General features: G+C 48.7%; 11 protein-coding genes and 1 long non-coding RNA gene across 28 annotated transcripts in view; 4 read left to right on the top strand and 8 right to left on the bottom strand.

Annotated features, from left to right (window-relative positions):
- The window catches only part of spg11 (SPG11 vesicle trafficking associated, spatacsin), a 14,065-nt gene extending 3,402 nt beyond the window's left edge, over positions 1–10,663 (top strand). Inside the window, exons 10-40 of the mRNA XM_029153565.3 lie at positions 1–56; positions 135–311; positions 438–509; positions 627–754; positions 824–1,002; positions 1,097–1,289; positions 1,496–1,699; positions 1,772–1,878; positions 1,948–2,093; positions 2,263–2,427; positions 2,530–2,596; positions 2,942–3,104; positions 3,189–3,397; positions 3,460–3,568; positions 3,690–3,849; positions 3,950–4,228; positions 4,308–4,508; positions 4,618–4,725; positions 4,804–4,969; positions 5,241–5,455; positions 5,594–6,302; positions 6,381–6,526; positions 6,597–6,801; positions 6,949–7,083; positions 7,160–7,293; positions 7,380–7,499; positions 7,643–7,811; positions 7,893–7,969; positions 8,060–8,215; positions 10,130–10,281; positions 10,353–10,663. The exon at positions 1–56 is cut by the window's left edge and continues 102 nt beyond it. Of these exons, the coding sequence (XP_029009398.1) occupies positions 1–56; positions 135–311; positions 438–509; positions 627–754; positions 824–1,002; positions 1,097–1,289; positions 1,496–1,699; positions 1,772–1,878; positions 1,948–2,093; positions 2,263–2,427; positions 2,530–2,596; positions 2,942–3,104; positions 3,189–3,397; positions 3,460–3,568; positions 3,690–3,849; positions 3,950–4,228; positions 4,308–4,508; positions 4,618–4,725; positions 4,804–4,969; positions 5,241–5,455; positions 5,594–6,302; positions 6,381–6,526; positions 6,597–6,801; positions 6,949–7,083; positions 7,160–7,293; positions 7,380–7,499; positions 7,643–7,811; positions 7,893–7,969; positions 8,060–8,215; positions 10,130–10,281; positions 10,353–10,527 (5,282 nt within the window). The 3' untranslated portion in view covers positions 10,528–10,663. The remainder of the gene's footprint in view (positions 57–134; positions 312–437; positions 510–626; positions 755–823; positions 1,003–1,096; positions 1,290–1,495; positions 1,700–1,771; positions 1,879–1,947; positions 2,094–2,262; positions 2,428–2,529; positions 2,597–2,941; positions 3,105–3,188; positions 3,398–3,459; positions 3,569–3,689; positions 3,850–3,949; positions 4,229–4,307; positions 4,509–4,617; positions 4,726–4,803; positions 4,970–5,240; positions 5,456–5,593; positions 6,303–6,380; positions 6,527–6,596; positions 6,802–6,948; positions 7,084–7,159; positions 7,294–7,379; positions 7,500–7,642; positions 7,812–7,892; positions 7,970–8,059; positions 8,216–10,129; positions 10,282–10,352) is intronic.
- A 136-nt stretch (positions 10,664–10,799) lies between these two features.
- On the top strand, positions 10,800–12,025 carry LOC129604230 (neuronal acetylcholine receptor subunit alpha-7). The gene is made up of 4 exons (XM_055509690.1): positions 10,800–11,198; positions 11,295–11,350; positions 11,428–11,498; positions 11,606–12,025. The coding sequence occupies exons 1-4, from the start codon at positions 11,193–11,195 to the stop codon at positions 11,743–11,745; spliced, it is 273 nt and encodes a 90-aa protein (XP_055365665.1). The 5' UTR covers positions 10,800–11,192; the 3' UTR covers positions 11,746–12,025.
- Positions 12,026–21,559: 9,534 nt separating this feature from the next.
- On the bottom strand, positions 21,560–25,088 carry znf277 (zinc finger protein 277). 4 transcript variants are annotated; one of them, XM_029154781.3, is made up of 12 exons: positions 24,992–25,088; positions 24,555–24,768; positions 24,361–24,449; positions 24,032–24,114; positions 23,769–23,860; positions 23,507–23,617; positions 23,202–23,334; positions 23,016–23,083; positions 22,781–22,877; positions 22,608–22,650; positions 22,339–22,537; positions 21,560–22,259 (listed from the first exon to the last, which is right to left on the bottom strand). In XM_029154781.3, the coding sequence occupies exons 1-12, from the start codon at positions 25,017–25,019 to the stop codon at positions 22,070–22,072; spliced, it is 1,347 nt and encodes a 448-aa protein (XP_029010614.1). In that variant the 5' UTR covers positions 25,020–25,088; the 3' UTR covers positions 21,560–22,069. The 4 variants fall into 4 exon arrangements, with proteins under 4 accessions (XP_029010614.1, XP_029010615.1, XP_055365652.1 ...); XM_029154782.3 differs by having other exon boundaries at positions 22,339–22,513; XM_055509677.1 differs by lacking the exon at positions 24,992–25,088 and having other exon boundaries at positions 24,555–24,981.
- On the top strand, positions 24,668–87,516 carry immp2l (inner mitochondrial membrane peptidase subunit 2). 8 transcript variants are annotated; one of them, XM_055509680.1, is made up of 9 exons: positions 28,699–29,529; positions 33,700–33,716; positions 35,397–35,534; positions 36,956–37,059; positions 68,762–68,860; positions 82,993–83,058; positions 86,043–86,145; positions 86,370–86,447; positions 87,224–87,516. In XM_055509680.1, exons 1-9 carry the CDS (start codon positions 29,313–29,315, stop codon positions 87,347–87,349), a joined length of 948 nt encoding a protein of 315 aa, XP_055365655.1. In that variant the 5' UTR covers positions 28,699–29,312; the 3' UTR covers positions 87,350–87,516. The 8 variants fall into 8 exon arrangements, with proteins under 8 accessions (XP_055365661.1, XP_055365655.1, XP_055365658.1 ...); XM_055509686.1 differs by lacking the exons at positions 28,699–29,529; positions 33,700–33,716 and adding an exon at positions 24,668–24,798; XM_055509681.1 differs by lacking the exon at positions 86,370–86,447 and having other exon boundaries at positions 29,090–29,529.
- On the bottom strand, positions 50,674–62,583 carry LOC121202297 (uncharacterized). 3 transcript variants are annotated; one of them, XR_005897811.2, is made up of 3 exons: positions 62,363–62,577; positions 61,873–62,219; positions 50,674–50,959 (listed from the first exon to the last, which is right to left on the bottom strand). It is a non-coding gene; the product is annotated as an uncharacterized LOC121202297 (long non-coding RNA). The 3 variants fall into 3 exon arrangements; XR_008694941.1 differs by lacking the exon at positions 50,674–50,959 and adding an exon at positions 60,794–61,246 and having other exon boundaries at positions 62,363–62,583; XR_008694942.1 differs by lacking the exon at positions 50,674–50,959 and adding an exon at positions 60,794–61,216 and having other exon boundaries at positions 62,363–62,581.
- LOC114857282 (leucine-rich repeat neuronal protein 3-like) lies at positions 72,670–82,201 on the bottom strand. The gene is made up of 2 exons (XM_029153629.3): positions 81,884–82,201; positions 72,670–75,500 (listed from the first exon to the last, which is right to left on the bottom strand). Exon 2 carries the CDS (start codon positions 75,158–75,160, stop codon positions 73,070–73,072), a length of 2,091 nt encoding a protein of 696 aa, XP_029009462.1. The 5' UTR covers positions 75,161–75,500; positions 81,884–82,201; the 3' UTR covers positions 72,670–73,069.
- A 10,218-nt stretch (positions 87,517–97,734) lies between the features above and the next one.
- amfra (autocrine motility factor receptor a) lies at positions 97,735–104,105 on the bottom strand. The gene is made up of 13 exons (XM_029153630.3): positions 102,854–104,105; positions 102,471–102,563; positions 102,177–102,341; positions 101,462–101,614; positions 100,779–100,819; positions 100,494–100,626; positions 100,249–100,382; positions 100,043–100,153; positions 99,482–99,645; positions 99,039–99,142; positions 98,804–98,935; positions 98,354–98,562; positions 97,735–98,282 (listed from the first exon to the last, which is right to left on the bottom strand). Exons 1-13 carry the CDS (start codon positions 103,121–103,123, stop codon positions 98,216–98,218), a joined length of 1,776 nt encoding a protein of 591 aa, XP_029009463.1. The 5' UTR covers positions 103,124–104,105; the 3' UTR covers positions 97,735–98,215.
- pdcd2l (programmed cell death 2-like) lies at positions 102,933–106,761 on the top strand. Of its 3 annotated transcripts, none has more exons than XM_029153638.3 (3): positions 102,933–103,072; positions 104,486–104,985; positions 105,783–106,761. In XM_029153638.3, exons 2-3 carry the CDS (start codon positions 104,529–104,531, stop codon positions 106,394–106,396), a joined length of 1,071 nt encoding a protein of 356 aa, XP_029009471.1. In that variant the 5' UTR covers positions 102,933–103,072; positions 104,486–104,528; the 3' UTR covers positions 106,397–106,761. The 3 variants fall into 3 exon arrangements, with proteins under 3 accessions (XP_029009471.1, XP_029009473.1, XP_029009469.1); XM_029153640.3 differs by having other exon boundaries at positions 102,980–103,119; positions 105,786–106,761; XM_029153636.3 differs by having other exon boundaries at positions 102,980–103,119.
- Positions 105,408–116,759, bottom strand: nfatc3b (nuclear factor of activated T cells 3b). The gene is made up of 10 exons (XM_029153628.3): positions 116,183–116,759; positions 113,653–114,301; positions 112,912–113,286; positions 112,673–112,832; positions 111,645–111,844; positions 111,065–111,237; positions 110,581–110,721; positions 110,442–110,497; positions 108,768–109,443; positions 105,408–107,390 (listed from the first exon to the last, which is right to left on the bottom strand). The coding sequence occupies exons 1-10, from the start codon at positions 116,253–116,255 to the stop codon at positions 107,266–107,268; spliced, it is 2,628 nt and encodes an 875-aa protein (XP_029009461.1). The 5' UTR covers positions 116,256–116,759; the 3' UTR covers positions 105,408–107,265.
- An 847-nt stretch (positions 116,760–117,606) lies between these two features.
- On the bottom strand, positions 117,607–121,535 carry dus2 (dihydrouridine synthase 2). 2 transcript variants are annotated; one of them, XM_029153635.3, is made up of 16 exons: positions 121,404–121,535; positions 120,911–121,081; positions 120,783–120,828; positions 120,612–120,703; positions 120,486–120,529; positions 120,097–120,157; positions 119,981–120,028; positions 119,839–119,904; positions 119,693–119,763; positions 119,535–119,621; positions 119,210–119,378; positions 119,010–119,131; positions 118,794–118,940; positions 118,545–118,632; positions 118,379–118,452; positions 117,607–118,307 (listed from the first exon to the last, which is right to left on the bottom strand). In XM_029153635.3, the coding sequence occupies exons 2-16, from the start codon at positions 121,028–121,030 to the stop codon at positions 118,061–118,063; spliced, it is 1,482 nt and encodes a 493-aa protein (XP_029009468.1). In that variant the 5' UTR covers positions 121,031–121,081; positions 121,404–121,535; the 3' UTR covers positions 117,607–118,060. The 2 variants fall into 2 exon arrangements, with proteins under 2 accessions (XP_029009468.1, XP_029009466.1); XM_029153633.3 differs by having other exon boundaries at positions 120,911–121,107; positions 121,404–121,501.
- Positions 121,536–123,482: 1,947 nt separating this feature from the next.
- On the bottom strand, positions 123,483–130,590 carry slc7a10b (solute carrier family 7 member 10b). Of its 2 annotated transcripts, XM_029153632.3 has the most exons (11): positions 130,019–130,590; positions 128,565–128,769; positions 128,180–128,331; positions 125,560–125,685; positions 125,337–125,490; positions 125,121–125,244; positions 124,931–125,034; positions 124,771–124,867; positions 124,542–124,691; positions 124,299–124,476; positions 123,483–124,218 (listed from the first exon to the last, which is right to left on the bottom strand). In XM_029153632.3, exons 1-11 carry the CDS (start codon positions 130,158–130,160, stop codon positions 124,088–124,090), a joined length of 1,563 nt encoding a protein of 520 aa, XP_029009465.1. In that variant the 5' UTR covers positions 130,161–130,590; the 3' UTR covers positions 123,483–124,087. The 2 variants fall into 2 exon arrangements, with proteins under 2 accessions (XP_029009465.1, XP_029009464.1); XM_029153631.3 differs by having other exon boundaries at positions 125,337–125,685.
- Positions 130,591–130,744: 154 nt separating this feature from the next.
- Positions 130,745–132,385, bottom strand: faap24 (FA core complex associated protein 24). Its single transcript, XM_029153642.3, is given in 4 exon segments — positions 130,745–131,156; positions 131,485–131,640; positions 131,709–131,848; positions 132,078–132,385. Coding segments are annotated over 4 exon segments (756 nt in total). The 5' UTR covers positions 132,304–132,385; the 3' UTR covers positions 130,745–130,922.
- Between the last annotated feature and the right edge of the window lie 4,675 nt (positions 132,386–137,060).

Genomic DNA, 137,060 nt, shown 5'->3' with positions numbered 1-137,060 from the left:
CCTCCAACACAGCTGCTGCTCCTCAGGAGGATGAGTGGGAGCAGCTGGCGACAGAGGTAATGATTAGTAGCCCAAGGCTTGCGTTTGAGCATTTCTTCATATTTCACCACTGTGTGTGCTTGCGTGTGCTGCAGGAAGTGGTTCGTCATTCCATCCTGACCAATCAGATCCCCAGAGCTCAGGCTGTCCTGAGGCGGCGCAGACATCCAGAGCAGCAACTGTCACTTCTGAGGATGGAGGGTCTCCAGCAGGCCTTCATCTGCCTGCAGCGCAGAGACCTGCACACGGCCAGCAGGCTCCTCGTCAACATGGTCCGACCCACTATCATCCAAACATAGACTGAGTCTTCCACCTTAGGTTCTTACTCAGAATCAGAGGAGAAGCAGTTGTCTTTCTAGGAGTCAGTTGTGACGCTTTTTGTGCTTTTCTGTGTCCAGGGATTCAGTGTGTTGAAGCAGCTCCACAGTATCTGTCTGTACACTGACAACAAGGACCTCAGGGACTTTGTGGTGAGTCAGGTTTGAAAGAATGTTGAGATAATAAAACCATTTCCTTTGTGGACTTTGTGGACAGAGTTTGAGCTGGAGACATTTCTTCACCCTGTATTTGACTGGTTGCTCACTCAGGTGGAGGAACTCTCAAGGCACAGTTATTTTCCAGAGGAGCAGATGCAGAGTGTGTTGTTTTTAAAGCAGCTGGAGAGGCTGGAATTGCTGTCTGCGTCCCGCTGTTCAACAAGTCTAATATCACAAAGGTAACGATACTGAGACTCTGTAGGACAGAGATTCCACCAGACCTGGCAATCACTTACTGTCTCTTCCAGGGTGGTTCGGATGGTTTGCAGGGAGGAGGGAGCTGTTCAGGAGGTTCTGAGGGAGCTGGTAGAGCAGAGGAGGCCAGGTGGAGAAAGGGGGCTTTGGCAGAATCTGAGATTGGACTGGGTGAGGAACTGGGACCAGAGCTGCAGGACCACCATCCTCCTGTCCAGACTTTCCCACGCTGGTATAGAACCACCGCCACCGATCCTGAACAACAAATCTATGATTGACTCCTTCACTGACCTTAACAGATTCTGTTCTTGTGTTCGGTCCTGTAGAGTTGAGCCCCTGTGATCCGGCTGTGTTGTGGCGTTATCTGACCGCCCTCCACGACCAGAGCCGGGTGGCCAGCTGGTTCCAGAACAAGGAGACCACAGGCACTCAGTGGCCAGAGTTGACCCCAGAACTGGTCAACAGCAGCACAGTGTGCAGCACCTACCTGAGGCAGAACATCCTGGACCTGCTGGCTAGGTACAGCAGCACCAGGTCATGGGTCTGGTGATGTCCTAATTTCAGAGGCTTCAAAGCAGATTAGCAGATAGGAAGACAGAAATTAGTAGTAGTACATATTCTATCTTAGAAATGTCCACAAGAGTCACATGAAAGGTGTTTGACTTTATTGTGCTCATGGGCTCCTTGGATCCTCTGGGTTCAGCTCTGTTTGTACTTCCCTCCAGGAGCGGTGTGTTCATCCCAGAGGAGCTGGCAGACCTGCAGCTGCTGCTGTGGAGGTTGGCTCGAGGTGGAGGGGTGATGGCGCCGTCTCCGCCGGTCCCTCGGTACCGCTCGTCGCTCGGCATCGACCTCCACGGCCTCTTCATCGCCTTCTGTCTGGATCACAACCTGCAGTACCTGCTCTACACCTACCTGGAGCACTACCGGTGTGTGGTGATAGATGCCACGGTTTGTCCTCCTCTGCTGATTTTCTAACTGTCCACGTCTCCTCTCCACAGACTGACGCCCAGAAACTGCCCCCTGCTGAGCAGCCAGAGCCTGTCTGGACGCCAGCCCTGGTTTGAGATGCTGGTGAAGATCCAGGAGATCACCAGAGATCTGTCAGGTACAAACAGAGCCATTGATCCCACCTGAACCACAAAACAGTGTTTTCACATTTGTTTGACTGTTGCAGATCCAGTTCTGGTCTTCCAGGCCAGTCTCACCAGTGCCCAGGTTCTGTTACCAGGGAGCCAGGCATCTCTCAGCAGTGTGCTGCTGGAGGGACACAGTCTGTTGGCGCTGGCTGCCATCATGTTTGCACCTGGAGGAATCGACCAGGTAAGCAGAACCTCTGATCCCTGAAGGAACATCAGGGCTGTGAAGACAACTACTCGAGGACCTCAACACGGTTCCAGTGCAAGACCTGAGCTGCAGTATGACGCGCACAGAACGGATTCACGCATTAGTTCTACTGTGTTCTGATGGGACAAGTTTGCTTCCTGTGCAGGTCATGGTTCAGGGCCAGAGGTCCGGCTGCTCAGACAGAACAGTCGACCCTCAGCTCCTGAAAATGGCGCTGGCCTCCCACCTCAAGCTGAAGGCAGCACTGTTCCCCACTGGATCTCGAGGAACCGGCCCGTCTTCTGACATCTCCCTGTACCACCTGCTGCAGGTCCCTGTGCTCTCACACATGCTATCACTCAACAGACTGTGCCTGCGTTGCAGTAAAGTTACAGCACATGAAGTAATTGTAGTGAGTCTGTGTGTTTTCCAGTCTCTCCATCCTTTGGACCCATCCAGGCTGTTTGGATGGCAGACGGCGAATACCCTGAGCTCAGCTGGTGAGACCCATACATCAGCATTGGCAACATTAGGGTTGGATGAGCCACCTTAAAGTCTTATTTTATGTGAACTCTGGCTCCAGATGCACTGCTTGGGTTGTGGCTTTGTTAGAGTAGCAGCACACTGAGAACATGTAGCCACAATTGGTGGCACAGTGGTAGAGTGTTGGGCATGGGGATCCCCTCAGGGGATGGGTAAAAATGCAGAGAGTAAATTCCCCAATGTGGGATCAATAAAGTTCAATTATTATTATTATTATTATTATTATTATTATTATTATTATTATTAGCCAAATAAAGCTTGAGGCTAAGTAAAGCTTGTGGAACTCACCTCTTTCTCCACAGAAACCTCAGAGCTGCCTCACTTCTCCAGCCCTCACCTGGTCAACAGGTTCGCCCTCGTGGAGAACCTTGACTTCCTGTACTACCTGCGTCACGGCCGTCCATCCTTCGCCTTTGCCACCTTTGTGGTCCAGCAGCTAAACAGTTGCTGTGATGTCAAACTCCTGTAAGTTCAGCCTGACGCTACAGCAAAGCCAAGCGCTGTTCTGCTGCTCAGCTCTAATAACGGTGTGCGTGCGTGCGTGCTCAGACTGCAGGAGGCTGGGCAGCAGGTGTACCGCTTGGCCCTGCGGTCCTTCAACGCCCCATCTGTGACCTCCGCGGCGGTTTGCTTCTGCGAGCTGCTTGGAGTCTGCAGCCTCAAACTGAGAGTCGACATCAGCGCCTTGAACTGCATCCTGCAGCACTGGATCCACGATAACACACGCGCGTCTCTGGCATCGCACCTACACATTCTGGGTAAACACACACACGTCAGGCCTGTGATACGCTGGCGACCTCATGCTGACGTCTTGTTTCAGTGTCTAAAGGTGTTAAGCTGGTGGAGGCGGAGCCTGGAGCAGCAGAGGAGCTGATTGGCTACTTGGAGGCTGCAGTGACAGACAGTCTGGAGCAAAAGGGCATCGGCAGGTGAGCTGAACTCCATATATACCATACTGTATCTATGTCATTGCAGTCTTTACTGTGGGGAAGTCAGTGACCACCAGCGTCCTGGAAGTAGCCTCTTAACTCCATCTGTGTGTGCGTGTAGATCATCATATGAAGCAGCGCAGGAGTGGGCGTTGCCCGTGCAGTTCTGTCAGCTCCACAGTCTGAGGCTCAGCTCTGTTTACCCCTCCCACTGCGCCTCTGACGGACAGTTCATCCACTTCCTGTTGTTTGTCCAACTGCACAACTTCCCATCACAGCAGGTACACACTTACCTGAGTACCATCCTGTGACAGGCCTCTGGAGATGCTGGACTCTCTGGTCGTTACTTGTTCGTTTAACCATATTTGGTCTTTCCTCAAGGTGAAATCTCTGGCAGCTCAGTTTGGCCCCGCCCTGCAGGCCCACCTGAGCCTAGCGTTTCAGGACCTGCAGCTGTACAGTCAGAGCGGGAGCTGTGGCCCTGAAGCCCAGGGCCACACGCTGAGCAGAGAAGAGGCCTCTGAGAGTTTGGAGCAGCCCATGGAGCTGGTCCAGGTCCTGCTGCGGAGTCAGGAGGAGGCGTCACCCTGCAGATACTTGCTGCAGGAGGCTGTGGTGCTACGCTGCCCGATGCTGGCTATACTGGCTGCCTGTCAACAGGTAAATGCTGCCGCAGGCAGCGGCTCTGTACGATGCACTAATCGCATCCAGTTTTATCTCACTAGCATTTGATTGACAGCTCACAGACCCACTGTCCTGCCTGTGCGTGTGGGTGTTGACTTCTGCTGACATTGTCACTGCTGGAGAAGCCACCACTCACCTGGCTGAAGCCCTTCAACGTCACGAATGGACTTTACACGACCTGTCAATTATCTGGAGGACGCTGCTGGGGCGGGGCTGCGTCAGGCCCCTCCTCCGAGGCTTTGAGCTGTTCCACAAGGTAAAAACGTGCGTTGTGACTTGAAAGTGGTTCAGATTCTGTCGTTGTTCACTGAGCAGCATTTGGGAGGAGCTGGTCTCCCTGAGCTTCAGTCTGCGTGTCTCCTCAGGACTGTCCTCTGGTGCTGGTTTTGAAGATGTTCGAGTTGTGTTGCGACTACAGAAATTACTCTGAGGCCAAAGCGAAGCTGCTGGACTTCCAGAGGACACTCATCACTGTAGGTTTTAACCTGAGCACTGCATGTCAACTGTTGATCACTTCAGGCTGTGAGAGGTAGCTAATGCCTCCGTTACAGCTGAGGAACAGCAGCCCCTCGCCCCCTGGTGGACTCCCGCTGCCGTGGGTGGAGAGCCAGGCCTCCGTGCTGCTCCTCACTATGCTGCAGCGCCGCTCGTCCCAGTACGACCTGCACCAACTGCTGCATCTGCTGGCCGACGTCGACAAACTGCTCAAATCCAACGGTGAGTTCACAAAACATAAAGAAATGTCTGACAGGATGAAAAGAAATGTAAAATTTCCACAGGACAAAATAGATGTCCCAAAAAGGTTTAACTAAGTCAAAGTTATTCAATCACAAAGTGATTTTTTCTAATAATAATAATAATAATAATAATATGAAAAATACTGGCTTCCTCACAGGGTACATGATGAAATGAAATGGAAGAGAACTTTCTAAACGTGTGTGTGTGTGTGTGTGTGTGTGTGTGTGTGTGTGTGTGTGTGTGTGTGTAGGACCTGACTTCAGGAAGCTGAGTCAGCTCAGTGAGTTGCTGCAGGGGACAGGGGTCAGCGTGGCGCCCAGGCTGCTGCAGTCCTGCTCAGCCTCCGTCCAGCAGAGGGAGCTCCAGGCTGTGGTGGACGCTCTGCAGGCTAGAGGACGCTACAGCGAGGCTCGGCAGGTGTCTGTGCTGGCGGGTCTGCCCGTCCAGCGCCTGCTTCTCAGCCAGGTCAGCACCACAGACACATCACTGTAGTAGTGCTGCACACACTCATACTGCAGCTTTCCATGGCAGGCATATTAAACCCACGGATTCTGTTCATCTCAGTTCAGTTTTAATATTATCAACCTGATTGTTTGGTTTTAGCTACTTCAGGAAGTGAACTCCCAGAAGTCTAAGCTTCAGTGGCGACGGCTGGAGACACGAGTCAGTTTCTGGAAGAAATGTCATGATCAGCTGATGAGTGAAGGGACTGACCCAGAATCAGCCTCCCAGTTCTTCCTGTCTCAGACCGAGCCTGAGGCTGAAGAGGCCCAGATGGACCTGCAGGACGCCCAGGAGCGCTGTCTGCTGCTGGGGTTTACTGCTCACTGGCTATCCCTGCTCAACCCGGCTCCCCTGGACAAACTGGAGAGCTTGGAGAAGAAGCTGTGGATCAACCGGGTCCGACAACACGTTCTAATTGTCGCTGTGGAGAAGGAGAGCATTTTTAACTTGACACCAGTCGCTGTCACACCTGAAGCCAACACCTGTGAAGTGCTTATGAAGGAGTTCTCCTTCTCCAACATATCAAGCCTGAACACAGAGGCGTGCCTCAGTCTGGAGGGACTCCCAGGTCCCCCCCAGGACCAAACAGAGTTGAATCCAGAGGAACAGAGTGTCCTGACCTCATTAATCAATCAGTTATTAGATGAGGGCTTTGTCCACGAAGCCAGCCGGGTCTGCCGTTACTTCTCCCTGCATCACCCGGACATATGGGTGGTGCTGCGCTGCCACGGCCTGGCATCAGGGAAGCTGAACCCTGAGACACTTGAAGAGTCTCCAGAGGCTTCACAAAGGAGCAGCTTCACCAGCTGTAAGTAAATGACCAGAGCACCATTACAGGGCCTGGAACTAAACCTTCAGCAGCTAACGCTAGTCTTACCTCCTACAGCTCCTTCTTTCAGCAGCCTGTCCTCATTCGTGATGCTCCCCCTACTTGAAGATGAGGTCACTGTCCAGCTTCAGAGACTGGTGGACCAGTGTCGCCATGGCAGCAGCTACTGTAAACAAGTGCTCAGCCTGTACCAGCTGTCCAAGGTAGGACGTGAGTCCCGTGTAAGCGATCTTTCAGATACAGAGCAGCGACATTAAGCCTGTGTGTCCCCAGGAGCTGCAGTGTTCCTTCAGCGAGTTCTGCCGGGAGGAGCCTCGCTCTGTGCTGGAGAAGCTGCTGCTGTCAGAGCAGACAGAGCGTTTCAGGAAGGCTCAGGCCTTCATCAAAGCCCAGTGTCTGTCTGCAGACACCGTGGCTGAGCTGGTGTCATCTGCTGTGGTGCGCGCACACCTGGCCTCCACCCAGGAGATGCAGCCAGGTAAGAACGGAGCTGCTTTTTGTAGTAGTTATTAGCTTAACATTCAGATTTCTAGATGCTGAATCTTTAATGAAGCCTCCAGGATCCAAAGATGATGCTGGAGTCTCACCGAGCATCTGATTTAGATGTTTCCTGTGTGACCTGCAGAGAGGCAGATACTTAGGCCATCGGAGGGACGAGACTCACTGGTCCAGCTGATCAAACTGTGTGAAGACCCGAACCTGGTGGGAGTGAAACTGCTCGAGGACCTCAACACGGTTCCACTGCGAGACCTGAGCTGCAGTATGACGCGCACTGAAACGCCACTTTACCGTTTGATAAAGCAACAGCTGCTGAGGTCTCGTCTTTTCTCCTGTAGTTGTGGAGCTGTTAATCGTGGCTCATGACTGTTTCAGTATCACCTGTAACATGGAGGGGATCGTCAGGGTGCTCCAGGCCGCCCGTCACCTCAGCCACACCTACCTCGCCCCAGGAGAGCACTACAGTCTGCTGGTACCCGCCGCCGTAGGCATAGCGCCACGCTAAGCCTCTCCCCTTTATAACAACCTGTGTGTGTGTGTGTGCGCGTGTGTGTGCAGGTCCGTCTTCTGACGGGTATCGGCAGGTACGGAGAAATGACCTACGTCTTTGACCTGCTGCACCAGAGCCATCGCTTCGAGATGCTGCTGAGGAAGAAGGTGGACACGGACAGAAGACAGGTTGGACCCCAGCCATTAACCACTGAGAGCTTTCAGTTCTGTTAGTGTTTTGTAGAGAATAAAAGCTGTGTCCATGATGAACATTAGCACAGTGGATGTGATGATGTAGGTGAGCTGTGGTGATAATACTGTATCTCCTGCAGAGCTCCAGCCTGAAGACTGCTCTGCTGGATTACATAAAGCGCTGCCTCCCTGCAGACAGCGAGAAGCACAACATGGTGGCACTGTGTTTTACCATGAGGAGGGAGATCGGAGAGAACCACGAGATGGCAGCCATGACCCAGCTGAAGATCATCGAGTCTCAGGCCTGGGGTGAGACTGCTCACAAACTGTCAGCTTGGAACTCCCACAACTCCCAGAACCAGTTTGATGGCGTTGTTTGCTTGTTTGCAGTGATCACTCCTGATCTGAAGAAGTCTTTGGTCAAGGTTCTGGGCCTGCTGAAGGATGCGGCAGAGAGTTTCTCCAAGGTCCTTGAGCTGCTTCTGCCTTTGACCTGAATCCAGTCTGTGTTAATGATGTTGTCTGTCACTTGATGTTCTTGGTGCTTGTGCTTCTAGGACTCATGCATACGTCAGGCCACTCGCTGTGTCCACATGGCCAAGCTGGTCACTCTGCAGCTGCACTTCCTCAACCAGGGATCAGACCTGCGTGTCATCAATCTGCAGCCGGCAGACCTGCCGAAAACCATCACACAGCTGCCTCTTTGCTTCCAGGTGTGCATAGTAGCGCATGATTAAGTCTTTTAGCATGTCATTAACAGAAATGAATAATTTTAAGTAGCTCAGCTGCAGCTCAGTTAGCCTCCGGTAGCTTCCAGTTAAGCGCTGGGTTGGTCGTCTGTTAGCTTTCCAGTCAGTCTCCTGTTAGCCTCCAGCTAGTCTCCCGTTAGCCTTCAGTCAGTCTCCCGTTAGCCTTCAGTCAGTCTCCCGTTAGCCTTCAGTCAGTCTCCCGTTAGCCTCCAGCTAGTCTCCCGTTAGCCTCCAGTCAGTCTCCTTTCAGTCTCCTGTTAGCCTCCTTTCAGTCTCCCGTTAGCCTCCAGCTAGTCTCCCGTTAGCCTTCAGTCAGTCTCCTTTCAGTCTCCTGTTAGCCTCCTTTCAGTCTCCCGTTAGCCTCCAGGCAGTCTCCCGTTAGCCTTCAGGCAGTCTCCCGTTAGCTTTTCAGTCAGTTTCCTGTTAGCCTCCAGCTAGCCTCCAGTCAGTCTCCTGTTAGCCTCCAGCTAGCCTCCTTTCAGTCTCCTGTTAGCCGCCAGCTAGTCTCCTGTTAGCCGCCAGTCAGTCTCCTGTTAGCTTTTCAGTCAGTTTCCTTTCAGTCACCTGTTAGCCTCCAGTCAGTCTCCTGTTAGCCTCCAGCTAGCCTCCAGTCAGTCTCCTGTTAGCTTCCAGCTAGCCTCCTTTCAGTCTCCTGTTAGCCGCCAGCTAGTCTCCTGTTAGCCGCCAGTCAGTCTCCTGTTAGCTTTCCAGTCAGTCTCCTTTCAGTCTCCTGTTAGCCTCCAGCTAGTCTCCTGTTAGCCTCCAGTCAGTCTCCTGTTAGCCTCCAGCTAGTCTCCTTTCAGTCCCCTGTTATCCTCCAGCTAGCCTCCTTTCAGTCTCCTGTTAGCCGCCAGCTAGTCTCCTGTTAGCCGCCAGTCAGTCTCCTGTTAGCTTTTCAGTCAGTTTCCTTTCAGTCACCTGTTAGCCTCCAGTCAGTCTCCTGTTAGCCTCCAGCTAGCCTCCAGTCAGTCTCCTGTTAGCTTCCAGCTAGCCTCCTTTCAGTCTCCTGTTAGCCGCCAGCTAGTCTCCTGTTAGCCGCCAGTCAGTCTCCTGTTAGCTTTCCAGTCAGTCTCCTTTCAGTCTCCTGTTAGCCTCCAGCTAGTCTCCTGTTAGCCTCCAGCTAGTCTCCTTTCAGACTCCTGTTATCCTCCAGCTAGTCTCCTTTCAGTCTTCTGTTAGCCTCCAGCTAGTCTCCTGTTAGCCTCCAGTCAGTCTCCTGTTAGCCTCCAGCTAGCCTCCAGTCAGTCTCCTGTTATCCTCCAGCTAGTCTCCTTTCAGTCTTCTGTTAGCCTCCAGCTAGTCTCCTGTTAGCTTTCCAGTCAGTCTCCTTTCAGTCTCCTGTTAGCTTTCCAGTCAGTCTCCTTTCAGTCTCCTGTTAGCCTCCAGTCAGTCTCCTGTTAGCCTCCAGCTAGTCTCCTTTCAGTCTCCTGTTATCCTCCAGCTAGTCTCCTGTTAGCCTCCAGCTAGTCTCCTTTCAGTCTCCTGTTAGCCTCCAGCTAGTCTCCTGTTAGCCTCCAGTCAGTCTTTTGTTAGCCTCCAGCTAGTCTCCTTTCAGTCTCCTGTTAGCCTCCAGTCAGTCTTTTGTTAGCCTCCAGCTAGTCTCCTTTCAGTCTCCTGTTAGCCTCCAGCTAGTCTCCTGTTAGCCTCCAGTCAGTCTTTTGTTAGCCTCCAGCTAGTCTCCTTTCAGTCTCCTGTTAGCCTCCAGTCAGTCTTTTGTTAGCCTCCAGCTAGTCTCCTTTCAGTCTCCTGTTAGCCTCCAGCTAGTCTCCTGTTAGCCTCCAGTCAGTCTCCTGTTAGCTTCCCAGTCAGTCTCCTGTTAGCTTCCAGCTCACTCAGCTCAGTGACAGATCTTGAATTTCGACTGTTTCCTGTCTCTAGGTGTTTGTGGTGTCAGAGGCGTATGGCTATGCTCCGGACTGGGCTGAGATTCTGTACCAGAAAGTTATCTTCAAAGGAGACTTTGCTTATCTGGAGGAGCTCAAGCACCACCGTCCACTGACCTCCAGCCTGTTTGAGGACATTTTCAGGAGGTGAGATCGTTTTTTCAGCATGTGAGTTCTGACTGGACCTCATCTCAGTGCGTGTGTCGCTGTGGTTTCAGGCTGGACGGCGCCCCCAGCAGCGTCACGGTGAACGTGAAGCGTCTGCTGAGCCACTGCGAAGATGTGTACAGTCGCTACAGACTGGCCTACCAGCACAACCTGTACGACGTGACCAAGCTGATGCTGGAGGACACCAACACCTCCAGCTACCTGAAGGACAGACTCACCTGTTGATGTTCTCCAGGACGCCGACTAACAATCATCTAGAATCAACTTCTGTGTGTTCTGTCAAATCTTCTGTGGAGATTAGAATCTCATTTTCTCCCCCAACAGTTAATTCATATTAATAAACAAACCTTTCAAATTAAAACTGTGAATTACTTTGTGGCAGGTCACAGCATGAGGAGCCCACGTCTCGGGTCCTGTTGGTTCTGTTCAGTGGGCTGTGGGCAGAACCTTTAGGACATGGGTTCACATTTAACTCTTACAAAGCTTGTTTCTAGTGAAACGTTGATTGAATCTTTATTCATCTAAGATAAGAACAGAACAGAGATCAGTCCAGACCAGTGATCGACCTAATTCTTTAATGTGGCGACACAACTTTACAGCTGAAGTCAGACGCCTGGACTCTGAGCAGGAGTCCACCTCGTTGCCACCTTGTTGCCGTGTCTCTGCAGGATAGAACCTCTGGAAAAACATGATTTAGAAACAGTCTGATCTGCAGACAGACAGGTTCTGAACAAATTACCTGCTCAGAGGAACAGTTTGGGGAAACACCTGATGAAGTGTCTGCTCTGAAGGACTTGATTCCTGTACAGCGCGGACATGAGGGGAGGACCAGCCTCATCCAAACACATCGATGGTCCCCAGCATCTCTCTCCTCGGACTCCAGCTTCTCCATGAAGGTGTGTTGGGTGGAGCATCTACGCCCCTCCCTATCCTCTCTCCCCCTCCCTGCTGCTGGTTCAGTTTTAAACTGTGTGGTTTCACATCTCTCTCAGAATGGAAGCTTGGATGTTCACCCTGCGTTTCCTGATGCTCTGCTGCCTTGTGCACGGTAGGTTTTCTCTCACTCTCTCTTTCTCACACGCTCTCACACACACTCACAGAGTAGCTGTGTTGGACTCTTGGCAGGACACTGAATTCAAAAGTCAAAGTCAGGTGTTTCCAACTGCCTGTGCAACTGAAAACAGAACTTATGAAAGGTATAAAACATTCATACAAGATTAAATCACATCAGTATGTTCAAGTTCATCTCCTTTGCTGTTCCACACTTTCATCCTTCAGCGTGTGACGCTGTGTTTGCTTGTAGCTTCTCTGCAGGGCGAGTATCAGCTGCGCCTCTACGAGGAGCTGATGAGAAACTACAACCTGCTGGACCGGACGGTCCAGAACGACTCTCACAGCCTGAGCGTCAGCTTTAGCTTCAACCTGCAACATTCTGATGATTAAACTCAGGGTCCGATCAGTAGCAGCAGCGTAGCCTGAACCTGCTCCAGTCCACGGTTCATCGTTGGCATGATGGGATTTAATCACTGCTGTGCTTCTGGTCTCTCTGGTTGTTGGTTTGAGTTTTGCTATAAACCTCCAGTGAGATGTTGAGTTGGTGCATCATAAAAGTAGAAACCTCACAAAGCTGCTTTTCCCAAAGTGTCGGCTCTTCATTCCCTCTGTTCATCTCATTGAACAGCTTCGTCTGTACCGTCATGTATCATTGGTCTGGATCAGTTCATTTATTATTAGTGTGTTTCATTAAAGAATTCATACTTTTTACACATATCCAGACATTAATCAAACTGACATTATTCATTCATTCATTCATTCATTCAATTCAATTCAATTCAATTCAATTCAATTCAATTCAATTCAATTCAATTCAATTCAATTCAATTCAATTTTAAATTCAATTTTCTTTATATAGCGCCAAATCACAACAAAGTTATCTCAAGGCACTTTACAAAGTAAGGTTTAAAACCTTACACAACTAAACCCAATAAATCCCACATACAGCAAGCATTTAATTTGACAGCAACAGTGGAGAGGAAAAACTCCCTCTCTAACGAGGAAGAAACCTTCAGCAGAACCAGACTGGATGTGGGCGGCCATCTGCCTCCACCGGTTGGGGTGGGAGGATAGAGAGAGAGAAAAGCACAGCAACAACAACAAGCAACAACAAGCAACAACAGAGCACAGGCAGGATGGTTGGACCAGAGACCGGACACAGACACAGCTCTGAGTCCAATGATACCTTTAGCTGAAGAAAGAGTGGGAGGAAGACAGGGGGAAGCACAACTCCCGGAAAGAAAGAGACAAGGTTAGTTGAACATGGAGCAATGATAAAAGGAGCTCAGTGTATAAATTAAATCCCCAGCAGTCTATGTCTATTGCAGCTTAACTAAGAGATGGTTCCAGTGACTAACAATCAGTGCCAGTGACCTGAACCATCTCTAACTATAGGCTTCATCAAAAAGGAAGGTTTAAGCCTGATCTTAAAGAGAGAGTGTCAGCTTCTTGAACCTGAGAAACTAAGAATCTTAGAAATAAAGGGTAAATTTGAAATGGGCCTATAGTTGGCTAGTTCTCCAGGGTCCAGGGTTGTTTTTTTTAATAGAGGTTTGACCACAGCCACCTTAAAAGCCTGTGGTACATAGTCTAAATGTACAGTAAAGATTGGTTGATTTGATTTAATATGGACGAGCAGATTAAAGGTAGAACTTCTTTGAGTAATCTGGTTGGGATTGGGTCTAAAAGACAGGTGGACGACTTGGAAGAGTTAATTATTGAGGTTAACTCCATATGAGTTATGGGGGAGAAGCTGTCTAGGTAAGACAGAGGATTTGGAATATTTAAAGTTGATGAATCTAGACAGTGCTTTCTGTCATTTGGAGGAAGCTGAATGTATTCTTTAATGGTGATAATTTTATTAGTAAAGTAGTTAATAAAGTCATTACTGCTGAGATTTAATGGGATAGTAGACTAGTTTTTGTTTTCCTCAATTAAGGGGGAATAATAGGTTTTTCTAGCTGTCCTTCTGTCCTTACAAGCTATGCAATTTACATTTTTACAGGAGGACAGTAAACAATACAAAACACAACTGGCTTCTGAGTTTTAGAGTCTGGGTGAGGAAGGCTGAGAGTGAGGCTCTCAAATGAGTTATAACTATGTTTAGGTTTAGGAGTAATTAATAAATCTGATTTATAAATTGCTGCTACTCCTCCACCTCTACCTGTACTTCTTGGAACATGATAGTTGATGTGACTCATTGGAGTCGACTCATTTAAAGTAACATATTCATCCTGCTGCAGCCAGGTTTCAGTGAGACAGAACAGATCTATGTGATGGTCACTTATCAAGTCATTTATTAAAAAGGATTTAGATGAGAGAGATCTAATATTTAATAAACCACACTTTATTAGCTTACTGTTACTTTGTTCAGCTGGTCTCAGGTCCAGTCACTAAAACACTCGTTCGCACAGTGACTGATCCATCAGCATCATATTGATCCTGTGACGGGGCTGACGGCATCCTCCTCCTCCTCCTCCTCAGCACCTCCACTCTGATCTGGGCCGGTCTAACGTCTGCCTTCGCTGAGCGGCTGGGCTTTAGCTCTTGCTCCGATGTGGCTTTGACCCAGACACATTTTCAGTGATGGTGGAAACTGAGACGCAACGAACAGCATTACCTCTGACTCCTCTTGCACCTTGCTTATTTTGCTTTTCACAGTTCTAATTTCTGCTTGGCCTCATTTTGTGGAGATCAACAGTTTGGCTCGTGACATGTGGAGCACAGAATGCATCAACGCCGCTTTCTAAACCCATTTCATGCAGCTATTCACGTTTAATTAGGTGCTGGTGAAGTGGAGCAGAGGCTCTGCTCGTCCTAACGGGGCAGACGTACTGTGTATCATCCCAGCTTTCGTCCAGACCGCTGGACACTGCTCCTTTTAAACCTTTCAGCCTGATCTCCTTGCATCAGCTGCACTCTGATCCTTTGGTGTTTGGCTCTTTGAAGCTTCTCTCTCACCTGTTCATTGAAAACCATGTCGACACTGGTTGCATCTGCTCTCTGATGTGTTCGCTGACAGGCTGTGATGAACAGAAACACTATCAGAGCCACAAAATCAACTTTGTACTTAGATCTTTATTTAAGAAAATCAACCACCCGGCTATAAAATCTAAACTCAAGTAATAAACCCAATAATATGTGGAGTAGAAATATATAAGAGAGAAGACTCTATTCTCACCCTCCGCGGGTGGTCTCATCCACTTTCCAAGCTCGGGTCCTCTACCAGAGGCCAGGGAGCTTGAGGGTTCTGCGCAGTATCCTTGCTGTTCCTAGGACTGCACTTTTCTGGACTGAGATTTCGGATGTTTTTCCAGGGATCTGTTGTAGCCACTCCTCCAGTTTGGGGGTCACAGCCCCTAGTGCTCCGATCACCACAGGCACCACTGTGGCCTGTATATATATATACAGTATATATATATATATATATATATATATATATATATATATATATATATATATATATATATATATATATATATATATATATATATATATATATATATATATATATTATTACCATCAGAAAGTCTCATGGAAGATGTGAATGCAGCATTGAGAGCGATCCCTACCACAACAATCACAGAAACCAATGAGCTGATATACGCTTCAGCATCAGTGATCCTAGAGGTGCTTGGCTATAAGAGCAACCATGGGAGCCATGAGAAACAATACCCACCATGGAAACGAAGGTTGTAGGCAAAAATCAAGGCAGCTCGGAGGGAAGTGAGCCAAATGACAGAGGCCCAGAGAGGTGCAATGAAAAGACCGATGCCCAAGAGGTACAGCCAGATGCCCATACCTGAAGCACTCGAAACTGCCAAGCAAAGGCTACAAGCCTTGGCCAGCCGCCTAAAGAGATACACCAGAGATAATGAAGCCAGACGAATAAGCCGGCTGTTCGCAACACAACCTGCGAAAGTGTACTCTCAATGGCAGGATAATAACAGCAGAGCAGACCCACCAAGGCTGGAAACTGAACAGTACTGGAAGGGTATATGGGAAAGGGAGGCATCACACAACAGTGATGCACAGTGGCTGGTGGATCTGAGGGAAGACCACAGCAACCTCCCTGAACAGAATCCAGTGACTATCACAGTGGCAGACATCCAACATAGAGTCTCAGGTATGAAAAACTGGACAGCACCTGGCCCTGACATGATCCACACCTACTGGCTAAAGAAGCTCACTGCAATCCATGAGCGCCTGGCAGCACAAATGAACCAGCTGCTAAGGGATGGGACTCACCCTGAATGGCTAACCGAAGGGCGAACGATCCTGATAATGAAGGATCCCTCAAAGGGCACAGTCCCATCCAACTACCGGCCAATAACCTGTCTCTCCACAACATGGAAGCTCATGTCAGGCATCATCGCAGCTAAGATAAGTGGGCACATGAGTCAATACATGAGCGAAGCACAGAAGGGCATTGGTAAGGATACCAGAGGAGCCAAACACCAACTCCTGGTAGACAGAACAGTCGCCCAAGACTGCAGAGTGCGACACACCAACCTGTGCACAGCCTGGATCGACTACAAGAAAGCCTATGACTCAATGCCACACACATGGATCACTGAATGCTTGGAGCTGTACAACATCAACAGAACTCTAAGGGCCTTCATTGCAAACTCGATGAGGTTGTGGAGAACCACCCTTGAAGCCAATGGGAAGCCACTTGCCCAAGTATCCATCAAATGTGGCATATACCAAGGAGATGCACTGTCCCCACTGCTGTTCTGCATAGGTCTGAACCCCCTCAGCCAAATAATAAACAAGACTGGCTATGGATACCGACTCCGGAACGGGGCCACCATAAGTCACCTCCTCTACATGGATGACATCAAGCTCTACGCCAAGAGTGAGCGAGACATCGACTCGCTGATCCACACCACCAGGATCTACAGCTCGGACATCGGGATGTCATTCGGACTCGAGAAATGTGGGAGGATGGTGACAAAGAGAGGCAAGGTAATCCACACAGAAGGGGTCTCACTCCCAGAAGGAAGAATAGCAGACATTGAGGACAATTACAAGTACCTTGGAATACCACAGGCAAACGGCAACCTTGAACAGGCAACAAGGAATGCGGCAACAGCCAAATACCTCCAACGAGTAAGGCAAGTCCTAAGAAGCCAGCTCAATGGCGAGAACAAATCCCGGGCAATAAACAGCTACGCTCTGCCAGTGATCAGATACCCTGCAGGAATAATAAGGTGGCCAAAGGAAGAGATACAGACCACAGATGTTAAGACACGAAAGCTCCTCACCATGCATGGAGGGTTCCACCCCAAATCCAGCACCCTGAGACTGTACGCTAGCCGCAAGGAAGGAGGCCGAGGACTAGTGAGCGTGAGAGCCACTATCCAGGATGAAACATCCAAGATCCATAAGTACATCAAGGATAAGGCCCCGACAGATGACGTGCTGAGTGAATGTCTCAGGCAGTGGAGAACAGAGGATGAGATGCTGGAAGAGGGACCATCATGGGAGGACAAGCCCTTGCACGGGATGTACCACCGGAACATAACTGAAGTGGCTGATCTCAACAAATCCTACCAATGGCTTGAAAGGGCTGGGCTGAAGGACAGCACAGAGGCACTCATCCTGGCTGCACAGGAGCAGGCCCTGAGCACCAGAGCCATAGAGGCCCAGATCTACCACACCAGACAAGACCCAAGGTGTAGACTGTGCAAAGAGGCCCCTGAGACGGTCCAGCACATAACTGCAGGGTGTAAGATGCTGGCAGGGAAAGCATACATGGAACGCCATAACCAAGTGGCTGGCATAGTATACAGGAACATCTGCACAGAGTATGGACTGGAAACCCCAAGGTCAAAGTGGGAAACACCTCCCAAGGTGGTAGAGAACGAGCGAGCCAAGATCCTGTGGGACTTCCAGATCCAGACTGACAGAATGGTAATGGCGAACCAACCAGACATTGTGGTGGTGGATAAAGAGCAGAGGAAAGCCGTAGTGGTGGATGTGGCAATACCAAGCGATGGCAACATCAGGAAAAAGGAACATGAGAAACTAGAGAAATACCAAGGGCTCAGAGAAGAACTGGAGAAGGCTTGGAAGGTGAAGGCCACAGTGGTGCCTGTGGTGATCGGAGCACTAGGGGCTGTGACCCCCAAACTGGAGGAGTGGCTACGACAGATCCCTGGAAAAACATCCGAAATCTCAGTCCAGAAAAGTGCAGTCCTAGGAACAGCAGGGATACTGCGCAGAACCCTCAAGCTCCCTGGCCTCTGGTAGAGGACCCGAGCTTGGAAAGTGGATGAGACCACCCGCGGAGGGTGAGAATAGAGTGTGTATATTTCTACTATATATTCTATATATATCTATATATATTTCTACTACACATATTAGTCAATAGCTTAATGCCCGTGAAGCAATTACTCTGGTCTCTCAGTAGCACAGAGAGGCAGCGCGAGACAACTGCTCCTCCCTCTGTGACCTCTGACATGTGCTTTGCAAAAGCCTCAGTCTGAACATAAACACAGTTATGCTTCGGAGTTTGTCGGTCCTGACGCTGAGGTCATTGATTTGTAGGGACATCTAGCAGCAGCTCCGCCTTTAACAGATTCAGTGACAGGAAGTAAAAAGGAAGAGAGAGATGCTGTTTGACTGACAGATGATCAGGCAGCATGCAGTACTGGAGCAACTTCTACCTGCAGTGGAACACGTCCATATACCCTGATGTGGCCACCGTCCGGTTCCCCGACAACCAGACCTGGAGGCCCAACATCCTCATGTACAACAGGTATCAACACGGCCACGGGGTGAAGGTTTCCATCCCACTGGTTCCCTCCGTCCCACTGGTTCCCTCTGTCCCACTGGTTCCCTCCGTCCCACCGGTTCCCTCCATCCCATCGGTTCCCTCCGTCCCACTGGTTCCCTCTCTCCCACTGGTTCTGTCCGTCCGTCCCACTGGTTCCCTCTGTCCCACCGGTTCCCTCCGTCCCACTGGCCCCTGTCCGTACCACCGGTTTCCTCTGTCCCACTGGTTCTATCCGTACCACCGGTTCCGTCTGTCCCACTGGTTCCGTCCGTCCGTCCCACCGGTTCCCTCTGTCCCACCGGTTCCCTCCGTCCCACCGGTTTCCTCTGTCCCACTGGTTCCCTCCGTCCCACTGGTTCCCTCCGTCCCACTGATTCCCTCCGTCCCACCGGTTCCCTCCGTCCCACTGGTTCCCTCTGTCCCACTGGCTCTGTCCGTACCACCGGTTTCCTCTGTCCCACTGGTTCTATCCGTACCACCGGTTCCCTCTTTCCCACTCGTTCTGTCCATACCACCGGTTCCCTCCGTCCCACTGGTTCCCTCTGTCCCACTGGTTCTGTCCGTCCCACCGGTTTCCTCTGTCCCACTGGTTCTATCCATACCACCGGTTCCGTCCGTCCGTCCCACCAGTTCCCTCTGTCCCACCGGTTCCCTCCGTCCCACTGGTTCCCTCTGTCCCACCGGTTCCGTCCGTCCCATTGGTTCCCTCTGTCCCACTGGTTCTGTCAGTCTCACTGGTTCTATCCGTCCCACTGGTTTCCTCTGTCCCACTGGTTCCCTCTGTCCCACTGGTTCCCTCCATCCCCCTGGTTTCCTCTGTCCCACTGGTTCCCTCCGTCCCACTGGTTCCCTCTGTCCCACTGGTTCCCTCCGTCCCACTGGTTCTCTCCGTCCCACTGGGCCTGTAGTTGGGGGGTTTCGAGTGGTCAGCATGTGGAGCTCAGGGTTTACTGCTGATTTTGTTTCTAAATTTAAATATTCTAACAATACAGAGAACTTGAGAACCTGCTCTGCCCATATACACCCAGTATGTGACCTGCCCCACCAGAGACAATAAAACACTGGACTTATTCTATGCCAACACCAAAGAGGCCTACGCTGCATCCTCCCTCCCACCGCTGGGCAGAGCTGACCACAACATCCTGCATCTCCTGCCTGTGTATAAACCTGTTGTACACAGGCAGCACAGTGAAGAGGTGGACAGCTGAGAGCGAGGAGGCTCTCAGGGACTGTTTTAACACCACTGTGTGGACGGAGCTCTGCGACCCACATGGGGAGGACATTAACGCAATAACAGACTGTGTAACGGATTACATGAACTTCTGCTGTGAAAACACTGTTCCCTAACAACAAGCCGTGGGTCACCTCTGATATTAAAGCTCTGCTTAAGGAGAAGACTTGAAAATCAGGGGACAGGGAGAAGCTGAGGAGGAAAATCCGTGAGGGGGGGGGCAACTACAGGAGGAAGATGGAGGAGCAGCTGCAGCAGAGATGTCACTGAGGTGTGGAGAAGCCTGAAAACCATCTCACGCCGTCATCTCGCTCCTACACGGAGCTTTCTCACTTCGAGAAGCCCAGCAGCACTGTGAGGATCATGTTCTTTGACTTCTCCAGTGCTTTTAACACTATCCAGTCGGTGCTTCTGAAACACAAACTGGAGGAGGCTGGTGTGGACCTCCATCTGACGAAGTGAATTATAAACTACCTCACAAACAGGCCTCAGTTTGTGAGAGCCAGGGACTGTGTCTGACACTCTGACCTGCAGTGTGGGGGCTCCACAGGGGACTGTACTGGCCCCTTCCTCTTCACCATCTATACGTCATACTTCAGACACAACACGGACAGCTGTGTTCGCAGAAGACGCTGTGATTGTCGATGCAGAGTACAGAGGACTCACTCAGAACTTTGTGGACTGGTGCCAGCGGAACCACCTCCTGATCAATGCAGGGAAAACGAAGGAGATGGTGGTGGATTTCCGCAGACAGCGGCCTGCTGTCATCCCACCGATGCACATCCAGGGAAGGGACATTGAGAGAGTGGACTCTTACAAGTACCTGGGAGTGCATCTGAACACAAAACTGGACTGGACTCATAACACGGATGCACTGTACAGGAAGGGTCAGAGCAGACTCTACCTGCTGAGGAGACTGCGGTCTTTTGGAGTGAGGGGCCACTCCTGAAGACCTTCTATGAGGGACAGGAAGAGACTGGACAGGATCATCAAGAAGTTCAGCTCGGTCCTGGGCTGCACTCTGGACACGGTGCAGGGGGTGGGTGAGAGAAGGGTCCTGGCTAAACTGACATCCATCATGGACCAGGTCTCTCACCCACTGGAGGACTCACTGTCTGCTCTGGAGTCTATCTGGACGTATAGACTGATATAGAACCAGTGTTTTTATCATCCATCCTCACGCTCCTCTGTCTGCAGGCATCACTGTGCTGCTCTCTGACAATCTTCATACTGCTGGTGGCTGAGATCATGCAGACGATGTCCTACTCCGTTCCTCTCATCGGTAAGTCAGTAGCTGTGCCATCTCCTGGCAAAGAGGGAATAAAGGCCTCAGATCCAGCGTGTGACCTCTAAACCTCGTGTTTCAGCTCAGTACTTTGCCACCACCATGGTGACTGTGGGTGTGTCTGTCATCGCTACAGTTCTGGGACTTCAGTACCATCACCATGACATTGATGGAGCCAGGGCTCACTGCCCCCAGGCTCCCAACGACAACCTCCCTTTATGTTCTTATGTTGACTTCTTCAACTGAGTCCAGTTATTAAAGTCTAACAGTTTGTGAGCATGTGGGTCCATGAGGACAGGTCAGTCAACAGCTGATTGTTGGTTTGTTGTCATGGAAACCCTCTGGAGACTAAGGCTGAGATGCTCCTTCAAACCAATCACAAGAGTTTATGTGGATGCTGAATCCTCCACATGCTGGTTTGTGTTAAGGTCTTAGTGATTTGTCCCAACAGAGTCCGTTGCTTGAGTAATGAAAGGATCAAACAGACTGAGGCTTTAATCATGTGTCAACTATAATAAACAGTTGATCATGTGTAGTAGCTTGAGTGTAGCTTGTTTGGGCTGCGGGAGTTGTGGGTTCCTGACCTGGACCAACAGAATCAGATCAGCGGTTCTGATGAAAGGCCACTAAAGCTGATTGTTGAGGTTGTTCTCTGGGGAAACTTGTTTCCTTCCTGTCATTTCTGATTTGGCCAGTTGCGTGGCTGATCCGAGGCAGAACAGGTCCTGCTGATATTTATCCAACAGAATCTGTCCAGTCTGTTTAAATGGGGCAGTCAGGGAGGTTTTACTGCGGTGGCACCAACACATCCATTGAGTTTCACCAGCTGCTCACAAATCTCTGCCTTCTGGAACCAAATGTCATTACAAAGAAGGTGAAACTGTTCTTCATAGGAAAGAGCCATGAACCTACTTCACACCTTTATTTACTAAAGGAGGCAGAACAAAAAGAAACTTTGAGCTTCATGTCAGGTCCGTGACGGTGGAGCTTAGTCAGTCAGAGGTTCTAAGCAGGATGATGAAGTCCACTGGAAGCAACAGGGGGACAAAGCTCCTTCTGATGCCTTAACGTTTCTTGAAGTGAAACCAACCTATGATGTTCAACTGACATAAAAAAGCATTAGAGCTGATTCTGCATCATGTTTAATAGATGCCAACAGCTGAAACCATCATTATCACTGATAATACATGAACACAGTTTTTCTGTTGAATAGAGAATAATGAGTTCATAAAACATCAGCGTAGTTAAAAGTTAAATATGAGAAGTAGCAAGATTTAAAGAAGTTTAGGAGGAAGACGTTGGGCAGATGCTCTTTGATGTCTCGTTGTCACAGGGTGGTTGGTGTTTCTGTTTTATTTCCCCAAGGGGATCAATGAAGTCTGACTTATTACTGTAATAGTCAGTGCCCAATGGCATCTCAGCAGCAGGAGCCTCTGCTCTTCAGCAGATGGTTCAGGACACTCGTCTGCTTCAGAGCTCTGAGGTTGGAGATGTCCTCAGCAATTACCGGGATGTCTTCACCGTGAGGCGTCTCGTCGCGTTCGTCTTCGTCACTGTCGGACAGCGTACACAGGAGGCCGTCGTTCTCATATGTTGGGAAGAAATACCTGAGGAGACAGTGAGGTGAGAGGTCAACCCACAGACACAGAACCCTGTGTCTTAGCCAGCTTGGTCTGGGCCACTTACTGAGGCTGGTCCCACGTGGATGTGTCTGGCAGCTTCATTACGTGACCTGCAGCTGTGATGTGATGTAGCACATCAGCTCTGGATTTGAACTTCTCCTGGCAGCCGTAGCAGTGGCTCTGGTGGATCTGCCGCCGAATGAAGTTCACCAGTTTGACCTGCTGGTAGAACCCGAGGTCTGCAGAGAGACGCAACGTGACATCTGCCGTGAGTAGTAAACCAGCCCAATGCTGTGTGGACTGTGCCACGGGATGATGCACACTTTTACTTACTGAGTTCCATCTTGACTTTATGGAGGTCGAAGTCATGAGCATCCTGGAAAAAAACAATATTTAGAGATTAAATCAGGCCTGTAGTGACTGAAACAGCAGCAAACTAACATGTTCAGTTAACGCATGTGTGTGAACCACAGGGCTTTCAGCTAAGCGCCAAACCGTCACTGTACCTTCATGTGGGCATAGATTTGATCCATTGTCTCTGACTGATGGTCACAGAACAGACACACAGCAGACACAGGATGAGCCTGCCAGTCTGACCAGTCACTGTGGCAGAAACAGACTTCGATCAAGAGGTGGTTTGATGCAGGCGTGAGTCCAGATCAAGAAGCAACAAACGTCTCAGAGAGCGGAAGGTGTTGACCAGTGCTTCCGACCTGCACGGCTCCTGCTGAACAAACTTACTCATCCTCATCATCTATGAGCTCACGATCGTCCTCACTCTGTACTTCCTCCCAGGTTTTCCCCAGCTCCTGAGAAGAGAACGAACACAGGATGCCTGAAGACAACTCTACATGCTACAAGCATCAGCTGATTAGATACTCCACTAAATATCATCACCGTATCAGGAGATCAGAGCTTATTTCTCACCAAATAGTTGATTATGTAGAAGCGATCGTATTCATGGTTGTTGGCGTTGATGCGGCGGTGAGACTTTTTCCTCATGTGATCTTTCAGCGTGGTTTTATCTCGAAAGGTTTTCTCACAGTACAAACACTGTAGACTGACAGGAAGGAAAAACATCAGCTTATTTATGAACATGGTCAAAATAAAAAATGTAGGTTTATTTGCTGGGACAATAAGCCAAAGGGGGATAACAGAATGAACACACATTGAAGGGACCAACTCCAGCCGCCAGTTTGGAGGAAGAGAAAGGTGCTGCTGCAGGGTCTTACTTGTCCAGCTTGGCCTGAAGCGTGTCCAGGAAGTCGCTGCAGTAAACAATGTTGTCTGGCAGACCGATGCTGAAGGAATGTTCTCTGGCCATGTGGTTGAGAAGAGACGACCTGAGAAACGCAGTCGTGTAGTTACACACACAAAGCCAGAGTTGGTTTGGTTTCATGAACACATACAGAACACATGCAGGTCAAATTGGTTAACAGAAACTAAACTGAATCCAGGTGAAACTGGATCCATGTCCTGTCATGTGGGCTGTACCTGTTTCCAGTGAACTCCTCGCTGCAGAACATGCAGAGATGATGGAAGCTGCTGTCGTCTCTCTCCCTCTGCTGCTGCTCCAGCACCTCCTCCTGAGGAGGACAGGATCAGTAGCAGCACAGAACAGCACCTCCTCCCAGAATCTTATTGTTGCTACAGGTTTTATCTCCTCTGGCCACAATACACGCTTACATGATGACGCGTATTAGTGTTTGGTTCTTGACTGAAGGGAACTGAACTTAGTTTGGGGCTGTGTGTCTCACCAGGCGTTTCTGCTGCAGCTTTTCTCTGAGAGATCTGTCCTCTGGGAGGACGTCACACAAAAGCAAGTAATCCTCTTGTTTCTCTGAAGAAAAATAGTAGTTAGAAAACGGTGAGCTCTCAATATTCCTGCCTATTGTCTCAATAATGACAAGATGTACTGTAAAATATCCCCATAGAAAAAAAGACTAGCGGAATTATCCTCCAGAGTAAAGCAGCAACATTTCTTAAATGCTTACGCTTCATATTGATTATAATAATTTTTGCGGTTGTTTTATGGCAATTAAAAATAACCAATGCAGACTGAAGTGTGTACCGCATCTGGACTCACCAACCGGGCCCGTAGAGTTCGTCTTGATCACGCTACAGAAATCTGTGACGGGCTGCTCCCGGAACCTTCCCCTCCAGTGCAACATGTACCTGACAGACGAGAAGATCAGAAGCACATATGTCCGTGTCACTGAGCAGACTGCTCACGGGCCGTGACCTCGTTATTCAGATGCAAATGTTAGTTTGGCTTCATACTTGGGCAGATCCGCGATGAGTCTGACGTCTGCGATCACGAGCTTGTGCTCCAGCAGCAGATGTTTGAGGAGGGCGTCTTTCTGCGGCAGCGGGGCGGACTGGCAGCACAGCGGGCACGGCAGCAGCTCCGTGCTGGGGCGCTGGAGGCTGGAGGCGCCGCAGTCCTCCGCGGCCAGGTCCGGAAAGCACAGCGGCTCCAGGATGCTGTCCTGACCTAGCACCGGGACACCGACAGACCGGCAACGTGAGCGCGCATCACAAACGTGCATCATCCGGAGTCCTTCACACCTAGCTTAGCCTTAGCTGCCCAACAGGTAGCTTCACTACCGACTAAAGAGCTGAACCGGTTCTAGGCGGTTCTATTAGGACACAATGAACCAGCTTCGTGTCAAAACTACATCGTTAAGTGCACTAACACGTTTAAAGCTGTAACTTACCACCCTTGCTTACTTCGCTGGCAGCCATATTTAGTATCACGTGACCATAACAGCGGCGACGAACCAATCATATGTTCCAATTTGTGCTGCCTTCGCGGAGTACCAAAACGCCATATGATGCGTTTGTGTGTTTTCAGCGTCTGAACGATTTTATTCATATTTTAACGAAATGTGCTGACAGAGTAAATCTATCTAGTTTATCTCGACCGCGCTGATGCTGATCTCAGATGACATTTAAAATGCAGCTTACATTACAATTTGATGGAGCAAAATCAATGACATACTCATACTCAACTAATGCCTTCTTAAAATCATTGTTTCACTCTTTTGATGAAAATATATTCATTCCTATATGTTCTATATTGTCTCATCTGTCAGTGAGAACATAAAGGGCAGAGCTAAATAAAAGTGAGACTGTGGCCTCACTTTACAAACTAATCCTATCAGTGCACTTTAGTTCCACACACTCACGTCCAAGCTGGGTTGCAGGGTTCTGGGGGACCTTTTTCTGCTGCCCTCTGCCTCCCCCGGGTTGGGGGGGTTGGTCGGGGCTCGGGAGGAGCTGCGGTCCCTGCCTGGGGCCACATGGACGGCAGGCCGGAGACCTCCCCTCCCCACGAATGTGATCAAGCGAATGGTGTGGGTGCGAGAATGTATCTGAGAGCGCATTGGTTCACGTATGATTGACTAGTTTGTTGTGAGAGAGTCTATGGTGTGTGTGTGTGTTGATGTGATGATGTGTGTTGCACATGTGGGTGGGTGTATGCGTCTGTGTTTGTGTGAGTTGGTATGCGTGTGGTGCGGTTGAAGTGTGGGGGGTCCGGTTTTTCGCCCGGGGTACGATGATCGTCTGCCTGGGTGGTCTCTTTTCTGCTGACCCCACCAATTGCTGGCCTTGTGCTGCAGGCCGCTGTAGCGCCAGGGGATGAGGTCGGGCCGATGGGGTCGGCCCCGCTCCGCACATGTGGGGGTGGTGGACTGGGGGCGGGCCCCACTCTGGGCGCGGGGGCATCTTCTGGCGGACTCCCTACGGACCGTGGGTCTTGGGCTCCACTCTTTCAGGCCGACCCTCCCGCCGGGGGGAGTGTTTGCCCCTGGTTCTCATGGGGCGGACAGCGTTGACCCCCGGTGGCCCACTCTGGCCTCGGGTGCTGTCTCTGTGGCTGCTGCAGCTCTGCCTGGGGGGCTCTGTGTGGGCGGCTTGGGTTGCAACACCTGCCCTCCTGGAACTGAAGGTGTGTGGGCTCCCTGGCTGCTGGGATTCCTTCCTCTGCTTGCTGGATGGGCGTAGTGGCGGAGCCCCTCACATCACCCTGGCTTCCACAAGTGGCATTGTTCATGCACCAACGTCTGCCTCACCCTTTGGGTGAATAATTATAAGCTACAGCCTTACTAACCTTGTAGTGGGACACTTTCCAAATCCAACTGTAAGTATTATTGATACTTATCACTACCAATATGAATAATGTGTGAATATGGAATTTGTGGTGTTGTATGTCATGACTTTTATTAAGTAGTATGGGATATGTATAATAATGCACATATGTATGTATATTGTATGTATATGTTTGAATTAGTATGTGCACATACCTTAGCACTATTATTGCTATTAGTATTAATCTCCAAGGTAAACCACAGTACAAAAATTGTTTAGTTATGAATGTGTTAGCCTAAGGTACATCCATGCTTCTTATTTATTTCTTTTATTTATTTATTTATTTTTTTGCTCCGATTGTTTACTTAACAGATTTGCTTGGTTTCAGCAGCTGGTTGCACCCCTTATCCCCCCTCCCCCCACCCTCCCGCATACACACCCTAAAGCAGAAACCTAACCTGTCCACCAACACAGCAACATCACACACATTTTGGATTAGCTAAATAAACCATTAAATAAACCATAAATCAGGAAGAGTATATATATTCTATATATACTCTTCTTGTTAAAGCAAAGCTGTCCATCACAATGTGGCATTCAGCGTAATATATGCTGCTTGCTAAACTGCTGGACAGAACAAAAAAAAAAAAACTAATCCTAGGCTCATTTAAAATTTTATTTACCTTTTTTTGGCACAAATAGATTTTTTTTCCTGAGTCTATTGTTGCTGTTTCCTGGGTAAACACCACTGGGTGGCACAAACAGTCCAGTTTTCCTCCTGCCTTCCACTAATAGGCCTGATTTATGATTTCTGAAAAAACAGGAACCATCAATTATAGACTGCTTGAGATAACACATCAACAAACATTCCCCTGAGGGTTTTAAGACTTAGTGGCTGACAATGGAATGAAACTTGTCATTTAATTTAATTTAATTTATTAATGGACGGGTTCTCAGCTAACAGTGCGTCCTGTAGGTAAGTTGCCATTACATGTTTCACTTTACCTTCAATGATCAAATCACATTTGTTATGCTTTTACCTCTGGATCTTATAAATGAGTACTATTTCATGACAGTATTTTACAAAATAAAACTGGTTTGTTAAGTTGTCTTTCTTAAGATAGAAACATGAAATGCATGCAAAAGCTAAAAATAGTAGCTAAAACTATGAGCTAAGATTGATGTGTTTTTAAGGTGTGTTTCTTTGGGTTTATGGAAGTGATGTTGGTTCTGTTCAGGTGTGTTCAGGTGCTGCATTATTCACACAGAGCTCAGCTGCTCTAATTAAGCCCTGGAGAGGCAGCGAAGGCAGCGGATGTGCTCTCTGCTTCAGCTTCCAGCTCCGTGCAGCTGAACCTGTCGCCTGCGTTTCCACACAAAGAACAGAAACAATCCTTTGCTCATTCTCTCTCTTTGTCGGCACTTTGTGCGTCTTTGCAGTGATTCAGAACGTGTCCTACAGGAGAGAGAAGCGGAACCAGAGCAGGAGGAGGTAGTGAACACAGAAGCATGGACTGAAGCGTGGAGGAACAGTTCCAGGGAGGTTCTAGCACTCTGTTCTCCCTGGTCCCAGATTTGACATCAGCCTGACTATACTTCTAGTTAGTGTGATGCTCGTCTGTGTTTCAGGCAGTGGGCCCGTCTTCACTGCATCTGCATCCAGATCATGTTCAGCTTCGTCCAGTGCTGACAGCTCGCCTACATGCGACGAAATCTGCCTCCTCCACCGCTCGGCGCTCGGGTCCTGCCGCCGCTCGCCGCTCGGCGCTCGGGTCTTGCCGCCACTCGCCGCTCGGGTCTTGCCGCCACTCGCCGCTCGGCGCTCGGATCTTGCCGCCACTCGCCGCTCGGCGCTCGGGTCTTGCCGCCACTCGCCGCTCGGCGCTCGGGTCTTGCCGCCACTCGCCGCCCGGCGCTCGGGTCTTGCCGCCACTCGCCGCCCGGCGCTCGGGTCTTGCCGCCACTCGCCGCTCGGCGCTCGGGTCTTGCCGCCACTCGCCGCCCGGCGCTCGGGTCTTGCCGCCACTCGGCGCTCGGCGCTCGGGTCTTGCCGCCACTCGGCGCTCGCCGCTCGGGTCTTGCCGCCACTCGGCGCTCGCCGCTCGGGTCCGGCCGCCCCCTGTCGGTGGCAAACTGTCTGCGCGGCACCTGCGTTGCTCCGGTTTGAGGTGGGGAACCTCCAACCGGTCTGATGCTTCTGGTCCCTGTCTGGGCAGTGGCGGTGATGGAAATACCCACACGCTGCCAAAGTAAAGCCCTGGATCATACGGACACAAGAAAAACATAGGTCTATTTGAAGAAAAATCAAAAGAATCATCATGTTTTGGTTTTATTCTCAGCCTTTCTCCAAGGTTTCAGCTTGTGCGCTTTGCTCTCACTGTCCTGAACCTTCGTCTCTCCAGCCGGTGGAGGCAGGTGGCCGCTCACCCTCAGCCTGGTTCTGCTGCAGAGTCCTGGTGCTGCTCAGTGGCATGTGTTGGGTTTACGTAGGACTCTGACCTACCTTTGCGTTAGGTTATTATTTTCTTGTCTTAAATTCACAAAACTGGACATTCCCTATACATTTGTTTTATTCTGTATTTCTATATTGTCTTTGTTTACTCTTGGTATAAATCACTCTTGTTTCAGAATCACATCCTCCTGTAACTGCTCCATTTAATGTGCCAGTGAGAATGTGTGGCGGGGAGCGATGAAGGCGTCTATGTTCCACTTTTAATGAAGCCCTGAAGGAGAATCCAGGCTCTTTATCACAAAGACGAACAGCTCCTTAAACCCTGCTTCTTGTTCCCGGCAGGAACAGTTTGTTCTGGTTTGATTCCAACCGGCAGCAATCAGTGAGACACTTCCACTGTCTGTCTGTCTTTTCAGGCCTTATTTTAAAGAATTCTATCAGGTCTGAACTCCCACAGACACACAGAGCAACACCTATGTAAAACCCGGGACTAGATGAGAGGGTTAGGGTTATGGCGTGCGTGCGCGCGCGCGCGTGATCTCATAACTAAACACCACCACACCAGCGTCTGTCTTGTTTTTCTTCGTGAGGTTCGTAGTTCGTTGTTTCTGACTGTTCCCGCCTGTGAAAGGCACGCGGAGGGTTTAGGACCCGGGGCGGAGCGTGACGTAGGACAACAAGAGGAAGCCGGCTCTCACGCTGCTACAGCAGGTGTGTATCTTACTAGCTTAGCCCGTGGTTCACTTCTAAAATGGTGGCTTTAACGGTGTCGAGGGTTCCCAGCTTTGTCCCGGCGCGTGACACCGAGCCGCCCTCACCTCTTTTTGCTCACAGCCGCGATGTGACTGTTCCTCTGCGGGTTAGCCGCGGCGGCTAACTGTTAGCACGCAGGAGCAGAGTGATCCACTGAATGAGTGAATAGACGAGTGTGCGTGTCCGTGTGACACATACGCCAAACAGCGACTTTGTTTTGTGCAGGATGAAAGTTAAGTTACCAACTTTTCGGCTTTTGCCAGGACGTTTATGAAGCTGCTGCTTCTTTGACCTGTATTTAAGATTGTGGGGAATCACGTGGAGCCTTTTTTACACGAGCCTAATATTTTATAGATAAAGCTAACTTCATGAAGTTACGTCACTACTCTGCGCTTCAGTGCAGCCGTAGTCACTTCAGAGATCTATTGCAATATCGCTTTAATAGAACAAAAACAACGATAAAGTGATCATCCCATAATGTCACATGGACGTTTGCCTAGCAACAGCTCCAGCAGCACCCTTCTGCTTGCTGTACTCGGGGACTTGCCAATGAAAGGAGGAACACACCGCTAAATGAACAGATAATTCGTGCTCCTTGAAACCTAATTTAAAAAAACATTTAACCACCTGTCATCGTCTGGAATGTGCATCAGTGTGTGTGCAAATGCATCGTTTCCTGTGTTTCCTATGGTTGAGCTGATGGACTGCTTCTAATACTATGGGTAGTTTCTCTCTACTCCGGCACTTCGAAGACTAAATTATTGGTTTAATCATAAAGATTACTGGATTTTCAATAACTGTAGTTTCCGATCCTGAATGTGTTGCCAGAAGAGTAGAACAGACCTTTTGTTATATTGCAATAATAGAAATATGAGTTGTAGTTGAACATGTTTCATTGTAAAACGTATGCAGTCTTTCAAACTAATTCCCACTGGTGAAGAATATCATGCTGTCATGTTTCTGAAAGCCTGTTTGTGCAGCAGAACATGTCAGATATTACAGATGTAATCAGCAAAGCTGCTGTTCTCCCTCCTCTGAAGCTTCACATTGTTTCTTTGTTGTGGACTCACAATGCTGACATTATTATTAAATGACATAATCTTTTATTTATTTTTATTATGCGGATGTGGAAAAGTGAAGTTAGAAATAAGAAAATAATCAGAGATGGAATTAACCAAAACCCTTAGGGATGTAATGACACACACAAGAGTGATGACAGTCAGTGACAGTGATAAGGTGTCACAGAGGTGACAACGTCGCACAAGGCTCATTTCAACAGCTTTTTACCAGGTCGACTTAACAACTGTCACAGCCACCATGTTGTTCTAATGATCCTCTTCCACTTGTCCTCCTGCTGTATGCATCCTGACACACAGCGTATGGCTGTAAAGATTATGAAGAACAGACAGCATGATGCAAAAGCACACAGGCTTCTCTGTTTCCACACAAGGGGCAGTCCTCTTCCCAGTGCTTATTTAATTTACATTAGTAATATCGGTTAATTATCATAACGTTATTAAACCAGAACCTTCAATCTTTGAATCAGGTCAGCCCAGTAAAGTGCAGAAGCAAGATACCACTGTGATTTGAAGTACAGATCCAATCAGTGTTTGCTCTGTGTCAATATGAGTGTCTGATTGGATTATCTATTATTAATAGCTCTGAACTGAGGCAACCAAGCCTTAATTGAGGAATCTCTAGTTCAAATGCTGGCGCTTATGAAAAATGATTCTTGAGCCTTACATGCGTGTGAACAGTGTCCTCCTGCAGACGCCGTAGAGACGTTCTCCACATCTGAAGCCTAATGTGTGTATTAACACAGGGCTGTGTGTTGTAGTGGGGTTTGTTAACCTGTGTCTTACAGTACGGTGAAGTGAAAAGTCGGGCTGCTGTGATGTTTGGCTGCTAAATCTACTCAGCAAGGAGAAAACATTTGTGTCGGAGAAAACATTTCTCATCTGGACGCAAGAATATGTATTTTTATTTAAGATCAGAAACACATCTTGTTCTCATTAGTAAAATCCAAATGACTGCGTCGCTGGGGCTCAAACCACCAATTAGACCTCCAGAGTGAGGGGAAACATTTCTGTAATGATCAGCATGAGACACAAATCCAGTTTGTGGAGCAGGCAGCAGGCCTGGATCCTCAGCTCACATCCACGCTGTTCACCTGCTACATGAGCCGACATCACGTAGACAGACTCGTCACTTTAGAGAATATTAAATCAGTGTTAAGGTTGATGGGACCTATTCTGTTAAGGACCAACACTGAACGTGATGGCTGATCTTTTGTGCGTTAAGCTGCTTAGAGGAGACACAGGCAGACTCTCATCTGTCCCATGCTGTGGGCGACTCTTCCACTCGAGAATGACTTTCTCATCTGTTTCTGTTCTCTTTAGTGTCTTTTATTCTCTTGTCACCATGGAAACCAATTACTGCTAGAAACGAAGACATCATGAACCTTTTAAAAATGAGCAACTCATAGAAACTAACAATAAGCTGCTGATTAAATTTGACATTTCTAAGACTCTAACAAACCTTTGATGATCTGTTGTTTGTGAAACTTTTAATTAATTTCAGGCCAAATGATTTAAATGATTTAGATTTTCAGAATTCCTGAAAGTTACTGTTCAATCGTAGGAAGTTCCCTGCGCTGCTTTTTGCACTAGTCTAAGGATTCTGCATGTCGTGTTTACATTTATATATATTTCATATTTTTACTGTTCCTTGGTGTAATGGGATTTCGACCTGTGGTGTGACGGGGGCAAAGCTCAGGCAGTGGAGCAGTTGGAGCACTTTAAGTTTCTGATGAAACGTTTGGATGTTATGTTGTCGTTGGGTTGTTGCTTTTTTAACCCCCAGTACATTAGAGCACAGGGTCCAACCTTTTAACTGTGTCACATCACTACATCACTGTAGTCTTAATGCAGGTAACCTCAGCCAATGGAAGAGCCTCATTATCTGTCCTACATGTAGTCTGTTGTCGTTAGACAACATCTGTGTTGTTAAGCAAGTTGACTGACAGGGATTTAGATTCTATTATCATCATACAGTTGTGTTAACCTGACAGGAACTTCTGGAATAGTCCAACAGCACGTTACAGTGATGCCTACCATGACGGGGCATAGTTGATCACAGGATGCCATTATTCTCCTTGTCTGGATGAAGGTCAGGGTTAAAGGACTGGTGAGGTGTCCTCTCCTCATTTGAAAACAATGAGCCCTTGTCCCTTTGAGTGTGATATTATACCTCAGTGAAGTCTTTGATTAGCAGCAGTACCTGGAACACATCTGTGTGGATTCCTCTCTCTTCATCATCCTCCTTTTCCTCTGCTTCTCCATCACAGTTATTTGTGTTTCAGACTTTAGTGTGACCGTGGCCTGCTTGCTCTGCAGAGCCCAGAACTGCTGTGGAGGCAGAAGTGGGGCTGGTTTGGGGGAACTCTCGCTGCGGCCGGCTCTAATCAGCGTCCCTGCTGCCTTGCTGCATCCTTCCCTGTGGATTTATCGGTCTGGAAAAGCTTTGCAACGCCAACATTAGTCACCGGCTGAGATGGGGTCCAGCCCAGAGCCCCAGAAATTCAATTCTAGCAATTGGAGCAAAAGCTTCACAATGTCTCTGCTTGATAGTGTCGAATATGCTGACCTGAGGCCTGCTCCGGGGCTCTCCACTCAGTAAATCTGATATTTATGCCTTGTGCATCTGGCACATCTGAATAAATTGGAAATGGTTAGTGGAATTGCATTTGTTGAACTTGTGACAGATCTCTGGGAAGCAGCTTTCAGACATAAAGAGGCCTCCTCTTCCTGAGCCAACATCCAGCGCTGCTTTTTTATTGTCCTCACACAAAAGCTGGATTCTGACTTCTGCGTCTGCAGTAGTCTAATAGGTTCTTGTATTGGAGGGTGAGATGGGCTACGTTTAGTGTTAATGTTGCTTGTGCACACTTGATGAAGATCGTTACTGTAATGGAAAAATTGTTTCTTATTCTATGCAGTTATTCTATGATTTTATGACTTATGTTCTCCAATTAATATCTTTTGTTTTGTCTAACATCTGTTTTATGTATTTGACATTTCACCTACACTGTTCAATTGTTGTCTCTGCCTGATGGACTCTGGACTCCAGCTTCAAACCCAAGGCCGGTGAGTTGTGTCTCTCTGTCTGAGACTTAGTGCTCCTTCCTCTCTGATAGTCAGACGTCAGCAATGCAGGTGTGAGAATGTAAACATCTCCACACACACTGCGACAGGGATGGGATGGTGCATGCACTCTGATTGGGCCACACAGACAGTTCCACCGTGGTCGGACAGAGGGGATAAAAGGCAGAAGCAACTTGAGGATCGTGGGCTCTTTGCATCACACCTTCGTGGTGTGTGCACTGATCTCCACAGCTGGTTTTTGGTTTGTTGATGTGCACGATCAATATCCATGCTTTTTATTTGCTTTCCCCATTGTTGTTATTTTCTTTATTATTTCAATAAATCGCACAAAAGGACAACTCTCTCATCTGCTTCTTTATGGAAAATTTCCACCACATAAGTCACCAATGGTGACACCAGTGAGGAAAGTGTAGTTTTGTGGCTTCCTATAAAAAGCTCCACGTTATAATCGAGACATTCATCTAAGAAACTAAACACTGCCTCTTTCGTTCCTGAGACTTTGATGCCAGAGCTGCTGTCTTAGGAAACCAGAGGAACAAAGGTTGCAGCACGACTCCAGCCTTAAAGCTCCACACCAGGCTTCCTCTGATGATAGCATCTGGGAGGAGGATCTATAGTATGGTGGAGTATTGTTATGCTCCTCCCTCCAGGTAACGGTGGATAGCTGATGTCTTCTGTTGGAGGTACTGTAGGTTGTATACAGAGGCCAGTGTTTGACTGACTACTGTCACTGTGGGGGCAGAGAGCATTCCTTCAATAGCAAACAGCCTCAGGCAGAGAAGGAGGATCTGATGATCCCCACCAGGGAGTGAAGCTTGGCCTCAGGTGTTGAAGTTTTCTACTTGAGTCATCTGAAGGAACTCCACTCTGAAAGGACCTGCAGAAAATAACAATACAGCGGATGCAGCTCCGCAGCAGGTCCCAACACAGAGTGACAGACCCACACGCTGTAGACAGAACACAGGCCGTTGTAGAACCTAACATGAGCTGGTTCCCACGAGAGAAGCTCGGTAGCTGCAGGCAGACTACCAGGCATCCTTGTTTCTTTGTCCTGGTGTCACCAGGGCATAGTAAGCGTCACTCCAGACGGTGCCTCAGTTGGTCTTCCTGTGGTGGCGGCTGGTTTCTCCCTGCAGATGGAGCGCTGGGGGGGCACAGGGAGCTTACACAGTTAGTTTCATCAGAGGTCTTGTGATGTGGAGGTAATAGCTGTAGCAGATCTCCAGTGAGGACAGTGGACGTCACACAGGGCTGTTGGCTGTTAGCTGAAGGCAGCGGTGCATGGCTGCATTTCACGCCTGTCTGAGCTTCCTGGAGCGATCCATGAACAGCAACGGGCATGAAAAAGTCCTGCAGAAAAGACTGTGATGTGTTATCATTGTCCAATTGGCAAACCTGTGGTGAAATGTTCAGGCAGGAGGCTGGCAGGACTCCTTTACATGATACCAATCAGACCAAATGATGCTCTGGTTTTCACAGGTTGTAGATAAGTTACCAAAGTAAAGGGCTCAGACATTAGAATGTGAACATCTACAAATGACCCGTGCGCATAATTAACACGTCGCTGTGAAGCGCTTCCGGTCACTCTCCTGCTGCATTACCTCTGCCCTTCTCTGTGATGTCACTGTGCTGAGGAAGCTGCCTGACCTGTTCTCTGTCCAGGTGATGGCTCAGCAGACGGCGGCGGGCCGGCGCTGCCTGCGGGCGTTCGTCAGTGGCTTCTTCGTGGCCGTCCCCGTCACCGTCACCGTCCTGGATCGCGTCGCATACGTGGCGCGAGTGGAGGGAGCGTCGATGCAGGTGATGCAGCACGACACTGTCACTGCGGTCACAGCAGCAGAAATGAGATGTCCGTGTCCATACGCAATGCTGGATGCATCAGAATGTGTTCATGTGAGCAGTTTCATATCCACAGCCTGATCTCCTGCAGGATGGGAAGAGGAGGAAACAAAGCGAGTGCCTGTTGGGTCTTGACCGAGTTAGTTTCCTGTTGTGCTGCTCATTATTCCAAACATGTGTTACATAATGCATCAAACAATCTGCTCTCCATTTTTAATGAGCATGAATATTCAAGCTGCATGATGCTCTTTGCTCCATGTTGTATGTTCGTGTTTGCCGGGTCACAAGGCTCAGATCTGATCAAGTAAAGCCTGAGACTCTGATGGTTTGTATGCTGGGATCAGCTGCCTGTATTCTGGTAGATCAGTTCCCCAGTAAGGTCCTGTCTGATGCATACATGACTACAGGAGTTAACATTACCTTCACGTCCACAGACAAACCTGTAAACGCTGTGTGTTCTCTGCTGATATTAAACGCTAAAGGAACAGTGACCCTGGAGTGTCTGGCCCTATCTCACTTCCTCAACATCACAATGTTCCCATAATGCTGCTGGGTGACAGATCCACCGCTGATTACTGCTGCTCACAGGCAGGTCTGTCAGCGCTGTGGAGGCGTAGATGCAGTGGAAGTGATAGCAGGTTGTTTTGTGTGTTGTTGCTGGGTCTTCACAATATTGGGTGAATGATTGAGACACGTGAAACAAACATGATATCTGAGTGGAAAAGACACGCTCATCTAGCTCGTCTGTTGGGTCCGTCGCTCCATTTCCAGGACCACATTATACTGAGTATTTATCAACCATCCTACTAATAACTAAGTTTTAACGAACCCAGCTCTGTCATCAGCACTTCCACTGGGTCCATCAGAGCTGATCAGGTTCACACTTAAACCATCCGTATGATTTCTTTTCTGCGTCATCTGTTTGGAATAAATAAATCATTTTGTTTGATTTGTCAAACTGTCACTTTTCCATTTTCCTATAAAACAATCCTGTGTGTGTGTGTGTGTGTGTGTGTGTGTGTGTGTGTGTGTGTGTGTGTGTGTGTGTGTGTGTGTGTGTGTGTGTGTGTGTGTGTGTGTGTGTGTGTGTGTGTGTGTGTGTGTGTGTGTGTGTGTGTGTGTGTGTGTGTGTGTGTGTGTGTGTGTGTGTGTGTGTGTGTGTTTTGCCACAGCTGCTGCTCCATGTGTGAATCGTATGCGTAAAGGTCACTGTGACATTTTCGTTTCCTCCTGTTCGGTGACGTGTCATCAGCTTCTGACTTGTTGTTTTGACTGTTGTGCCCTGGTTCACATTAACAAAGACTTTGTTATGTAAATGACTTGTGTGAAGGTGTATTATTGTTATTTCACTGTTATTAATGCCTGTGGGCGTTTGGTTGCAGCCATCTCTGAACCCGGAGGGGACGTCTCAGTGCGACATCGTCCTCCTGAACCGCTGGAGTGTGAGGAACTTTCAGGTCCAACGAGGTGACATCGTCTCTGTCGTGTGAGTAACTTAGGAAAACACAGTTTAGTCCAAAATGAAATCAGGACCAATAGCTCAGGTTATGGTTTCATCACCTCATACTGAATCACATGGTCATAAACATTTAGTAGAAGTAATTTCCCCACTGCGGGACTATTAAAGGTTTTCTTATTCTTATTCTTAATTGCAATGAAGCAGGAACACATACTTCATCGCTGAAAAGCAAGTTGTTATAAATATTGGGCATTTTATTGGCCAAAATGGGCAAAAACGTTTACAATTGTTGGTCTGTGCCCAGACAAAACCGGAGAAGCAGCAGTATTGTGTTGCAGCTGAAAATGGTCAAATCACACAGAATGTGTTGTGCTAAGACAAACCTCTCAACCTTCAGTGATTGGATCTACCTTATCCTGCGGGGCGTGTTACTCCTCTGGTTCACAGGCAAACGCTGGGACATTGCTTTACGTTTTTAACAAAAGGTTATATTTTAAGTGTGTTTGAATAAAGACAGCGTTTGATGTGTGGCTGGCGGCTAAAACAAGCTAAAACAGGCTAGCGTAAGGTAGCGCTACTGCCATTAGCAAAGTGTGCTAGCAGCACCTTGACGCTGCTAGTGTCAAAACAAAACACAACAAGCAGCAGCTCATAACTTTACTCAAACTTCACACCAAAAGCTAAACCAACAGAATGTTGAATATATTACTCACTCAGTGCTCATTCGACCGTTTTGCCCTGGCTGTTTTTTTTCCAGTTTCTTCTTGCTATTCTTAGTTAGTGGCACTCCCCTTTAATATGTAGCCGAAACTGATGATCCGTGACACATATACTGTACAGCATGTTCCCCGTCAGTAGTAGAAGCCGCAACGTCATCCAAAAGAAACTGGTAGCAGTGAAATTCAGCACAGGGACTCGGGAACTCGCTGTCTTCTAAATAATCTACAGCAGGAGCTTCAGCCATTGAGTATAACTGCCCCGCCTCCATCTCAACCTGGCCCCGCCTCCATCTCAACCTGGCCCCGCCTCCCTCTTTTTTTTTAAACACCATGTTGCTGGAGCCCAGCTCATTCTCTGAATCGGGAAAAAAAATGTATTTCTTTGTGAACTTGCTATTTTGAAATCATTTGAGTTTACTTAATCAGAATTTTAGAATTAACTCAATTTCAAGCTGCACTGTTTCAAATCCCAAAACAAACCTAGCAGCAGCAGGAGAAAGGCTGCGCCCCAATTTCTTCATATGAGCATTAAATATCAAACAAAGACGTTAAAGACATTAACAGCAGCATTAAAATGTGACGACATGGTTTTTAGTGGTTGCCTAGAGCCAAAAGGAGCCCAGGAGTCTCTGTGGAGTTTACATGTTCTCCTGTGTCTTTGTGGGTTTTCTCCCACAGTCAGTTGACTGGAGCTGCTGCAGATCTTCACATTGGAACAAAACTCTATGCTTGCTTTGTTTATTTATATTTTGTATATTGAAGTTTTATTATTCAAATGCTGGATTTTGTTTTGTTTGAGATTGAAAGGATCAAAATAAAAATTTTGTTAAAAAAATCCTGAAAGAATTTCTAATAAGCAAAACCTCAAATAATTTTTAAAACATTTTTGATCTAATTAGTTAGTTGCAGCCCTACTTTAGTTCATTTGAATGCAGAGCTGGATGTCTGGGATGCACGGGTGTGGACATTTGCATGCAGCCATTTACGAGCTGCTCATTGTGTCATTGTGTCTTAAACGTTGTTTTATAAAGAGCAGTTGTTCTTCTTGTTGCCACTGTCTTTCATTCTCTACCTGTGTTACAGTATAAATGGTAACACTACTACTAATGAAACAGCGGATGTCTGGCACCGGGTGTTAAATCAGAGATGGCTCAAACATCATGGATGCTGCTGCTGCTCATTACACAAACCGGTTTCAGATGTACAGCAGGCCTGAAGCTTCTCAGACAGCGCTGATCTGAGACCAGCACAAGAGACTTCACACATGGAACTGACAGTCTTGGCTCCTGCTCTGAGCCCATGCTGTCAGTGTGGTTGTGTGCAGCCTGTGGAGAATCCAGACAGCCGATTACCCCCTGCTGTGCTATGGACGGGCCGCTGACTTTTAGTGGGAAACAAGATGTTTCTGAGTCTATTCCTGGAAGCAGCAAAGAGAAGGTGCCATAATTTTTCTTAATCTGTGCTGTGACTGAGTTCTAGGAGAGTCCTCATTGTCCTGCAGCAGGTAATCGTCCAGGCGAACAGCGCCACAGCTGGGCAGCAACTAAGCACATGGACACAACTGGAAACGGAGCCGCTGGTTCAGTAGTAGTCACTGTGACATTTAGATTCCACCCGGTGTCCTCGTGGCATTATCAGCCGTGTGAACCTCGTCCTCCTCCCCCCTGCTGCTTTTTTATCTGGGTGCCACCTGTTTACCTGCGAGCCGCTTTGACGGAGGGGCTTTTTTCCTCAAAGCAACTGGAGTCTCCAAACGTGAAACTGATTCTTACCAACATCGCAGGGGATTTTGCTAAGATCCCTCAAAAAGCATCATCTATCATCTGCCAAGAGGATCGCCTCAGATTTAAATTTCAAATGTGATGCAGCTGCTCTGCAGGGGAGGCTGGCTCCTGCTATAATTGGCTCTCATTTTAAAGGAAAATTGTTCAAGGGAATGTGCTCGTCCGTGGAGTAATATCTTATTTACACAACGTCTCTCATTTTCAGTGCATGCTGGCTCAGGAAAATGATTGTGTCCCTGCATTTCTGAGGCGTCGTGCAGAGAGCTGAGTGCTGCCATGGGTGTTTGTCATGCTCTCAGCTCAGACCATTACAAACCTGATTGATTTTATGTTCGACTGTGAACAGAACCATTTGCCTCTGAGCGGCCTTAGAACTGATTCCTGCAAAACATCATTTTCTTGGTGACGGGGAGGAAATGTTTCTCACTGGTTGTAAATGGGCAAACAGCAGATTAATGGAGTCTCTGCTCCTGGCTCGGTTGGCTTGTATTGACGTTGAAGGGTTTGATGACAGCCATCTTGGATCAGCGGAAGAAGGGTGGTGGGCTGTTTTTCAAAGAATATTCAGTAAAAACTCAGAAGACGAGTCTGACTCCTTCAAGGTGTCGAGCTCCTAGTGCTGGCTTTGAGTCCAGAGTCATGGTGACAAACGTCTGCAGCTGCTGTCTCACGTTCTCGGGACAGATAACGAGACAAACTCAGGACCAGGATCAAATTCTCTACCTTTTATGACGTAAGCATCTTTGTTCTGATGCTCAGTAAGAACTAGAATTAGTCTTCAGTTAGCGTCTCCCTGCCAGGGTCCGAGCTGAATAAGGAGGTGCACAGCTTTGTCCCGGAGCCTCCTGCCTCAGTCATCCAACTTGGGTAGTACATACTGTACATTAGTAGGTTCACTGTAGTAAACACATGAAAGTTGTGTCTGAGCCGACTGTTGACTTAATGAATATCAGCTTATCAAATATAGACCTAAAGACATGTTGTTGCTGTAGATGGACATTCAGACTCTGTTACTGTGTGACAGGATGTTGTCCATGTCTCATACTGGCTCGGTTCAGCCCAGGAGAGAAGCTGCAGGCTCTAATCAGTTAGAGCCTTTTGAAGGTTTTCCTGCCTGTATCGTTTTGATCAGCGTCTTGTGTCTGAATCAAGGTTGAGGCCCAATTTGTGTCTCATCATGTCTGCTTTGGTAAACAGACGGATGTTATTTGGTTCTGGGCATCACAGCTTTGATTATGTTTCTACTTTCTGGACTGGTGTCTGAACGTTGACATTTCAGGCTGAGCGTCAGAATTCGGCTTCAGGTTTTTTTCAGGTTTCCCAAAGCTGAAAAAATAGAAATAACAACCTGAAGTGTAAATTTACTTCATTTGGTTCATCAAGCAGACCTTGAAACTCTATCTTTGGATGCTTAAGGGATGCAGCGAGCATTTAATACTGGCTGTAATTGAATTCCCTGGTTATCGTCCTAACTTGAACATAAAAGCTTGACTTTCTCTTCCTCTGTAATCTTATACCTACTGTACCACTGAGATTGTTGAAGCTTATCAGTAAAATCATGTTCCTCTATGTGGATTCAGACTCCAGCAGCTTTATGAGGAGGTTTTTCAGCAGTTATTTTAGTGTCATCTGAGTTCATTAGAAAATCTCTGCTTCTCATTATTTCTCTACCTGGTTGCTGTCACCAATGTCTCACAAGATGAGGAAATAGATGAAAACCTCAGAGCGGTTGTTTGTTTTTTATCAAGTACATTTTTCCGAAATGCAGCAAAAGGGAGGAACTTAAGTACAAACTGTTCAGGTGGGGAAAAAGTAGGAGCCCTGGGGGTTTCCAACATATCTCAACACCAAGAGACAACAAACACATGCAAATGAAAAGAGTTAAAAAAAAAGGGAGCCAACAAATAGTACAAAAATCAAGTGGAGGAAATGAAGCCTGTGTCTGTGGATTTAAGGTTTCTGAGGACAGTGTTTGTAGCCAAGCTGTGATTGATTTAGTTAAAGCAGATGCTTGACTCATTTTAATGTTATTGGAAACCACAACTCTCTGATTTCTTAGGGTGACGATCAGGGCAGAAACAAAACCCTGGCATACTGTAAATGTGAGTCTGTGAGCTCAGTGTGCACAAAAGGAGGTTTTTGGCATCAAAGCTTTGATGAAGCACATACCTAAGTTAAGTTTTTGGTGGAGAACAGCAGAGACTGCATGTGAATTCATGTGGGGGTCGTAAACTAATTTCCATGAAGCTCGTATTAGAGCCTGGCTAATCAAATGGGCCTTCAGAGGGCTCAGCCTTAAACGGCAGCTTACTGGACCCAGAGATCAGCACATCATTGCAGCAGTTACATCTATAGTGTTACCAGTAATGCACTATACTTACTTTCCAATCAACATAGAATTGAGCGCATTAATTCATTTAAATACGGTCTGCATCTGCATGTGTATGCAGGTGTTAATGCTGCAGATTCCGCAGCATTAAGCAGCGGAAGTAAAAAAATAAAAGTGGTCTGACATGAAGGTGGACGTGAAGCGTTGTTTACCACCAAAACGTCACTAAAACAGACGGAAGTGAAGGCGAAGACACTGTGTTCAGCTGCTAATAGATATCTCTACATTACACCATGACTAATGCTGATGCTGATGTACTTTGGTTGCGCGCAGGTTCTATGTGCAACAGGAATTAATATTAAGCCTGTTAAATTATTTACTGACCAAGAAGACACCGATCTGGTACCAGCTTCAAATCTGATACAATGCAGGGATCATCATTAAACCAGGCACCTCGCTACAATGTTGCTGACTGTAGCTGCATTTGTGCGTCACAGATTATTTGTACATGTACAACGATGAAACAAAAATGTTTCCTGTTGACTCATGTTTCATCCTGTGATGGTGCTTTTTTAGCGATGCCCTGATCAACCGTTGTATGGGAACTTGAACTTGAACATACGGATGATTGCGTCCCACACAGCTAGCATGACTCAGCTCAGGGTCCACTAGCCGTCCGGTCTGCAGCTTCCTCTGGATGCCCCCTGTATGTCCGCCTGCGTTGCGATCCAGGAACGGGCACCTCTACCAGATCCTAATAGATCCTCTATTAGGTTCTCCAGATCAGATCATGTACAGTAACAGAGCTGTAGAATAAATGTTTGCACCGTTTTGCTCATGTTTTTATATCATCGCATCTAATTGCAGACGTGTGGCTGTATATTAATCGTTTATCATTTTTCTCTGGTGACTAATGAACAGTTTCCCAGTTTGACCTCTTCTTGTCGCTAATGGACCAATAGCTGTAGAAAAGTACCTACACCAGCCAGCGAGCTACTGTAGATTCCCGCACATTTCTACTTTACGTAGTTTTTGATACTTTGACCTTAGGCGTAGATCCGTGCGTACGCTGGGTTTTTGTGCGTAACTATCTCTCGTACATTAGGCCCGTGTTTCCTATGGCACATTCTGCTGCCTGCTTCTGATCCTCATGGACCTGTTGTAGGAACCAACGTAGTTTCTGACCCAGTTCTTTGGTGCCCTCTTCCCGTCTCCAGAGGCCTTATATGCACTGTCCCACCTCTGAAGGCTCTACCAGTCTTCTTGGTTTAAAGATGTTCATGTACTAACTGTTCATCCTTAGTATTGAGTATCTAGAAGCGGCAGCTTGGTTTTCCTGCCTCGCTCTCCTCTGATCTGATGCCTGATGGGTGGAAGAACCAATCGTCTTAGGGATCACGCAGCTCTGAGCTGGGAATTAAAACCCTGCACGGACCATTGGCTCTGTCTCTGATTAGTGAGTATTGATCTCATTTTCTGTCAGGGTCATTTTACTTCATTTATTGAACAAATAGATTTACAAAACAAGCAAAAATGATAAAACTGAGAGAAGATACTTAAGGTTTTCTAGAGGCCAGAAAAGATTGATTTCTTCTTTCTTTCTTTTTCTAAATTTGAAGATAAAAAAAAATGACTTCAGAGGAAAATCATTTTTTGTGCTTGTTAAATATAGTGTGTGGACCTGCTTAGGGATCAGACGCTGCTCGAAGGACTGTAGGAATCAAGAATAGGACCTTTTGTCTGTTGTGGTTGGACGGATATCGGCACTACTACGGGCTTCCAGGGTCTAGGACAGCTTCCAGAAGTGGACGTGAGTCAGACTGGGCCTGTGGTTCACAGACACCCACTGTTGCCTCATTTAGGATGGAGGTGACTGATCCATTGCCCCGTGTGGACACACACAATGTGCTGGGGGTCAGGATCAAAGATCAAAGATCAGGCTGCATGCTGAAGTCTCCACGGATGAAGTATTTGGTACAAACTGGGTGATTCCTGCTGCTGAGGTGCCGTTGAGCCTCATGCAACTGCTGGCCTGCCATAGCCCTCGCTCGTGCCTGGCCTGCCGTAGCCTTCGCTCGTGCCTGCCATAGCCCTCGCTTGTGCCTGCCGTAGCCTTCGCTCGTGCCTGGCCTGCCGTAGCCTTCGCTCGTGCCTGCCATAGCCCTCGCTTGTGCCTGCCGTAGCCCTCGCTCGTGCCTGACCTGCCGTAGCCCTCGCTTGTGCCTGCCGTAGCCCTCGCTTGTGCCTGCCGTAGCCCTCGCTCGTGCCTGACCTGCCGTAGCCCTCGCTTGTGCCTGCCGTAGCCCTCGCTCGTGCCTGACCTGCCGTAGCCCTCGCTTGTGCCTGCCGTAGCCCTCGCTTGTGCCTGCCATAGCCCTCGCTCGTGCCTGCCGTAGCCTTCGCTTGTGCCTGCCATAGCCCTCGCTTGTGCCTGCTGTAGCCCTCGCTCGTGCCTGACCTGCCATAGCCCTCGCTTGTGCCTGCCGTAGCCCTCGCTCGTGCCTGCCGTAGCCCTCGCTTGTGCCTGCCATAGCCTTCGCTCGTGCCTAGCCTGCTGTGGCCCTTGCATTGTGGCACCGTGTTTAGCCTTGTTGTTTTGCTATGTACATGCCACACCTAGTCTTACGTTTTGCTTTATTAGCTACCCTAGTTTTTTTCCTCATTATTCTGTCTATTGAGTGTTTCACCCTTCTGGTTTACTTTGGTGTCCTTGGCTCTGACTCGGCCTAAGACCTCAATCACAGACACTGTCCGCCATCTTGATGGCGGATCCTGACACCTGCTCCTCAGTGAAGGCTGTGATAAATGGGCCATGCAGTCGGGGCTTTGTGGTTTTGCGAGTCTACGGAAAACACGAGGATGGACGATTAATCCTTCCAGGCTTCGGGCTGTTTTTAGATAGCAGCAGTTTCAGTAATGTTTGTCGTGTTTTTTTTTTGGTCGAGTCCTTGTTGTGTTTTTCACTAAAGTTAAAGACAACATTATGACCCTCAGATTAATTAGACATCTTCTTCATTGAATAAACTAGAGCCAGAGTTGATTCAGAGCTTCATGGAAGAACCAATATCTTCTGCTGAGCCAGACCTCATCCTCCTCACATGAGGAGGAGCTGTGAGCGTTACAGTAGTGTATCTCCTAGTTAAGGCAAAGCCACACCCTGCTCTCATCCATCCACTGCTGAAATGACAATGTCTGAATCACTTTAATTAAGTTATTACAGCGTGGCCCGTGCTTTAGCTTTAGGAATCATCGGAACACTAATGACACATAACACGCAGCAATACTACAACATCAGCTCGTTGCCCTGGCAACGTGTTGAAATCCAAAACTGAGAGGAGGAGGGTGACAGGGAATCAGCTTTGAATGCATGATTGACAGGGACAGGGATGAGATGATTGACACAACTGGTACAGAGCACACAGGCTGGAAGTGGCAGTTTGCACTGAGACTCAGAAGAGAATAAAGCAGCTTAGAGGCGTCGACTGTAAGATTGGACATGACCAGCCCTGATGTGTTTCACATGGATTCCTCCTGTTTACACAGTGTCCCTGCATGCAGATAGAGCAGGTTATCCCCGTCAGAGTCTGCGTTAAACTCTGTGTCTAGGCAGAATATTAATGAGCCCCCAGCTGAAGCCTGAGCATCAGTGTAAAATTCCTCCAACTCTGGATGTTCGTGTTACCACAGCACTGCCCTTGCTGTGCCTTTGTCATTTGTCATGTTTAAAGCAGCAGTGTAGCAGGAGTAGAGGGCTTTGTTGCGGGGGTGGAGGACCAGCCTCAGGCTACAGGTCATATTTCATCATTTAAGCAGTGCATCGCCTTTAAACACCAGCTGTCCGGCTCAGATGAGGGATAACCATGAGAGGCTCCACACCGGCAGCTTTAGGGCCTGTTCATCACATCAGTGGCTCGGCCTCTTTGGCGCATGTTGGACTCAGAGAGGAGGATGGCTTTACTGACAACGAGTATCTGTGTTGTGCGTCTGGTGGAGCTTTAAGACAAATACAAAAGATGAGTGACTGACATCACACCCCAACATTTGATAAAAAAGTTACAGAGCGCCAAGGAGCAAAAAATAAGATATCACCGATATCAGACCTAGAGTGACAACACACGCATTTAGATTTAGTACATATATGACATATACTGTAACCAGTAACATTTATTATCAGCGTTGGAACTGATGCTACCACACAGTGACGTCTACCCCATGTTTCTCTGTTTCTTTGCTTCTTTACTTTGTCATATGTACTGATTATGCCGACACCTCTGGCTTATTTTTGTATCAGCGCAGGGAACATTGTGAAATGTCGGACAAATGTGGGCTCTAAACCAAAATACATTCACTTGATCTTTGGTCCATGTTTCTAGTTTTTTCCTGATTTCGTTTAAATCCTTTAACAGGTTTTAGCACTATCTAGCTCAGGTAGAACAGACACTGCTCAGTAAAGAGTCCTAATGATGAAGCAGTTCCAGATGCAGATTTGAAAGCTCTGAGACAAGAGGCTGTGTCCTCACATGGCACCGTCCACTGATGTGGAATCAGACCTGGTTGATTGGCTGTTTGGAGCCTAAATATCTCTGTTCTACACCAACACCTGCCTCACACTCAGTGGGTTCCTCCTTGTTTCCAATTGTATTGATTCTATGACCTTTGTGCAGGACTGACACGGTTTTGAACCAGACTTGAACATTGGCTCATTTCATTGGACCCGTAGCTTCACTGTAGTCACCTGCAGCAGTATGATGGCTGCTGTTTGGATCAGGGCTGCACTCGCGTGGATTCTGAACTCTGCCGATGAAAACTGCATTGTTTCCATGACATCTGGCTTCTCATCGTTCTCTTGCTGTCTCTGCCTGTGTTTCTCCACTTTCTCGCTGACACACACGTCTGTGATTATCCTTTACACTACCGTTCAAAACTTTTGGGTGACTTAGAAATGTCTTTATTTTTGACAGAAAGGCACTTTACTTGCAATGAACGATTCAGAAATGTATTATTACTTACTAGGTTACTAGGCTTACTAGGTTAAGTAATATTTACTTACTGTAGGTGCCCATTTCCAGCAACTGTCACTGCAGTGTAGTAATGGTACAATGTGCCTGCTCATTGTGTCAGAGGCCCAGATAACCAGATGACCTCAACAAATTAACATCCAGAATGATGTTAATCAAATCAAATCAAATCAAATCAAAATCATATCAAATCACAAAATCACACTCTGGATTCCAGATCATATAATACAGTAAGAAAACAATAGGTACCAAGGAGTTCCTAATCAGTTTCAACATGGCCGAACCACCTGTAGCAGACAGTTGGTGTCGGCCAACTCAGGTCGGCGGTGTTCGCTTTGTCCCACGGCATCGCTTCTCGTCTCCTGGGAGAAACTCAGATGTTGCACCAGCATCACTGAGAACAGAGCAGCTTGCTCTCTATTCCTGAGTGAGCTGTAACAGCTGAGTTGGTGTGTTTGTTTGGTGTTTGTGTGTGTGGGAGGGCACTTGTGCATCTCGGAGGTAATGAACAACCATCCACCATCATCCCAGATGACATCAAGCAGCACCGCCGCCATCATTAGCCGCGGGATGTTTCTGACTCTGACAGTGATAAGAGGTGTGTGCTGTCATCAGGAGGCTGTTGTTTTGACACAATCTAGCGCTCGCTGAGTCTGTTAAGCTTTGTTTTTCACTCAAAGACGCTTCCTCCCCTGATAAAACCTTGTGTGTGTGTTCTTGTCGCGGTGCCGCTGTCAGAACACCTGCTGTTTACCTGCTTCACATCTTTCTGTGAATCCATTAGTGTTGTGAAAATAACATATTGGCAAGTGGAATTAGGACATTTGGCAGCACAAAGGCAGCACCAGCCTCGGTCAGGGCTGGTTACACCTGGTTTATTAGGTGTGGTTTAGCCAGGAACCTGCACAATGCGTTATGGCTCCACCATCAGTGGAGGACGTGTGAGGCCAAAGATGCTGTTGTCTTGGTGACTGTTGGTGAAGCCAGTGTTTTTTAAACCTTGTCATAGAGTTTTAATGGCAGGTGTCGTCTGAGAGCTTTTGGCAGACTGTGGACCAACGTTTGACAGTCCTGATCCATACAGTCACTCTACTTCATCACTTAGAACCGCTCACATTTGACATGGGAGGCACCACTCGCTCCAGTTAATAACTGTATTTTTTGTGAATTCAGTCCATCGCTGTAGTGACCTTGAACAAAGTAGTGGGTGCAGCCAGATTAGACAGTGCTCTGGGCAGAGCTGCTGCTGCTGTAGATTATATCTGTGCTGCCAAAGAAGCTCCAGTTTGCTCCTGATCAAGTGTTTGATCTTAATTATCACGTTCCGACTGAAATGATTTTGTAATTAGATGCTGCTTTCTATTTGAGGGGGAAATTGGAGATGATTATCCAAAATGAATGCTGCATGGTCAAAGGGACAAGCGAGCGTCTCTCATTCCTAGTTCAAGCACAGCTAGCACAGAGCAAATGAATCCAGAATTACCGTAGGTCACTGAATTAATTCTCCAAATGGCAATTGGTATGATTTCTCCTGGGGAGGAAATGACTGGCACGTCAGCCTCCCTACTCACCTGTGGCCGTGCCTGTGAGCCTCCAGTCAGGGAGGCAGAGGTCAGAATGTGATGTTTGGGAGCTTCTGCTGGAGGCAGGTGAAAAGTGCAGTTGCAGAATTTCCAACCATTTTGTAATTCAGTGGATGCAGCTTGAAGACCACCTCAGAGGTGCTCAGAACCCTTCAGCACCTGATGGCGTGGTCCAGTGTCGTGGTTGTCACCTGCTGCCGGAGATACATCACTTCATGGTCCTCTGTGATCACATTAGAGCAGATGCTGAGTATTAGAATACTGAGCACCAATACTGTATGTTTACTTGTCATATTGGGTAGAAGTAAGGGGCACAGGACTCTGTCTGCGTCATCCTGTTTGCTTCCTGTGAAAGTGATGAACACTAATTATCACAGCTCAATACACCGAACTCGGCGAGCGTTTGTTTTGGCAGTTCATTTTAAAACTTCTGTTAATCCTGTTGTGTTCACTACAAAACAAGCATCTTCTCAAAGCAAAGCAGGTTTTTATAATTAGAAAATCTGCTTCTTTAATTAGGGCTGAACATAGACCTGGTTTGAGTGCGCACCTTCTTTTCCGTACTGCAACTGGAACAGACACGGTCAATAATGGTCTCCATCTTCTCCTGATCCAACCTGAGCTTTGACAGGAAAACAAAACTCTCCTCAAAGGCTCAAACTCAGCTGCAACCTGAGTGACAGCCACTTCACCATTAAGACGCCACCTTTAAACAGGGACATTACAGCTGTAAGTCAAGATCCTGCCGTTGTTAGGAGCTGTGCAGAAGCCTAATGGAGCTAATGCACCCACATCTTTTCACCCATAAACTCCACAACTGTCTCACAAATCCAGCCCCAGCCATTACTTTAACAGGGCTCGACCTGTTACTACTATTGGCACTGGACACTTTATGTCCTAGTCGTGTAATTAAATCTTTGGATACTTTGCCCAAATCAATGTGAAGCACCGGCATAAAACACGCTTGGAGCCGAGTGAAGGCCGAGCATTGCTGTGGAGGCGATGGATGGCGTGGACTCAAGCCGTGTGACATCATTGCTCGGCGACACGACCTCTGCCTTTTCAGTGTAGAGCTGCTGTCATTGCGCTGCCACTTGCATGTGGTGTTTGATGAGTAGAGCACTGCTGCCTCCTCCGCTTTGCTGCTGTCGATCCACACTCAGCACTGACCAGCTAATGATGGCAATTAGCCTCTTAAGGAGGCTCTGGGCCGTTATTTGCTGACACGACCTACAACTGATGAGTCAAACGGCTGCCAGAAGTCAGGCACAGCTCAGCTCTGCAGCGAGAACCTTCTTTCTCCACTGTCACTTCATTTACCTGGGGAACGTAAATGGCAAATCCCTGAACTGGTTTAGGAGAATGCAGATGGGCCAGCGCTGCCATTTCCTTCCTAAGGGAAAATGAGTTTTATTGTTTACGTGTGTTCGGGCCGTCCGTGCCACAGTGACAGGTCATTATGTGCCTGCCTTCTACAGCACCGGTGTCAAGACACCACTGTACCGGTCGCAGAGCTCGCCGACAGGCCCGGCTTTACACCCGCCTAAGCCACGGCCACCATCGGCCTCATTAAGCGAGCTACGTGGGTTTTGTATAGTGTCACGTCTGTCACGGTGTGCGGAGCTCGGTGCGTCCTGCCTGTTTACCAGCCTCAGATGTGTCTGACTCATTAGCGTCACTGTCCCTTTCACAGGGAGAGAGGCAGCAGCGCTCCGCTCGCTGTGATAGATGCTCCCTGTGTTGCTATTCATAGAGCTGCAGAACAGTGGCCGTCTCCCGGTCCTGTGAGGTTTGCGCTCAACCGGGACTCATGTTTAAGCATGTTGGCATTCCCAGTTTACTGATTTATGCTGTTCTTATTTCTGCTCCAGCGGGAGCTCATCTGAGCCCGACAGCAGGGCGCCTCTGAATCTGGATGGTGGAAAGTACAGCTGCAGATTGTTGTCAGAGCTTCTCTGCAGGAAGCTGAATGTCTTACTTCATTTTCTGGCTTCTTTCAATAGAATTCTACTCTGTAATTTAGCTGCCCCCACCCGACTGACTCAACAACAGCTTTTTGGGGAAGGTTCTCCTGTCGCTCGTGTTTGACCAAGGCAACCAGTTGGTTACTGCAGTAACTTTTCTTTGGTACGCAGAGCACCATTGGACCTGTACTTCAACATCCAACCGGAAAGCAGAACATGACAGAGTCCTGCTGCTGGAGATGCTCATTAGTATTAGGTGATTATTCACATGGAACCACAGCAGAGCCAACAACCACAATATCTGTTTTATGTATGCAGCTGCTCTGTAGGCATGAGGTTCACTGGAGGCTGGCAGAGCTGGAACTGGTGGAGGCCTCAGTTGTCCTGGTGCAGAAGAAACACCAGCAGCATAGCACAGGATCATTTGTCGAAGCCACTGTAGTGGTGGAGGCAGGATGAGAAATGAGGGGATGTTCCCCTGAGAGATCGCATGTCTGTCAGACGTCTGCCTCAGTCCAAAAACACTCCGTCTGTGTAGGTCAACATAAAACATGATCAGAGGCCACAGTCCACGGGCCTTGGACCAGAATCCAGCAGCTGATTTACTTCAACAAGCTCAAATCAATGTCGAACTCAAGGCGACATCAGTGTCAGAAAGATTTTAATGTAGATGCTCATAACAGTCATTAACTGTGCTCCTTGGTTGGTACGGATGGTTCCAGTGTTTTGTTTTATGACGTGTGGAGATAATCACCACAACCAGCTGCTGAAACCAAACAAATCAATAAGGCAAAACAATAGGCACAAAATAAATAATTTAGGCTGTACCTTAGGCTGACACATTCATTACTAAACAACTGCTGTACTGGGGTTTACCTTTTCAATTAATATTAATACCAATAACAATGTTAAAGTATGTGCACACACTCATACAAGAAGAAGTAAGAAGAAATCCTTTATTGGTCATTATCACAGCATTAACAACAAAATTTGACTACTGCATTTAACCCATCCCTGTGGGGAGCAGTGGGTTGCCATGCAAGGAGCTAGTGCAAAGTGTCTTACTCAGGGACACACTTGGTGCTCTGGTGGGGATTTGAACCTGAGACCTTGACCCCCAAACCAGCGCTCTACAACTGAGACACCAATACATATATATACATATATCATATACATACACATATGCATTGTTATACATAATCTCATAATACCTAATAATAGCCATGACATACAACATCACTACTACCATAACACACATTATTGATCTTGATGGTGATAAGTATCAGTAATACTTACAGTTGGGTTTAGAAAGCCTGTTTATCAGCTCAGGTGTTGAGTGTCCCACTGCAAGGTTAGTAGAGCTGTAGCTTAACATTGTTCACCCAAAGGCTGAGGCAGATGATAGAGCACGAACAATTCCACTAGTGAAAGCCCAGGTGATGAAGGAGCTCAGCCGCTACGCCCAACGAGCAGAGGGAAGAACCCTAGCAGCTAGGGAGCCCACACACCTTCAGTTCCAGGAGGGCAGGTGTTGAGACCCAAGCCGCCCACACAGAGCCCCCCAGGCAGAGCTGCAGCATCAAACGTGAACCCATGCACTCTCAGATACACTCTGTCACCCACACCATTTGCTTATTCTCATTCATGGGGAGGGTGGGTCTCTGGTCTGCTGCGCTTGTGAGAGGGCGTCAGACCGCTAGGGCAGGCAGTGCCCCACCCAAGCAGGGGCAGCGAGACACCCCTCCAGGCACCCCCAGCGGAACACCCCCAGACAAAGGACACCCAAGTCTCCATCTCCAGGACCAGAAGGGAGGCCCACCTCCTTTTAGATTTCCAGTTTATGAGGATGAGGAGAAGGCAGAAAGAAGTGTGTGATGAGTTTCTAGATCAAGCCCACTTAGATCTCCTAAGAGACAAAGTACAGGCGCTGCTGGGATTAGACAGCTTAACCAGGTTGACAGTTGTTCGCATACTCCATAAAATTGTTGCACAGGGGAACAAGACCAGAATGCATGTAGAAATCTATCTGTTGTGTTATCCGTACAATGAGGGCAAATGTTCGCGTTTGTGAGACCCATCTGGAATGTCCTTTGTCCTGTATAGTGTCTTCTATGGAGACGCTGCATCTGTATAGGAGCATTTTTAGTTTTAACATTAAGTATTGACTTTAGTTGGTGTCCTGATAGTTCAGCTTCAGCCTCGGGAGGCAAAGGCCCATGGCTCAATCTCCCACCTCGGCATCAGGTGTGTCCTTGAGCGAGTCACTTCGCGCCAGCTCCCCGAGTGCCACTTATGTGGCAGCTCACTGCTCCCCCAAGGGGGGAGAATAATTTCCCCAATGTGGGATCAATAAAGTTCAATTATAAATATTATATTATAGTTTTCATGTTTCAAATGTGTTATGTCTTTGTTATGAAAAATAGGAAAATGTATTTCGAAGATCCATTAATTTTAAGAAAACCAGGCTGTCAGAGATGCGCTTATGCTATTACTCTGGTAGAAACTATGGTGTTTGATTTTGGTGCTGATAAATGGTAGATCTGCAACTTCAATGTTTCCACAAAATGTTTGTTCAATGTCTGACCATGAGGAGTTTGTTGGACTGGGGTTTATCCATTTGTGGACATGGTTCAGTCTGTTGGCAAAAAAATAGTGGTAGAAGTTAGGTAGTTCCAGGGCACCACAGCGTGTTTTTAAGGTGATTTGTGGCGGCTTGTTTCTCCATAAAAGGTTTAAGATGCAACAGTCCTAAGCGTTGAATCACACCTTGCATTTCTGTGGTGGAAATTTTGGAATAAAGGCAGATGAGAGTTGTCCTTTTGTGCGATTTATTGAAATAATATAAATAAAATAAGAAAATGAAAAATAATGAGGAAAACAAATAAAAAAAGCCAGCTGGGGAGATCAATCGCACAAATGACAGCTCTCTTATCTGCCTTTATTCCAAAATTTCCACCACACTGGCTGAGTTGGAATCATTGAAAACATGTAGTTAAGTTTAGGCAAGACCATCGTTTTTATGGTGGAAATTATTCCCATAAGTGAAATGGGAAAGAACGGCTATCTTTTGAGGCTGGCTTCTATATCTTTTAACAATGGAACAAAACAGTGTTTTTCTTTGAGGTTCAAACTATGTTCTTGTCTGTCATGGGTTAGGATTTTGTTGCCTGTTGTAATGGAGTGTATTTAGTTTAGCCTGTAGGATACAGTGCTGTTTTAATTTTGTTCTTATTTGTCCGGTGCCTCTTTCCTTTGTTTGCATGTTTAGGAATTTTCCTGTAGAGTACAGAGCATATTAGGTGAGAGAGTAGTTTGAGTTTAGTAGTTGAGAGTAGTGAGTTTAGTTTCCTGTGCTACTGTAGCAGTGTTTTGAAGTTCAGTTTAGGTCCTGAGCTTTGAATTTATGTTTAATACGATACCTGTACATCCCATTATTGATCCTGCGGTAGCAGTGAGTTTATGTTGCATGTTTAATAAATAATTTGTTAATTTTGAGTTTGTGTTTAGGTTGTGCGATTGGTGTCATCCCTCTTCCTTTTACCCTGCCACCTGGTCAGCGGCTGCGGCCAAGGAGGAGTAAACCCGCGCACAGAGTGTTTTAGTGTCGCACCGTAGTTGCAGCTGGGTGTCTTGTGCTCGTGGGCCGTGGCAGCCCGTGTTCCCCGCTCCGTAGTGAGCATAGTCGTTAAGCTCTGTGAGAGCAGCACTTCCCCACTCAGAGCGGGCGTGCGTTCGCCCTGCCGATCAGGAACCTGCGGGGGTAGTTGTGACAGAACTGGAAAGAAGAAGGTGTACTGTATTTCCTGGAGGTGGGGTGAAAAGAACGCCATGTATGAACAGGCAGTGATAATATAACAGTGATAATAAACCTTCAACTCAAATATCTAAGAGGGCGAGTTTAGAAATTGTCTTTAAAATTATAACACTTTGCTCTAGTTACCTTTGCATCTATTATTTTTTTAACAAACCTTTTATATTAAACCATTGTTGTTACATACCACCTGCTAGTACAGCCACGGAGTTGCTTCCCGGTCCCGGTAGAGCTCTCCATTGACGTACAGTTTGTCGACGCTGATAACAGCCCTGCAGCCTTCTGCCATGAACTTTTAACGGATGGGGAACAGTCGGCAGTGGCGGTCGAGGATCTCCTTGGGGAACTGATCGTTGACGCTGTAGTTGGTTCCCTTCAGCTGTCTGCCCCGGCTCTTAACCAGTTCCTTCTGCTTAAAGTCATGAAACTTGGCAACGATGGGTTAAGGGGCGCTGGCCATCCGGTCGTCTTCCTCCGAGTCGGTGAAACGCCATGTTGTCCACTACGTCCGCTGGAAGCTTCATCTGTTGTTTGAGAAAGTTTTTAACGGTGGTTTCCGCGTTTTCCTCTGCCTGCTCTGGAATCCCAGAGAACACCAGGTTGTCCCTCATGCTGCGGGCCTGCAGATCGATGATGCTTTCTTCAATTCTTTTATTTTTGGCCGCTAGTTGAGCCACGTCCTCCGTCAGGGATTGCACAGTTTCCTTCAAGACCCTGTTCTCGGTGGCAAGAGAAACCACCTGCTGCTGGCTGAATTCCAGGGAGTCACAGAGGGCCTGGAAATCTTTGTGGAGAACTTCTACTAGCGCAAGACGCGCGTCAAACTTTTCAAGTTTCTTCTCTATCGATGTCCACAATGTTTTTATCCGCCGAGTCAGCTCCGGGTGACCCAGATGAGTCAGACGGATGGGATCTTTTGTTTGGAGCTGTCTGTTTTTTTTTTTTGCACTGATCTCGCAGAGTCTCGTGCTCTCTCACAGCATCTCACGCTCTTAATGGCTTTAATTTTAACAGTGCGACCGCCACAATGTGCCCGAGCAGCCACACAAAATAAAAAGTGAAACAGTGTCTGAGCCAGACTGAGTTAAATGGAGGCTTAATGTGTTGTGAAAATAGCCTAGACAGAGAAACCTAGCGCCCAGAGACGAGAAGGTCTGAGTTTCCTCCTCTGGAACCTCCTGGCCTTGTCGTCTGTATCTCAGCCTTTGGAGGAGGATCACGTCTGGACAACGGGACATCTGGCTCATACACTTGTTTGCTCCCTGGCCCCCGGATGTCGACTTTCCTGGTGGTTGGCTCTGCTTTGGAGGAAGCAGAGTGACATCCACTGACAGCCGCCTGTACCCCTCTGCCACACAGCCCATCCATTGTTGAGACTGTTAACGCCCTCCTAGAGAGAGTTTTGATTATGTTGAGTGCCCAGTCTGCTAGAAACTAGAGCTCAGTCAGGTCCATATGTCACTGTTTTAAATTGCAGCTCTACATTTTTGTCAGTGTGTCCTGTCAAAGTTTTAATTAAACAAAACAAAGACCCGGAGATGGGAGTGTCTGTGTCTCAGTCTCTTATAGAGAAAGATGGGCTATAGGTTTGTGAACAAACCAGCAGAGAGGAGGAGAAAGAACAGGAAGAAGAGCAGTAGGGGGAGAAACAGGAATAGGATGAGGAACAGGAAGAAAAGGAGAAAGAGGAGGAGGAACAGGAAGAAGAGCAGGATGAGAAGCAGGAAGAGGAAAAAAAGGAGGATGAGAAGCAGAAGAGGAAGAAGTACAAAAAGAGGATGAGGAGAAACAGGAAGAGGAAGAAGAGGAAAAAGAGGAGAAGGAGAAACAGGACTAAGTGGAAAAAGAAGAGGAGGAGGAGGGAGAAGAGAAAAAAGTAGGAGGAGAAACAGGAAAGGGAGGAAGAGGAAAAAGGAGGTAGCATCAGATGCAGATGTTGAGTGCAGTTGTTCCGCACAGTCTGCTGGATGCTGTTTGTCCGGTTGGTAAAAACTGCACCGGCTGTTGGAGCCTGTTGTGGATTTGAACAACAGCGTTGTAACAAGCTTAAATTAAATGTTGCCAAACTCCAGGAGGTTTCACATTTGCAGCATCATCTACTGTACTTGTGTATACTTTACTTAAATATCAGTCACATGGCTTTAATTTCACATGAACTGAATCAGTCTTGAAATAGTGAAATAGTGAAGGACCGTTAATGTTCTTCAGTTCACAGTTATCAGAAAAGAAGAACTCTACAGTTTGTAAATGTTGAATCACAAGGAACCGATCATGCAAATTCAGACCTGTTACCAGAACAGTTGCTATGGCAACAGGCCACTGCGCCGGCTTTTGCAGACCAAGGGGCGGGTCAGTTTTGTCTTGTTAAATGTCCAGACTCGGTCCAGTCCAGACCTTACTCATGCTGATAAAGGATGGGGCCAAGTGAAGGATGAAGGGAGCAGCCAGAGGCTCTACCCCCAACCCCCCACTCACTCACTCACTCACTCACTCACTCACTCACTCACTCACTCACTCACTCACTCACTCACTCACTCACACACTCACACACTCACACACTAACGCACACACACACACACACACACACACACACACACACACACACACACACACACACACACACACAGCTCCACTCACGCCAACTCACAGGTCCATATATCTGAGCTTTTATGCTGTGGCCTTGTGCCGCTGTGTGGGAGGAGCCGTTTGTGGAATCACAAATGCTGATGAGAAAAAAGCATCTTTTATCATAGTGGCTCAGCTCTGGTTTGGTCGACATCAGTGCTTGATGATGATTGGATGAGAGACTGACCCACGGAGCCACCACTTTAATGTTAGTGACTCCTGATCCTCCTCTTCCAGCCTTCACTTAGCCATTAACCAGATCAGCTTCCTGTTGGCTTTTAAACGGACTGAGACCTGCGCTCAGACAAGACGCCTGCTTTATGGAGAAGCCCAACGGCGCCGGTATTGATCCGTCCCAGCTTCGACCCGAAGCTGAGGTCATGTAGTAGTGTTGTCAGGCCGATGCAGCTGCCTTTGACCCTTCGTTAGGACTTTGTTTCTTTGCTTTAAGCAGGCTAATGTTATAAGGAGACTAACTGAAGGGGTTGAAATGAAAGGAGTCTTCACTGTTTTAACTCCAGTGTATTTACTGACATGGCTTCTGTTTATGTACATGGATTCAGTTTGTTGTTTGAGGCGCGTTTGATCGGCTTACTTTTCCTCTCTGCCAGGTTCCTTTTTAGTTGACTTTAATGACAGCTTTAATGTGTTTGAAGCAGCCACCACCTCTCATGGGTTCAGGTGTTAGGAGCTTTCACAGCTGAAGGCTGCGCCTTGTTTTCATGGGTGAGCTTCATTAAACGTTCATGTGGAATTAGGCCTCCTACTCTAATTAGCAGGCTAATGAGAGTGAGCGCAGTATTAATGCACATCCATGTTGTGCATGCACCGTGTTTGATTTCTGAAACATAACAATTTAAGTCATTACTCGCTGCAGCCTCGGCCGATAGAGCAGAAGCAGCGTTCGGATGTGAGAGGCTCCTCCCTAGGAGCTCTGGCAGGAGGGCAGGTGATCCGGACAGCACAGGCAAAGCAAGGAAACAAATGAAGCCTGAGAAATGTCAGCGGACAGAACTGCTGCTCAAAGTACGCGCCCTTCTCTCACCAGCGCTGGGCTCGAACCCCCACTGTGCTGCCACTTCAGCTGCTTAAAGAGCAAACCAGCGTGTCGTGATGCTGAGGGGCTCCGTCCAATCACAATTATTTAAATTAAATCAAACAGACAGAAGGACACAAACTTTAGCCGGCCCCTCCACTGGGTCGGAAGGTGTGGATCACAGTTGTTATTCTGCTTCATCCCTGAGCGTCTGAGTCCTGGTCTGGACCCAGCTTTCTAGTCTGGGACCACAGGCTGGTGCAACATGCTGAGTGTCAGCCAGTCAGGCAGCGTAGTACATGTAACCTGGTCCACTTCATTCATCCTTTCACATGAGGTTATATGTGTCCTTTGGATCCACAGTAGAAGCTAATAAGGCTGAAGTAGTAGAGCTCATCTTGATGTCATCAATCGAATCAACTGCTGGTACAGTACTGCTGCTCTACTGTCACTGCACATGAGGAGAAGATAAAAGCAGCAGCACTTCTTGATGACCCATTTGAGCTGATATTACCCATAAATCTCTGTTTTGTGTGGCTGTTTGTCACAACCCTGCTGACTCTGAATCTGCCTGGTGACGTCCCAGCTGTGGAGGAGGAGACAGGATGGCGGTGGCACTGCATTACTTGCTAATCATGTCCCATTACATAATTATCCCTTGATTTATTGCCAGGATCTCTTCCTCATTAAAAGCCACGAATTAGAGCTGATAAAACATGCCATTAGCCATGTTGGGATATTAACACCCGAGGGAGGTGGGAACGACTCCTCTCGGAGAGGGCGCCTGGGGTGAACAGGAAGGAGAACCGACTGACTCACATTAAACTCCTGTACCTGGAAGAAAGACAAGATCACATTTATATGACAATCCTGTGGCGCTGGTCCGAATGTTTCACCTGTAGTGTTTGTCATAGAATCAGCAGGTCACTTGCTTTCACACATGCATCAGCCTGTAAAGCTGTCCTGACAGTAATTACTGATGGTTTCCATGACGACGCATATTTCCACGTGAGCCTCTGTGATCCCATCTCTATGATTCTCTGTTTCTGTTTATTAGACTAACCCTTGAATGTCACACTGGACTCAAAATAACAGACACAAGCAGTTCTTCACGTAAAACTGTCACTGATTCAGATTTAACATTCATCAACGTGAATCCCAGCATGTTCTAAATGAGAAACTTAATTTTTGTTTTTTTTTGGATTTGTTCATTATCATTATTTGTACATTAGACCTCTTAGAGCTCTTGTCTTGACAGAGCACCTTAGCTGCTGATGTTACTGCGCTAAATGTTGACTTTGGAGAACACCCGGCTTTTATCTCTAAACCTTGATCTTATCTGCTTCCTGCAGTGCGGCCAGTGACTGTAAATGTGATCTGCAGGAGAAGCTTTGTCTTTCTTCTATGCTTAGGAGGTCTGGCATCGGGTCGTGTGAATCCTCATGTGTGACTGTTTGAGTGAAGCTCAGAGCAGCTTGTTCCCATGGGTCGATCAGTGTTTGACTGACACTTGTTCACAAGTTAACGTGGCATCACAAACATGAGGCTTAGATGTTAGGATGAAAGACAAAAAGTGTGGACGCTTCCACCATTCAGGGGAGGATTTCAATAAAGTGGTGTACTGTATGTGCTGCAGCTGCATCACGTGGCTGGTAATTATTCAGCTTCTTCTAAAAATAATCCAATTATCAGCTGCCTGTTGGTTGAGCTGTTTGTGTAAACACCTGTCCTGACGTCTGATGTTTAAGGGAACACATCTCTGTAAAGCTCGCCAAGAATAATGTTGAGGAAACGGCTTTGGTACAGATCGATGCTTTCACTTGGGTCCCGCCTCCCGCAGTGTTGGGTCCCGCCTCACGCAGTGCAGGACCCCCTTCCTGCAGCGTTGGGCCCCGCCTCCTGCAGTGTTAGGTCCCACCTCCCACAGTGTTGGGTCCCGCCTCCTGCAGTGTTAGGTCCCACCTCCCACAGTGTTGGGTCCCGCCTCACGCAGTGTTAGGTCCCGCCTCACAGATTGCAGGACCCCCTTCTTGCAGCGTTGGGCCCCGCCTCCCGCAGTGTTGGGCCCCGCCTCCCGCAGTGTTGGGCCCCGCCTCACAGATTGCAGGACCCCCTTCTTGCAGCGTTGGGCCCCGCCTCCCGCAGTGTTGGGTCCCGCCTCCCGCAGTGTTGGGTCCCGCCTCCCGCAGTGTTGGGTCCCGCCTCCCACAGTGTTGGGTCCCGCCTCCCACAGTGTTGGGTACCGCCTTACACAGTGTAGGACCCCCTTCTTGCAGTGTTGGGTACCGCCTCCCACAGTGTTGGGTCCCGCCTCACAGAGTGCAGGACCCCCTTCCTGCAGCGTTGGGCCCCGCCGCCTGCAGTGTCAGGTCCCACCTCCCACAGTGTTGGGTCCTGCCTCCCACAGTGTTGGGTCCCGCCTCACAGAGTGCAGGACCCCCCTCTTGCAGTGTTGGATCCTGCCTCCCACAGTGTTAGAAGAAGAAGAAACCCAGAGGTTCAGAAACTGCCAGGGCCTCTTCCTCCTCATTCTCATCCTCTTCTCTTTCCTCCCAGCTGCACCAACCTCTTCATGCTTCTCAACTCTTTTCTTTTCCATCTGATTGCTTTAAAGACTGATTTATTTCACTTCAGACTCATTTATTCAGGATATACAATTTATTTCAATTGATCTAAATTTAATTATCTGGTTAACGTGTTAAATGTTTGTATAATTATTTCTTCCCATTGGCTGATTATTGTTGCATGAATTCAGCGGCAACTCGTGTGTCCCACCTCCTGCAGTGTGAGGTCCCGCCTCCTGCAGTGTTGAGTCCCGCCTCCTGCAGTGTGAGGTCCCGCCTCCTGCAGTGTTGAGTCTCGCCTCCTGCAGTGTGAGGTCCCGCCCTTGAATTTATGGCATTGTTAAAGTGTCAGGTTGTCGGACAGTTTAGCGAGGCTGTTTTCTCTGTTATAACAAAGCTCATTAGGACTTGCTCTCATTTTTTTTTTTTTTGAGTTTTAGGCTTTAGCTGCTTAAATGATGGCCACCATTTGTCTTCTGTTGTCATGGTAATGGCTTCCTCCCAACCTACATCACATGTACATGTACTGTAATTGTTAGCTATCAGTCTGAGCAGTAACGGCCTTGTCACACTGGCTGTTATTAGTGTTTGTAAGTGTTACAAATGTTAGTGATGCTTGGTCACTGACGGGCGCTGAGTTGGCTCATAGTTGTTTCATGCAGCATCATCGATGTGATGGGTCCCTGGGCAGAGCTCCCTCCCCATTCACCTGCAGTGTGACCCACCGATGACACTGTAGAATCTTCTCAGGCTGAAGGGTAGAACAACACGCCACACTTCTCTGTAGGCAAAGTATCGTCAAGCTGTCGGTACAACACTTAATCTAGTGCAGAGGTTACTGACCCATTTGGCTTCTGGCTTCTGAAAATGAGGAGATCTCTTGCTGTGACCCCTCAAGACAAATGGAAATTGATTCTTGATTGATTCCTACGCTGATTAATGATAATTTAATTAATTTTGACTTGAGGCTTTGTCGAGGCGAAGAGAAGAGGAGGTATTCAGTACCTCGCTATGTGTTTAAGCATGCAGAGTGACGCCCTCATGATTCTCATGAGACCCGACCAGCTGTCATGAACTGATCCAGACTGAGGACAAATCATAACCAGAACACACTTATTGTACTCAGTGTTTCACACCAAAGACTGGGCTGCAGAAATGTCCAGCAAGCCCTGGAAGCTGCTTTAGAACCTAAAATAAAAATGTTTTCTCCCATTTAACTGTAGAATCAGTAACTGAACCAAACCAGCTGAATCATCATCAACTGAACCATCTAATCAGCTGATTCATGACACACATGACATGACAGAAGAAAACATCTGTTAGAAAATGAGACCATTTCTGTGTTAAAGATGTTTTGATTTAAAATGTTTAAAAACAGCAGAGAAAGCACAGCTGGTATAAATTCACCTGAAGCTGGATGGTCTGAGCCGATGCATCCTCTGGAAGAGCATCAGTAGGTTCAGGTGTACTGTAGGTGTCAGACCGACTGCTGATGGGATTCCCACAGCCCCTGGTTGGCTGCAAGGCATCATGGGACGACCTGTGTGAGCAGGACCATCAGCAGGAGCGTGTTGTTTAACTGTTGTTGTTGTGGTGTGTGGGCTTTCTAGTTGCCAGCTGTTGCCACGACAAGGACCGTGTCCAAGGCTTTTCGTGTTGTTGACGTGTGAGTTTGGTTGTGCTACCAGGCAGGTCGTAACATTCTCTGGACCTGAATGAGGCTCAGCTTTAATGCTCTCCATCCTTTATCGTTGCTGCTGGTGGAAAAAACCAAATAACATTAATGACATAACAATGATGCAAACATCTCAGAGTCAAGCAGATTTGACCAGAATGATGGTAGGACCTGGTTGTATTCATTCCAGCATTCCATGCATGCCTGCAGACGGACACTGACCTGAACATGGTGTCAGTGAGCCAAGTCCAGGTGTTGGTGAGGAAACGGTTACAGACTGATCTGCTGACGTCTGTGGACCAGATGTTAGACAGTATCGACCCAGGAATAAAGCAGACATTTACTGTACATTTAGGATCATTCGATCTGGTGCCATTATCCCCAAACGTGTGGGTCTGTGAATGTGAAATGTCAATCAGCTCATCCAATATTTAACAATCCTTAAATAAAAGCTGTTAATATTTGTCGTTAAGTTTCAACCCCACCAGGCTGCTGTACAGACCTAGCGATGGTCGTCATGGTAACGACAATGAATACCTGATTAAGAGTCCTATGTACGTGCTCTTCATGCTCTTCTAGACCTTGAAGCTTCACAGTTCAAAGGCAGCTTTTGATTATTCTGTTGAGGTGAAATGTGTCAACGTTGTTGGAGTCAGATTCTTCGTGTCCGCTCGCTGTCGCTTCTCCTGCTGCTCACGAATCGATGCCGTGTCTTCACTTCTCTGAACACTGATGGATTTCTGCTTCACTTCTTACTTGTTTTTTCCTTCATGCAGGAGTGTTTGTTCTGGAATGTTCTGCTTCAGATCAGAATTTGTGGAGTTTTCAAACTTTTTACACTCTTCATCACCGTCCTCCCAAAAACAGACTCTTTAATTTCCTGCCAGTTTTTCCAAAAAAACTCTTTTTGGCAAAGTCTAAGAGAAGAAGTGAGGCAGTAGGACGAGGCCTCTGTAGGCCTGTGTGTGCAGCTGCAGGCCGGCCAGTAATGAAACCCAGAGAGAAATCATGAGCGAAGAAGAAGAAACCCAGAGGTTCAGAAACTGCCAGGGCCTCTTCCTCCTCTTCTCTTTCCTCGCAGGACTGATTCATGTCACTTCATACTCATTTATACAGGATATACAATTTATTTCATTTAATTTAAATTTAATTATCTGGTTGGTGTTAAATGTTTGTATTAATATTTCTTCCCATTGGCTGATTATTGTTGCATGAATTCAGCAGCAGCTCGTGTGGTGTTGGTGCAATAGGAGTCGTGTGCCCTGCTTCACCATCGGCCTCTGATTTTCCTGTCCTTGTTTTAGAGTCCGATTAACCCAGCTGCCAGCTCTCACACTGAACCATCACCACTTCAGCCGCTGCCAAAAAATATGCTAATATCGAAAACTCCATGTTCAAATCCTGGATAATTCCATTAAAATGGCTAACAAGCTGTTTGAGTGTTCTTCAGAGTCCAGAGCCTCCAAAGGAGATTAGGCTGTGATGTGGGCTCTGCAGTGACAAATCCTGACACTTTCATCCCTCACAAGGTCAGAATCAACACCCAGCTCTTTGATCAGGACATCAGTTGCCGTCAGCTCTGCTGAAGTATTCCCACTAAAGACTGTGTGAGACATCCAGGATGCAGTAGCAGAAGGAAGGCGTGGTTCCTCTTGTAGCTCGGTTATTAGATCACGGTTCCAGGTTCGAGCCCCGCTTCTGGCTGCAGGTGTGTTCTTGAGTAAAACCCTCAACATAGCATCTCACTGCTCCCTCAGTGGATGGGGTAAAGGCAGAGGATGGATTTTATTGTGACATTGTAACAATCGTAACATACTGTATGACAGATAAAGGGTTTCTTCTTCTAACGCAGCTGGTCCATTTCAGCTGTCCTGGGTGCCTGTGGCTGTATGTTTCTGCAGCTTAAACAAACGCTTCAGTCCTGTGATATTGATCAGGTTACAGGAACCAAACTCGTGGCCTTTCTCTGACCTCAGTCTCCGTCTGCCATGACCTCAGCATGTGTGAACAGACTCTGGGCAGTGAGTGCTGGTGGGATGACGTGTCCAATGACCAGGTCAGTGGTGATGCTTGTTGTGGTGACTTCCTCTAGTCGTTCTCGTCCCATGCAGTAAGTGCATTGCATGTCATCCCCGGCTGAGCTGCTGGCGTCCACCTTGTCTGGAGCTGACGGTGGGATCGTCACTGGTGTAACAGTTACTGCAGCTCTGCTATCAGACCACACCGGCTGCTTGTGTTTCCCCCCGGGAGCAGATTCTGCTTCCATGATTGCTTTGAACAAGCTGCAGATCTGCTAATGAAGCTCCCATTCGGAGCGAGCAGGCATTTCTCTATTGTCTTGTGAGCGACCCAGCGTCGGGCTAACTGCCGGCTCCCCTCTGTGCTCCGGGGTTGACGGTTAGAGCCTATTTGCCATTTATAAATTCACAGCTCTGCCGTGTAGGCGCGAAGCGGCCTGGCTGTAAAGAGCCTCTCTGAATAAATAAGCTGTCGCTCCCGGGAGGAGGAGAGACCAGCGCAGCCCTGCTCCGACAGATGGAACCAGTTTTTTAACTTGTGACGGGTCATGAACAGAAATGTGCCTGGTGTGTTTATGCTCAGGGGTAAATCCAAGTTCTCGTGGTCTGTCTTGACTTTTGAAGGCTTTATGTGCTTCTTGGTGAATCCCCTCAATCATTTCCTACATTTCCCAAAATGCCTTTCATCCGACCCAGGTCTTTGAAGTCTTTCCTTTTAGCTCCTATTTTATGTGCAGCGACAACAAACCATAACCGTCGCTAAGTGATTTCCCAGTTGGCATAAAGTGAAACACTCTGTTATTGAAAGATCTGCCTGACTTAGTTGCATTGCATTCTGGTCCTTCCTGCTCATGTGGGTGTGAGTTGCTCTGTTTTCCCGCTGATGGACTTTTGCCAGTTGTGCTGAACATTGGAACTGAGCGGCTTTTCCAACAGGCTTTGACAGTGCTACAGTTAATAACTACCTGACAACTGCATATTATCAACTGAATCAAACACAGATTCACACACTTCAGTTCAAAATATTTAAAATCCTCTCATAAGTGGAATAGAGTTAGTTAAACTGATTGTTGACCAGGTAGATGTAGCCGGATGTTCCATTGGTTGTCAGGATGGTGCTGCGGCCTTAGTCATTCTGCTGTTCAGCTTTGTGCTTCCGCTGTTTGTGTTGAATAAGAGGAAGTGCAGAATGTTTGTGTGTACATCAAACAGACACATCCATACATGAAGGAAGCAGTGGCTACCTGCTCCATGTAGCAGGTAGTCACTGCTTCATGGAGTCACAAAGAGGAAATGAATCCTCCAACAGTTCAGAGGGTTCTCCTCTATGTCGTGAGTCAAGCCTGTTTGATGGAAACATCAGAGCTGTCTTAGCGGCAGCAGCTGACAGAGACAGATGGACTGACTGGTTCCTTTATTTATACCTGTGTACAGTAGAGACATGACCTTCTCCAGCATCACAAGTTTCCTAAGTCTGGGAGAAAGGTGTCCTGTGTAACCTACTAAACATGTCAGGAGAGTTTAACCCTATAGCATCAAACGTATCATATATGATACAAGAAACTTTGCCCTTTACAACATCTGTGTGAGATTTCTTTTCTTGAAAACCCTATTGTATACAATCAGACACTTGCAATACATAGATACACCAGCAGGGGACCGTAATTAATTAATCAGGGGGCTTTTCAGTGACATCGTCAGACTGAGAGATTTCAAGAAAGAGAAACATTGACTTTGACGGTTTAAAAAGGTTAATGTAGGAAAAATGTTCAAATTGATTGATGACGTAAAATAATTTAATATTTCATAATGTTTTATTAAGCCACTTAAAAAATGTGCGTATTAAATTTGATGCTGCAGATATATAAGGTAATACAACTCTAAATCAGTCAATTATCATTTTAATGCATTTCATGCATTATACATAAACTTCAGCTATATATTTTTAAAGTTAGCTAATTTAAATTTTTAATTGCATAAATTGCACGTGCAGCTTGTATGATGTCGATGCCATAATTACCATGGTACTTTTTCTAGCAACTTTTTGGTAGCTGGTTTTTAAGAAATTAGTGTTGTGTGTGTGTGTGTGTGTGTGTGTGTGTGTGTGTGTGTGTGTGTGTGTGTGTGTGTGTGTGTGTGTGTGTGTGTGTGTGTGTGTGTGTGTGTGTGTGTGTGTGTGTGTGTGTGTGTGTGTGTGTGTGTGTGTGTGTGTGTGTGTGTGTGTGTGTTTAGATGGCAAGCCATTACAGTGCCAAAGAGCCAAATGGAAGCCAAATCAAAGCCTGTCACGTTTCCTCAGCTCTGCGGTGGCACTGGTGCGATGCTGGCTGAGGTCCGTGTCTGTTACATACGCACTTTGACTGTCTGTCTTCTAGAGCAGCTACGACTGACATTCTGTAGGTTTTAACCACCAGAGTCATTTTTGCAGAGCTTTGTCTGCAGACGTAGCTTCTTCTTTCATGTCACGCTGGCTTCTTGTCGGGTGCCGTAGGTTCTGTTACATGTCCTGGCGAATGCATGTTACTATGTGCACTCAGCAGTACGAGCAGTAAATAATGCTGTGCTCTGTTTAAATGCTCAGTTAATGGGGTCATATATTCCCACGTTGCTGCATATTGGGCAGCCAGATGCCCCAGAAAATGGATTCCAGTTTAACATTTGAGTGTTAATTATAAATGGGTCGACTTAATAAAGCTGGCGGAGTGAGCTTTGATTAATATACTTTTTCCAGAAACATGTTTTACTTTAAGCTGTTTTTTAAGCGAAAAACAAATAACTTTGCAAAGTGTTTACAAAATTAGCTGGATGATTGATTGTTTGTTTCATGAAACTAGAAGGTTTGTAGAGGATATGGATGTAATGAAGTTCTGAGCTGACATGTGAAGGCTGCTCCAGGTTCCTCTGAATCAGATAAAAGTGCAGCTGACAGCCAGTGTGGGGTTCCGTTCGTGCTCAGTGCTCACCTGCAGCCAGAGGCCGCTCAGTCGACCAGCTGTTGCTGCGCAGGTGCCAGGGAGCAGTCGATCCGCCACACTTAATTGTTATGCTTATCTGATGTTCCTGAACCTGCGCCTCGAGGGCACTTCATGCCCTTGGAGGTAATGGCAGAGATCAAAATCAAGGCTTGTGTCTCTCTGCTGCTCCGACGCACCCACGTGCACGAGTAAAAGGGTAAGAGCTCCGTGTTGACCAGGAAATGTCAGTCACCCTGCAGCTCAACCAGATAAGGCTCAGACACAGCGGAGGTCAGTGGTGGAGACTGCTGGAGTCGCTCAGCTTCATTATTCTCACAATGAGAGCATTAATAACATCGATTTCATGTCTGTGCCACCTGTCAGTCATTCTCGCCGCAGTAATTGATTGCTCCTTTCTTAATTTGCTCAAGCAGCCGACTGCACGCAGGCAGAGGTGGTGGACAAGATCAGAATATTAATCACAGGTGGAAACTGACAGTGCATTTACTGGGAAGACTCGCAACATGACAGGTCGTCTCTGCATATTCAATCAATGAGTAACTGAGAATGAAACATCCCATTTACTGACACGCTGCATCTCCAGTTACGTTTAGGTTTTGATTATTGTTTCAATTGAGTCCAGGTGATTTAAACTAGGCACTAAATGAACAGTTTAAAATCCCAATGAGCCACACCAGGAGGCAGAGGACAGGAGAAACTCCCTCTGACAGGGAAATGCTCCAGCACAGGAGTGTCCAACCCTGGTCCTCCAGGCTGTAGCAGAACCAGGCTGTAGCAGAAACAGGCTCAGGGCAGGCGGCCATCTGCCTCAACGGACGGCTGGACCAGCACCTGGAGAAATACCAAATCCAAAACCTGGGTCGGTTCTGATGGAGGGGAGTTCAGTAGCTAAAGGCTAGGAAAAGTTAGAATTTCAAGATTTTAATCATTAGGTTAAATATATGAATCTTGAACATATGTGTTGTAATGATGTAATTCATGATCTAAGTGCATTAGTTGCATCATGGTCTGGACCCAGATTCCAAGTCTCTGGTTCTGACCAAGATGAAACGAAGCCGACTTGTCTTCCATCATCACTACATCTTGACCATGTTTCCACCACAATAAGCAAGTGGCTGTAGGTTTGTTTTTTGTTTTTACCGCCCTGACTCATGGCTTAAAGGTGGTGCAGCTGGAAAAGCTCGGTAATGAGAGCAGACTAAAATATTTATAGCGTGTTCATAAATAATTCCACAAATCACAGGAGGTTTAAAATCATACTTCTTCTACTTAGTGGCTTTAATTCTAGCACGACAGTGGGATCAGTGGGATTTATATCACAAAGGTCTGTTCATGAGGTCACGTGAATGACACCAAATGTTTCCCTAAAAAACAGTCTCAGCTAATTACTGATCAAACAATTGAACAAAGTGAGACCAGAAAAGATTGTGTCTATTCGATGGAGGTCCTTGAGTCTCTGGAGTCAGTGCTGAGATGAATGTCCCACGTCTGGCTTTAAATTAGCTTTTACTTAAAGCACACACTGTAGCTTTTAACAGCTTGTCTGCGATCAGACGTCTGCTGTTGAATTTGGCTCATTTTCACCCCAGGATGGAACCGCTCCATCCAGCTCGATGTTTTCTCATCAGGCTTCCAGCATCGGAGGACATTGATGGAGACCGTGTGTCTGTCAGTGGACGCTGGCTGCTGAACACGTCCTGGAACCAGTACCTTGGAGATGAACCCAGGCAAGCCATTACGTCATCGATCCCGGAGCGTTTAACCAGCAGGAGAACGCGCGGTGTCCAGACGGGGCATTGATCAGGCAGCCTGTGGTTATGTAAGGTGACGAATCGAGCGGAGCGCTGGGGGCGACGCGGCGTCTCCCAGTCTGGGGCGACAGACTGACCTTCAGCTTCACTCTCTCTCCTTGGTTGACTTCCTGTCGTCAGGCGCCGCGGGGAGACTTTGATCTGAGACTGGATCGTTTGTCCTTTACACAGGATGACATCAGGAACTGACAGGATGTTTAAATGGATTAAAAACCCTGGGAAGTCATAGCTCCAAAAACAAAGCCAGTCCAAACTGGCCTAATGGTAATACGCCACCTCACCTGAGCTCAGCTCACTCAGTCTTTCAGGGCTGCTCAGATAATGTGAAGCTGCCTTTGTGTCCATGTGTAGGGACGGATTTCCCTCCGCTCCAGTTCTGATGTCTGGTCTGTTTGAGGCCGATGCCTTCAGTTCTGACGTTTCTTTCACTAAGCTTGTTGTTGTACAGACCGTCCACTCCACCGAGCCTGGTGTCATCAGTTAGACTGTTATCAGTGATCAGCTCTGAGTGAAGCTTTCATGTCCAAATGCAGGTTTGCACAGTGCTGCATGGCTCAGTGCTCTGTGACTGTAGGAGAAGCCTCTAGACTTTCTCTTTACGTTTCATGGACTGATGTTGAAGCTGTTAAGTGCATTTATTTGTCCTGATAATGGGACCAATTGTTGACATTTGGCCAAACATTAATGAGCAGAGCTCATGGATCAGCATCATTCAGCAGGACAGCATCGCTCACAGCAGCCTGCTCTTAATTTTCTTCTAATCTTCCTCCGTCACCTTGGCTCCCAGCACTAATCACTGCGCTACGAGGAAGCCAGCGTTTAAATGTAGCAGCTTACTGGGTGATTAGAAAACGCTAAATTATTCATTACAGAATGTTTAATCATGGTCGAGCTTTAGTGGAGGTTGAGGGGATTTGAGGCCTGCTCCCCCATAGCTAGACCACACCCATCCCTCGTTGTCACTGCTTTGACTCACGACAACGTTAACTAGCAGACGATTGTCCATGAATCCAGATGACAGCTAATCTGAGTCTATCAGAGTCACCTCAGGCTGAGTCCCCTCTTCCTTTTTATGGCTGTAGTAACTGAACTGAACACACAAGAGTCTGCCTGGAATGAAACATAGCTAAATAAACGGTGAGATTAAAACCGGAAAAACTTCCACAACGCTCGGATTAGAAAGAAGTCAGCAGATAAAGACACTGGCAGCATTAGGTTTCAGCTGTTCTAATCAGGAAAATGGGACTCTGCAGCAGAGCATTAATTGCTGTGCTAGACTGGAAGCTGTTTAACAGCTCGATCCACCGATGAAGACAGTGAAACAGGATTTGGCCTTTGAGCCAATTAAGGTCTGTGAGAGAAAGGAATAAAGTAGCTGAGAGCGAGGGTCCTTGGGTAAACTCCAGGAGCTCACGGGCGTCAGCAAAGGCCGACCGCATCTGTAGCCGTGTGTCGATGCGCGTGTGAAACTAAAACTTCGGAGTCAGTGTTTCCTGGAAAAGATTAAAAAAGTAACGAGCAGCACAGAGAAAAACAGAAAATAAGTCTGTGGGAGTCATTATTCAAGCTGAGCGGTTCCTGCTCCTCTACTGGAAATAACCTTGTCTTGTAAGTAAAGCTATCTGCTTCCGTTTATCAGCAGAGGTTAAATGTACACGCAGCATCTGCAACTCTCCATCATCAAACAATAATAATAGCTCCAAACGCTCCGAGCTCCAGGATCACCCAAAGTCAGGGATGTTGTTTCAGTCTAATGGGCCAGCGAGTGGGAGAATAATTGCTCAAAGCCCAGGAGGTTCTGCCTGAGGAAGGCTGCTTCTAGTTTTACTTATCCCAGCAACAAGCTGCCGGCCTGGCCTAAATACAACCACTCGTACTGTAATGGGCTAATAATTCATGAGGAAAACAGTTTGCACTCATGAAGTTTGTTTTTTCCCACTAGTGCTGCGCTCCTTAAAGTGGAAGCATTGTAATGAGAGGTATTAGGTGTCTTCAGCTGGGATCCTGGCTTGCTTTCATGGATTATTAGCAGAGCGCTGCTAAAGCCGCTCTAACGCGGGCTCCGGTAGACGTCTGCAGGGACATAGCGTGTAGACGGAGCTCATTAGGCTTCACAGCTGGGCTTGTGTTCTCTGGATTTATTGAATGCCCACCTGCGTCTGCAGAGCTTCTCAGAGCTTGTGCCTGTTCTTCTGTCTTTGTTGAGGTACTGATCCCACTGTCTTAAAGCATCCGCTCAAACCACAGAGCAGCCTGTCGTCACCTTCCCCTCATCCTTCAAACTGGGAGAACAGCCAGAGCACTGAACACTTCCACACTGAACAGCCGTCACTGATTCTGATGTGTGTGTGAAAGACGCAGAATGAAGGTTTGCTGCTTGTTTGCATATGTAGAATGTAGAATAGTTAGCATAACAGCTAATGGCTAGCCATGGTGTTCCAGCTTGATGTAGAGCCAGGCATCAGCTGAAGCTTCCATCAGGATGACATGGGGTCACCTTGTGAGCTCTATGGCGCCTACAGCAGCAGAGTGGAGACTCGCTGCTCGTCATGCTCAGCATCAACAGGCAGACGTTTGAGGTTAGTCACCAGTGAGTTAATGGCATCTGCATTGGAGCCACGCCCACCTAAGATCAGCTGTCACGGAGCGATGCAGTGACACCCATCGTCTTCATAAGGGTCATGTGTTCTGTTGAACGGGCCTCATTTACACGTTCATACATTTACCTCTGGAGGCTGTGTCTCATCAGGATGTCGACCTTCATAAATACCTTCATCGGCTCTAGTGTTGGATAACAAGCATTATGAACATGTTGGCCTTATTAACTAATTACTAACGAGTGTCCATTAACTGTTCAGGATTTAATTCCTGATGCTACTGTGGGTTGAACATTCAGACCTAGTGCTGTTTGCTTGCTCATGTGACGTCCTTACGAGGACCCAGTCCTAGTTTCCTGGTCACTGGGGGCCGGTGGATTTAAACCGGCCAGTTGGTGCAGATGCTGTGTACTCAACTATTCCTGTTCCAGACATTCCCCAAAGAGCTGCCAGAACGTGTGCGTGTGTTGATACATATTGTCTCGTCTTGTCTGGAACGATTCTGTGTTGAACTCGATGGGCCAGTTGACAAGAACAACAATCAAGTCACCCGGAACCAAACCCAGGTCGGTTCAGTGTATGGCTCTTTGTGGTCATTCCTAACAAAGCAGCCCAGTATCTGCTGACTGTGGTTCTCGGGCACCGTGTTCTTGCTGACCTGTTCACTACCTGCCTCTAATGGGTCATATTTTAGCTTGTGGCGGTGACAAATGGCCACGCTCTAAAAGCCCTGTCCAAGGTGCTGAAACGCACTTGATCTATGACTCGCTGTCTGAGTCTCACTGATAAATGCCTCCCATCAGTTTACGTGTGACGCCGATTCATCACCTTGCTGAGGTTTGTGTTGAGGATCCATATTGGATTTTTAATGAAAGCGAATACAATGCAATTCAAAGTCAATGGCTTTGCTGATGCCGTCTAAGGCTACACACGCCTATTAAGGTAACTAGACAAATGCAGACAAAATGTGTTCCTTCAGTGTCTGTGTTGAAGAGCAGCTGCTCTTCTTTTAGCCTTGCTGATGCACATTTATTAGTCCCATTAGTACAAATGGTGTTTGACTTGTAGCTAGTTCTGAAGGACACATCTTCATATTTAACGAGCAGTTTAAAGTTACAAGACACCACACAGGTTTAATGAAAAATGTATTTGTTCATAAAACTGTTTACATTGTAGTTGGTTTATTGTACACTAGACTAACCTTTTTTGCCTTTACAAACTATATTTCAAGTTACACAGAAAAGAAAATGTGTTTGCAGACATCAAAGGCGCCTCAACAAGGTGTTTAAGACGGGACAGTTCGTTTGCTGTGCTTTACTCTGGATGCACCGCATGAATGACCAGTAGCCATGAGAATTAGGGTCCAGACGTCTGCCTGACTGGGCCTGCCCTGTTTGCATGACACATGGCTGAAGTAGAAAACAGTCTTTGTTTGCAGCTGCTTATGCAGAGAATGTGTGAGTTCAGGGCACATATATCAAAGTAGATTGTCCAGGGCGCATCGTTCTTCACCTGACGGGAACGTGTCTTACATGGACTCGCCCCGTAAGTCTATGACTGTGGCCCTGACTTTGACCCCAGACACAGAGAGTTCCAGGAAAGAAGAGGACGACAAATGAGAGCCGGGGATGAGCGGCGCACCAACCGGGTCTGCTCTCAGGTTCCTGTGAAACACTTGGCTGAACAGAGACGTATAGATAACAGCGCCAACCACAGCGACGACGATGAGGAACACAGCAGCAGCAGCCATCACCACTGTGTCCCAGCCCTCTGGTTGCTCCTCTGGGGCAGCTGCCTTCATAGTGGTCACATTAACACAGTCCATGCTATATCCAAGCTGTGCATTGACCTCAACACAAACCTGGTAGCTAGTGGACGGCTTCAGCTGTTTGATGTGGTACTCGTCAACATCGGCAGGAAGCCGGGCTGTGAAAGGCATCACCAGGATGCCGTCTCCCGCTAGAATGGACCACTTCAGCTGTGAAACCAGACCACCCATGTTTTCCCAAGAAACACTCACAGAATGAGACTGGACTGATTTGATATAGATGCGGAGCGACTGGTTTGAAGACCTGACGTCGTATCCATCCACCATCACCATCACAGACTTCAGATCTGCCCCAACGAGATTATGGGCAATGCAGGTGTAGGAGCCAGCCTCCTGCTCGGTGGCATCGTAGATCTCCAAGCTTCCCTCTGGGTGCACATAGTACTTATCGGATGCGCTGCCAGGCAGGAGCCGGACGCTCAGCGGTGTCACCCAGTAGATATCAGGCTCCGGTTCCCCAAATGCCCGACAGTGCAGTGACACAGAGCGCCCTTTACCGACCGCAGTCTGCTCTGGAAGGCTCCCAGGTGAGATGAGAGGAAGGCAGATCTCCGTCATCTCCCTAAAGTGCACTTGTCGGACATGCTGCCCCTGGTACTCCGGAGGTTCCACGCAGAACAGCGAGTCAGGTTCCATGAATCGGACAGCTGTCCTGTTCATGTTGACCCAGCGAATGACGCAGTCGCAGCGTATAGGGTTGCTATGAAGACTGACCTCTCGCAGGTTTGGCAGGGATTCGACGATGCTGCGGTGGAGAGCACTCAGTGCGTTGCTGTTCAGCATCAGGGTCTCCAGCCTTGGGAGTTTGTGAAAGGCTCTGGGGTGGACGTATGACAGCCTCGGGTTGTTAGTAGCCTCAATTTTTGTTAACTCAGGGAGGTTGTTCAGGGCAAAGCTGTCAATAGACACGAGCTGCGGCATGCTGTTAATGCCGAGCTCCTTGAGGTGCATCATATCCATAAAGTCTCCTCTCTGAATTCTCTCTATTGGGTTTTTGTTCAAATCTAGAAACTTCAGATTTTGAACTCTAGTCAGTGCCACTCGAGGAACTCTGTCAAGCAGATTGTCAAAAAACGAGATGCTCTCCAAGTTTTCAAGACCAACCAAAGCTTCGTCAGGGATTTCAGTCAAATTCATTTTGGCAAGCACAAGGCTTCGGAGGTTAGTTAAAGGTTGAAAGTTCATATCTGTGAGTGTGAGGATGGGGTTTTCCCCCAGCATCAGTATGTCCAGGTTGGGAAGGGGCTGAAACCACTGGCTGTCGATGCTTGTCAGCTGGTTGGAGTTCAGATGGAGTCGCAGCAGTCTACCCAGGCCCTGGAAGGCTCCAGGGCTAATGGAGAAAATCAGGTTGTGGTTGATGTAAAACTCCTGGAGGCTGGGCAGGAATGCGAGGCAGCTGTCAGGCAGCTCCTGAATCCAGTTCTCCTCCATGTGGAGTGACAGCAGCCGAGGGAGAGGCCCCAGACAGACATCGCTCACAGAGGAAATGTTATTCTGAGACAAGTCAATTTCAGTGATGTTGGCCAAGTAGTCCAGAGTTTTCTCCACATTAAAGATGTTGTTGGTCTGCAGCAGCAGTACCTGCGTGTCCGACGGGAGTTTCTCAGGTATGTCCAGGAGGCCCAGATCATTACAGTCCACGGTGGCAGCTTCAGTGTAAACGGCCCTGGGTGAGAACCAGGGTCGTAGCTCACATCGACACAATGCGGGGCAGTGAGCGGACGCCAGAACAAAGGCAGCCAGAGACAGCCCAGCCAGCAAACAAGCTACAACTGCTGTCTCCTTCATCTTGGCCCCGAGTTCCCTTCAGCCAGTAATTGGCCCTTATGGAGTCAGCTGTTAGCACAGTTAACTTCACAAACAAAAGCTCATTTGTTGCTGCAGCGACAGAGTGGATTTGTGCTGACGGCTGGTCCCTGAAGCTTTGGCCCTGTTGTCTTCCAGCTCCTGGCGAAGTGAGGCAGCCTTTCAGTTGGGTCCGTGCCAGGTTGTCAAGGTCGGCGTGTCCTTTAGGAAGAGGCGCTGAGGGGCTGAGGGGCTGAGGAACGTGGTGACTCCAGCTGGAGACGAATGGCTCTGCCTTCCATCATTATTAGCCGCCCTCGCTGTCACTGGTGTCATTTTCCATCTGTGGACAGAAGAGAGAGAAAAGGCCAGTAAAACACACGCTCTTAGGACGTATTGACATTTAGGAACGCAAGGATTCATTCAGCTTTTTCAGCCTCATTTGATTTTATTGATTTTCTTGCGTCGTTACAGCTGTAAGTCATGAAGAATGTGACCTTATTTACATTATCTGACAGGTGTGAGTCTAAAAGTGCTGCTTTTGAATCAATGCAGAATGTTCTGGGCTGTAGGTGTCCTAGAAAAGATGGAGCCCTGGTGCGATTATGCAAAGTCTGGAGGAAAAACGCTTCATTTAGCAAAGCTTCACCAGCTCCTGATCTTCTCTGCAGCTCGCTCACTTACTAAATTAGCCTCATCTGTACGTCCACCAACGTGTCACATACTTTACGCATGCGCTGATGATCAGGTCCAAGGTGTTACCACAGAGGAGAGAGTTGGTCTGTTCACATCTGAATCCTTCAATGTTTAGTTGTAGGTTAAGATTTGTTGTTTCATGTTGAGACTTCCTGAGTTTTTATTTCTCTACACAAATCTTCAATTTGTGTTTGATAAGAGGTGATGAGGAACATTTATGTCCAGTGAATAATGTTCAACAATACGCTGTTTATTCTACTTCATGATGCTTTTTACTTTACAGTAACTTCTGCACCTCAGCCAGTATCAGAATTTGTGATTAGGTTATAGTTAGTTTGTCGTCATCTTTACATGCCTCACTTCCTCGTCCATTTTTCTGTACCTTCATTCAGCTCATTAACAGGTTTCAGGCCCCCATAGCTGGCGATTGTTCCATAATATAGATGTTCCTCCACGGTTCTGTACAGTATTTGCGAAGGGAAAACGCCTTCAAGGCTAATGAAGAGATCACCTTGTGAATAGTAAGTAGTGAGTGGAGATTCTCACTCGCTCATCTGCTTCTTATTACTTAACACTAAGAGCCTGCAGTGACTTACCTCACATCGCCTTCATGCACACACACACATGCACAGTTACATAAAATGCAAATGAACAAGGTTCCTAGCTTTCATTAAGCTGTTCTGTTCTGGCCTGGATGAGGAAAAAGGCACGCTGTGGTAATTCTGTCCTTTTTAACGCGTTTGGAAATTCAACAGTCAGCATTATGTAGCTGATGCAGATTTTGATCCAGGTTTTACTGTAACAACCTCCTTTTCTAAACTGCAGTTACAAACATAAAAATTGGCAGCAGTGATATAGACTCAGACCAGCCGGAGAGACAATATGTCCTGGAAGTGGCACCTAATCCTAAAGCACTAGTGCTTTAGGATTATCATCACATTATGGTTTTAGCCGAACCCATTTAAATCTGGTGCAGGAGGAACAGCTGTGTGCTGCAGCTGACGTGGAGCTGAGGTCATCGCTGGAGCATCACCTCATAAATTGGGTTTGTTTCATTGTTTACAGGCAGTGCGTTTCGATCGCCTTTGTGATAAAACCAGTTTGACTCAACCATAGAAGGACGTTGTGGCTGGTTCCCCAGCCGCGTAGCAGCTACAGCGCTGGAGTGAGACTAACTAACTCCCCTCTTGCTTCTCTCCTGGATCCTCAAACTCCCTCCCTCCTGCAGAAAGCCAGACATTATCTATAAACAAGCAGGATTAGGTTCTGCCCGACTCCAAACACCCACTTTGGAAGTTATCAGCCATAACGAATGGGCTGATCAGAACTTATCAACACATTCATACGGGCCAGTAGGTGCCTGCTCTACCTACTCGCGAACAGCTAGCAGCTAACAGCTAGCTAAGTTGCTACGTTCAGCGGCTTCGGACGTTATTGTGGTTAGGGTTAGATAACGGGTGGGGGGTTAAGGTTACAGTTCACACAACTACACAATACCGCTAGCTACTTGCTAAGTTCGCTAATAAATCAAAATCAAGAACTTCCTCCCGTCCGAACAACAACTGCGCAACAGCGCCCCTACTGACTCTGCTGGTTAAATCATCCGAGCCAAGATCTACCTTACAAATCAATGACAACGACCTACTGCACCTACTCGCCCCTGCCAGTAGGTGGGTCGGTACCTACCGACCCATACGTATGGGCTGATAACCACTGATAATGACCAGTGAATGGCGTGAGACACTCAAATGACTGAAGCCACGAACCTCCAAATAGAGCCGTTCTCCTGACATCCAGCACAAAACACAGTATTTTAGTCAAATGACAATCTCAGGGGTTAAGGTCAGGTTTATTCACAGCTGAAAAATATCTGCTGAGAGAACGGTCAGTTGTATTGGGCCACTCATTCCAATGCCACTCTAGCTCACTCTCACACTGACCCTATGTGCTGCCAATGCACCACACAGGAACCTGGGAGATGCTATTTAGTAGGACTGAGCCCCGCCAGTGAGTCCTGAGTACCTAGGGGTCCGGGGGCCTCGGGGTGAGGACAAGGGCCTCGGGGTGAGGACGGGTGAGAAAAGCACCGGATCCAGTTGCTGGTGCTTTTCTTATTATCCTGAGATTTGGAACAACAACAGCTGATGTTTCTTCACTAAGCAGGAAGGCCTTCACAAATGCTAGTGCTCTCAGTTCTGACTCATTACAAACACATCCCTCTCTCTCCCTCCCTCTATCTCTGTTTAACGTTATTGGTCTATGAGACTCCTGCTGTCTCTGAGTAACAGGAGGAGACTTTGATGTTGTTTGCAGATCTCACAGCTAAACGTAACAGCAGACCAGAAACAAACATGGTTCGTTTCCTGTGGCTCAGCTTTGACTGTGAAGCATCATTTGTTTGTCAGTTTGTAGTAAAATGAGTTCATCAGAAGTGTCTGACGATAAACTCCAGTGAAGCTGGATGGATGCTGGAGGTGGAGGTGGATGTGCAGCTGGCGCTACTGACGTGGAGGAAGGAATGAGAATGGCCTCTGAAAGCTCCTGGTGCTGAGGATGAATGAGACAGTAAACGAGCTTTGACACATTTATTGATTGGAAATTGTCTTAGCATCCAAAACATTTGTGGTAAATCAGATAAATGTGTGTTGGGAGCTTTTGTGCAGACAAACTGTGCAGCGCTGCAGGCGTCACAGCGGGTCTGTAGTTAACAGTCCCGTCCTGCTGGGACGGATCTGACCTTTACTCTTACTCAGCTTCCTCGTTACCCATCACATTCTCCCTAATGCTCTGACCCCAGCCACCACCAGGTCGCTGCCCTCCATCAGGACCTGCTGGAAGCAGCAGCGTCTGTCCAGCAGCAGAAAGCTGAGTTCCTTCTTTTCACACCAACAGTGAAAGGAATTCATCTGCTTTTACCTCTCAAGGACATCTCAGCTTCAGTCCAATTTATTTCTAAAGAACGATCAGAGCTGCACCAGTCAAGATCTTGATGTACAAATCCATCCGTTTTATCTGGCAGAATCAAACCGAGCAGCATCGGCACCAGCTCCAGACTCTCCGCTTGCCCAAATGAGTTTCTGCTGTAAACGCTGAGTTTTCTTCTGTGTTTAAAGAGACCCAGGATGTTTCCAAGAACGCACAAAGGTGATTTAAAGACTGATTCTTAGCGCCACGCTGTAAACTGACACTGGCTGGACAGAACTGGCTGCTGTAGATCAAATAGGAAAGACGCCTTCAGGGCAGCGTCTTATTTAGGATGCTGCTCATTAATGCACCGAAACAGACGCTGGTTGTAGGAGTCACTATGTCTTCCGTACTTCGGAGGAGGTTCTGGCCATCGTCAGTCCGACCTGTTACCGACGCTGCATCTCCTCAAGGACCTTCAGCCAAAGTCACAGCCAGTTGTCATCTGGCTGGAAAACGAAGCTACAAGTGGAGAGACTGTCAAAAACTCCGTCAGCGTCCTCATGTCAGTCCAGCAGCCACATGAACAACACGGGACGGAGGAGAAATCCTACCGAGCTGCAGTGACTGATTTGTCAAACATGTTGAAATAAGGCAGAAAGAGGTGAAGCTGGCGCCAACGCATCAGAGCAGGGCTTCTTCTGAAAGCCGCCGTAAATCTCCTGGCTCCCAGTCAGATGCTGACGTCAGCGCTCAGGCAGCTGCTAAATATGTACCTGAGTCATTAATGAAGTGATTAAATAAAGGCTGGAACAGGGAACATCCACGCATATTTACCTGCTGTAAATATGCACATACTGTATGTGTGAACTCTCATTTAAAGCTTATTCGTTATTTTTAAGTTTTAGCTCATCCTGTTTTTGTCTTTTGTCTTCTTCTGTGTCTCATTGATGCTGAAAACAACAGAATTTCCCCATGGGATTGATAAAGTTTGATCTTATCTGACTTAAGGAATATCAACGAGGAGAAAATACAACTAGATTAAATTCTGTCATTATTTTTTCCCCAATGACTTATGAGAGGCTTTTAAAGACAAGACATGAGCAAACTTACATCCAGTCGTAATAGATAAATAGTGAGAATCGTCACTGAGCTGACCGGCCTGCAGCTGCACAAGCAGAAACTGTATGTTCATGATTCAAGCTGGTCCCAGCACGTCCTGGATGGGTCAGCTGTGGTAGAGAAGGGGGAGATGTACACGTCATGTTTGGACTTGGTTCTCTAGGTGCTGGATGGACTGAAGCGTCCTTATTGGTCAGAACCCAGTGAAAAGAAGCGTGGCGTCTCTGCTGTAATTGACTTGAATCCATTTATTGACTCTTTTGTAGTTCAGTTATTCCACAGCACAAAGTAAAATCCTTTCAGTGAAACCTCTCTCCTGGCTTTTAGTTTTAGGAGTGAGCAAACTGCAGTGCACCAGGACTGACGGGTTCAGATGCTGAAAGGTGGATGGAGGTTGGTAGAATCCCAGCCGTCCGTTCTGTAACTGGTTTCACTGGGTCCTAACCGTAAGGACGACGGCGGGTGGAGTCCCGCTCCCCCGTGTGTCAGCATTGACTGGCTGTTAAAGCGTCGCTCTGAGGCCACATCGAAGTACAGGCTCCGTAACCGTGCATGCAGTCCCAGACACCGACTAACAAGCTGCTGAACCTGATCCAGGCCCTGACAGTCCCACTGCATCGGTTTATAAGGAAGCGATCCAGGAGCATGTTCTCGAGATGTTGCATTCGTCTTTCTCTCTCGCTGGTTAACATGTTCCCCACTGAGTGTGCAGCTGTGATCTCAGAGCCAGTCACTCCTTACTGTACGCATCAGCTGACAGTTGAGTAGAAGCTCAGTTTAGCAGCTGCTGCATGTCCTAGCTGGTAGCTCCCAGTCTCCTCTCCGCCTGCTATGGAACAAGCAGGGTTGAACTTCAGGACTGGAAAGCAGCAGCTGATGTTTTAAAGATGACGACAAGCGTGTCGATCGGGCCCCTGGTTGTTTCTGCGGCAGCCACTAGGGGGCGTCCTGCTGAGGCGTTAGCATGGCAAACAGCCACGCTGACACCGGGGCTGCTGGTCTGTGTCTCAGCTGATGATTTATTCATATACGGTTTCAGTGAGGGTCTCTGTGACAGGATGCTGAATTGGATCTGGTTGTAAATCCCAGACAACTGTAAATGATTCAAACACCATAAACCTTCTAAATTTGAGAAAATCAACACTTGCACATAGCAGTTTGTGTTTCGGTGTCTTTAGCCAGAAGTTTCTGCTGATGGATGATGGAAGACATTTTTCATCCCTGCCCATGGGTTCTGTGTTTATTTACTAATGTAAAGAATCAAACGCATCACTCGTCTGAAGTGAAACGTTTTCTGGTGGTGAACAGGTGCAAATGTCACATCAGAGCTACGTGCTTCTACTGTGAAACGCAGGAAGTGAATATTCAGAGAAGCGGCCTTGTGTCCCTGTTTAATTAGCACTTAGTCACACTGGAGCGTTCCGCCTCCTGGTGCCGGTACATGAAGCCAGCGAGCTGCTGTGCGAGCCTTCAGACGCATGTGATGAGGATGGAGGATGGAGGACGAGCGCTGACGTGCTCCTTGTGGCTCGGAGCCGGCGGCGCTGCAGAGACCGCCGTCCGCTGTTAAGTCGCAGTGAGGTTGAGGGTGGCAGAGCCGGGCAGCGAGGGAGCGGCTGGCCCCGCTTCCCCGCGCGGGCGCTGCCGAGGCGGGGGCCACGTAGCTCATTAGTGCAGGTTACACGGTGGCTCAGCTCGTTTCCTGCCCCTCATCACTGACAAAGTGCCTCCTCCGCTTTCTCCGTGCATCAGCCTCTGTCCGACTTCAGGGGACGAACCTGTGGAGTGAGTCCGGCGGACTCTGCTCTGCCAACTCCACAGCAGCCCAACTGAGCCGAACCCGATCCCACCACTGCAGCGTCCGCATTCAAACCTGCCCCCAGCCCCGTTCCCTCCTTCCCCTCAGCTGTCAGAACCGCAGGCTGAGCCGTCACAGCGCTCAGACTGCCGCAGTCCTCTCAACACACACACACACACACACAGTCACGGTGAGGAAGCACTCACCAGCAGAAGCTGCGTCCGTCACATCCCATGCAGCGGCAGCTCCTCCCGGCATGGCTGCAGCAGCACGGACCCTGCGTGTCTGATTCTAGACGTGCAGCGCTGCATGTTAACGTCCAGAGGCAGCAGCAGCTCTTTTCCTCTTCTCCTGTATCTCCAAGAACAAATGTCTTCTCTCTTTACCTCTGCACAGCGACAGAGCGATGTAGCGAGAGGGTGGAGATTGGTCGGCACAGAGAGAGAGAGAGAGAGAGCGAGACGGTGAATGATAGGTTGTGTTTGTCGTTCCTACATCCTTCCTCTCCTCTGCTGAGATCATCCATCACTTTATTACACACATACACACACGTTGATACAAAGCAGCTCCCCAGAGTGCAGCCAATGAGTGCTCTGGTTCACAGCTGTGCATTAATCCAATTGGTTTAGCAAGCTGTCAGTCAGTCATGATCCCCTGGATCCCCACGGCAACGACAAGGAGCAGGAGGAGGAGGGAACGGGGATCAGGAGTGGAAGCCGGAGAGGAGCAAAGTAAAGTCAGATGAAAATGCGAGACACCAAGATGCCGATTTGGTTAAAAACAACAGGACCAGATTCAAACTGTCCAGTTCACACTCGTACAAAGTGGAAGCAAGTGGTGGTTCCTGTTAGGAAGCGGTGGCCGCTGAGTCAGGTTGGAGCTGCTGTCCGAACTGGCTAACTGTAACAGAAAGTCAGGGTTGGTGGTTGAATTCCCGGTCACTGCTTGGCCACTGAACCTGTAGCCTTGATCTTCTCTGTACAAACCCAAATAATCCTTCATCTACAGAATCAGATCTAAAGATTCTGACAACCAGCAACAATGCCCACGACCTTTGCATTTACAACGGAAAAACCACTCCCACTGAAGCAAGTGGTCCGACGGCTCCAGCCCAGTTATTAATCCTGCTTCTTCGTTGCTCGAGGTCTTAGGAACCGCGGACGCTTCAGTTAGTTGGGCTGTTTTAATGTTCTGTTGCACTGGGTCGAGTAAGGCAGCGTATCTGAGATGACACGGGATCGATTGCTCATCAGAGATACAGAGCTGCCACATCAACACAATAATCTGCTGCTGGTTGTTCTGTTCATTGTCTCAGGTCCCCGAGGGATCCTCAGCAGAAGATCATCAAGAGGGTGATTGGCCTGGAGGGAGACTTCATCAGGTAGGGAAGCGTCTTCACGTGTCGTAATCTGCCTCTGGCGGCTCCATCACAGAAACCAGCTTCGCTCTGGGTAGAACCCGGCTCAGCCATGTGGAACACGGGATCTAATCAGCACACGCTTCCACTAGTACAGACTGTGCGGAAACCAGCTGACGGATGGAGGAGCAGGACTCCAGGCTCCGGTTCCAACACAGTGGTTGTACTGGAAGTGATGGGACGAGTCCAGGCAGTTCAGCTCCAGTGTGGTAGAAGCTCTTCCCAGACTCAAACGTCCTCCCCGTAGTGAGCAAGGCCTAATTCAGCGTCACCTGGAGCAGGTTAATAGCCGCTGCTCGTCTAGAAACAGAACCAGTGACTGAAGCTCATAGCTGACATCATCCTTCAGCTCAGATGAAGCAGCACTAGTGAAACCTCGTGGACCGGTCCAGTTACTGGCACCGCTGAGTCCCACCATGGAGCCTTCTACAGTACTTGTAGTACTACACATGGTCCACCCGTCAGCCGAGACATGGGCCCCCTCGCTCTGTGCTGGTTCCCCGGCCCGTGGAGGTGTGGACTCTGCTAGAACCTGAAGCTGTGGTTCTGATACCACATGTAGGCAGAGCCTCCACTCACACTAAGGTCTGTGCTCCACTGGTTTCCTCTTGGTGCCGTTTCCATCTGGAGACAGCCGTGCTATTCTGAGCTTGCTCAGTCCTCAGCCCCCACGTCTGTCCGTCATCCTGATGAGCCGTCATCGTTTTTGAGGCCCAGAGGTCCCGATGAGCCTCCACACAGACAGCACAGCGACTCATTTTATAGTCCCATTAGGTGGGTTCTCTAGTGGAGCTGGTTCCCCACACAGTTCTAGGTTCAAGGTTCTAACGTGGCTTACATGTTGAGCGGGTCAGAACATCTCTATGCTCCACATAGTGGATGTGTTGCTTCCATCCTGAAAATGTAGTTTCATTTGGTTTATTCCTTGAGCTGCTTCACGGTTCTGCAGTTTGAAGCAGTGAATGCGACACAGACTTCGTCTGAGGTCCGATCTCCACCTGCATACTACACTACGTGCTAGTACATTATACTACTCACTACTACATGCTAGTATGCCATACGGGACCCTACTACGCCCTACTACATTATACTACTCACTACTACATTCTATTATGCCATACTGGACCCTACTACGCCCTACTACATTATACTACTCACTACTACATGCTAGTATGCCATACTGGACCCTACTACGCCCTACTACATTATACTACTCACTACTACATGCTAGTATGCCATACTGGACCCTACTACGCCCTACTACATTATTCTACTCACTACTACATGCTAGTATGCCATACTGGACCCTACTACGCCCTACTACGTTATACTACTCACTACTACATGCTAGTATGCCATACTGGACCCTACTACGCCCTACTACATTATACTACTCACTACTACATGCTAGTATGCCATACTGGACCCTACTACGCCCTACTACATTATCCTACTCACTACTACATGCTAGTATGCCATACTGGACCCTACTACGCCCTACTACATTATACTACTCACTACTACATGCTAGTATGCCATACTAGACCCTACTACGCCCTACTACATTATACTACTCACTACTACATTCTAGTATGCCATACTGGACCCTACTACGCCCTACTACATTATACTACTCACTACTACATGCTAGTATGCCATACTGGACCCTACTACGCCCTACTACATTATTCTACTCACTACTACATGCTAGTATGCCATACTGGACCCTACTACGCCCTACTACATTATACTACTCACTACTACATGCTAGTATGCCATACGGGACCCTACTACATTATTCTACTCACTACTACATGCTAGTATGCCATACTGGACCCTACTACGCCCTACTACATTATACTACTCACTACTACATGCTAGTATGCCATACGGGACCCTACTACGCCCTACTACATTATACTACTCACTACTACATGCTAGTATGCCATACTGGACCCTACTACGCCCTACTACATTATACTACTCACTACTACATTCTAGTATGCCATACTGGACCCTACTACGCCCTACTACATTATACTACTTACTACTACATGCTAGTATGCCATACTGGACCCTACTACGCCCTACTACATTTTACTACTCACTACTACATGCTAGTATGCCATACTGGACCCTACTACACCCTACTACATTATACTACTTACTGCTACATGCTAGTATGCCATACTGGACCCTACTATGCCCTACTACATTATACTACTCACTACTACATGCTAGTATGCCATACTGGACCCTACTACGCCCTACTACATTATACTACTCACTACTACATGCTAGTATGCCATACTGGACCCTACTACGCCCCACTACATTATACTACTCACTACTACATGCTAGTATGCCATACTGGACCCTACTACGCCCCACTACATTATACTACTCACTACTACATGCTAGTATGCCATACTGGACCCTACTACGCCCCACTACATTATACTACTCACTACTACATGCTAGTATGCCATACTGGACCCTACTACGCCCTACTACATTATTCTACTCACTACTACATGCTAGTGCGCTCTACTAGACCCTACTACGCCCTACATCCTTCTACACTACAAGCGTCACACAGAGACATTTCTCTGTTAACGCTTCTTGTACTTTTTCAAATGAACCCAACATGCATCTACCCCACACACACGGTTCATGACGATCTCTAACCCTTTATCTGGTTCTGTGATTGGATTTGCATTTACAAAACAGTTTCACATAAATTTAGTCAAAAAGCTTCAGCACAACTTTTAGAATTTAAATGAGCCGGTGAGAAAATGGAAACCAGCACAAGTTTCTTAGTGCTTTAAAACGACAGAACTAATGATCTTCTTCTAAACGTCTTTTGTCAGCACAAACTTCTCTAACGTCGCTATAGAAAACAAGCAATTTCAAACAGAACCTTGTCTTTTCTTTTCTCTCTTCTTCAGGACTCTGAGCTACAAGAATCGATATGTTCGAGTTCCAGACGGCCACTTCTGGATCGAGGGAGATCATCACGGTCACAGTCTGGACAGCAACAACTTTGGACCGGTACAAACTGAGCCAGCAGTCAGTCAGCACATACACAATAGGCTGCAACAATGAGAACAAATTAATAACTGAAGACACATTTCAGTGTGCAGCTGTGTTACCATGGCGACCGACCTGATGGAAACCAAAGCTGTGGCTTGACAACATCTCATTATGTGGAAGCACTAGATGAAGCTTTACCTAGAAACTAGCAGCTTTTCAACAGGTGACTTTTTCTGTCCCAGTGGAAGCTGATGGAGGTGAAGAGCAGCCGTCAGCCTGCACACTCGTGTCACATCTTGTTCTTCACAGAATCCAGGAAGGTTGTCTTTCTCTGACAGACATTGGTTAGGTTCAACATACTGTATATCCAGCCAGGCCTCTTTTAAATAATGCTGCCACACACCACAGGCTCTCACTCAGCCTATGGGTCGATCAGAAATTGTCCAAAAGCAACAAATACCCTCCCACCGCCTGTGTTAGTTATAGGAGAAAATAAGATGTCTGAATGCAACACACTCGGTGGGAAGTGTGAGCTATTAAAGCATTTCAAGGTCCAACATGGAACGACCTGACTGGGCCTGAGGCAGCAGATGACCCCATGGAGCTGCAGGGGCTCGATCCATAGCAGTGAGTCAGCCAGAGCTCATTCGGCTGCCAAGGAAGGAAGGAACCACCAAGCCCAAAAAGATCTGGGGAAGGAACGGTGAACTGAGGAGGATCCGGTGGAGGAAACACAGCAACCAGTGACCGAAGGAGACCAGGAAACCAAAGACGTTCCTGTGAAGAAGTCAACAAGCAGAAAAAACAGTTCTACCATTAACTAAGCAACAAGTCAGTTTGTTTTAAACCCACAAATCTGTTCTTAAACTGACGCTGACCTGCTCCTCAAGTGGCTGCTTCAGCTCACACAGGCTCAGTGTCTGTTTAATGGAGCCATCAGACGCTTGTGTGTGTTTGAGCTCATGCAAAGTAGCTGTAATTGATGAGGAGGGAGCAGGTCTCCAGTGGTCGCTCAGCACCGGACGTTTCCTGGAGGCTCTTTGTCTTTGCTCTGTGTGGTGCCTGGCTCTGACGCTGACCCGTGTTCTGTGTCCAGGTGTCGGTGGGGCTGCTCCACGGCCGGGCCTCCCACATCATCTGGCCTCCGCGTCGCTGGGCGCGGATCAGAGCGTCGCTGCCTCCAAACAGGGGCCCGCTGTACGCCGAGGAGGAGGACGGATGAAGATCTGAAGGCATTTTTGAGGCGTCGGACTCGGATGTTCTCTGGGGTCAGGACTGTCCTGACACACACCAGAACCCGACCCGTCACGGTTCTACCAAATTTACTACAGTGAAGACAAGCTCTGCTTTAAAACTCATTGTTCAGACAAAATAAAACCTTCGGACTCAGTGGTTTTCTAGGTTCTGTGTCCTGGACAGTGACTGGACTAGAGCTTCTAGTCTGATCCACTGTCATGAGGTCGTCATGTCTCCTGCACTCAGTGATGTGACCTCCATTACTTTCCCACATGCTGCTTTTTGCTGCTTTGTTTGCGTTGCAGGTGTTGACACCTGTGACTGAACATCCAGTGTGAATTGCTTCATCAAGCAGTTTAATTAGAGAAACAGCTGCGTCGTCCTGCCTCTCACAGCTGAGCAGCTCTGTCTTTTAAGAGGCACAGCACTGATTTGCATGAATCAAACAGAAGAAGCACTCGAATGCTGAATTCTGCCAAATGGAGCTGTTGATTCTGTGAGGCTAACAGCTGTGTGGCGGCGTAATGGGAACCGGGGAGGCACAAGTGGGTCTAAATGCAGGTGTACACAGCCGCCACCGAGACACACGGCAGCATCATTGATTCACTGAGGTTTAAGGTTAATGTCAGGGCTTTAGAAAAGATAAAGCAAAGTAAAATGCCAGAGCTGCAGATGACGCTCACAGTCTGACGGCGTCCAGGAGCAGCTAATGACACGTCTGTCACTACCTCACATCCTGAATTTACCTTCTTCACTTTGTGTGTGTGTGTCTGTTTGTGTGTGTGTGTACTCGTACTTGCATCAAAGTGAGAACCAAAAAACCTATTTTCCTACCAAAGTGAGGACATTTTGGCCCATCCTCACTTCTTTGAAGGCCTGTTTGAGGGTTAAGATGTGATTTTATGTGTGAGGGTAAGGGGCTAGGGAAGTCATTATGTCAATGGAGGTTCTCACTGTGATGTATGTACAAGATTGTGTGTGTACGTGTGCCTGCGTGTGTGCGTGCGTGTTTGTGTATTTGTGCGCGTGTATGTGTGTGTGTGTCTGTGTGCATGCGTGCGTGTGTGTGCGCGTGCGTGCTTGCGTGTTTGTGTATTTGTGTGTGTGTGTGTGTGTGTGTGTGTGTGTGCACTAAACTGTTGTTCCCGTGCCAACACATGCTGACAGCTGCAGCTGCTAGGATACTGGCATGGGAGCTGTGGGCTTGTTTAGATGTTGAGCATCACTGTGCCAACACAACGAAAAGACTTGCGGAGCTTAAAGGAAACGCAGACGCTCCTAATGAGGAGACACTTCTTCTCCATAATGAAGATTCACCTGCGTAGATGCAGTGGTGATCCTGGAGTATGAGGGGCCCAGGGCGTGGGTCCACCAGGGGCCCCTCAGAGGTTATTATGTTGTAGTGACCAAATTAGACCCAATGGGATTGCCTCAGTAATGAACCTTCTACTACAATCTAGTTACAACAATGCAGATTAATCAACGGGCAGCTCGTTTACCTCAGCCACAGCCGTATGTATACTGTAGCTATTCTATCAGAGTCAGATAAGTTTTATTGCCAGGTCCTGTAGAGAGCACTTTACAGAGCCAGGAACTTGTCTTGGTGTTGGCAGGTGGTGCATCTTAACATACAAACATGACATACTGTAGTAGTGCACATTGAAGTAGATTAAAGTAAAATATAGCTATAAACAGACTATGTTCAGTGGGATGGGTCTGAGGTGGTGTGACCTGTAAAGTGGTAGTGGCTGTCCTTGGGTTGGGGGGGGGCACTGTTCAATAGACTGACTACAGTTGGGAAGAAGCTGTTTTTGTGGCGCGAAATCTTGCTCCTGATGGACCGGAGCCTCTTGCCAGAGGGGAGGGGCTGAAAGCGTTGTCCTGGCTGAGAGGGGTCGGCTACAATCCTGGCTGCCCGTCTCCGGGTCCTGGAAACGTGCTGATGTTCTGCTCCCACTGGAGGTCCTGGCTGTTGATGGTGCCCAGGAAGCGGAAGGACTCCACAGAGGATGACGGGGGGGTGTCCTTCCTGAAGTCCACTGTCATCTCCACTGTCTTCAGAGCATTGAGCTCCAGGTTGTTAGCGCCGCACCATGACACCAGACTGATCTCACTCCTGTATGCGACTCGTCACCAACAGAGATGAGGCCGATGAGGGTGGTGTCGTCAGCAGACTTCAGTTTGACAGACTGGTGTCCAGATGTGCACAGGGAGAATAACAGCCCTGGGGGGATCCGGTGCTGGTTGTCCAGGTATCAGAGACAAGCTTCCCCAGCCTCACATGCTCCTGTCTGTCCGTGAGGAAGTCTGTGCTCCACCTGCAGGTGGAGTCAGGCACATTCAGCTGGAGAGTTTGTCGTGGAGCAGGGATGGAACTATTGTGTTGAAGGCAGAGCTGAAGTGGTTGTGGTAGCTCACCCTGGTGCGTGTTGGAATGACGCTGGCCTTACAGAAGGTGATGTAGGACGTTACAGTGTGTGTGTACTTGTCCTGAAAACGTCCCAGTTTGTGCAGTCCAGACACTCCTGAAGTTCCCCCACAGCTTCACTGTAGGCTGGAATCAGGTGCACCATGATGTGTTCAGACAGGCCCAGCGCTGTACACCACCATCAGCGATGGTGTACAGTAGCAGTGGTCCAGTACCTTTCCCTCTCTGGTTGGACAACTGTTTGTATTTGTGGAGTTCAGGTGGAAGGTTGGCTTTATTAAAGTCTCCCAGGACAATGACTAAGGCGTCTGGGTTTGTCCGTTGTATCCTCAGAACCTCCTCAGCCAGCGCTCGCTGGGCAGCGCGCACGTCGCCCTGTGGTGGGATGTAAACGCAGACGAGGAAGAATGAGGAGAACTCACAGGGGGAGTAGAATGGCCTGCAGTTGATGGTGAAGGTCCCAAGGTCTGGAGAACAAAGTTGATAAACTTCTGAAACAACGCTGCACCAGCCGCTGTTGATGGAAAAACATATTCCACCTCCTTTCGCTTTGCCGGAAAGCTCCGCGCGTCTGTCCGCTCGTTTCAGTTGGAACCCAGCAGCTGTAGCGCTGTGGCGGGCCAAGGGGGTCGTTTTCAAAACGCGTCATGTCAACTGGCCGCCATAGACAGACGCCATAGTAGCGCAGCGTCCCGTATGAGGTCGCGCAGCCATGTCTCCGTAAAAGCAAAGGTCTCTGCAATAAAACGGACAAACTGACCGTTCTGCTCAACAAAAACAGAGTGAGGACGTTGGAGAGGAATATCCCAGGCAGCGTAGTGCGTAATCCGCTCACCTGAGCGCGCGCCTCTCCTGCGGCGCTTTACCTTCTTATGTACCTGCTGGGTCAAAATAGCCAGTAAATCCACGGGGGTTGTAGCTCTGATGTTCATGAGCTCACATCTGGAGAAAGAGCCTCCAGAACTGGGGCAGGAGACTTAATTAAAACATTAAAGACAAAGTAGAGCGCACCAAAACACAGAGGCGCCATCTTTGAGGGATTTTGCTACGCTAGCAGCATTTAGCCGTGTATTTAACCACTGTCCTCGTCTCATCTGAGTGGCTTTTGTTTGTTTAGACTCTCTGTGATTTGAATCTATCCGACTGTTGTCTGAGATGATTCCGAGTTTAGCATTGACTCCAGAGGTGATTAGATTCTAGTTTTAGCCACACGGATACAGGGCTTTCCTCCTCAAGGACAGGCTTCCTCTGGGTGACTCTGCTGTTTTCCCTCAGCTCAGTTTCTTCAGGAGGATAAATCAAGCATTGTTTCCCCGCTGTGTGCGCGGTCACATGTTTATTCTAGGTTCTGTTGAACCGTTTCTCTCTTGCTTCCATCTTGAGCAGGTAGAGATGTGATTATGCAGATTGGACCTGGTGCCGGTCCTTCCCTCGCCTGTGATTAGCTAATGAGGCCATTTCGTCTGCTCCTGTAGCAGATATTAAGCAGTGAGGACTGAGATGTGAATTAACCTGTGCAGTTCGGAGGGTTTGTCTGATGTCAAAGCCTGAGCGTTTTGATTTATACCTGGTAGCTAATGATGTACTCTAACCTGTGGGAGACCTGAGCGAGGCCGGCAGCACAGCCTCCTCCATTGGAGCAAAGCCCTCCCTCAGGTTTTGCGACTGCGGTCAAGTGAGCCGTCGTTCAGCCAGCCGCACTTCAAAAATGTCTTGTGCCCGTATGACACACTTTACACGCTAGTCGCAACTTCCTCTTCATAAAGAGAGGTCTGTTCAAAATATGTAAAACTACAAAACATATTATTATTATTATCTTAAACTACCATTCGGCCTATAGGCACAAACAACAGTGAGTGACCTATCCCCAACCCGCAGGCGCAGGGAAGCGACCCTCTTGTCTACCAGGAAAAATGGCAGCTGAGCTATGAGCAAGCTATGATCAGCCCGCCGCCTCTAACTGTGGGCAACTCCAGAGGAGAAGAAAGTCCATCCCTTCTCAAGCAGTTGGGTTCCAGAGCCCAGGCTGTGCGTGGAGGTGAACCCGACTATTTCTAGCCAGTACCGCTCAACCTACTGCACAAGCTCAAGTTCCTTCCCCCCAGTGACGTGACTTTCCATGTTCCGATAGCCGAATGGTTGTCCCGAGATTGGGTCGCCGAGGCTCCTGCCTTCGACTGCTGCCCAGCACCGGGTTCGGCTCTAGGGCGGGGCGCCAGCTGCGCCACTCCAGGCAATGTGTCGGTCCTTGTTTTTGTACTATTCATAGGGGATGTGACCGCTGTAGCCCAGGACCTGTTTGCCTTGGGAGACCTTACCAGCAGCATTTAGTCCCCGACAACATGGCTCCTGGGGTCATTCAGGCACACAAACTCCTCCACCACTTTAATGTATGTTTCAAAAAAGTTCAGTTTTTGACTGTTCCATGACTTCATATAAAACATTAAACATTTAGTTTTTAATTTTAAAAGATGCACTTTCACTTTGGAGTCCTAACAGATGTTAATTAAAGGATTTATTGTGTGTATGACTAGTTCTTTATATGAAAAGGTGACATAAAATCTGGGCCTGGAACTGTGCACCAAAGTGAAGTTGTTATTATTATTATTATTATCATCAAAGTTGACTGTATTACAGTATAACATAGTACATTTGAATACTGCTGAATCCGAAACTATACAGTAAAAGTACACAGATCTTTATTAGGCAACAGTTTTTCTATATATGCAATATTTTGTTTCGTAGTTTTCCATATTTTGAACAGACCAGAAGTCTCGTTATGAAAAGAGGAAGTTGCGACAAGCGTGTTTTGTGCTCTGCTGTAAAGCGCGTAATACGGGTGCAAGACGTTTTTGAAGCGCGGCTGGACGAACGACGGATGAACGAACGACGGCTCACTTGACCGCAGTGGTTTTCCTCCATGCTGAACTTTGAGGCTCTGCAGCTGCCACCTTCACCTAAACAGTTTCAGGACGAGAACTGATTGAAGCTGCAGGTTTTAAAATCACTTTCATTCCAACTGCCTCCACACTTGGACTGTGGTTTCTTTGCAGGTCCTTCAGCGATCTTCTCCCCTACAGATTTGTTGTTTACAGAGCTTTTGGCTTTTTATTATTAAGTAATGTCGTTTCCACCAGTGTTGATTACTGAACCATTCAAGTCGTCTGAGCTGGGGACCGTCTCCAGCTACAGAGAGAAAAATGGGAACGATGGTATTTTTGCCTCCCAGACGAGGGGCCTTCAAAACAGCATTTTAGATGGTTTCTTCTTTGCAGATAAATAAATAAATATGCGATTATTTTTTCATTTGTTTCAGGAAGCTCTTCATCTGCCGGCCTTCGTTCGGTAGCTCGGTGTCAGGGTGAAGATCACATCCACTCGGCTGCTGGCGACCGTTGTTCTCTCAGGTCCAGCGTTAGAATGACTTTGTAATGACGCCTCTGATGGCAACTTTAACCATTAGCTCGAGTTCTAATGAGGCTCAGAATTAAAGCCTGTTAATCAGCAGTGTTTCTGAATTACCAGAACCTCCATGACCAGATTGGAACAGTGGGTGATCACAGGCGTTTTTCTAACAATCCCACTTTATAATTGTGTTCAGTGAAGCCTGGCTGGAAATACTTGAAAAAGTAAAGTCGAATTAACTTTTTCGTGAACCTTCCTTCTCTCTTTTTTTGCTTCCACTGAGTTTTTTCTTGGGCAGAACGTGACTGCTTCTGGTTCTAGATCAGTGAAATGTGACCCAGCTTACTTGCGTTTTGTCCTGATGGCATCAAATATCAGCTTCTCAGCTGCTTCTGTCCACTGACCTTCCAACAGGTCCGGGTCCGGTGTCGCTGGTCCGACCCACCTGTGTGCCTGCTGCTGTTCCAGGTGGCCGGCCCGTGGTTCCGAGGGAGTTTTTCTTTTCTGTAGAGCTTCTATCTGACGCCTGTGCTTCTGTGAGGAACTAAACTCAAGGTGTTTTAGTCTGATGGAAGCGTTGTTGTCTCAGCCTCTTGCTGATTTCAGGTCAGCACAGTGTTCAGGCTCCTGAACAAAAGGAAGAACTCTGGTGCAGAGAGATAACAGCGGATTGTCTCTGCTTGAAATATGTGTCAAAATGTTTCATTTTTGAAGCGAGTTAAGTGATAAAGTTTCTTCCTCTTTTTGTTCCTGTCTGTGACAGAAATGAAAGTTCATTATCTCCAGATGTCACCGTCGGGTTAGATAAAGCAAATGAAACAGAAAAAAAGCCCCTTATTGGAATTTAAAGCCTCTAGTAATAACATTAAAGTGCCAGTATTAGCATCCATGTTGAATTAGGGTTCAGAGATCCATATCTGCACAGCGCTCCCTTGAATAAATCCCGTCTAATTACACGTCTCCGCACAGATCCTTCATAAGTTGCTCGCTGTAATATAATAGTGCAGGAAGATAATGATATCTTATTTTCATGAATTAAATACAGTATAAGTAGCTCATAGATGCATGTATGGGTATTAATATTTATTTCCACAATGTGAGACCTGATATTTGCAGGAGCAGAGATGTTTTCATGTCTCGTGTCCGAGGTAGAAGCTGAGGTTCAGACGCTGCAGGTCCTGACGTCGCTTCGACCTCGGCGCGGCCTCCACCCACTGCTGTTCATTAATTAATACCTTATTGTAGAAGGGTTTGCCATTTACCACAGCCTCATATCAAGGATGAGTCTCCTACCTAATACATGTCCACAGTGATGGTCTGGTGTCAAACGTCACTGGAGGAACTGCTCCTGGACGCAATGAGACAAAATGTGGCCCTTTCAGTAGAAAATGAGAAAATGTCTAATATTTTTAGCATCTGTGCAAGTTTTCTATACAGTTTAACAAACTCCTCTGCATTTGGTGTTTTCTGTGTCTGTGAATGTTAACATCCAGAGGAGATGGAGGTCAGCTGGATCTCAGCTTCTCCTCTCCTCTGTGTCCTGGACCTGCTCAGTGTGGTGGAATCAGCACCTTAGAAAGGAACTGACTCAAACAGTTTGTTTCTAATCTTTGTAGCCAAACGTCCACATGTATAGTTGTCCCGGATCTCTGGCTGCAGCTCACAGATTACCAATTCACGAAGTGTGATTAGTCGTTGCCGTGACAGCGGCTAAGCTGCTGCTTAGAGATGCAGGTCAGACGCCCTGAAGAGCTCGTCCTCTGGGAGCCTCCTCCGCTTCATTATGGATTCTCATCTCTCATCATGTGACAGGAAGCAGGGAGTGAGCGTGAGGAGGGCAGCCACTGTGTTTAGTCCTAGAGCCATCGCCTGAGAGCTGCTGCAGGAGGTAGCTGCATCACAGTGACTTCCACTAACAGGCTCCGAGATTTGTAAGATTTGTTGGAGGCTGAAAAGGAGCCGAGAGCAGCAGAGCAGCACGTAGGACTCATCTGATCCAGACAGAACTATAGCAGAGGAGCTGAGGTCCCAGAGACAACGATGCCTTTTTAAATAAAACTGAACAGGTTGGAGGTGTTTGAATGCCTGGTTCTGCTCGGTGGTTCTGCAGGTTGTCTAATGGAGGATGATGCTTTGTTGCAAATGGTCAGTTGTAGAACTGGAAGAAGAACTGCTCGAACCTCTGCATTTGCTTAACACAGTGATTTTAAATATTTTACATGTGATATTAATATTAATCCCCAGTTAATAATAAGTCCTTTTATAACTGTTCCCAACCAGCTGGGCCCTGAATGGACCTCCGTGTCAACAGCACCAGAACAAAGCGGTTCGCAGCAGAACCAATTAATTCAGCAGCTCAAAGCTGTGAGGGCGACGTATGGTCCAGCTGATAAGCTGCTCGGCTTCACCGCCTTTAAACGGCTCCCCTGAAGCCCCCGGCGCCGCTGGGGATGTGGACCCGACCCGGGCTGGCTCCAGCACCGGTGGCGACAACAAGCAATTTGTGGAGGTTACACAGGGTAATTACCAGACGCTGCGTGAAGCGGGATGACACGGATCCTGTCGTGTGTTTCCCTGCAGGTGAAGGCGAGCAGCTTCATCCTGACTTGTACAGTGACATGAAGTCAGGATGTCACCCGTCATCAGGTGGATGTCGGGGCCGGACCCGGGTCAGAAGCCTCGGGTCCGGACCAGCAGGGCACGCGTCAGCAGCGTGATCCAATGTGACTCAGTACCTGCTGCCTAAAGTCAGATTGAAGGAAGCGTCACCACTGTTGCTCTGCAGAGTGCTCTGCTTTGCCTCTGCTGCCCCCGTGTGGCAGGACGTTTTCTGCAGGCGGAGGATCTGAGCTGTAGATTCACTTTCAATGACCTGACAGAATAGAAGCACATATGGCAGATTTTCGAGTTCTACTGAGTTTGGAACTGGAGGAAATGTGAACACAGACTGTGTCAGAAACACGAGCGGCTCCATCTCACGATGAATGTGTTTCAGTTCAAAGGACCAGTCAACCAGTAAAAGCTGTAGCTGCCACTGTTTCCTGTCGCTTCCTCAAACTGAAGCAGCTTCTGCTTCTGCCCTGTTGGAAGCTTATACTGAATCTGTCTGTGCGTCTCATCTGCAGCATCTCCTCTTTCTTCTCAGCAGGCTTTGCTCTTGGCGTCAGATCCGTTTCAGATGATCGATAGTTGGGTCTTTCATGAAGGTAACGTATCTGCTTATGCTTTTATTTTTAGATGATGTTGATGTTGCTTGATCTGGGAGTCGCTCGCTGTGACACTGGAGGCAGCAGAACTGTGTCTGGGTCAGGATCAGGATTCCGTCTGATGCAGCAGGTCCGGGTTGTGATGCCGGGTCAGCACCTCCCAGTGCAGTGACCACTGAGTTCATTATCAGACCTTGTCCAGTGTGACCACACAACAATGAAATGAGGCTCAGTCCGAACCGAGCGCGTTCACTGAGGAGAGTTTGTTTTTCACAGCTGCAAGTGAGGTGTCAGTGGTTCGGTCAGTAAATCCTTCAGTGAATGTTTGTGCAACTTCAGAGGAAACTTCTGTCAAAACGCCTTCAGCTCATTTTACTCGCATTTCACTTTGAACCTCGCTGCCGCCATCACACAGAATTTTAAAGAGCTGCAGTGAGAACAAGCCATGGAGCGTGTCTCAGTCTCAGATTCGCCTCTAATCTCCCTCAGAACCAGAGATCAAGCCGTGTGTTTGCTCGGCCCGTTTCACCTCTGAAGTGTGATGAACCTGCACAGATGTGGGCTCCGTGGTCACTCCGAGCATCACAAACAGGCGGTATGGGAAAGATGCAGCCTGCAGGTCCCAGGACCTGAACCATGATGCTGAGCTCACTCATATGTTCGTTGGAATGAAACTTTTTCACCACGTACTACGCTTTCTACGTGTATGTACAGTACTGAGTCAGCATTAGCAGCTACCTGCTCCTGCAGCTCAGTTGGTGTTTTGTGTTTCGAATCAGAGGCTGGTTTCCTGCTTTGGGCCTGTGTGAGCTGTGTTGCTACATCAAATGTGAAGTAGTGTTAGAAGTTACATGCATCACCTTTAAAACTAACTCAGCTTAGTCTTCCAGCTGAACTTGGCCTAGTGTTTGTGTGTGTGTGTTAATGTGTGATTCTTCTGAAAACCTGCTAAACATAAACTGACACTGGACCACTTACTTTTATTTGTTTACGGTGTCATGAGGGACCAGGTCTCGTCACTATTAATGCATGTAAGTGGCTGAAAGCCCTGCAGCGTGTTGATGCACAGGCTTCAGAGTGTTAATTAATAGGTAATGTGTGATTGTACAGAAGAAGTGTAGACGTAAACAAACACAAATGAGAGACGTCAACTGTTTATTTTCACTAGCTGGAGAATTGAATTAAAAAGCCTTTCATATAAATACTTGGATTTCTCTGTACAAAGCTGAGCTCAGTTATTAAAGTGCTGAAAGTAAAAATATGGGTAACAATAATAAATAAGGTAATAAACAAGAAAAGAGTAAAGCTGACAAAAGAAACAAGGAGTAGCACTGAACAGAAACATTCCTTTAATTTTCACAATAAAAATGTTGAGCAAAAGCTTTGATTAAAGTCTAACACAGATGATTGGAACCGTGACAGTAACATGTAGTAGTCTGGAAACTGCACAAGGACACAAATACTGGAAAACGATTCAAAGCATGATCAGAATTAAAAGGATGATGGACGACGGCTCTACACAGGTGCCGTTTGGTGTTTGGCAGTTTTATTTCAGCCCAGTCACACACTCAGCCAACAAAGACATAAAACCACCAGTGTTTTACTGAACATTCCTTATTTCTCTGGATACCTGTCATGAAGTTTGCCAGCAAATAAAGTTTCCCTGTTAAACGTGATGCTACATGAAGCTACAACCATTACACCAGGAGTTCAGCTCCTCAGCAGCCTCCTGCTGAACCCACTTATCTGACAGCGCTCCTGGACGTTTGTCAGGTGTTGTTCATGGGCTGTGGTGGAAAACACAGCTGTGAGCTCAGTGGCCGAAGTAAGAGTGACTCTCACTTCCTGTACTGGACCTGGTCCTCCTGGTCAGGTAGTCCCTACAGAGCACAGTTTACAGGTGAAACACCTCTTGTCTCTACTACAGTGGTGCAGGTTGGTCCCTCAGTACCTGCGAGCTTGTTGCAGCAGCTCCTCCTTCCTCTGCAGCAGCAGCATCTGTCGCTTCTCTGCAGTGGCACAAAACCCAACGTCCACGTCTTCTACAGTCTCTTCCACTTTCTTGTCATCCTCCATGGCACCTTCCTCCCTCTCTGACTCACTGCTGTCTCCATCCTCCTCCTCAGGCGGAGTCACCTCTATGATTGGATGCTCCACAGGCTGATGAGACAGGTCAAACCACAAAGGTTTATTCAAATTACCCAAAAACATCACATTGACTGTGATGAATGTCTTTTTCTGGTAAAAGATCTCAGATATGAGTTCTGAGATAAAAGAATTGTGGTATTGCATCTTGATAAAACTTTAAAACATTGAATCTATCAGAAATCAGTTAAATGTCAAAGCAGCTGCTTAATTCTGTCCAACCTGGTAGGAAATCAGATTAAGACCAGGAACTAACCAGTGGTGTGGCCGCCTGCAGGCGTCTCTCCAGGATGTTGTCAGTGGTGACCTCCAGGGATCGCGTGATCTCCAGATCCTGCTGGATCAGCTGGAGGGGAACCTGAGGGAACATCTCATGGACCTGCTGAACCTGAGACACAGACACACACCAGAGTTCATCTGTCAGTAGAGTAACCCTACTAACAGTTATGTTAGTAGGGTTATGTGGACCCACCTTGGTTCCGTGTACTGACCATGGCACTGATCGGAGACGGGCTGCTCGGCATCGTGCCCATGAAGTTGGTTGAAGCCATGAACTCTACAGAAAAACTGGGGAGCCAGCTGGAAATACGAGAACCTGGGGGTCAAAGGTCATAGCATGTCACACTCTCTAACGTTCATCATTTCACTGAAAAGTAGCAGAAACAAACGCCCTGACACCTATTAGGGTGAAGGCCTGTTAATTTCACTGTGTAAGTCTGTGCTGTTATAAAAAGGGGAAATAAGTTCCAGGACTTATGTTCATTTATTCCCCCGGATGTTGTTAGCTTCTTCCTCTCAAGCTAGACCCCGTGAACAGCGTTTTAACTTCAGCAGAACAACTTAGGCTCTGAAAAAATTCAGAACATCCCCACAGAAACACAGCAACAGGATGTAACCTGCCAGAGGCTTTAAACAAGCAGGAAGTCTATCTCACCATCGAAGTGGAAGAAGTGGTTGAGCTGGTTGAGGTGCAGCCGGGCGTCAGGAACAGCCTCCCTGGCGTCTCTCTCCACACGACCCTCATCGCCTTCTATGTTCAGGGACATTCGACACGTTGGACAGGACGTGTCCTGCTCGAGCCAGGAGCGCAGACATGAACTGAGGACGCAGCATGAAGTCAACATTCAGCTTCTGCATCTTCCGTTATAATGTAGCTCCTCATTACTATAATGATCCCTGATAGCGTCTGTATTTGAACTCATTATCGTCCCCACTGCTGTTTACTTAATCATTCATTTAGCTCAGCATTAGATTTCCCAGTAGCATCTAGGTCTGTTATGTGAGTCATTGTTGTCTCGCCTTTCCCACAGGTCGTGACGGAAGCAGGCAGCCTCATGCCTGTGCTACCCAATGATCAGGTCTGTTCTTTATCTCTAAACTGAAATCTGTAACAGAGGATGTTTGAATGAAGAGCAACATATTCTGCTCAGCAGCACTAAAGCCGTTTGCTGGTGTGTGAAGGTTTGTCAGAGCTCTTGTCATAACAATCACTGACCTGTGGAAGAGGTGGCCACAGGGCAGTTTCCGAGCTGAGCTCATAGCGTCCCAGCAAATGGCACAGTCATCGTTATTGGCTGCAACTTCATCTGCAGACGCCACTGAAAACCTGAAAGCACAGGGTCAGCTGGTTGAATGAGAGCCTTTTAATGGCATGTGTAGTAACAATAACATCTAGTCATCTCTGCAGCCTGTGATACCAACCGGCTCTCCATATTGTGCAGGACTCTCAGGTAGTTGTGGTGGCGGCGGATTCTCTTTTGAACCTCCTCAACGAGGAAGCGCAGCTGCATGAAGATGACTAGACTCGCCATGGACAACCAGCTGTTGGTGAAGAGCTGGTGAGAGACGCTGATGTTGTCATAGATGTTAACATTAACAACTATTTCAATACATGAATCTGAAACCCAATAAAGTCAGCAGAGAACAAGTCAGGCTCCTGAACTCACCAGCATGTGGACGTGGTGCAGCAGGTCCAGGCCCAGCAGCAACAGCTCCATCAGCAGGTCAGTGTAGTACACGTACGAGGATTTATTCTCCCAGCTGCCCTCCTGGTTCATGTCCCACAGGTGGATGGAGTACCTGCGCACACACACACACACACACACACACACACACACACACACACACACACACACACACACACACACACACACACACACACACACACACACACACACAGCACTCTAAGCTGTATGTCTCATTGGCAAAGTGAGTTTTTTTTTTTAACGTACTGAAACATGCCGTGCGTCGTCCGGACGGTCACCAACATACACTGAAACACAAAGAGAGAACATCATGAACAGACATCTAAGTGTTTGGCTCTATGCAGGTGTCTGAGATCCAAACCCAAGCGTCTGACGCAGCCTGGAAATTTATAGGTAAAAAGATTTATAAGCAAAGTGGGAAACAAAGCAGTCTCCTAAAAAATCAACTATATAAATGCAATATATGAATAAAGAAAATAATAAAATATGAAGAAAATGTAAATAAAGAAAATCTAAAGAGGGCGGGATGAATCCCATGAAGCTTTGGGGCTTTCCTTCAGTTTGATTGCTGATTTGAAGGTTTAAGGCTGCAGCATTGACATCTGGTGGTTTGGAAAACATCGACTCCCTCAGGACTGGACCAGAAGCTCCACAAACCAGAAGTGCACTAAAAGACTAGGCGGTTTATATGTAGTAATCTATTACGTTACCCATCAAACCCTTCCCCTCATTAAACATGTCAGATAATCTAACTTTAAAATGTTGGAAACAATTAAAGTAAAACAAACAAATTTCATCTGCTTAAACAAGGTTTGAGATTCAGTATCCTCCATGAGGAAATTTGGGAAAACTGAGCAGAAGCAAGTTAAGTCTAATAAAATCTAAAGTTTAACGCTTGAGTCCTGAGGAGGTGGGTTTATTTTTCTCACCTCTGCAGCCATGAAGGCGGCGGTGTGACGGCCTTGACTGCGAGCCAGTCGGCTGCAGAGCGAAGCCAGACCACCACAGCACAGCAGCAGCATCACCAGCAGCAGCAGGACCCGCATATGACTGGACAGAGGAGTGGCCGGAGAGAAGGACAGCTGCACCAACAGACACAGAGCGTTAAAGCAAACCTTTTTCACATGTGATATTAGATACTTAACAAAGGCAAAAAATAATAAGTCTGTTGTGCTTGATAGCAGCTTTTGTTTTATTCAAAAGAATGTTGAAGAAGTGACAGCACAGATGGAAGAACATTAGCTTTAATGTGTGTAAGTGTGAAGGACCCAAATAGAAATTAATTAATAGTTAATGTCCCCATTAGATGCTCAGAGGTTTGGCGCTGAGCCTGCTAATAAGGTGTGCCAGACACGCTACTACCAGGTGGGTTGTTCATAAGTAACAGCTATTTAGATCAGTAGTTACACAGTAACATTATTCCATTATTCACCAAAACCTGCTCAAAATCTCAAAGTCAGAGGAACGATGTTGTCTGTGTGTGTAAGGCATCACTTTGTGACACCCGAACAATCACTGGTCTAAGAATCTGACTTAGAAGATGTCTAATTGACTAAAACAATCAGCTGATTTCATTCATTCTGGAATCGCCTGGTTATGATGTTCATGTAAACTGCTCGTGTGTTCTTTCGTTGTGAACCGTACATATTCAAAGCGGTCTTTGCACAGCTGAACCAGGAGGTGTAAAAAGACTGGGATGGCAAACCAAAGCCACCACATCACCACCTCCTCCACCGTCTGAACGTTCAGGACACCGAACACAAAGATGAACTTGTAGAAGACGAAGTTCCAGAACTTATCCTTCAAGTGCTGCAGACAAAAAGTAAAACAGCGACTTAGACGACATTTCCACACACACATTGCTTCATGTTGAAACAGTGGCAGCTTGAAAAGCCCAAATTTGAATTCACTCAAATGTTTGCAGACTTTGTCACAGACCTGTTTCTCACTAATGCGCAGTGGTCCGAACACAATGCACTGGATGGACTTGGCGATTAACAGCAAGACACAACAGACTGTGTTTACCATCAACTGCACAAAGACACACAGAAGAACAATCATTAAGGACCTCCCTGGACATTTATTATTACACATAAGGCAACGAATGAGTGTGAATCAAACAAAGAGCCACAAATAGTTGTCTAAACAACTCGGTATCTGGAAAGAAACAGAGTGAAATGTGCCAAAAGTCTCTTGACTTTTGGTTCGTTTGTTAAACAGTGATATGTACAATACAAAGGAGGATTCGACAATGAACTATGAATGTTTTTTAAACACAGCACGCTTGAGCTCATGATAAACAGATGATAATCAGGGCTCACCCAAACGAACACGCCATCAGTCAGCAGGTGCAGCAGGACGCCTGCAGCCACGTCTCCGTAACCTGGACCCAGACGCTCTCCGCCGTCCTTCATGTAACGGACGATCCTGGAGCTGTGGACCGGGTGGTTCTGGGCCTCCTCTGGGCCGGACTGGAACTGGATGTCGGAGGAGCAGAGGGTCAGGACAGTTCCGACCAGCAGGGCAGCACTCACAGCCGCGTATGTCTGCAAACTGGGCCAGGGGAACCGCTCCAGGAACAGGAAAGGCATGACTGCGGCGCAGACGATCAGCACTGACGGAGATTTAAACCGTTACATAACAAGCTAACGGCCATCAACCGTCGCATTCTGGTGTTCTTTGTTCTTCACCAACCCGTCCGTCACATGTCCGTCACAGAGGAGTTACGTGCGACGGGTTCTTTCGTCTTCATCCTCCTATGCTCTTATTCCCTCCAACGTTACACTATCTCCAACGCTAACGTTAGCTAGCCTGCTAGCCCGTTAGCCCGCTAGCCTTGCGCCAACAACCCGTAATTCATTGTCGTTTAATTCCGCTTGAAGAGACAACCAGATAGAATTAAACCGTAATTAATGAAGTGACTACATTCAGATGCCACAGTCACATTAGTAGTAAAGACGTTCCAGCGTCTCCTCTGGAAGCTTTGGATAAATACTTCCGGCCTTTTTCTTCTTCCTCCTCGTTTTAGTGTTTATTGGTGGTTAACAAAGAACATAATGGTGCGTTATCGCCACCAATTGGACTGGGGCGTCCAAAGCTTCTGACCAAAAGCTTTGGCTCTAATAATCACGTTTTGGCACCATGAAAGCATCTTATTGGTTTAACTGGTCCATACAGGAAGTTAAAAGTGGTGAAACAACTCGGTGGTCACTCGTGCAGTTTTAATCAGACACAAAATGTGAAGAACAAACATGTTGCAGCAACATTGGGTCGTAGATCTGAGTCCTAGCGTCATGTCATAGAGTTAAACAGTCACGATCGACGATCGCTGTAAAGAGAATTACGATGATTATTTCCGTCGTTTACACAAAATTTAGAAGACGTGGTGTTACTACGTCCACTAGAAAACGTGTAGCGGATCATATTTACAAGTTATGGCCGTTTGAAACCGAAATAAGCAGCTGTAGTCAACACAAACCGAGCTAAACGCCTTAACGAGGCGGTGCGCGCTCCCGCGTGCGGAAATCAATTTCTGGCAGACAGTCACTTTTTGGCACGACACCGGTTAAAACAACTCTAGTATATCCTTTTTGATTTTATTCAAAGTAAATAAATGATATGAAACAAAGTTTATAAACAGTGTCTAAGGCTAATTCAACAAATGTACCAAAATGCACCTTCCAGCCTCTGATTGGCTGAACACCTGCTCCAGGTCCTAAACTACGAGTCCGCCTCGCTTTATGTAGTAGGTCTGGTGCCGGTAACATTTACACTCACTGTTTAATAGTAATTTTATGTTTGCATAAAACATAAAAACACATAACACAAACATATATTTTTAATCATCCCTTTCTTTAATAGATTCGGTGTATTATTGTAAATGTTTTTACATTTATTTTAAAGACACTTTAACAGCGTAGTACTGACGGAAAATGTTTGGTGTCGGACCGCAGGCGCTACATCTGACTTCCGGTTGGTGTTTCCACCATGTGAGAGATGGCTTCGCCAGCTCAGGAGTCAACTCTGATCGGTTTGTGTGATGGCGCCGTGGACCCAAAGAGACATCAGTCATCGTTTCTGACCAACAAAGTCGGCGGTCAGCCGGACTGGCAGCCCGTCCTCCGCCGCCAGTTTCCCCGCTGTGCTCGCTGCGGAGCTCCGTTAGCCCATGTGGTGCAGGTATACTGCCCCCTGGAGGCCTCTCCCTACCACAGAAACCTCCACCTGTTTGCCTGCTCGGGTGCCGACTGCAGTGGGCGGTCGGAATCCTGGAAGGCGCTGCGGTCTCAGTGTTTGGAGTCGGAGGTGGAACCCAGCAAGGTCGCGCCGGCTCAGGAGGCTTCTCTGTCGGCTAGTGACTGGTGCGACAGCGCCGATGATTGGGGGGCGGAGGAGGGAGGTGACGGATGGGGAGGAGTGAAGCCCAACAGACGGGTTGAGGACGAGCCGCCAGGTAACGCGCAGCGCGACAGACTGAACAAAACAACTAACTAACTAATAAATGGAACTAGATTTAGTACGCGTTTACATTCATTCCACTAAGGCAGTAAAGCAGTAAGATGATGCAGGGACTGCGGGGCCGCGGATCAGAAATCAGGAAAGGTTCCAGTGAAAGAAATGCGAGTTTGTTACTGGTAACAATTACGGTTGTGCAGCTGGATGAGCCTGGTTCCCTGAATAAAAATTAATGACAAGTTTCAAATTATTGCAGAAGAATTTGGTCTTTCAGGCTTTAATGCACATTGACCCCACTTCACCTTCATCACCAGGTTTGAAGCACCAGAAGTTCAATTCAATTTTGTTTATGTATCGCCAATTCACAGCATAGTTATCTCAAGTCACTTTATAAGACCTTACACAACTAAACCCAACAAGTCCCACATACAGCAAGCCTTTAATAGTAATAATTACAAATACCCCTGAATAGTTTTACATACATCAGCAACAATCTCCCATTCTTCAAAAAGTTACAAAGCTCCACTGAACACATTTTACAAACAACACTGAATGTGTATTTCTGCTATAAGCAGTCATTTCCCTTTTGAAAAAGGCTCCAGGCTTGTTAACGTATAGTTTTCTTGCCAAGCTTGACTGGCTCCTAACGTGTGAGAGCCTGTAAACCCTGCTGCTACATCCAGCTGATAAACTAAGCTGCCAAGCAAACTTCAGTCGGCATATAGCAATTTGCTGGATTATGTGATGAATATGATTTGGTCTCCGTATTATTAAAATCTTGTCTCGTTTTCTCAGCAGAAGATCCAGCACACAGCGACATGGACGTTGGGAGCAGACTTCAGGTCCTCCGTTTGGGTGAACCCCTTATGGACACTTCCCTCCTCCGCTCGTTCTTCATCAGTGTGCTGGACGAGTCCGATCTGTTGGGAGAGGGCTACGACCTGGACCACGCTCAGGAGCTGCTGAGGGAGTACGAGAGCAGAGAGGGGGTGACAGTGGGGGAGCTGAACAGCAAGGAAGGCAGCGGTGGGGAGGAGAAATACGAGAAGACCAGGGCCAAACACGGAGATGCCGTCTTCTCCAGATTCATGAAGAACATCTCACTGTGCCCACAGCAGATCCTGCGCTACTGCCGCGGCGGGAAGCCGCTCTTCATCTCTGAGCCACCATCCAACATGGCTCAGGTGGTGTCAGCGTGTGCTTCCTGTGGCGGCTCCAGGACCTTTGAGCTGCAGCTGATGCCGGCTCTGGTCAGTCTGCTGCAGAGGACGGACGGCAGCGCACAGCTGGAGTTCGGGACCGTCCTGGTTTACACCTGCGCACAGAGCTGCTGGAAAGAAGGATCGGCATCAGCTGTGGAGGAGGTGTGCTTGGTTCAGACAGACCCGGACCAGCAGCTGTTTAAATGACCGTTAAAGAGGAAACGTGAGTGCTGCAGGAGGAGAAAGATCTGACTATTAACAGACTAAAATCCAGTGAGCGACTGTATCAGTCAGAGTTGGAGCCACAGGTCTTGTAATAACACGGCTACACAGATAAAGCCCAGCTTGTTGCAGCCTGGAACGGGCCGTGACCTGGCACTGCCCCACTGTGGTCAGACACGTCCTCAAACGCTGGGGCACATTCATGACTTCAGCCCACGCTGCACATTAGGCCCGTGTGCCTCAGCACATTGACTCTAATTACTTTTTGCCTTGTCTGCTTTGCTTGTTGCTAAGCAAGAAGACCTGCTCTGACCTTTGACCTCCCTTTAATAAAACAAGAGTGCCTCAGATGTGAAGCTGTAGGTCTAAAATCCTCATCCACTAAATGTGTCTCTGTCTCTGCATCCAAAGGACATCTTTTATTTTTACTTCAACCTTACATGTCTCTATAATTCAGACTCACACGAGAACAGCTCAGGTTGAACAGAAACATAGGAAACAAACCACACAAAGATGACAAGCAAAGTATAAAAAATGTTTGCGATCGCTCAATAGCCTTCATTTCACTAGACCAGATCTCGAGTATCAAAAATAGATTTCTTAATTATCTTGCCAATAAATATTTACGACTTTTTCCATTTTGTGCAACTTTTAGCTTCTGTAATGATCCTTACGACCGCGTGACTCGGTTTGAAGCCCTTTGGTTCTTTTAAAAAGGTCAAATTCTTTTTGTATTGACTGAGGTACGAGTTGATTTTCCTGTAAAATTCCTGAGACCGTGAAATCATGCAAGTCCTCGCCACCGCTGCTAGTGGGCTTTGAGGCACTTTGGTGCAAACGTGAGCATCCTGCATCTACTGAGGGCCTCCACAGAACCGCATGGCGCCGCTGGAGCCGTGCTGCCAGTCGTACTGGTCAAACTGGTCGGGTCGAACGCTGCTGCTCAGGCTGCTGATGTCTCTGTCGATGATCTCATTCACTGCAACCAGAGGACAACAAGGAAGCTTGGTTTGTATTTACAAGAGGTTTATTTTAATATTCAAGAGGTTTAGCCAAAGTGCAGGAGAAGAGAAGAGGATCCTGGCTAAACTGGGTCTATACTGCAGAAGAGATTCTGCAGATTCCCTGATGCATCAGACTCTACGTTCAGTGCTGTTATTGATCCAATTGTCCAAAACTCACCCACTGCACCAGCGTTATGTTAACTTTCTCCTGTGCAATATGTATATGCAATGATCATTCTAATAACCCTGAACGCCGCTGCCTCCGCTCATCTTGTATGGTGTTGTACGGTGCCATCTGATCTGATTTTAACCCTGTACTGTGTCTCTACCTCCCTAATAACAAAAGCTCAGTACTTTAAGCTAATGAATGATGTTCTCCTCGTCCTACAGCCCTCAGACGTTAAACCCTCATTTGATGGAACCGAAGGTTCTTTATAGACGCTCAAGTTTTATAGCACTAAAAGATTCGATCACAGCTCAGGAACTCAGCTCTGTTCATGTAAAATTTAAGTCCTTTGTAAAACACAAATCCTAATTAAAGATCAAACAGCCACATAAATATAAAGACTTCACATCAACTCTAGTCTATTAATAGTCAATTCAATTTTATTTATATAGCAAAGTTATCTGAGAGGAGTAAAAGACAGTAAATGGCTCCATCTCTGTTCTGTCTGTTCATAACTGAAACCTGAAGAGCCAGAAGCAAAGAGTGCTCCAGTGATCCTCATCCTCATCCAAGTGAACACATTCAAACTCAGTGGTGGAACAGACTGAGCAGGTACTTTGTGGTTTGCCTTCATCTGATACATTAACTAACATTTCAGTCACAATTAAATAGATTAGATGTGATAAAGACCAAACCATAGGCATTTAAAAAGAGTTAAGAGCTAAAACTAAACAAAAACATGTTTTATTTTGAAGGTTCTTGGGAACAACTGCAGCAACGAGCTGCAGGAAGCAGCTGCTGCCATTAGTGTTTCCCAGCAAGCAGCTCAGGTGTTTTAACCTTTGACCTCCGTGTCTCAGGCAGCTGCTGCAGTCGATGTCACGCAGAGGTCGGGGGCTCAACAACAGCTGCCGTCCACAGACTGAGACAAATTTAACTCCCATCTGCATCGTTGAGACCAGCAGACACGGCTATTATTAACCAGAACAGAGACGCGCTAACGTCACAGGCCACGGAGAGGAGATACTTACACATCACAGATTATTCCAATCAGTCCCTACAACTAGTAACAAGGTAAAGCGTGAGATTGATGCTAAGTGACTCTAACAAGGCCCCTTCACTTTCTATCATCTCAGTCTCACTGACATCAAGGAGGACAGGTCTGATAATGGAAGCTGCTGCTTACCGTCATCCAGTGTGATCTCCTGAAGACCCAGGGAACCCAGACTGGGCTGCTCCTCTGGCTCCTGTTTGATATTGAGGACCTGACCTGGGCTGGTGCTCAGACTGCTCTTCTGGCCATCAGTGGGGGGTACAAAGGATCTACAGGAGCTTAGACATGAAGACTGTTCCCTCTGAGGTACAACAGGGGAGCTTTGGAGGGCCAGGGAGGTCGGAGGGTGGGTGGGGAAGGGCGGGGTCTGCATAGTGGAGACCTGAGAGGGGAGTGAGGAGGTCTGAGGTGGCAATGCGGAGACCTGAGGGGGGCCGGTGAAGGCCCGAGGGGTTATGATGGAGCTCTGAAGAGGAATCTGGGGAGTTATGGCTGGTGAGGTGTGAGGAAACAGGGTGGTGGAGGAGACGGGAGGATGATGGAGAGGATGGGTTTGGTGGGATCGAGGAGCACGATGAACTGAAAGGTCGGAGGAATCATAAAAAGTGAAAGCAGGCGGATGATGGGAGACGTGCTCCCGCTCCCAGGGCTCCTGCTTGACGAGCAGAGCTCCTGCTGCAGGGCTGAGATGAAAGGTGAAGTTCTGTGCTAGACTTTTTCTTCTCTTCCCATTGGAGACGTAGAACTGGACCTGTACCGGCCCGGGGGTCTTCTTGTTGTAACGAGGGACCTCCACCACAATGCTGCTCTAAAGGACAAACAGCACATTTAAATCCTATCCATCCTAAAAGTGCTTGTGTGAGAACTGGAACTGGTGGTGATTTCAACATAAACCAACAAATACTGCAGCTTCAAAAGTGGTCTAAGCTTCGTGGGGACACGCTCATTCTGTGGTTTCAACAAGCTTCCGTTAACTTCCCCTTTGCACTTCCTCTCGAGGGAATCCTCAACGCCATCTTGACGTTCAGACAGTAAAGGAGTAAAACATTGACTCAAAGAACAGATTTAGTTTAAAAATAAAGTAGAATTAAAGCTTTACCACTGAGAAGAAAGTCTGCACGGGGTCGTGATCGTGTGATGGTCTAGTTCTGGTTATATTCATGCATGTCCTTATCAGACCTGACAACACTCACACAAACTCGTTTGTTACTAGTTCAGAGCAGCCAAGTTCATGTTGTGCAGTGTTTCCTGTGGCTCATATCTGATCCTGAGTCACACACTTCACTTTTGTCTGTCACTAAGACAATGGTGACCAAACCGGGGGACGGGGCCTCCAAAGGGCCACCAAATGACCTAACAGGTCCCGGATGAGAAAAGAAGGAACTCTAATGGTGAGAGAGAGAAGCTCAAAGGGGGAAACGATAACAAGTGAAACTCTAGAAGACAGTCCCACAGCGTCTGCGAGTTTGGCTTTAGAGCAGCATCTAAACATGTTAATACACCTGTCACAGTATAAAGTAGCTCAACACTCTAAAAATCAACTGACTCCTGTGACACCTCACACGTCACCTGTACATGACTGTCCCTGAACGCCTCACGGCAAAAACACGAGGCGCACGTGTTTTACGCCAGAAGAAATTAAACCTGAGTTTGTGTCAGACATGAGACCTCGTCTCATGCATCATACCTCCTCATCAAACTCTGATGGCACTAATAAGAATCAGTAACGTCTAAAGGGTCTGAATGGTTCTGTAGCTCGGCACCTCCACTGGGAGCAGAGGATGTGGACCTCAGGTTTCTACTCACTTCACTGCTCTTTTCTGGCACAACCCTGGCATCCATCTCCCACAGCGACCGGCCGTCTGAGGAGACCAAAGTTCTTGCTCACATTTATGACCATAACCAAGGAACAGAGATGTTGGGTTTTGCAGAACATGAATCTCACCAGGGCCCCTTTCCATGAACATCACTCTGGACTGGGTGGAGATGTTGCTGCCACGGATCAGCAGTTCTTCTCCTCCGTTCACAGAGCAGCTGGTTGGACTGAAGCTGTCGACCTGAGGAAGCTCCTGACCAGAGCGCTGGGCTGAAGCACCGTGTTTACATAATCAGTCGCTTCACATATTTACATCGAGTCCACTGAAAGATCCTGTTTTATTGTTTAGAATCTGACTGGAGCTGGAACTGGACATAGTTTAATAGATGAGGTCCCTGCAGGACTGAAGGCTGAACAGTGGCTGACTGCAGCAGCGCCTTCACTTATAGACAGAGGAAGTGATCACTGATTATGATCTGTTCATCTAAATACTGCATACGCATGAAGCAACGGCTCACATCCCCTAAATGACACTCATCTCCTTATCAGTTAAGACAAAGCCCAAACATTCTGTATCCTGCTGCTTGTGTAATGTAACACTGAGGACACTCACAACACTCCACGGGGATGGACAGCGTCTGCAGCCACAGCAGCTGACGGTCCCACTGAGGGATGCCGACCCTGAACACAACGCGCACCCTGGTGTTCTTCCGCCCGATGTCCGTCTCTCCTTTCTTCAGCTCGATGTCGGCGTTGCGCAGCTTCAGGATGCCGGCGCAGTCGATGCTGTGGAGCGGGAGCCGAGTGGCGAGCTGTTAATGATGCTGCTAGCTCTGTGCTAAACCCGATTCACATCCCGACAGACTTCAGTCACGCTTGCATGCTGCGCTTCACTAGCTGCTGCACAAAGCAGGCAATGACGTCCACATTCCTCCAACTGCAGCAGAAACCAAACAGGTGGAGCGAGGGGAGATGTGCTCAAGTTTAAACAAACCAAACAGGTTCTTTGGCTCACAGTTCAGCGTCACTGGCTCCAAATACCTGAGTTTTTTCATTCACAGAGGATCATAACATTGTTAATCACAGAGCCGGAGCTCAGAGCCACACACACGTAGCAGAAGCAGCACTAGGAGCAGAACTAGCTCACACGCAGACGGAGGCTTGATGGAACAGCAAGTTGTTGCCATGGTTACCTCGTGGACATGCTGTTTTCTGGAAGCAGGGGGACCTCCAGCACTTTGGTGCCACCTAGGAGCCTCTCCTGGCAGGTGGTGGTGACCGTCTTCCCCGTCACGCGGTGCACCTGGTAGAAGGCGTGGGGGCGAAGGTAGCGGTCGTCTGCCGTGCCGATGAACAGCTGGAGGCTGAGCTGCTGCTCACTGTATCCACTGAGCTGCACACAAGCCAGAGACACACGTCTGACTAACGGCGATTCCATTTTAAAAGAAGTTAAACTTGCTGAAGTTGTTGATCCTCTGCGAACACAACCTCAAACCTGAAAAGCATGAATCGACTGATCATTCACAGGCTTAAACTCCACTATGACACACAATGATATCATCCTCTCTGACCAAACCTAACAGAGACTGGCTGAAGGTGCTGCTTCGTAACATGTAAACAGGACTCCTGTGTGCATGATTTATAATGGACGGCGCCACCATTACGGCCGCTTCACGCTGTGGAAGCTTCTGCTGTGTTTCACCTGCTTGATTTTCACTTTCCTTTGTCACTATTAGCCATCTGACATTTCACACATCATCGCAGAATGAAGCTCCTCTGGCTTCAGCAGTGGCCTTGAAACGGTGACACCCAGAATAGCTGCTGGTGTCGGTTACACGCGAGGCCCGGATGGAGCTTTACTCTCCTCAGCTCTGATCCACGAGAGGCGTTCCCACACAACATCAGCAAACACAGGCCGCTCCCAGCCCCAGTGGATCATCACAGGCTCAGTGTCCGTGGGCTCTAAGCGCTGAAGAAAAATGTACAGGGACCAATGTATGTTCTGGGAGTCGCCTATAAAAGCTGACCTTTGCTACAAGCGTCCGTGTCGTCCACTGTGTCACAGCTTAACTTACATTAACCTTCTGGACACACTTTGTTGAGACTTATCTCCACCATCACTAACCAGAATTAAACATTATGAATAAACCGTTGCATGAAGGATTAAATAAAACTGTAGAACAGCATATACTGAACTAAGGCTGAGCAAGGGAGCGTTCACCTTAACAACAGGGTGTCCTTCAGCTGCCTTAATGGCCCCTCGGCTGCCCTCCGTCTCATAATGAGCCCGGTGGTAGGACTTGGGCTGAACCTCCAGCTTCAGCTCATACCGGTCATACTGGCTGGGCAGGGGCCAATCCAGAGGAGGAGGGGTCAAGGCCCTGAAGCAGAGACAGCAGGTACATAAGGATCCGAGCACAGGGCAGGTTTGTCAATCAGGACCCTTCTAAACCAACCAACCCGAACAGAGGGGGGTTTCCAGGCTTAGGTTTGTTCCAGCTGAAGTGTGAAGGCACGTGCAGCACGAGCTCAGCCAGGCCTTCCTGTTCATGTCCCTCCTCCCCCAGCGGGGGGTCTTCCGGGCCCACATGGCCCAGCTGACTCCCTGACGTCCTCCTGGTCTTGGAAGGAACGTCCAGGTCTTGGCAGCCAGACACCTGAAGGGGCCCGGGCGCCCCAGGGGAGGATCCCAGCCAGGTTTCATCGGTGACGCTGCCCCTTGGAGAGGCACCAGGTGTCGGGCTGGGTGAGTGGTGGGGGGAGGGCGAACAGGTGAGGGGTTCAGCGCTGGTGTGTCGCCTCTTTCCACAGGGAGAAGTGGGTCTGGACGACGGCCTGCAGGGACAGATAGTGAGAGCTCAAATAATAAAAACGACTTTGAACGGGAAAGTGATGCTTCTCTGCACAAGATTAATTCATGATCCTAAACAAATCTACCTACAAAATGACAGTTTGAACAAAAAACAGATGCCTTTAAAAGCCTCTAAAGAACCATGAGCCGTCATTTACAGCTCTACTCAGGCAGAAAAGCAAACAACAATAACAGCAGCAGCAGCAGCAGCAGCAACCATCAACGTGGTAATAATTAATGGAGCAGATGGAAACTGCTGCAGACCCAAGGACAGGTCCAAACTCTTCCAGGGTGCGGGTACTGCTTTGTAAACAGGGATGTGCTGCTTAGTGAAACCACTGTGCTGGTACCTGGAGTTGGGCCGTCGACTAAGCCAGCTGTCCTCTGTGACACTGGTGCGAGGTGAATGACAAGGAGACTGAAGTGGCGACTGAAAGGGTGACAGCGTCGGGTTAAATGCCGAGGGATGCTGGTATTTTTGTTGCCATAATTCCACACCGAAAGCTCCACCCCCACAGCCTGGGGACCCCAGGGGAGACCCAGCAGGAGATCCCAGGGTGGGAAGATCATAAAGCTCAACCTCCTCATCATAGACGTGTGAGAAGGACTCGCAAGAATGGTCAGACATCCAGCTCCTGGATGAGAGGCTGCTGCAGGGGCTCTGGGAGAGCGCTGGATCCCGGTAGCAGTGGTCCAGGGGCAGGTAGAGCTGGTCTCTGGACCACGATGTCTCCAGAAAGCCCCCCTCAGCGCCTCCCGCTGCCAAACCTTCCTGGCTAATCTCTGTCTCCACATGGTTGATGGGTGCGATGGAAGTGATCTCAATACTTGGGCAGTCAAAGGCTCTGAGGTTCCCCTGGGCTCCACCCTGGGGCCCCTGGGACTGGTAGGTGTCTGCAGTGAAGTGACAGGGAAGGTGACTCTGCAGCTCCTGGCTGACGGGAGGCTCAGCCAGAGGCTGCGAGGAGGTAGGAAGAGTCTTCACATGAAGATCTGGAGCTGGAAAACAAACATTGCCAACACTCATTACACAGTCATCCGTACACAATCCATCACTGTGACATATGAAGCCAAAATGACACCGTGCTGATCTGCTTTTTGTTCGTTTGTCCACTAAAACTGTCAAGTTACAAATTTTAGTTACCTTTAAAGTTCCAACCACATGATGGTGACATATTATTACAGATCATTACGTTAATCTATGCAGCTGCACACTTCCGCCACAGCCCTACTATTAAAACCACTGTGTCTCACACACCGTACACGCTACATGCAAAACGGGCATCAAAGCAGCAACTGTGATCTGCTTCAACAGTTCTACTCACTGCATCTTTGCAAATAAACCTCAGCGTGTTGCTGCAAATAAATAAAGCAGATGATGCAACTGGGGGGGGGGGGGCAGTGGCCACCACCAGCTGTGTGCCACAGAGCGGTTAGAAAAGCAGGAAGTAAAACCTCCCAGCTCAACTTGACACGACGTCTGTGGTGAAGAACTCGCGCTTCTGGAGCCCTCAGCCGCCGGCCGAGCGGCCCGGTTGTCCTCCTTCTGGGTCAAGGTGATGATGGAACGACTACTTTAATGAGCAGTCGAAAACCAGGCAAAAACAAACTGGAGGAGAAAGAAGGCTGTGGTGACAGAAGACTTCAGATTAGTCAGTGTTTCCCACGCCACAAAAACAGGAAGGCGAGAGGGAAGGTGAAGACGATGGACGGCAGAGACCAGGATCCAGAACCCAGAACCCAGTAACACGCTGCCATCGCTCCTAAAGCCAGACACTGCTCCCGTCACTCTGGGGGACAGCCCGCCACCTCCTCCATCCAAATACATTGAAAGTTCCTCGTGGTTTGGGGCCTGGGTGAGGCTTCTCAGTTAAGTTCTGGACCAGGCGGCTGAACCACACACCTAAAAGCTTCAATCGCTTCTTCAAACAAAGGCGAGCTGAACTGTTTGTGCTCTAGTTCTTTGCTGCTTTGGGCCCCTCTGGTCTCTGGCGTTCACTGATCAGAGGCCTGGCTGGTACAGTTTATATCCAACAGGAACGGAGACGAACGATCACAGCAGGTGATCAGGTCACAATGATTAACTCAAACAGTTTCTGTATCATCAGGTTCTGATCAGTAACTTCCAGTAAATGTTCCGATGACCAGCAGGAACTGATCCAAACATCTGCAGAACCCATCTCTGCTCATCCAAACGTTAAACTTGGTTCTAACGTAACAGCAAACTGTCAAGTGTCAAAAATACATGAAACAACATAACTTCCTGTTACAACGTTCACATTAAAATCCCCTAATCCTGTTGCCAACGCAAACTGACTGAACATTTATAAAAAGGACCATAATATTAAGTGCTATTAGTGGCATCTAATCCAGCTGAAACGTGAAACCAAAATAAAAATAGATTGATTAAAACTTAATAAATAAATAATAATTAATAAATGGGCACAGTCACCGAGCCAATTATGAGCGATACTTAAATATAAAGTAAATATTATTTATCACTGGTGATGTCCAAGTTACAGGTGAATTAGACAAAGTTCACATTAACTCAAGAGAAAAGCGCAGCTCGGAGCTTCAGTCACAACCACACGTTGAATGAAACAATGTGCATCCAAACACATTGGTGATCAAATATACCAGTGTAAAACAGTGTTTGAAGTATAAAAACATCACCTGAAGTACAAAACCAACACATAAAACAACAGCTGCATGGATGAGTGTACTTCTGACCGCTGCTCGTCTAATATCAGTAAACTAAAGCTGTGACATGTTGCGGCATCCCGCCTTTACTTTGGCAACGCATTCCCTTCACTTCCGGTGTGACTGTGGGTAACCCCCGCCAACTTAGCGCTGCTAACTGTGGCGGCTAAAGCCGCGTACCTGCCGCTTGTCTGCCGTCACCCTCGAAGATCAGCCTGAAGTCCAGCTCCTCCGCGTACTTCAGCGAGGACATTGACCCGGAGACGTCCTGCGGCGGCCTGACTGTCTCTGCTCGGGACCAGTCTGTCGCTACTGCGGACCCGTCTCGCGCTCTTCCATCCGACTGAAAGCAGAACTCCGCTTCAACTCGAGCTCCGACAACCCGTCGAACAAAAGTTGTTCAGCGACGTCCACGCGCAGAGAAACGCAGCTCCGGCCTCTGTAGCAGCGACACGAGCGTCTCCTGTGTGTGAGCGCGAGGCTTTGCGTCGTCGCTTGTTTGAAGTTGTTGTGTAGCTGTTTGTGTTGAGCTGCAGCGACTTTTACTCTCCTCCAGGTTGATCCGAATGCGGCGTTCACTTCCCCTCGGTAAATTCTAATGGCGCATTAAAGCGTGAGCAGGAAATTAGTAAACAGGCTACGTTGCTGAGCACAATGCCCCAGAACTGACGCCGATTACGGTTCCCACTGTGCAGAACACGCGGTAAACAGGTGCACAGCAACAACAGACGATTAATCCCACTGGGGAAAGACGCTTCCACAAGGATTCATTGTCTTATTCCACTGCATTAAAGCATCAATTTGAAACAGGTCACCTGATTAACAACAACACCAACACTTTAGAACGCATGGTTCACACGTCGGGTGAACGTTTTTATAATGCTTACACATGCCATGCTAAAGAGTTAAATTATTATTATAATAATTAATAATAATTATTTTTATTTCTAACAATAACGAATGAATAAAGAAGACACCTGAACACCTTATATTCAATAAGATATTATTTTCTTATAAAATACATTGTGAAAATGCCACTGTTATGACTTTAAATGAAAAACGACTAAACAATATAACAAATCAGTTTCAGTTAAGTCATCTTTACCGAAGCTTTAACAGAGTTCGCGTAGTAGCTGGAAACAGGAAATATTTAAGTTAAAAGTTGTCAGGTTTTAATAAAAACGAAATTTATTATACACTAATCAATTTGAACAAATAGTTTGGCGTTGTGTATGTAACGGTATCAGACTGTACTTCGTAGTAGAGAACACGATTGCGCGTGAATCTTACAGAATCCTGCCACCTATAGCTTCTACGAGGCAACGCAGTACAACCTGTCACAGTTGACGGTGATCCTCATATTTCCCAGCTCATGTGAAGGTACCATCATGTCGACGCTGACGTCAGTGCGTGGCTGTGAAGTTCAATTCAGGACTTCGGACCAAATTAAAGTCAGTAGTTGAACTACTCATATACTTTACAAGTAATAGTCCTGAATTAAAGTAGAAGTTAATTATGGGAAAAGTGGTTCAAGTATCAAGGTACAGAAGCACCAAACACTCCAGTACAAGTAAAGGATGACTTTGTGGACCCCAATGAGCAAATTCTGTTCTGAGCTGATGTTTTTTTATTAAGACCAATTCACTGATTGATTAAAATAAAAGTTAAAAGAAAATTATTTTAAAACAAAATGATCACAAAGCATCGTTTAGAGTATTTGTAGGATTTGAATTAAATAGAAGTGAAAAACGCAGCTGACCATAGTTGAAGTTGAAACTGAGGATGTAAAAGAAGATTCATTCAACCAGGTCCAGCAGTGACCCGGGTCAGAACCTCTGCAGGTTCACTACACAGATGTCACAAAAGAGAAACAAAAAAAGGTTTGTGTTTTAAAGAAAAGCAGCAGATTCAGTGGAAGACTGAAGTTTGAGGTGTATTGAAAAGTAAGAGGAGCAACAAAGTCCATCAGAAGCCATCGGTGGATCAGAACAGAACCCGACTCTCTGGATCTCATTTCCACATTCTTGGCGGCGAAGCTTCGGTCCCACACTCTCCTGATTATCTGGAGGCTGCTCTGAGCTGCTCACCACTGGCCGTCGCCTGCGACGCTTCCGTTTCCTGCTGAACGTCGGCCACGTGACGCTTCTTGCTCCTCTCTTCATCTGCGGCGCCGTTCGCCTTCCCCTCCCTCTTCCTCTTGCAGACCAGACCGGAGTCTTCCTCGCCGATGCGACCCTCTGGGATCCCCAGCACTCGCAGGCAGACGATGGCGGCTGCTTGTTCAGCGAACTTCTTCGACTTCTCCCTGAAAACGACCATTTGTCATTGAACGCACCGCGAGGACACACGCCAAGCCTTGAAGGTGCAGACACTGACCACAGAGACGACCTGAACTTCCTCCCTGCTGCAGTCACGGTCGCCTGGAAGGCTCGGTCCTGCGCACGCTGCTCCTACAACACAAACACACATCTCCAGTTTCGGGGTGTTCAGTATCTACACATCCACCTTCTGGAAGGACCAACGAGGTCACAGGTTCTCTCACCGTCCTGTACAGCGGCTGGTCCGCCTTCTCCTTGCGGCTCCACTCCAACAGGAACATCTTGGGCGTGATGTGAGGAGGATATTCTCTCCTGCAGCCACAGACACAATCAGATCCTCCGTTCAAAGCCGGAGCGACGAGCACATCTACAAACTAAACTGTCCTTCTCTAGAAAAGATGCTTTTACTCCTGAGCTTCTCTCTAATCTGACGTTAATGTTCAGACATGAAGCCTGTACAGCCTTGAACCAACCGTTCAAACTTGACAGCCATGGTGGTGACGTCTCCGTCCAGGACGGGCCGCTCGGTCTCAGTGCCGCCGCCGCCGGGCAGCGCGTCCCTTTTGGCCCGCAGCTGATCCTGAGTCTGCTGGTAGAAGTGCTGCAGCCCGTAGGCCTCGCTGCAACCACAGGACCCACAGGTCGTTACATGGACGCCCCCCCTCCCCCCCAGAAAGCGCAGAGGGTACCTGATCTCCGCGTTGGTCTGGGCCGCCTGCACCTGCTTCCCCAGAGGAGACTCCACCTTGTCTCTGAGCATCTGACACAAACAGTACTTTGTGTTGAAGGTGTGGTTGTCGTACCGAATCGCCTGTGAAACACAAAGTCCTCCTCAATTAAACTAATTATTCAGGTTTAGCGTCCAAAAAGTGGACGTGTACACACTCACATATCTCAGATACTCCTCCATGACCGTCTCCACAGGAAGTGGCCCCCGGCTGCTGAACACGGAGGCGTTCCACATGGCGGCGCGGCCCAACATGACGGACGAGGCACCCGTCGCCTTCCTGAACTCCTCGATGTCGGCGTGAGTCTTCACCAGATCCAAGGAGCCTCCGCTGCGTCACAGACGGGATCAAAGAATGGGACACAGGTTCTCTGGCTTCTAGTCATAGTGATGGAGACTCAGCTCCTCCAGGCTTTTCGAACATCCACCAGTGAAACGCAACACAACGAAGCGAAGGGCGCTCTGTTGGTTTGTGTGAGACTCTTACTTAGCGATGATGGGCACCGACACGGCTCGGCACACGGCCTCGATGTAGTCACAGTGGACCGGGTGTCTGGGCCGCTCGTCCTTGAACCTGAGCACGACGACGCAGCGTCACCCATCAGAACGTACGTCGTCAAGCAGCACAATCACAAAACGCCTCACCTGCCGTGAACGGCCACAGCAGCGACTCCCGTCTTCTCAATCCTCTGCACCAAAGCCACGGATTCCTCCAGCTGGGACCAGAGAATGATGCAAAAGGATAAAAGGACAGTGACGTGACACATGATGAGAGAAGCAGGTTTTCTTACCGAGGGCAGGATCCGAATTTTACACGTCACTGGAATTGAAACTCCTGTTACAAGTTTCCTGAGGATCTGAGAATGGGGCAAAGATTTGTTTTATGCTGATTTAACTGTTGAAATAAAGTCAACGTCTGCTTGGTGGACTCACCGCCTCGATCTTATCAGGCTCTGACAGAAGAGCAGCTCCCATTCCTCCCTATGAAAGGTCAGAAGTCAGCCAAAGGTCCAAAGGCAAGCGGACCTGTGAGCGGCGCCGCCACTCACCTTAGTGGAGTACTCCTTGGGACATCCCATGTTCACGTCGATCGCAGCCACGTCCTTCTCTCTGCAGGAAGAAACATCTGGTTCAAATTCATCAGCATCTGTGCTTTGTTTCATAAGTCAAAGAAACATATGATGTTTTTTTACTTCATTTATCTGTAATAATAATAAATAGGAATTCATCATATTTGTGTCATCAGTTAAAATGAGACTGGTCCAATAAACAAGAGCAGAAGGGAAGGTTTCACTGGATGCGTCTGAAAGGAGGAGCCTGAACTTCACACCTTGGTACTTTTGTCTTATCACTAACACAGTGACCACTGATGAAACTGGTCTCTGCAGCTTTTCCTCATGCGGGTGTAAAATGAACCAGTTCAGAGGCTTTAACTCACACAAGCTGAGCCACCGTCAGCGCTCTATCTGGGTCTGCGGTTCCCTGGAACACAAGAAGAACTCACTGCAGCAAACGGACGTCTCATGGACCCAAGGAGGAAGGTCTCTACAAGGTTCTGTCTCACCATCTGGAAGACGACCCGGTGCCGTTCCCTCTCGCACGTTCTGAACATCACTCGATCATCCGGAGCCACGAAATCCACCGTCTCCAGCTCGTCTGACAAACAGACACATGGTTTAGATTTGGACTGGGTTCCTTCATCACTGATCATCTGATCGGACTCGCCGCCTCTTACCGTTCACTACCCTCCGGCACTGGGCCATTTTAATGTCAATCAGCTCCTGCAGACGCAGCACAGTTCACACATTCGTTCAGTCGGGTTCATGTGACATCTACAGGCTACGCTTCAACTCATCCTCTCACCTCGCAGTAAACCACATCAGCGCCATAGTCCAGAGCCAGCAGCCTCATGGGCAGAGTCCCCACCCGAACCATCGGAGCCAGGGCGGTGATGTTCCTGAAGCTGAGCCCGCCCGCTGCCATCACAGAGGTTCGGTTCTGCTGCTGACGTCAGCGGCTCTTCACAGGCCACAACTGTTGATGGCCCAAACTCTTAAATGCTAAATGATCATAGCACCGCGTCACACATCGAGCTCGTCCCATCAGTGTTTATACAAGTAGTGTAACGTCCGTGGTTTCTTCCCACAAATAAACACAACTAACGGCTGCGTTGTTCTACATTAACCGCGACACGCACCCGTTCACAGCCGTCAGAGGCGTTTGCTCTGTGGACTCGGCGCCTTGGAGCTAAGCTGCTAAATGCTAACGTCCAGCAACAGCCCGAAGTCGAGGGTGGAAAACACGAACCCAGCGACGCGTTCACGTTCACACGTTCACTGTAACCACACAAACTCACCGGCGCCGAGGTGACACCGCCGCGGCTCCTGCGATCACGTGGGGAACCGGTAGCGTGCTCGGTCCACACTTCCTGTTTGGACGTACGTCATCACCGCGCTCGAGACCTGTTTTATGCAGATGAGCGCAGCGTAGAACGGAAAAGTCCAGCAGGAAAACATTTAAAATAAAAAATTAACCTGCAGGAAATTCACCAGAAGTACTAATGCAAACATGTGAACGTGGCGATGTCGAAATGTTTGTAACTGGTTTTATTTGTGCAGCGTTTTTAGCTCGTTACTGGTTCAAGTTACACAAAAGGCTTCAAGTTGGATAGTTAGTCTGAAATATTAGAAAAAAATAACCTTGAATGAATCAGTAAATTGACTGAGTTGTATTTTCCCACTGTCTCTGTAATAAAAGGCAGCAAATGATTTATAGCAGATTGAAGTGCTGATTGTCCATCCATCCATCCATTTTCATCCGCTTATCCGGGGCCGGGTCGCGGGGGCAGCAGTCTAAGCAGAGAGTTCCAGACTTCCCTCTCCCCGGACACTTCCTCCAGCTCTTCCGGTGGGACCCCAAGACGTTCCCAGGCCAGCCGAGAGACGTAGTCTCTCCAGCGAGTCCTAGGTCTTCCTCGGGGCCTCCTACCGGTGGGACATGCCCGGAACACCTCCCCAGGGAGGCGTCCAGGAGGCATCCGAACTAGATGCCCGAGCCACCTCAGCTGGCTCCTCTCGATGTGGAGGAGCAGCGACTCTACTCCGAGCTCCTCCCGGGTGACAGAGCTCCTCACCTTATCTCTAAGGGAGCGCCCAGCCACCCTGCGGAGGAAGCTCATTTCAGCCGCTTGTATCCGTGACCTTGCCCTTTCGGTCATGACCCAAAGCTCATGACCATAGGTGAGGGTAGGAACGTAGATTGACCGGTAAATTGAGAGCTTTGCCTTTCGGCTCAGGTCCCACTTCACCACGACGGACCAATACACCGACCGTATTACTGCAGCCGCCGCACCGATCCGTCTGTCAAACTCACGCTCCTTCCTTCCCTCACTCGTGAACAAGACCCCAAGATACTTAAACTCCTCCACTTGAGGCAGGAACTCTTCTCCAACCTGGAGAGAGCAAACCACCTTTTTCCGGTCGAGAACCATGGCCTCGGATTTGGAGGAACTGATTCTCATCCCAGCCGCTTCACACTCAGCTGCAAACCTCACCAGCGCACGCTGGAGGTCCTGGCCTGACGAAGCCAACAGGACAACATCATCTGCAAAAAGCAGAGATGCAATCCTGTGGTCCCCAAACCAGACCCCCTCCGGCCCCTGGCTGCGCCTAGAAATTCTGTCCATAAAAATAATGAACAGAACCGGTGACAAGTGCTGATTGTCTGACACCTTAAGAAACTAAAACCTGACTGTCGCTCAAAGCTCCAGTTTATTCAGGCACTAACGAGCTTCTCTTCCTTGTTATGGAGCAGTTTTGTGAACATTTTATTTAGAATACGTTCTCTGCCCAGTTTACATGTTGTAATGTTAAAATCTCTTTTTCGAAGCAGCAGTGTCACTGAACCAAATCCTCTGCTTTACATGAGATGAATCGGTGCACAGCAAAGCTGGGTTCCATTTAAACGTGATCAACGACCACAGCAGAAGCCTGATGTGTCTGAGGTGAGAGTAGTCCACCAATGATGAGCCAACATCTGGACAGATGGAGGAGGAAACATGAGGAGTGCAGACGTGTGGTCTCTCTGCTCCCGCTCTACTTTTCCTTGCAGAGTCCTTGTCTTGTCTCCTCTGAGCACCCTGATCTGCTATTCTGAAATAACTATTTTCCCTTCCCAGGTCCAATCTAGTTTACCAGCTGTGCCTCTCTGCTCTCTGATTTACCCACAAAACAATCCCAGCAAGGTTTCCACTTGTGCTGTTTGCTACTGAGTGTGTTTTTCTATATTATTGCAACTTGCTTCCCCTGACAGATGGCGCCGCTAGCGCTAGCTGCGGCTGTCTGAGGACATTTCCCCGTTGTGGGATCAATAAAGTTCTCTATCTATCTATCTATCTAAAAATGTGCTTCTCAAATAATCCAACACAAAACCATGAGACTTTCGTAGAATATATTAGTGAATGGGTTAATAAACAGACAGTAGCCACATTTAAGTACCAAGAACAATGACTATGACGTCCTACAGCACTGGGCCGTGGTACCTAGAACTGGTCCCATCGTAGGAATGTCCTCATCCAAATCATACAGACAGACCTGTGACTACGTTAGGCCTAAAACACTCCCAAACCTTCTCCAGATGTTTTGACCAACCACCAGATTTCCTCAAAAACCTACTGAGTGAACAAACCGGTTTTCCCATTAACAAATACTAGAAGCCAGCAGAACACAGAGGCTGTTAAACAGGCACGCTGACGCTTTTTGAACAGAGATGTGTTTGGGATGTGGTTTGAAAAGGCATCCAGAAAAGACAGCATCATCAGCACCAACGTTGTCCTCACTCTGTCACACTGTCGGCTGTTGTTGTCGTCGTTGTTGTTGTGCGTGAGGACGCGGTAGAAAAGAGAACGTGCAGGCGGTTCATGCAGCAGAGCGGGCGTTTCCAAACCGTCGGGAGACAGGAGGCTCCAAACAGCAGATGTGTGGATTTACACAGCGACAGGATCACACGAGAAAAGCATCCTCACATATTCAGATCAGAGTTTTAAGGATGCGCAGACAAGCTGCTCCTGCCCGACGCGCGGTCCGTCCACTCCGGAGGCCCGCTGACCTCCACGGGGTCGAGCTGAGGGAAGACCACGAAGCACAAGCTCTGGCCCACAGACGTGGCCCGCTCTGCAGGAGTGAAGGAGGCAAAGGCCCGTTGGCCCGGTCAGTCGCAATGCCAACAAGCAAACATTAAACTGTCGACTCACCGATGAAGTTGTAGATGCATTTTGGCCTTTTTTTCCAATGGACGCCCAGGAAGTAGACGGGAACCCCAGTGAGCATGATGACCAGGCCCACGCCACAAACCACCGGTTCTGAGTAAAGACTGAAGCCCAGCAGCAAGGCCCAGAACATCAGGTAACACACCGGAACCAGCAGCGTCACCTGAAGGGGAGACGGGAACGTGAGCCTGGCGCGACAGGCGCTGTGACCCGACCCACGGCTGCTACCTTGATGGGTCGGTACAGGCCGGGCCTCTTCCAGCGGTAGAACAGCAGCCCCGCGATGGTGACGCCGTACGACAGGTAGTTGATGAAGGACACGTAGTTGATGAGGTTGTGCGTCTCCCCGATGCAAAGGATCACTATGGTGGCGGCGCACTGCAACGACAGCGACACGTCAAACAGGCAGCGAGCGAGCGGGCGGGCGAGCAGCGACGCGGCGAAGGTCCAAACGTACGCAGACCAGCAGCGCCGGGATGGGGGTGCAGCTCTGGCAGTGGATCATGGCCAGCAGGCTGGGTAGGTGGCCCTCTCTGGCGCCGGAGAAGCACAACCTGCAGCACAAACACAGCAGGTGAAGCTCCGCACCAGCGGCGCCGGCCCGGACCGGGTCTCACCTGGACGCCGTGAACAGGTAACCGTTGATTCCCCCGAAGGTGGACAGCGCCACGGAGATCGGCATCACTACGGAGAACGCGCCCAGAAGCTTCTCCCCGAACGTCTGCGAGAACAAGACACGGCATTCAGCGGGCGGCGCCGGCGCCGGGACGGAGCGCGGCAGCTGTCCGGACCGGCCCAGCTACTCACGACAGCCACAGCGTTGGAGGACAGCAGCTCCTCGGGCGACATGGAGGAGAAGTACGCGATGTTGGTGAGCGTGTACACAAAGGTCACCAATGGGATGGAGATGTAGATGGCGCGAGGTAGGTTCCTGACGAGGCCGTGCACATGAAAGCAAACACACCAATCAAGCACGTGCCACAGACGCCCGCGGGTTTCTGGGCCGAGCAGTGGAACATTCACCGTCTGGGATCGACCACTTCCTCCGTGACGTAGTTCAGGAAGTTCCACCCGCTGAAGGCGAAGGAGGCCTGAAGGAACGCCAGCGCGATCTGGCCCACGGACGGCGCGCGGTCCCAGGAGAAGGCCCCGGGCGGCGCCAGCGCCTCGTAGTTCCCTGCAACACAACACACGGGCGTGCCTCTCTCCCTCCAGCTGCCGGCAGCTGGAGACAGAGCGCACTCACCGCCCACGATCTGCACCAGGCCCACCAAGATGATCAGGCCCAGAGCCAGCAGCTTGCCCACGGTGAACACGTCCTGGATCCTGGTGGCCATCCGAACGCTGGAGCAGTTCACCCAGGTGAGCAGCACTGAAGGACCAGAGAGCAGGAGAGCTGAGTCCAACGGCGGCGGACCAAGTGCTCCACATCCTCCACAGCCTCCACATCCTCCACAGCCTCCACATCCTCCACAGCCTCCACAGCCTCCACACAGACTCCACACATCCTCCACAGCCTCCACATCCTCCACAGCCTCCATAGTACATCCTCCACAGCCTCCATAGTACATCCTCCACAGCCTCCACAGCCTCCACACAGACTCCACACATCCTCCACAGCCTCCACATCCTTCACATCCTCCACAGCCTCCACAGCCTCCACACAGCCTCCACACAGCCTCCACACAGCCTCCACACCCTTTACATCCTCGACAGCCTCCACAGCCTCCATAGTACATCCTCCACAGCCTCCATAGTACATCCTCCACAGCTTCCACATCCTCCACAGCCTCCACATCCTTCACATCCTCCACAGCCTCCACATCCTCCACAGCCTCCACACATCCCCCACAGCCTCCACACACCCTCCACATCCTCCACAGCCTCCACATCCTCCACAGACTCCATAGTACATCCTCCACAGCCTCCATAGTACATCCTCCACAGCCTCCACAGCCTCCACACAGCTCCACACATCCTCCACAGCCTCCACACAGACTCCACACATCCTCCACAGCCTCCACAGCCTCCACATCCTCCACAGCCTCCACAGCCTCTACATCCTCCACAGCATCCAAAGCCTCCACATCCTCCACATCCTCCACATCCTTCACAGCCTCCACATCCTCCACAGCCTCCATAGTACATCCTCCACACTTCCTCCACATCCTCCACAGGCTCCACAGCCTCCACACAGACTCCACACAGACTCCACACAGCATCCACAGCCTCCACACAGACTCCACACAGACTCCACACAGACTCCACACAGACTCCACACAGCCTCCACAGCATCCATAGTACATCCTCCACAGCATCCACAGACTCCACAGCCTCCACAGCCTCCACAGCCTCCACACAGACTCCACACAGACTCCACACATTCTCCACAGCATCCACATCCTCCATCGTACATCCTCCACAGCATCCACAGCCTCCACAGCCTCCATAGTACATCCTCCACAGCCTCCACATCCTCCACAGCATCCACATCCTCGACAGCCTCCACAGCCTCCACAGCCTCCACAGCACCCACAGCATCCACAGCCTCCACAGCATCTACATCCTCCACAGCCTCCACATCCTCCACACAGCCTCCACACCCTTTACATCCTCCACAGCCTCTAGAGTACATCCTCCACAGCATCCACATCCTCCACAGCCTCCACAGCCTCCACACAGCCTCCACACCCTTTACATCCTCGACAGCCTCCACAGCCTCCATAGTACATCCTCCACAGCTTCCACATCCTCCACAGCATCCACATCCTCCACAGCCTCCACAGCTTCCACAGCCTCCACAGCCTCCACACACCCTCCACAGCATACACAGCCTCCACATCCTCCACAGCCTTCATAGTACATCCTCCACAGCCTCCATAGTACATCCTCCACAGCATCCACAGCCTCCACACTTCCTCCACAGCCTCCACAGCCTCCACACAGACTCCACACATTCTCTACAGCCTCCACATCCTCCACACAGCCTCCACAGCATCCACAGCCTCCATAGTACATCCTCCACAGCATCCACAACCTCCACAGCCTCCATAGTACATCCTCCACAGCATGCACATCCTCCACAGCCTCCATAGTACATCCTCCACAGCCTCCACATCCTCCACACAGCCTCCACACCCTTTACATCCTCCACAGCATCCACAGCCTCCATAGTACATCCTCCACAGCCTCCACACAGACTCCACACAGACTCCACACAGCCTCCACATCCTCCACAGCATCCATAGTACATCCTCCATAGCATCCCCATCCTTCACATCCTCCACAGCCTCCACACCCTCCACACATCCTCCACAGCCTCCACAGCATCCATAGTACATCCTCCACAGCATCTACATCCTCCACAGCCTCCACATCCTCCACACAGCCTCCACACCCTTTACATCCTCCACAGCCTCCACAGCCTCTATAGTACATCCTCCACAGCATCCACATCCTCCACAGCCTCCACATCCTCTACACCCTCCACAGCCTCCACAGCCTCCACATCCTCCACACAGCCTCCACACATCCTCCACAGCCTCCACAGCCTCCACACACCCTCCACAGCATTCACAGCCTCCACGGCCTCCACATCCGCCACACAGACTCCACATCCTTCACATCCTCCACAGCCTCCACACAGCCTCCACATCCTCCACACAGACTCCACATCCTCCACAGCCTCCACACACCCTCCACAGCATTCACAGCCTCCACATCCTCCACAGCCTCCCCAGTACATCCTCCACAGCGTCCACACAGACTCCACATCCTCCACACAGACTCCACATCCTCCACATCCTCCACAGCCTCCACACATCCTCCACATCCTCCACAGCCTTCACATCTGGACGGTGACTCACAGAGGCAGGTGGCCGACAGCATCCTCGTGGCCATGTAGGGAGGAAGGCAGTCCGGGAAGACAGGCTGCAGCACGTAGCTGGAGAAGGTGAGCGCGATCACAGCCAGTGTTGTCGGGTACATGATGAGGACAGCGCTCCATAGCAGGAGGAAGCTGGAGGAGAACCAGAACCAGAAGCACAGAACCAGAGTCAGTGTGTGACAATTCCAGCCTCAAATCCTGGTACTTGCTTAAAGCCATGGACCGAATCCAGCTCGGCTTAGACTTCATTACAACCTAATTACCAACCGATTCCTGAACCAGAGGAGCTTCATGTGATCAGTCGAGCTGTGAATCGCACCTTCGCTTCCTAGGAAACGGTTCTGAAGGCTCGTTTCCATACTCACCCCATGAGGCCACCAAAGATCTCGGTGACATAGGAATAGTCGCCTCCAGATTTGGGGATGGTGACGCCTAGTTCAGCGTAGCACAGGGAGCCCAATGCAGCAATGCAGCCTCCCAGGACCCAAACCACCAGCGCCAGACCCACCGAGCCAGAGTGCTCCAGAACCCCCTTAGGAGAGATGAAGATGCCGGAGCCGATGATGTTCCCTGTGAAGCGAGAGAGAGAGAGAGAGAGAGAGAGAGAAGAAGCAGACAGAATCATCCTCATCATCGACTCGACCCGTACCCACCAGAACCAAGCAGTTCTAGGACCTTCCTAAAGTCTGTAGATCACGTGGGCCTGAGCTTTTATTCCAGATTCAGATTGGTTTATTTGTAGGTTAACGCCCAGTCAACAATGCAATGAAAAGCTTATAGACGAGAAGGAACTGCTCGTAAAAATGAAATACAATAAAAAATAATTAAATACGTCATGTCTGTACGCTACTAGCATGTGTGTGTTAGCAGGTGGAGGTGAGTATTATTATTGCACAGGTCGTGAGCAGCATGTTGCTGATAACGATGCTGAGTTCAGGAGCCTCACAGCCTGCTGGAGGTCTATAACAGTCTGTGTGCTGAGCCATGGTTCTGGACTCCGGACCCGCACGAAACATGTAAAACAATGTTGACGAACTAAGCAACGAACAGTACCAGCAGGTCCAACATGTCCAGACAACGGCAGCAGGTGCAGCCCACTCACCTTCAGCTCCACTTCAATCCTGAACCATCTGGACTAAAACGACCACTGACCTAAAGCACACAGGTTCTGGTACTGAGCCTGATCCGGTCTGGGTTCAGAGCCACCAGCTTGTTCTTTTGGTCTCTCTGCAAATGGAAAGGTGCTTCAGCATTCTGCACACAGAAGCTCTCTCTTGTTCTAGGGAGCGGGTTCCACAAAGCGACTGTGCAGCCAGCAACAAGAGCGGAGGAAGGTCCTGGGCAGCAGCACCACAGCCCGGACCCAGACCCGACCTCAAACAGATGTCTCCGTCCAGCCTGAGCGTCCACGTGGGCCGGACCAGGTGTCCAGCTGGTTGTTACAGTCTGACCTCAGCCACATGAAACCAGGACATTGGACCAACCTCTGACCCAGGGTCCACTCAGAGCCAGAACCTTTCCCACCCACAGCTCAGAGGCTCCACCTTCAGGTGTGTGGATGCTCCAGACGGGTTCAGGACGCAGGTCCAGTTCCTGGCCATCGCTGGTTTTAGTCATCTCTCACATGATGGCGCTGCGGCCCTTAAGGTGTGTTCGACCCGATCTGCAGGCGAACATGGAGCTAAAGCATCAAACTGCTTCCAGGAGTCCAGGTGATAGACGCTTCGGTCCGAACGACCCGACCCGCTGCAGCATCTCGCAAACTTCACTGACACGTGACAAAAGAAAAACTGATCCGAGTCCAGTTTTCCTGACTCACCTATGATGATGGTGCAGGCGCTCAGAAGCCCGATCTCCTTCTTCAGAGTCACCCTGTCCGGGATCTTCTTCTTCTTCCTGCCGTCCGGTTCGGTGCCGCGTGGCCGGGAGCAGGTGCTGCGGCTGCCGCTCTGTCCCTCCATGGGTCCGGTCCGGTCCGTCCAGTCCACTGTGTCCTCCCAATCCTCTCCTCACTCCGTATTCATGCAGACTGAATGGGCTGCGCTTGCGCAACAACCTGCGGCTGTTCAGGGCAGAATGTTAAATACCCAGGACTCGGCGTGAGGCGTTCACGGACACCAGGAGGACGCGCCACGACCCTCCTCCCTCCAGCGTGAGGACAGCTTGGTACGAGACACGTGGGAGGAACCTGGACTGAATGAGCTTTTAATTCGTGATTCACCCTGACAGACGAAGTTGTTGCAGGTTTACTTGAGAAACAGTGTACTTTTAGCAACTCTGCATTCTAAAGAAACAAGAGCACTACAGCAAAGTTCATCCCACAGGTTTTCTAAGATGCAAAACACTAAAACTGTGATTTGTCAAGTTTTATTTGTCTTTTTACTGTTTGGTCTTAGTGTGATGAGGCTGATTTATTTGGGACAGTGTTCCACTGTTGACGCTTTCTGTGTGAGTCCAGTAATTAAGACTGACGGATGGTGGTTGAATCCGACTGCCAGTGTTCTGCAATAGACAAATGTAAAAGGTTGTGGGAGTCAAGACCCAATGACACTACAAATAACAGATTTATTCACTGTTGATACAACAAGTCCAAACTGAAAAGTGCACAGTGCATCCTGGAGCGAGTGAATGTGAACATGCTGCTCACTCGCAGCAGCACACATCATCTGAGGTGGATCCAAACCCTCAGACTTTGCTGAGCAGCTTCAGCTTCCAGCAGCAGTTTAACCGTGGAACAAGCTGTGGATTTGTTGAGCAGCAGCCGGACCCACGAGGGGCTCCAGCTCTGCAGGGCCGGCGCTGCAGAGCTGCTGGATGCTGGGGAAGTGCTGCAGCAGTGCCACAGCTTTGACTGGGCCCACACCAGGAAAGTGCTGCACCAGCGCGAGGACCAGCGGCTCCAGCAGCCCAGACGGAGGCCTCCTCCTGAAGGGGTTCTCTCTGCCGTCGCCGTGCACCTGGGGGAGATCACAGCACACGCGCACACTAAATCAGCAGACCCAGAACAAACAGGAAAGCAAACACAGGCCCTGGTCCGAACGTAGATCTGTAAAAAGTTAAATGTGTCCAAGCGGCCTCACTTTGAATGGCTCTGATCTGACAGAACCAGGACCGTGTTGGGCAGTAGAAGCTGCCAGTCTAGAACCCGTGTGTGGTCCCTTGTGCTGAGAGGACTATTAACAGCTGTATCCTTCACTCCACAGGGTCTTCAGCTTAAAACCAAGCTGGCAGTGTGAAAGCAACCTCAGAGGCAAAGCCTAGTGAATGAGCTGACTCCTTTCTTACCATGTGAGCGAGGAGCTGCGAGGCGTCCGTCTGTCCACACACCGGCAGCAGAACCAAGCCGAGGTCAAACACCACAAACCTCTGCACAGCGGGAAAGTAGTGCTCCGTCAGGGCGGTGTTTTCCACCAGCACCAGCTGCTGGAAACTGCTGCAGCCCTTTAAAACACGACAGCTGGAATAAGGAGGCGTCGGCACAGAAGCCGCACGAGCTTCATGACGCTCACATTTCTGAAGCGAACCAGCTTCCGCCTGTAGCCGTTTCCTGCTATGACGTCACATTCGGACACGTAGAGGACGCAGCTCTTGTTCGGCAGGTGGAAATCTTCCCCGAGCTCATCCTCAAACAGGACGTTCACACCTGCTCCTGAAACAGAGACCACGCAAACGCGCAGTTGGTCCAAGAGCTGCAGCTAATGATGATCAAGAAATAGCCGTGGTTTCCTTCACTAGAATAGAATACAATAGAAGCCACGCGAGCGGTTGGACAAACGTGAATCTGCTCGTGTGAATTACAGGGTGTGTTTATTTGACACGCGTCTGCCATCAACATTACAGTCACTAAAGGTTTTCGTGGAATCCAACGCTAGTTTTACCCTTTAGCTTGTGAAGAAGTGTCGAGTTTCTTCATCTATCGCTGGCGATAATGTGTCCGTACGGAGGCACCACGTTAAGCACAGCGGGCGTCTGGACCTCCATCGAACCGGGTCGAACCGAACCGACCCCTGTCTTCATAAGGTCAAGCAACGCATGTGGTATTGTTCCATCTGCCAATGAGTAAACAATAGTGATGGACTGGTTGAAGCTGAAACTCCGGAGCATGTATCAAAAAAACAACACAGCGCTGCAGAAACTCTGTGCCGATGCTTGATTCGTTTGGCAAAACCACGTGATCAGTGACGTCCGAAGCGCCGTTCGTCACGTTCACACGTCACCGCTTCAATACGAGGTTCAAATCTTTATAAGGAGAAGCGTCAGCGGGATTTGTATGTACTGTAGACTGTACATACATACACTGGACGGATGGATGGATGGATATACATTTTATAATTTAATTTGTCCCACAGCAGCGAACGTGAACTGCTAAAACAGCCAGAGACAGAATTAGATGCAGGGGCCGGAATTAGCATGTGAAAGAAACATATGACAATAAACAAACATATTATATTGTATATAAATAAATAAATACATACACAGCTTGTGATCAGGCGAGAACAAGTCACAAACACAACGTCTGGCTTTTTTTAAAGTCACTGACTTCTTTCTTCATTTGTAAAATAGTAATAACCACAACCATATTTACACTGGATTTAATTGGAGCCTGGTTCAGTTAGTGCCTTTCCTTTGTGTTTACTATCAAGATCATTGCATCTATTTTTAACTATCTAGTGTAATTGTATACTACTACAGATATATTGCATTGTTTATATAGTCTGATTTTCCTGTTTTATTCTGTATTAAATCATTGTTTTGTAACTAACTAGTCCCCCATACATTCAGCTACAGAAACCATTTAAATATAAAAATGTGCCACTTTTTAAGAAGTGTGCTATTATCTTTCACATTCATATGTTTCATACTTTTCAAATACAGCTTTTTTCAACTTTTTTCCCATTGAAATAAATAGAAATAACTTTTCAAATCCTCCTTAGCTTTGTCTTCTTTCAACTTTAACTACTTCAGCACTTTAAGCTACAGAGACCATTTTGTCAGGGACTCGAAGCAGGCAGACGGCGAACCCACATGCACAGCACGGAGGCGATATTATAATCAACAAAAGGGTTTATTCTCAAAGGCACGGTCAGACGGTCCAGGTCATACACAGAAAAGGCTCGGCGAAAGTACAGACAGGGAACAGGCAAAAACTCACGGTAAGTAGGTAATCCAAGGTCGGGCAGGATACATGATACAGGCAGGAACAGGACACGGGAAACACGAACACTCAGGGAACTCAACTCATCAAACACGAACACTCAGGGAACTCGAATACGACAATCTGGCAGGGAACTAAGGACACAGGTGGTGGTTAAATACACAGTGACTTGATGACTAACAGAGTGCAGGTGTGGGTAATGAGCAGGGACAGCTGTGACAAGACAAGAAACCGGAAGTAAAGCTAGAACACAAAACAGAGACCGGGAGACTACCAAAATAAAACAGGAAACGGAAACTGGAACCAAAATAAGACAAGCAGGACATGACGTGAAAACAGGGAACAACTAGAAACAAAGACACGGATCATGACAGTACCCCCCCCCCTATGGCGCCTTCCACGGCGCCTACGGAAGCCTCCCCCCCCCAAACCAGGGCGGGCGGAGGGTGGTCCCAGGCGGAGGGACCGAATCCCTACCCCTCAAGGTACATGAGCAGGGTGGGTGGAGGGAGGACCGGAGGAGGGCCAAAACAAGAGTCCACACGAAAACCTCAAAGTCCATGAACAGAAAAATAAAAAAAAGTCCAGGGATTCCGTCACGGAGGGTGACGGCGTGGCGAGATCCTGCTCAGCAGCCGCTGAGCCAGGATGGCACTCTTAGTGCCCTTGAGCTGGGACGATGTCCCCGGGGACCACCCCGCATGGCAGCGTCCACCAGGCGGACGCTGATCCAGGCGGTTGAGGAGTCGAGGCGGACGGCGCCGCAGGAGGCAGCGCCATCCCAGCAGCAGGATGCGCCGAGGGCGAGGCCACCAGTCCGGCAGCAAAGGCAGAGACGAGGCAGGAACCAGCGGCGTCCTCCTTGGACCACCGCGACGAGAGGCAGGAACCGAAGCAGATGCGGCCGGAGCCGGACCGCCAGGGACCGATGCAGATGCGACCGGAGCCGGACCGCCAGGAACCGATGCAGATGCGGCCGGAGCCGGGACGGGAGCGACCCCCTCCTGGAGGTCGGCAGGAGCTACGGCGGGAGCGACCCCCTCCTGGAGGTCGGCAGGAACTACGACGGGAGCGACCCCCTCCTGGAGGTCGGCAGGAACTACGACGGGAGCGACCCCCTCCTGGAGGTCGGCAGGAACTACGACGGGAGCGACCCCCTCCTGGAGGTCGGCAGGAACTACGACGGGAGCGACCCCCTCCTGGAGGTCGGCAGGAACTACGACGGGAGCGACCCCCTCCTGGAGGTCGGCAGGAACTACGACGGGAGCGACCCCCTCCTGGAGTTCGGCAGGAACTACGACGGGAGCGACCCCCTCCTGGAGGTCGGCAGGAACTACGACGGGCGCGACCCCCTCCTGGGGGTCGGCAGGAACTACGGCGGGCGCGACCCCCTCCTGGGGGTCCGCCGGGAATGCGGATGCCGCGACCCCCTCCTGGGGGTCCGCCGGGACTGCGGCTGGCGCGACCCCCTCCTGGGGGTCCGCCGGGACTGCGGCTGGCGCGACCCCCTCCTGGGGGTCCGCCGGGACTGCGGCTGGCGCGACCCCCTCCTGGGGGTCCGCCGGGACTGCAGCTGGCGCGACCTCCTCCTGGAGGTGCGCCGGGACTGCGGCTGGCGCGACCTCCTCCTGGAGGTGCGCCGGGACTGCGGCTGGCGCGACCTCCTCCTGGAGGTGCGCCGGGACTGCGGCTGGCGCGACCTCCTCCTGGAGGTGCGCCGGGACTGCGGCTGGCGCAACCTCCTCCTGGAGGTGCGCCGGGACTGCGGCTGGCGCAACCTCCTCCTGGAGGTGCGCCGGAACTGCGGCTGGCGCAACCTCCTCCTGGAGGTGCGCAGGAACTGCGGCTGGCGCAACCTCCTCCTGGAGGTGCGCAGGAACTGCGGCTGGCGCAACCTCCTCCTGGAGGTGCGCAGGAACTGCGGCTGGCGCAACCTCCTCCTGGAGGTGCGCAGGAACTGCGGCTGGCGCAACCTCCTCCTGGAGGTGCGCAGGAACTGCGGCTGGCGCAACCTCCTCCTGGAGGTGCGCAGGGACTGCGGCTGGCGCAACCTCCTCCTGGAGGTGCGCAGGGACTGCGGCTGGCGCAACCTCCTCCTGGAGGTGCGCAGGAACTGCGGCTGGCGCAACCTCCTCCTGGAGGTGCGCAGGAACTGCGGCTGGCGCAACCTCCTCCTGGAGGTGCGCAGGAACTGCGGCTGGCGCAACCTCCTCCTGGAGGTGCGCAGGAACTGCGGCTGGCGCAACCTCCTCCTGGAGGTGCGCAGGAACTGCGGCTGGCGCAACCTCCTCCTGGAGGTGCGCAGGAACTGCGGCTGGCGCAACCTCCTCCTGGAGGTGCGCAGGAACTGCGGCTGGCGCAACCTCCTCCTGGAGGTGCGCAGGAACTGCGACTGGCGCGACCTCCTCCTGGAGGTGCGCAGGAACTGCGACTGGCGCGACCTCCTCCTGGAGGTGCGCAGGAACTGCGACTGGCGCGACCTCCTCCTGGGGACCGGCGGGCGCTGCGGCTCCACGGGTGACGGGGACTGGAACGACCGCTACAGGGCCGACAGGAACGGGGACTGGAACGACCGCTACAGGGTCGACAGGAACGGGGACTGGAACGACCGCTACAGGGTCGACAGGAACGGGGACTGGAACGACCGCTACAGGGTCGACAGGAACGGGGACTGGAACGACCGCTACAGGGTCGACAGGAACGGGGACTGGAACGACCGCTACAGGGTCGACAGGAACGGGGACTGGAACGACCGCTACAGGGTCGACAGGAACGGGGACTGGAACGACCGCTACAGGGTCGACAGGAACGGGGACTGGAACGACCGCTACAGGGTCGACAGGAACGGGGACTGGAACGACCGCTACAGGGTCGACAGGAACGGGGTCAGAGACAGGGGTGACCTCAACTTGGCCTACGGGAACGCCCTCAACTTGGCCTACGGGAACGCCCTCTACTTGGCCTACGGGAACGCCCTCTACTTGGCCTACGGGAACGCCCTCTACTTGGCCTACGGGAACGCCCTCTACTTGGCCTACGGGAACGCCCTCTACTTGGCCTACGGGAACGCCCTCTACTTGGCCTACGGGAACGCCCTCTACTTGGTCGACAGGGACAGGAACTGGAACGACCTCAACTTGGTCGACAGGGACAGGAACTGGAACGACCTCAACTTGGTCGACAGGGACAGGAACTGGAACGACCTCAACTTGGTCGACAGGGACAGGAACTGGAACGACCTCAACTTGGTCGACAGGGACAGGAACTGGAACGACCTCAACTTGGTCGACAGGGACAGGAACTGGAACGACCTCAACATGGCCGACAGGAACAGGAACTGGAACGACCTCAACTTGGTCGACAGGGACAGGAACTGGAACGACCTCAACATGGCCGACAGGAACAGGAACTGGAACGACCTCAACTTGGTCGACAAGAACTGGAACGACCTCAACATGGCCGACAGGAACTGGAACGACCTCAACATGGCCGACAGGAACTGGAACGACCTCAACATGGCCGACAGGAACTGGAACGACCTCAACATGGCCGACAGGAACTGGAACGGCCTCTGCTTGGCCGACAGGAACTAGAACGGCGTCCTCCTCTGAGGAGCCGACAGGAACTGGAACTAGAACGGCCTCAATATGGCCGACGGGAACAGGAACGGCGTCCTCCTCTGAGGAGCCGACAGGAACTAGAACGG

This window comes from Betta splendens, chromosome 6, assembly GCF_900634795.4.
Source record: "Betta splendens chromosome 6, fBetSpl5.4, whole genome shotgun sequence".
Lineage (NCBI taxonomy): Eukaryota > Metazoa > Chordata > Actinopteri > Anabantiformes > Osphronemidae > Betta > Betta splendens.
Note: the sequence above shows the minus strand (reverse complement) of the source record. Positions and strands in the feature narration are given on the sequence as shown.

Bases quoted from the DNA above. Each gene is read 5' to 3' on its own strand.
- pdcd2l (XM_029153638.3), top strand. From the start codon at position 104,529: ATGGCTTCGCCAGCTCAGGAGTCAACTCTGATCGGTTTGTGTGATGGC. The intron at 104,986-105,782 runs GTAACGCGCAGC...TCGTTTTCTCAG, and splicing joins GGTTGAGGACGAGCCGCCAG to CAGAAGATCCAGCACACAGC.
- LOC114857282 (XM_029153629.3), bottom strand. From the start codon at position 75,160: ATGAAGGAGACAGCAGTTGTAGCTTGTTTGCTGGCTGGGCTGTCTCTG.
- slc7a10b (XM_029153631.3), bottom strand. From the start codon at position 130,160: ATGGAGGGACAGAGCGGCAGCCGCAGCACCTGCTCCCGGCCACGCGGC. The intron at 125,245-125,336 runs GTGAATGTTCCA...CGGCCTCGTCAG, and splicing joins GAAGTGGTCGATCCCAGACG to GAACCTACCTCGCGCCATCT. The intron at 124,219-124,298 runs GTGAGTCGACAG...TCACTCCTGCAG, and splicing joins ATGCATCTACAACTTCATCG to AGCGGGCCACGTCTGTGGGC.
- amfra (XM_029153630.3), bottom strand. From the start codon at position 103,123: ATGCCTTTCCTGTTCCTGGAGCGGTTCCCCTGGCCCAGTTTGCAGACA. The intron at 100,383-100,493 runs GTGAGTTCAGGA...GTCTCTCACCAG, and splicing joins TGCACCACGTCCACATGCTG to CTCTTCACCAACAGCTGGTT. The intron at 98,936-99,038 runs GTCAGTACACGG...TCTGTGTCTCAG, and splicing joins CGTCTCCGATCAGTGCCATG to GTTCAGCAGGTCCATGAGAT.
- immp2l (XM_055509680.1), top strand. From the start codon at position 29,313: ATGAGAGGGTTAGGGTTATGGCGTGCGTGCGCGCGCGCGCGTGATCTC. The intron at 35,535-36,955 runs GTGATGCAGCAC...GTTTGGTTGCAG, and splicing joins TGGAGGGAGCGTCGATGCAG to CCATCTCTGAACCCGGAGGG. The intron at 37,060-68,761 runs GTGAGTAACTTA...TTTTCTCATCAG, and splicing joins GGTGACATCGTCTCTGTCGT to GCTTCCAGCATCGGAGGACA.
- LOC129604230 (XM_055509690.1), top strand. The intron at 11,351-11,427 runs GTAGGTTTTCTC...GACTCTTGGCAG, and splicing joins GCTCTGCTGCCTTGTGCACG to GACACTGAATTCAAAAGTCA. The intron at 11,499-11,605 runs GTATAAAACATT...GTTTGCTTGTAG, and splicing joins GAAAACAGAACTTATGAAAG to CTTCTCTGCAGGGCGAGTAT.
- nfatc3b (XM_029153628.3), bottom strand. From the start codon at position 116,255: ATGTCCTCGCTGAAGTACGCGGAGGAGCTGGACTTCAGGCTGATCTTC. The intron at 113,287-113,652 runs GTACCAGCACAG...CTGTCCCTGCAG, and splicing joins AGTCGACGGCCCAACTCCAG to GCCGTCGTCCAGACCCACTT. The intron at 109,444-110,441 runs GTGAGTAGAAAC...TTTGTCCTTTAG, and splicing joins TGCCAGAAAAGAGCAGTGAA to AGCAGCATTGTGGTGGAGGT.
- znf277 (XM_055509677.1), bottom strand. From the start codon at position 24,826: ATGATGCACGTTTGTGATGCGCGCTCACGTTGCCGGTCTGTCGGTGTC. The intron at 24,450-24,554 runs GTATGAAGCCAA...CTCGTCTGTCAG, and splicing joins CTCATCGCGGATCTGCCCAA to GTACATGTTGCACTGGAGGG. The intron at 22,878-23,015 runs GTAAGTTTGTTC...TTTCTGCCACAG, and splicing joins CTCATAGATGATGAGGATGA to TGACTGGTCAGACTGGCAGG.
- dus2 (XM_029153635.3), bottom strand. From the start codon at position 121,030: ATGGCAGCGGGCGGGCTCAGCTTCAGGAACATCACCGCCCTGGCTCCG. The intron at 120,704-120,782 runs GTAAGAGGCGGC...TCTGTTTGTCAG, and splicing joins GTGCCGGAGGGTAGTGAACG to ACGAGCTGGAGACGGTGGAT. The intron at 118,308-118,378 runs GTCAGTGTCTGC...GGTCGTTTTCAG, and splicing joins AAGTTCAGGTCGTCTCTGTG to GGAGAAGTCGAAGAAGTTCG.